The sequence below is a fragment of the Ischnura elegans genome, chromosome 1, assembly GCF_921293095.1.
Source record: "Ischnura elegans chromosome 1, ioIscEleg1.1, whole genome shotgun sequence".
NCBI classification, from domain to species: Eukaryota; Metazoa; Arthropoda; class Insecta; order Odonata; family Coenagrionidae; genus Ischnura; species Ischnura elegans.
Window position 1 is genome coordinate 2,215,272 of NC_060246.1, and position 144,179 is coordinate 2,359,450.

The following is a 144,179-nucleotide window of genomic DNA, read 5'->3' on the forward strand; positions in this document are numbered from 1 at the left end:
TAAATTTGCATTGTAATTTGATAGCGCTCCCACAATCTATATAGAACTCTGAATTCCTCTCCTTTTCCCAAATTTTGTTGAATACTTTAAAAATTTTCACTTTGCTCTTCCCCAACCATCAAAGAAAAATCATCTTATGGAAGTGGCACCGAGATATTCACACTGACTTTGGATGAACGCTTTCCTAGGCACTTAGAATAATCTATTGCGTTGGCATTCCATGGATATAGACCTAATGCCCTGAAACCATTCTTAACTATTCTAGACAAGTCAATGTTGTTCAATATGGCTGAAAGAATGGGAACAAAATCCTCTTTTTTATCGGCGTTAGGGTTTTTGGTCTATTCGAGTACGGCATCCTTCCACTTAGTCTTTATTGGTCTTAAGGCAGCCACATCAGTGGGTTGCAATATTTTTGTGGAATTTTGGTACAGAGTAATTAGAATAATTTGAAATTCTTTGCATAGCGAACTTCGGTGGTATAGCAGATGGGTTTTGTGGCCATCTACAAACAACACTACTGGTAATGGGATTTTATTTTCCAAAAGATAAAGATGAAAAATTCCCAATAAATTTAAAAAACACTTCTGACCTCATCCACTCATTGTCTTTGTGCCCTATTCCCCATTTTTTAGGAACACTTTGGACTATTTTATTAGGGATCCTCTGTAGAAGGTAGATGACCATCGGAGGACACGTATTTCCTGAGGATGAAAAGGTACTTATGATGGTCAGCGTTGCCTTCACGTGACGGTGGGGGTAACTTCATATACATTTTTTGATCATTTTTTGAAGTTCTTTTCAGGGCATGACATGAAATTAGTTTAGTCGCCAATTAACACGCTATTCTGATCAGAGAGGATATCAAAATTGTTTTGCTCTTTAAGAATATCCTCCACAGTTTTAAACCAGCCTCTGATATATATAGGATATCGCTCACGCAATCACTTGCATCAGTTACTCCTTCAAATGAACGCTAGAAATTTCAAGGTATCTGCGTAAAAAGCCATGATACCACTTATTCTCGGGAATATTGCCCTTAAAAGGATTTCCGCGATTATTTTGCTCGAATTTTTTGGCATTATCACTTATCAATTCTTTTGCTTGGAATTCTTTGAAATTATTAATTTGACTATATCCAATTATCGGCACCCATTTTTCTAGTTATTGGCACCCATGCCAAGTACTGGTTGCACTCATTTCTATGAGCCAAAATATAAAATACGCATTTATACTAGCAGTACAATGCATTTGGCGAACAAAATATATATATAACTGTAGTTGATGAAATTTCCAATACTTGGCACCCAGTGCCAATCACTGGAATTTAACAATATTTACATACCAGTGATTGGCACCCCATAAAAATCAATTTTAATTACGATAACAGGCTCTAAGTAAAAAACAACCTCATTGAGGTATTACTATCATTACAAATATCTAAGTTTCATACTATTTAATGGGTTGATATTGATAAAAAACGCATCCAAATGAAGTAGAATTCTTAATTTTCCGCTAAGAAAACCTCCAATTTTTCCAAAGAAAATGCAGCACTTGGTTATATGGTCCACAGTCACTTCTCAAATGGTGTAAGGTGGACGGAACCGCTGACACATATTAAGTAAACTTCTTTGCTTCTAAATACAGAAGCATCAAAAATGCAATGCATCTCTGTCTCTTAATATCACACAGTTAATTAAAGAGTGCCAACAACTGGGGGGGTGCCAACAATAGGGCGTTCTACCCTATTTGAAGAAAAAGCATATTCGATATATATCGCACGTTAGACTACGTACAAAAAAATTTTCTGTTGGGCATTCTGAAGAATACCAAGATGTGCACATTCGCCAAATTTCATTGGTCCAACGGGTATACTTTTCAAGTTATACCAATTTGTGTATTTGCTATAATAACTGAATCAATTTTTCGATCATACTGACATCTGTACTGTAAAATCCGCTATGCTATTGGTTTAAAATCCAGTCTATGGGTATCTACTATTTAATCCCTAGTCAACCATGTCCTTGGATGTAAAATCCTACATATTATAGCAATTCGATATATTTTAAGAAATAGTTGATTCGATATATATCGAACGTGAGACTGTATACAAAACATATTACCATTGACCATTGTGAGGAATACCAAGATGTACAGTCAGATTCAAAAGAATTGCAACAAATGGAGCGGCGCCACTTTCGCCGCAGTTTTGAAATCGAGTTTTCGTATTTTCTATAGTGGGAGGGAAATTTGAACAACATTCCCACTTCCCGAAATATTTTTTATAACAACATCATTAAAGGGAAATGTATGCGAGGTATGTGCAGTGTTTAATACCACATAAATTGTGCAGCTCATGCTAGATAATAAATCTACGTCCAGAAAGTCAATTTACCTTCTCTCGTAAGCTGGTCGATCCGTCGAAGTATGTTGTCTTACAATTAACGCTGAAGCTTCACTAATCTACTAACTAACTAACACAATCTAAACTACTAACACTAACACTAATCAAGTTATGCCAATTTGCGTATGTATTTGCTATACTAATCGAATCGTACTTTCGACTATACTGACATCTGTACTGTAAAATCCGCAATCCTATTGTATCCCTTCCATTCTATGGTCACTTTGTTATCCCTGCCTTCTCTACTATCCCAGCTTTCAAAATTTAGCCTATGTTCTTATATTGGTGACCTTGATAGACGCGATGCGAGTATTTCTTACGGGGGCCTATTACAAAAAGATTTAAATTCATATTGATATGTCTGCATTAGGAAACATTACTCATCTAAATAATTTATGTGTACGCATAATTCATTCCTTCCCTTACGTATTGTTAAAATTTTTATCCCCGTAACTATGTAAATAGGTCTGAAAAATGGCTCCATCGAATGCAACCTTGTATCGATCATAACTTCGACTCTAATCAATCGACCCGCTTGATTTAACTTTTGTCGGATGAATGACATTATCAGTTGCATTGTGTAAGACTTTCATGTTCAAAACTTGATTAACAAAAAGTTATTAGCGATTAAAGCGTATCCAAGGAGATTGGTATCGATATAACTCGCACATGAATCGATCGAGCGGAATTATCACCATTAAAAAAGTTGACTATTGTAATGATGCTATTGCCCTGAAAATTTCATTCATCTAGCTGAAATGATTTCTAAGATATTTAAGGTTGTATGCTCCACAAAAAAATGGCGACAATGATTTTTCGCGAGCAGGATATTTTTCGGAATTTAAATATGAATTATCCAAGAGGGATACGGAGAAAGTAATCTGAAACGTTAGGGTTCAAAGAACCCTAAACGGTTTTTCTAGAAGATTCCAAATTTTCACATGGCACATGTCTCAAGGCCAAAATCCGAGTTTGAAAATTCGCCCATCACGACAATGTAAAATCGAAATCGTTTATTCCTCGGAATGGTTTCGACACATGAAAATTACAAGATAGCCAAAAAATCAACCAAAAAATCCTGCACCTTATATTTCAAGGAATTTGTCCTACGATTATTGCAAGTTGGTCAAAAAAATTCCTAAACTTTTTCCATAAGAAAAGCATAGAAAACGTTAAAAAAATTATAAAAAATACTAAATATGAATTCGTCGCTATGACAACCGTACCACAAAATCGACCAAAAAATCTACTTTACGTCCATTGAATATCATGTTCCTCAGACTTGATAAAGTACAAAATAAGAGCGAAAATGTTTTAGTTCCATAAGGCTCCCATGTTATTTCAAGTCGATATATCTCGAAAACAAATCGACTTTTTCAAGTTTTCAGAATTTTTGTCCCGATGAATTTTTTTTACTTTTACGTTCATTAAGCCAAATACCCACGCCTATCATAGTTTGGGCTGCGAAATTGTATCAATGAGTCAGTCAGTCAATCGATTTGCCATCTTATATTAGCTTAAAGTCGAAAATCGCGTTGGTTAGAACACTTACAACTCGAGAACGGCTGCACCGATCTTAGTGATATTGGGCTCTTTGGGTTCGTCTCAGCGCCGGATAACATATAGACTATTAAAAATTGGAAAAATTCTCAAAAAAAATTCATCTTTATCTTTGAGATATGTTTTTAGGAGTTGATTGTTAAGACGGTCAAAAAAATAAGATTTATTTTGTTTGTGATTTATTTTGTTTTTACTAATGTATTGACTGATCTTTTTGACAATATTTAAAAAAATTCAATGATCAAACATGTTAAATATATTAAAGTAATATTAAAATAATTTAATTAGAGGTAAGATCAGCTCAAATTGAGTTGCCAACAAAAACATAACTACCGTGTGTGTAAACAAATCTCCAAGCAATTGTTGATTATCAGTAATCTTGCAGTAGTCACAGTAGATTTCATAGTAGAAAACGTAATTCAATTGACTGACATCATCGATTACTGCACCGTGATGTCAGTTTATTTCGGAACGGTTTGGCAGTACTGCCAGTTAATTTCGGAACGCACCCTAGATTACCGGTCAGTTTTTTTGCTGCGTATTATAATGCCTCGACGCAGAAGATCTCATCTTTCCCAGCAAACCCTTACTGCAATGAGGCTCCGAAACATTATGAATGAATCCATCGCCGAAGAAAGAGAAAACGCACGCGAAGAAAGTCGCGTTATTAAGACCGGCTTCGATCTTTTCAAACAGAAGAGGAGCGAGAGGAGACCCGTGAAACGGCCCGGATGGCAATGAGAAATTGTCGAGCTCAACGTAGAGACCAACAGCGACATAATCTTCGGCAAGTTGCTTCAAGTGTTGATTTGAATCGAGCAGCGTTTCTTTACGATTGCACAATTGATTATCCTTTCGTTCGCATTGGTCAAATGGACGTTGCTTGCGAGCATTGTGGTGCTTTAAAGTTCGCTGGAGAAACGCATGGATTGTGCTGCCTTAATGGCAAAGTTAAACTCCCATTATTGACTTCGCCACCTGAGCCATTACGTTCATTGCTTTCCGGTGAAACACCATAATCACGGAGTTTTCCTGCGAACACCTAAAAATACAATGGCTGTTTTCAAATGACTTCATTTGGGGCTAACATTATCCAAGAACCAGGATTTGATCCGATATTCAAGGTAACTTAACCCATTATTCCCCAAACTGTGTGTAGCGGTTTTAACTTTAGTTTTTTCGTATTTTCTAGTTTATTTTGGCCTAATTAAGATATATATTCAATAAAATAAATTATTATCAACATATTAAATGATTTTCATAATGTTGCGTTTACGCAACGCTGGGAAAACTCCGGTAAAAATATTCAAAAAGGTTTTTAAAACTTAGGTTTTATATTTTATTTTTTACCGTGATTTGCATACTCAACATCTTCGCCGGGAGTAATCAGTATACCTTTGATAAAATGCTTTATTCTGTCTTGACGAACATGCTGGGGTTTGTCCTTTGTCCGAGGGCGTCCCGCATATGCGCTCCGATTTTTATGCCAAACTTCATCAGTCTTTATTTTGGAAACTTCTTTCTGCTACAGTAAAATTCTTACGATCTCAGACCGGAAGTCTCTAGGGAATGGCTTTACCCGCGACTAATTTGTAAAATCGTTACGCAATCACCATTGCTCTATCTAGCTCATTTATGAATAGAGTCCACAACCATTGCCCCTAATCTGGATAAGGTAACATGCTACAGAGTTATATATGATTTTACACTTTCCCGGCGAACAACTTTAGAAAAATCTTCTCAGGATACCGCGCGGGTTAGATTATTTAAGAGCGCCGACGTTTCGGGTACCGACTCGCTACCCATTCTCACGGCTACTGAAAAAAATGCTACAGAGTTATCGTTTACCCCTACCATTCCCTAAATGTAATCGTTGATGACATTTGATTGCGGAATCAGATCACTCTTATTCAGCCTCCATTTGTACCTTTTCGTCCTTACTATGGGTTCAATATTCTCGTAAGTTGAAGCAAAGGCGTCTACAGAATTATTATACTATCGCACTAATAGAATATTTTTTGACTTGCCCAAGAAACAGTCAAAATCCTCAAGGTTTTTTGTCCAATCCCTCGGAGACTTGAGTGTGGAGTGTCCGGTTTCATTTTCTTTATCTGTTCCCATGGCAAAAACACCATTGCTACTTTGAGTGGCTATTAGACAAACTGGTGAAGAAATTATCAAAATGCACGGCATGGTGTTTCGGATATTTATAAAAATTCAAAAAGTTTAGAGCAATCCTTTCTCCAAGTGGTATTGAACTATCTCTTCCTGGCTCGGCGCCTCCATATGGCAAAAACTGATGGAGATAGTCTGTAGATGGGGCTAGGCACTACAATTTACAACCAAGTCTAATTTTTTCCCACGGATGAACATTTAAGCTGCGTGTCGCCCGAAATATGGAACCATTTGCTAATCAATGCACAATTTATTTTGAATAATTCCAAAGTGAATAAAATTTTGGTTTAGACTTTTGGGAAAAGGCCTGACTTTTGAAAATGTTTCCCTTTTGTCTAGTTGTCAAACATCGGAGAGGCGTAGATATTTTTTAATCTTATCAAACCTATCCTACGTCATACAAAGTCTCAGAATTGGAACATACATATCCTCTTTCTTTTGTCCAGTACATATTAGTGCGTGGTAATGTATTGTACTCCGACAATATTAGGATCCCAATGATTTTTATTAGATCTGCCATACTTGGAGTATACATTTGCTTATTTTTATCCTCAGCGTACTTATTAGAATAGTTCGAAACTAATTGAAGTAATCCTTTAGTGAGAAATAAGCGAAAGATCTCAATCTCAGCGCGTTTAAATTAATTTCAAAAGTCCCAGAAATGCCTGAAGGTAGCGGAATACCGCTCTCATTTATGACTATCTCCCCATCGCCGGTATTTCTTCGACGGTGAGGTCACGAACTTCAGAGGAGAGTATCAACGGTATCAACGCATCGACCTCATCACTTTCTGCGCTAAGTTATTCCACTGCATCCAGTATTTTTCGGCCGTGGTACACCTCCTGAAAACACCCAGATGTGAAATACTAACATAATGTAATTTTTATTGCAGTTCCCAAGTCTAGAAAACATTATAAACGACAAATTACTAAAGGTTTCGCGGTCCATGTTTGTAGATTTATGGTTTTTTGGGAATATCCCGCGTCAGGTTATTAAAATGGCCGACGTTTTTTCTCATAGGAGAAGAAACGTCGGCCATTTTAATAACCTGACGCGGGATATTCCCTAAAAACCATAAATTTACAATATAAACGACCTCTCTTGTAAATTATTATTCACTACACTTCCTCCAAAGTAAACTTCTGAGGCGTAGAAATAAGGCATAAATTTTTCCTCACTTTTTCAGCGGGATGAAACCCCTGGATCAAGTTTCTTACAACAAGCCGAGAAAATAATATTGCAGTATTATCGATATAATTACCAAAAGAGAGATAAAAAGGAATTTTGTAGGACTATTTCACTGATATCAACCCATTTGAAGCTAATTTCTTAGCCTTACACCACCTAAGCGCTAAAACAAAAGATAGCATGTAGGGGACTCCTGTCGTATAGCTCCGTATAGTATTTCGTATAGCTCCTGTGGGATTTGGTCTTTCGGCCCGGGCACAGCGTCATGACCGTGACCAAGATCCATCCAAGAGGGTGTCTACCAAGTGCCCTGCTCATGTGGGAAATCATATGCAGGAGAGACGTGTCGAGGGATGGCCACAAGGATGAAGGGACACGCCCGAGCCATGAGACAGAAGCAGTTCAACTTGTCGGCCATCGCAGAACACGCATGGAGTGAGCCGGGACATACCATTGAGTTCGACAAGGCAAGAATACTGGTAAAGGAGAGCCGTTACTACCCACGGCAAATAAGAGAAGCCCTGGAGATATACAAAACGAAGAACTTCAATAGAGACCACGGCTACCCAATCGACAAGACATGGAAGAGGGTCCTGGCCAATCAGCGCCCAGGGGCCTGCCTATATAACTCGGCGGAAAATTAAGCTTCTCCACTTCGACCTGAAGACGGGAGCAGGATGGCTCTCGAAACCGTCGTCACCCAAAACCGACGAACGCGGCTGGAGCGCCCGGAAACCCATACGCACCAATAGTTAATGGTGTTTTTATGGCTATGGAGATATTTTAATTTTTTTAAAATCAGCATTACAAGCTATTAGGAAAAATATTTGGAAATGAAATCCTGTAACTGAGGTGACATGTTCCGACCAGAAAATTCATGAAGCATATCCATAAACTATCACAGCAATTACAAGAGGCATTAACGTGGTTTATGACTGATATTCTCTCCAAAATTGAAATTATAAAAAGTTATCACAATATTTACTCTTAAAAATATTAAGAAAGTCCACAGGCATAAGCAAAATTGCAGCAGTTGTAGCTACAACTCAAAAGAATGAATACTAATGTCCTCATAGTAGTACACCAACTTCTATGCACACTTTTTTTCCTTCAATCATAAATGCTAAATGCAAGACATATAATTGTATGATCATCTTTAAAAGACCATGAAAAAGTGCTGATAAATTCTAAGGAACATTACAAACCTGTTGGATGAATGTGATTTTACCAGTCATCATGAGTATTTTTTAAATATGTTTGACTTTTCTTTTAAGGAAGATGAAAACAGAATGCACAACAATTCGGCATGGTGTTTGAAAATACCTCTCAACATTACTATAACTTACACAGAAAATCAATCATTCAATAGTAATTGCTATTTTATTCTGAAGAGAATAAGTTCCATGCATCCATGGCATTGGTATATTACACTAAATTAAAAGTGAAATGCTGATTTAAGGACCTCTAACATTTGTGATAGTTTCATCAATGGATAGTATGAAACAAGGTTACTTTCTAATTATGTAATGATCATTTTTTTATTAAGCACAGGAGCTATAGAAATCAAATGAATTCCAATTAGCTGAAAATCACTAAATACACCTTCAGCACTCTGTCCTCACAGGTTCTCTAACAACAGAATTATTGTAGCTGCTCCGTCAAACACTTATGAATTTATTACTATTGAAGATACTTCACATAAGTATATGATTGCCTGGATCTTAGCACTTGCCACTGCCCAAACAAAATACTTTATTATTGTGTAGCTGAGGCAATTACTGTTAGGACTAAATATTGTCACATTTCATGCCAATTGTAACGTGTTTTTCAGGTTAATCACTCTTTCATTATTTTATTATTCTCCATACTCTGCTATTGTAAACTTTATCGGTCAAAAAAGAATTTGAGACAACCCAAATTTAAATAATAAAGGAAGTTTTCCGTGTTGTCCTCAATGCTTCTATCAAAGTTAAGTAATCCCTCAATTACACACAGCTATCACAAAATTCTGCTCCAGGAACATTCTAAAATACACTTTTTCAAGTTTACCCGGATAATTAATGTTCAATGTTCGTAAAATAAACGACAACTTTCATACCACAAAGTTTACACTCTGACTGAATTTTACTATTTGCCCTCCTTCATAGTAAAACTTACAGTCGATAAAGTGAACATAAAACACTGCGACTATCTCAAGGATATGTAATATCAATACAAATAGAAGATGAGTGATATCATAATCTTTAAAATCTAAAAATGATGGAATGCTAGCTAAATACTGCAACCTTGCCTTGCCCATACCTGATAACTGACGAAGTACAATAAAAAAATAACTCAATTCCACAGGATGAATTTACAATTCAGGACACAGATTACCCCTGTTTAACTCAAATTAATGGAAATTACATCCCTTCACGGACGACAAAGACGACAAATAACAGGCGATGCTCGTTGATACGTTCTTGCACACGTCGATTATCTTTTTTTCATAGCGCAGCAGATTCAAGTGTAATATTGCAAGTTACAAGAAGTTCTCACAGTATTTATTTCAAATTGTACGCCACACGCCTTCTATTATGACAAAACTCATTCAAAAGCAAAAAACTGCAATATAATGATAGTTAGAGATTTTATGAGCATGGTAAAAATCAGTTTCTCTTGCTAAATTCTACTCTTACCTCAGAAATCATCCAACCAGCTGATTAGTCGTCCGCCATTTTCAAGAGTTATGGAACTCATAACTATTTAACCCCGCTCATTCGGCCCGATAAGTTATGAAATGGTTTATGGGACTCATAAAGTTATTGAACGTTCCTGCAACGCAAATTGTTTGGTTTCTATGGCTTATGAGTCCCATAACTTTATTGAATACATATGTATCATTCCTGCAACCGGCCCTTAGACAAGTACCGCAGAAGCCAGAAAGCTTGCATAAAAATTGCCATTACAAATGCAATTTTTGGAAAATAAAATGGTGAATTTATATTTTCGGACCGCCAGTAAATGCAGTATAATCAGAAGACTATTCATATTAGTATTTTCATGAATATAAGGATACTTCGCACCTCAAACCAACCCAAAGAAAGGAATCAGCGTAATTCATGCGTATCTGGCAGCAAGCGATCCTGCGATGACCGCTCGCTTTATTACAGTAACTGCAATCGGATGCCCGAACAGAGTCGTTTTATGGCTGAACTTACGTTTTATGGCCTGCCAAACGTTGAAGAGTGGAAAGAGTCCTCTCTACATGGACCATCTGGAAATTTGGGCAATTTTCTCGGCTCTTTTATAGCGCATCTGTCAACTGGCAAGTTATAAAAAATTTACTCCACTAAATTCACGGATCCCTCATGTTTTACGGCGGGACGGGTCAAGTGACGGAGAGAACATTGAAGGGGCTCCTCGCGTCGTCAGTGGAAACACGGAAATTCAAACGCTTCCGAGGCGTGAAAAGACAGAAATAAAATGAGAATTGGGGAATCAATGGATCGGTCGCAGAGCAATGACCTCGTCTCATCCCTAACGTTTTCCAAATCTCGAAAAAGAGAAAATATTCAAATGAAGATTTACATTTTTTACAACTAAACATCCAAGAGTAACGGCACAGTACGTGTGAATGGTTATCTTCGTTATAGACCACACCATCAATCTTCAAATTGGTACAAACCAGAAGTGTGATGCGTCACAATCATAAATCAACAAAAATCCTATGGTTGGTTAGACGCAGCTCTCCATTCCTCGCTCCTATCCACTAGACTTTTCTTAGAGACGCATTTCTTCTCTTTTACATAATTTACAGCCTGTCCTGGGTGACTCATTCGGAGCCGTCCCTTGCCCTTCTTCCCTTTCACACGCCCTTCCATCATACGCAGTGAAAATTCAACGAGGACAGCGCACTCTAGACCAGAATGTTGGAAAGTGCGGCACGGTAAAATGTCGAAACCGTAGTAATGCATGTACAGGTTTTTGGGGTCCCTAATTACAAATTTAAACTCGGATTAAAAAAACTCAAAATTTTCGCGAATACTCCAAATCACTCCAAATGTTCAAGTTTTTGAGACAAAAGATCTTATTTTCAGCAAACTCGGCGACGGCGGCACGATAGGAACTAAAGACCGTTTTACACGGGACACGGAATTGCGCAGGTTTGAGCTGCATTAATTTCTAAAATGACGTGGAATTGCGCAAATGCATGAACGAACTTAGAACAGGGGCTATTCTGCCATCTCACGTCCACGCATTCTCACATGTGTTTCAGCAATTCACCGCTTTACACGACGCAATTTCGACTGCGCCTTCAAACACACGTCAGATTGTGCAGGTACGTGCCCCGTGTAAATCGGCCTTAATAATCAGTCCCGTCCACTTAAGTTAATATTAAGTTGAACTTGGCCACAGCACTCGCCGAGGATTGAGGGTAGGTACTTAGGTTCGACCTCAAGCGAGGCAAACGATCTTTCCTCAGTACAAATGTAGTATTCCGTAGAGGTATATCGCCGTCCGAATCACCCGGTCTATCGCTCCTGGTATTCGTTTGCTAACTTCATGATATTTTATGCATAAACAGATGAAAAAAATGACGGAGTATTATTGTAATCTGCAGCTATACCCACGCACTTGTTTAATTATCTCAATTAAGACGTCACTTTATTATTGCTTCATAAATGTCCTCATTTGGGCCAAGGACCCTGTCCCTCCTTACATTCACCCTTGCACGGCATTAATAATTCACATCTTTCTCTTCGTTAATAGATTGACAGCATGTATTTATTTATTCCTGTACCACTTAAAATAGCACCATTGGCCTTTAATATCTGGGTTTTTTACTTAATTTACATGAACATAGGCATATGGCAGAGGTGCGCGAAAGCCAGAAATGCATGGTGCGATAGCGAATTCCTCTCCGTGGCACTTGCAGGATTTTTTCTTAAGTGTGCGAGCGTCTCAGCCGTTATTAGACCTCGGGACCCTTTGGTCTGTACCTAACCCATCGCACCACCCACTAGGCCAACGCACTTCTCATGGAGGATCATACGTCCGATATTCGCGATGCTAAAACTTCATTTGCGATATTCGCGAGAAGATCAATCAATGAGACATAAATCATTATCAGTCAGAATTTTGGCAAGGGACGAGCAATCGTTCCCCGCCTTATGGCCACTGAAGTTCCAAAGCGGGCTCTGCTCCGCCCTTAATTTAGCCCTCTGGCTGTGCCACGGCCTTCCAAGATCAATAGCGCCGAAGATCGGGGCCGGCCAACCAAAAGGGATCGTCTCCACGAAGGAAGGAAGGAAGACTTCTTCGACAACGGCGAACATTGCAGCGGAGGACAGACGCACATGCCCAGAATAGCTGACGCCCCCAACGGCCTCGCTTGCTCTCTTCCCGTATCTGACATCACCCGCGGATATCAATGTCATTTAATATCCCGGCCCGGATATCTATTATCCAGCCCCATCGTGTGTACATTTCACGGATGACGTCACAAAAGGGAGGAGAAACGACGCCTGTGAGGAACAATGCCGGTCACGTGGTCCGCAAACGACGAAACAAAAGAAGGGTGGGAGGGCGTGATCAAATTCCCTATTTTGGGCGACGGGACACCTCAAGCCGAGAAAGGCAAACACACGGGAATAGAGAGCAGTGAGAGCAGATCGGCTGAGAGAATCGCGGCAAGAGAGCCGCCGCCATAACACGAGAGCGGCATCCATTGGGCCGGCGCGGCGCGGCGTTCACGACGCCATAGTTGTCGGTGGCGGCCAGGCGGTCCAGAATACTTCATAATACTAATTGGCCTAATTTCACAAACAACTTGGTATTTCTACACTATAAGGCTTGTCATAAGGGTCCAGTTATTCAACACAGTGGCATATGGCAAGCATAACATTTATATTACATCCTATATTCAAACAGCAATACAAATTCAACAGCAAAAACGGGATACTAAAATTTTTATAGAACTTAAATACAAAAATAGGGGAATTTGATGTAATTTATTAATGTCAGGTTAGTTGAAGGTGTTACCAGTTCACAGCTACGCTACGTGCGGCAATCTTCCGCAAGTCACTGCTAATTATTGTTTTATTCAACTTTTTATCCTATAAGTAAGAATTGAGGAGCAAAATTCGTTCATTTGTCAAACTTTTAAGGTGAATCAACGAAGAACACATCCTTATTAATCCATAAATACCACTGATTGTCTTTATCCACTGCCAACAACTCTTGCCGAAATATTCGTCTGCTAGGAACAGTTGCTGCGGTATTGGAACACCGCACGCCCTTGCCATTGGCTACACCATTTTCGGGCTGAAGGAGCTCAGAATTATTCATACAAACGTCACTTCCGCCGCATCGCTCCTTACCGACCCCCTGACACGTACTCTCCGCCCAGCGGTGACTTTCCGACCGTCCCATTCGTAATCGCAAGGGACGGTATGATACCGTATACCGAACGAAAACTCCGCCCGGCGGTAGCGTACCGCCCGCTCGTTCGTAATAGGCCCTTAAGAGGTTCATTGTTGCAAAACAAAATTGCGAGTAAAAAAATTCGAAACTGTGTCAGGCTATTTTCTTGATCTTGTCACCCGGAAAGTTCACCTTTTTTTTAATATTTGTTCAATTTATTCTCATGTCTTAAAGAAATTAAGCTTAATACTAATTAAATAAGCTTAATATAATATAAATTAATTGAATCAAGCACGATAGTAATGATTTCCTGAAAGACACATCCGATATGTACGATAAACAACTTTATTCAAAGTTTATAATAATGGATATTCGAACGGTGCTACTTAAGCAGGTGTGGATACGGTTAAAGGTTGCGGGTGAAGGTATCATTTTTCTTTTCCAACATAAATGCCTATCTGTACGGTGTCGGAAATGCATTTAAAGGTGAAATCAAAGAAGGTGACCTGCAACAGCCACTTTGGAATGAAAGATGCAATAAAATCCTGAGTTTCGATTGCGTGGTGCCTCTATTCCACTCCAGGTATTACACGTTCCACACAGTCTTAAAAGGTAATTAAAGTACGGAAAGTGCCCATTGTTCAACGATTTTCAGTGCCTGAAATTTGAAAATTTTCCAGTCTTTTTGTAAATTACTTATTTGATATACAAGACGGCCACACAGAATAAGAAATTCAGGCTATCAGCAGTGGCCAGGCATGCCTGAAGCGAATCTGGACACGAAATAAAATGTTGCGAAGCCAGAATCATCACCAAGGAAAGAAGATATTATCCCAGATTGATAATAGAGTCAATTGAAATCACAAAAACGCCAAGAAATATAGAAGGAAAGACGGATTCCATCTGACAAATGCTTTGAAGAGAGCGTAGCAGAAACTTTGAAGAGTGCGTTGCACAGCACAGCAGCGAGGGACGATGGTTTTGAAAAAGCGGTGGAAATGCCAACATTGGCTCTTCCAGCTGAAGACGCCCGGAGGAATCCCGGCGAAACGTTTGTAAACCTCTGACAACCAACGTGAAGAAAACCCGGAAGACGGAGATATCCACGAATCAATAACGTCACGGAAGACTATGTGACAACATAGAGTATGCATAGAAATATCCAGTCTTTATCTCAACCCTTATTTTTTTAACACGGAAACGAACTTAGGAGGTACCAGTTCCAAAGTAATAGTGATAGATAATATAGTAACAGGGAAGGATCCAGGATTTTTTATGGGGGCACAAGGGGCCTGACAGGTCCTCATGTATTTGTGATAAAAAACGAAGTACAACAACTACTCTATGATATATTTTTATTTTTATATAAAAGTTATTAATATTAAACTAAATGATTGAGGCTCCGTACTAAGCAACATAAAACGATCGTCATGGAAACCGTATTAAAATCTTATCTAATTAATCCTGGAGGGAAGACACGGGGGCACGTCCCATGGATGCAAACACGATAGTTCAACAGGTAACTAAGGACTTGCGATTGACAGAGCAATATTTTGATAGGGTACTCGAAAAATATTCGTGAGTCTTCATGGCACATCCCATGGTCCTTCCCACCTCATCCGAAGCCGCCATCTGATAATCGCTATCTCATCCCTCCAAATTGCCACCCATGTAGGATTTAATGTCTCCACTGTCCAATCCGAGAGGTTTAGGGTGTCCGCGATTACAAAGCCGCGTCGCCGTTAATTCGCGGCATCATCTTTGGCACGTCCGGGAGACATCGTGTCGCAACGCAATCGGCTGTACCTCACACGACCAATGGCCTAAGGAAGGGAGGCGTGAGAAAAATCCTTAAAGGCAGACGCGCCGAGTCGGGACCCAAATTCTTCGAGTTCCTCACGTGCTTGAAAGTGAAACGAAAAGGGTAGGCAATGGGAGAAATACGGCATGAATATGAATCGTCATAATACTACATTCTGGATCATTTTCAGCCAAAGAATATAGGCAAGATACAATTGAAGTCGTAATTTTGCCTTCACTTGTTTCATAGACCACTCAAAGGGAATTTTTTACCCATTTTTATCATAGAGAATTTTTATAGTGGATTAACGAGACTATTAGTCGATTAGAAACTGTCATCCCTGATTATATCTAGGATACTTATTGCATATTAATGCATCGCAGAAGGATATTCGGGGTTTCCACCGGGTCTGGTTCTCCATCACGGCCTATGTTCCGATAAACGAGTCGTCCCTCCTCATCAACGCATGTCAATTAATGCATTCATTTGCTTTGATCGTTAAACAAGCCATACGCTTCATCATTGATTAGTTAATTCATGGTTCTCACACTAACTGAAATAAAAAATTCACGGTTTTTTCCAGGTTTTCACGGTCTAGATGTCGTCAAATTCACGGTTTTAAGATAAACTATTTTAGGCAGATATATCGATCGCGTAACGATCATCGACCGCATGTTTACTAAAAATTTTACAAACGCGACAGACGCTGTGAATGCAAACGCAGCAATGGAAGTGCTTTGTCGTTGCTTACAAAATCATCTCCGGGTAAAGTTTGTGAGCGGGAAAATGGAGGGACCAGGGTGCCAGGAGAATTCAGAAGTGTCTGAATTTTCGACAGGGTTTTTGGTTACTATTATTCAGGCTTTGGTACAGGCTTAAGGTCAATGCGTAACCATGGCACACGGACCAACAACTGCGCTTAGAATATATTTTTGCAGATAAATGTGTGGACAGTGCCTGCGCATGACTGACCTTGAAACATGATCCACATTTTTGATTCTTCTTTTGCTCTTTCAATCGTATTTCTGAAATGAAGTTTGAGAGATTTTTAAGATCATATGACGAAATTCACGGCTTTTTCCAGGTATTTTCAAGGTAAAAGAAATTCACGGCTTATTCACGGTTTTAAGGTTTTCACGGTTGAGTGGGAACCCTGTTAATTGGAATTCCAGTGATCGACACGAAGCACGTATTTGTGTGTGAACGACGTTTCGATGAACGACTCGTTCATCGAAACGTCGGCCCTCATGGAGAACCTGACCCGGAGGATGTCATCAATGAACAGCACTACAAAAACAAATGTCCATGCTTTGCATAAAGGTAACTTCCACAAGCGGGACTCTAACCCGCGACCTTCAGATTAGGTCTTTACCCTCCATCGAGGCCGTCACATTGAAGTGACCTTTATCATGTAAAATAAGCACACTCTAACAATGAAATATTTTATGAAAGGGCAGCATCACATTTACGAAATAATTCAATAAGTAAATTCGTAATTAATGACACATCGAATAAAAATTGGCTGTGGAGTGATTATTCAATACGAGAGATTTTTGGAGGGCACTTATAACAGCGCTCCGTCGAATGAGTCATTCACACTGTGTGGTCCTCTCGGTCGGTGCCTTTCGTTACGAGCAGGCTAGGCCGACGCCGAGTTTCTACTCATTCTCTATTCCGCCATTACCCTTACGCACGGCGCAAATAACCTGAGCTGTCGGTCCACTCATCATAACAGTAAATGAATATCCAGGAGGTTTTTACACAAGTACGAGTATTCCGATAACTATTCACATAGAGCTACGCAATCGACGAGTCATTTTGAAAATGCAGATACTCTTTTAATGTAGGAAGCCTAAGAGCTTCTATATAAGCACATTATTCACAGTCAAAACTTAGCTTGACAGTAAGCCATTAAAGGAAATAAAAAGTTAGACATCACTAGAATACATTAGCGCCACGACTCGAAATATTATGTTAATTTATTTCCGAGAACAAACAAAACTGTAAACGAGGAGAATTTCGCAAATGGCTACCAGTTAGTTAAGTCATTTCCAAGATTCTAAGAAAAGGACATTTTATGTACATAAATTCCCGATTAAAAACTACAATGGAATTGTCTTGTAGACTGATATTTTGAAAACTTGATTAAAAAAGAGCTATTATCTCCAACGTTTACCATTCTCAGATCGGATGAGCCCCTTTCTCCCTGCATTCATTCCTTCTCACTCTTATCACATTCCTGACCTCTGAGCACATCTCAGGGTAACAGCTCGACTCGATTTACGACCTGGTTCGACTATCATAGCGGGATCTTATATAAGCACGTAATTACGGATTTAATCTTTTATGAGCGACCCTTAGCATTCCCTCGGCCTTGGCAGGCGGATGGATGGTGCTCCTGCTCTTTTAGCTCTTTTGTCTCCGCGGGATTTTCCGTCGTAAATCTCAGGGCATTTACACATGCAGCGATGCAGCATATACCGCGATAACTTTGTTTGGGACTCGTTTATATATTGGAAGTATAAATTATGAAACGGAATTGACATTGCTGCATTGTTGATTCATGGCGAAGGAGTCGAGATAAGCCTAGAAAGGCCTCATCCGAGACGGTAGAGATTACTCTGAGAAATAAACTGCGCCGGTAACTTGCTGCAAGTGAATTGTAATATAATTTGCCGGTGTAAATGTCTTTTATGGTCTGAGTTTATGAAGCCAATTACATTGACAATTTATATCACAGTTCATCGACAGCAAGTTATCACTTCAATATAAATGCCAGGGTAGACCTCCACTAGAAGCAAGTCAAACGTTTGTTTGTTTCCCTGCTTTGAAGTTGATGTTTTCTATCAAAGAAAGCGTAATAAATTACTTTCTGTATTCGTGCTAATAAAAAATGTGCTCTTCATCAGCAGCTCAATAATTCCTTGCTTGAAATCCGACAGTTCTCCTCACTTTCTCCACAGAGTAAAACTCACTCCACTCCACAGGAATCGTGCATCTTCCTTTAGCACGCGTCGACCCAAAGGACGCACCTTCATTCTATCTTTTTCTTCATTTATTGAATCAAATAAATACTCTGCAGCCTACATTACTGGAATAGTGGAAAGTATGTAATCCATAGAGAGGAAAAGAGACGAGGATTAGGAAATCCTGAGTTATTGGAGTATGGTGATGAAGCTAAGAGATATTTTAAATAGAAGATTGAAAGAGAAAGGGTCTTATTGTGAACTGAAGAGGGAAGTTCAATGAGAGATGTGGGGTAAGAGGAAGAGAATCGTTAAATGCTTTAAGGAAACGTAGCTTAACTGACGGAATATTTTAATTACAAAAGATTCGATTTATCAACATATCAAGAGAAAGTAATGTAAGGGGAAAAAAAAACTTATCATGAAAAAAATAATGTCCGACATTACAGAGCTTTTGATTAGATGACACTTCTGTGGAGAGCTAAGAAAAACCAATCACAGGGTTGCTAAGCGATGCATGTAAGAGAAAAGCGACACATTTTCGGGAAGAAGTAGATGGTTCCAGAGTCCTTTATTCTTGCCGACTTAGAACGCTAAATAAAACACTCCAAAGGACTATAGAAAAAAAACTAATAATCAGCTACTTTATTTCCCGACGGTCAGTTACGCAACCCCAATCTAATACATTTGCATATACTTGCCACTCATTAGTAGAAAGTGCAGCCGAGTACAGTAGCTTATTCCTTATTGGGCGGGCAAAGGGTAATGTCAAGGTGTGGCACAGCGGTCAGTCTCGACACTTTAAAAGAAAATCCACGAGCATATTTTATTCGCTATCCCCGACGCGTTATATAATTATTTCCTCGGGACATTCCGGCTCCTAACGTTCCATAAAGACTCCCGATCGTCAATTACAATATGTCAAGTTTTCCAGTCACGCAAACCACTCGCTACCAGGTCTCCGAAACACTAGGTCCAAATAAATAACAATGTGGGCTCAAAAAACAGGGCAAATTATGTGAATATCCTTCTCTGACGGAGAAAAGGCAATTTATGGCTGGAGAGATTTCCCAACTGCTGGACACCTCCCCCTTTTAAAAGAGCGGCGAATGACACGGTCACCTTGCTTAGCGATGTTGTCCTGATATCTGAATTTTGTTAACCCACTTGAAAACGCCTCTCCTCATACAAATATTCAGAAAAAAACTACAGTAAAACTCACTTATAACAAATTTCAGGGGACCGTCTTTCTATTTTGTTATAAATGGGATTTCGGTACATCGAAGATAAAGGATTTTGCTGTATCCATAACTGTATTGCCGGCTAATATTCCGTAAATTGTCCTTATTTAAGCAAAAAATTCGTAAAAATAAACCAATGTCCCACACTTACCATCAAATGGTTGTATATAGAAGGATTTCAAGATTAACGGAAAACTATGTGGTGATGGCCACACGTGAGAAAAACTGATAATAAGGTAAGTAATGGTTAAGTAACGAAGATGGCTTTTATTTCTTTATAAACGAGGAAATAAATCCTCAAGAACAAAGAATAGTTCGTAATAGGTGGGAATTCGTATCATCCGAAGTCGTTTTTTGGCGATAATAGGAAAGCCAAATGGACCGTGAACTCACCTCTTTATAGGTGGGATTTCGATACGTGCATGATCGTGTTTTATTGTATTAACTCGAAAAAAGAACATTCTTTTGCAGGATAGAGGTTACCAGCTATTTCAAACGGGCGTTTATTCCAATCATCATTAGTAGTTGCTAACTCAAGGTAATAATAGCATTGACGACAATAGAAATAATGATTGCTATTCTCACTCTGACCAACTAATGTCAACGGTAGCAAGTCTTTAGAGATGAAAAAGAACAGAATGGACAGTGTTAGGAGGAGGAATTTACTTCAGATTAAAATTAAACCCTTTCAATTTTTCATCACTTTATTTGATAAATTACTGCAACCTGTTTCCCTGTTATTAAAACTTTTTGGATAATTCTTTCCAACTAAAAGTAAGGGATGATCAACTTGTGTCCTTTAAGTGTATAATAATAAATCATATATGTTAATAAATATGTATAAGGGATAGCGAAGAAAATTCCAGGGAAAGAAATAACACTTGACGTTTTGTATATAGAGGTCTTAAGAGAGGAGTCATCTCAATAAAAGAGCTTTTCTTCCTTTGGAAACAATAATAAATGCTCGCAATATGAAATACATTCATAAATCTGAACCGGAAACGGGCAACAGCTAAAATCAGGAAACGCCACCGTGTGGTGATCGGTCTTATTCCTGGGTGGTACTCTCGTTCGGAATCGAAGCAATTTTACGGCAACTAAGTGCTCCTAGCATTACCACCTTGAAAGAGAGTAAATGAGCACTCGAAGGCGGGTGAATGGGTTTTCTGACTGAGGCTTAATGCAAGATTGATGACTCCCATGTTCAATGGTGTAAGCTAGATTAACGACCTTCCCGCCGCAATAACCTAACCGACCACTCAATGGCGATCAGGTGATGTCACGCGATGCCTTTATTATCCTCGAAGTATCAAAGTATTGTTACGGTATCCGCTATCACGGAACTTGTAAATCACGCCAAGAGCGATTTCATTTCTCCACGGGACGGTTCCACTTTTTTATGTGAGAAGGCGTTCGGATAGGCTTGAAAGACACAGTGCAGAGGTGGGATAACCTTCTCAGACCTGAAAGTGTATTTTCCGCAGAAAATTTTCGTTTTCCTCATTTTTCTACAGAAATAGAACCGAAAAATATTAATCCACTTCAGAAATTGTTATGTTCAAAATGATTTTTACTATATTAAAATCTTTTAGAAAAAATCACTAAGCAATAATGAACGTATCAATTACAGTACGTAAACATAATGAGGTAATCACAAGAAGTGTTTTTTGCATGAAAGAATAAATTGCATAGTATTGATGTTACATAAGGTCATATTATTGAAATTAAGTAAAATAGTACCAATAAATGGTGCGCACCTCTCTTAACGCCACTCATTGTAGAATAACCCCAAAACTAGAAACTCTCGTGATGAACCACGCTTGGGTTTCATGAGAGAGATGGAAAACAGTTGAACATGTTCAAGCGAACAACGCGTAGAATACGATACCAGCGGCAATGATCACTTGGAGACATTCTTAGATCAGGGTATGATTTTTTTAAATCAGATGTATCATATATGATGCACTGGGTCTTAAGAGGATATAACTCCAAACAATGAACTCCAAAGAAGCAAGCGAATAGCACTGCGTATTTAATTACGATAACAGGGAGCAGGAGAAATTTGCGAATTACCACAGCCATTGTTTTTAAATCAATTTGTCGGCACTACAGCATGTCAATATGGATTTTAAATGCATTTAATGAATCTGTGATGACAATGTAGTCTTTACATGCCACCCATACAAATCGCTAGCAAACATACCTGTACACGACGCCACAGAGGGGAGGGAGGAAAAGAATAAGGGATAAGGTATCTCTTTTTCAGTTGTCAGTGGATAAGGCGCAGCTTTCCATTCTCCGCAGAAACATTAATGAGAAGTACTGTTTCGAAGAAGTTAATATAGAACGACCAAATTTACTCATCAGAAGCAAACTCCCCGTTAAAAATTGCAATGTAGGAATAACAAATAACTAAATGGAGCTATAAAGATACAAGGAAGGGAATACCAATGTAAAGGGAGATCTTGATAAACAGAAGAGAGTTATTGATAGAATTGCAGGTTAAAATTGAAAAGAATAGGCTGGAAAAGATTATAGCGTGGAACGTGGACGCTGATGAAGGAGCTGATTGCGTTAGAGATTAACATCTTGTACGAATTAATAATGACCTAATTTTAGAAAATTGAGAAAAATTAATTTTTAATATTTTTCAGCAAAATACCTAAAATGAGCAAAACAAATTATCTGGCGATTCTTTTGCCACGATGAAAACATCTTGCGACGCAAATGGACAGATTTTAGTTTTATTGCGTTAATATATTTACCTCCGAACACTATTATTGACTTCTTTCTCAAATTTATAGCACTGCAACCTTCCGAGGAAGCACTTCGCCTACTGAAGGAATGCTGAAAAGAGCTATTCCAGTGAATACAGTGCATTTATCCATGTTTTTTTCAGACGTAGTACAAACCTTAGTTTGGCGATCGTTTCGTCCATTGCATTAGCAGATGCCTCGTCCAATGGCGCCTCGGTGGCCGAGGGCAATTTGGCGGGTCGCACGTGCTCCATGACGTGCAGGTTGCTGGACGGCTCCCCGATGCTCAGGTTCCTCCGAGCGGGAGGCTCGAGCTCCACCGACTGCGGATGGTGCACCTCCGCAGGCGAGGCATCCGTCGTGTTCACCACGAGCAGTCCGATGCCCATCGGAGGAAAGAGTGTGGACACTGAAAGAGAGAAAGAGAAACACATCAGTGAATGCTCGGGGAGAGCTCGTCCTGAGCAAAGCCAAAGGTGCATGGAAATCACAGAGTTAGGGAAGAAATGGGGAAATCCAGATCCCTGGGCAATCTATCACTTTTTTGTTTAATTTATTCATTGCCACACCCCCGAGAACAACGCTATTTGGTAATGAAGAATCTGAGATTTTCCCGGTGAATAGCGTGGATGAAAGCTTCTCGGGTTTCCAACCGGGTCAGGGTCTGCATGGTGTAGGCCGACGTTGCTAAACACAATATTCGTAGCATTCACCTTCCTCCTGGCAAACTCCGGGATCAGTTAGTCCGAGCTAAGGACCCTATTGGTCTGAAGACAGCCGGCATTTACCGCATTCCATGCGAATGTGGTAAAGTGTGTATTGGAGAGACGGAGAGGACCATTGAGACGAGGGTGAAGGAGCATCGACGCCACCTCCGACTCGGACAGTTTGAAAAATCGGCCATTGCTGAACACTGTGTTCAGAAAAATCACAATATCCACTGGGAAGTAACTGCCCAACAGAATGAAACGACTTTAGCCCGCAGCCACCGAGGCCTGCATAAACTTCACATAAAGTCACTCATTTAGGGATTAAACCCAAGGGTTGGATCGGGAAGATGGGGGTTGAGCTCACCCCGGGAATATATTTAAGAATACACATTTTTTCGGTGTCCAACGTTCAAAAATGTTTCTCAAACAATGCATCAGGTTAGGCTTTCCATACCTGCCGAAGTTTCGGAAAATGACTAGATATCATCGCGTGATATCTCAGGACAGCAAAAATGGAAGAAATAGGTACGTGAAATATTTTTACAAGTAAAATATTTCTTTCAACATTTATATAAAAATTTAACCTACACCCATACGTTATCATAGGTGCAGAAGTCACCAAGTTTTTTAAGGGACTGTAATTATCCGCTGAGCTGAAAGCCACCAAATGCCTCCACCAGTTTCGGATGGTGAGTCGACCTCTAGATATAGAGCTAAACTGCGCTATTAGCGAGTTTACTCAAATAATAAGCATTCGTGGACAAAAATCGATGGCATTCAGAAGTGGTATGGGTCCATCCCAGGGTAAATTTGGCCATCTTAATGTTACAATAAACCTGTGAAAATTCCGTGACTTGGCAATGAGAGGGCACCAACAATAACGCCTCACATCACCCGGGGGTGAGGGCAGCAGCTCTTCTTCACATGAGTGGAGAAGACCACAGTGGTTAGTCCTAGGACACTAATTTCACTGTGGACGCGGTAACATTTACTTTAACGGCTGTAGTGCTGCGATGTGGAAGGTAATGGGAAACCGCCGCATAATTACCCCGGAGAGTCGCAGCCACTCCAATTAAAAAAAATCAGATATGTTATGACTGCCTTAGGTAATGGGTAATGTTGAGAATATTTTTTAATGTGCGCAGTTACGTAACTTTTAGTCCTAGCACTTGCCGCTAGAGAAGCTGTCTTCTGCGAAACTTGTTAGCGCACCTGCAAAGTTACCCCTTCGAGCTTTCGTTCGCTCTCTCTCGTTCTGTCCTCCGACTAGAGCACATCAACTCCTGCGACATTCCAGTCCGCTTGGCCTATTTTTCCTGTCGGATTAAATTTACTTTAAAGGAGCTCACATGCCTTTATCTTATACATTAAAACGAGAAGGTATTTCTCTGTCATTCCGTTTATGCTCCCTTATACTGCGCCAACAGTGCAATAAAAATAAGTTACAGACACAAATAATACAGATAAATTATACATCGCTTTTTTATGAGATTTTAGATTGTCTTTTTTCATTAACGGTAATTCAACTTTCAATCCCCGAATGAACTGTCGTCACTGATGTCTGAGTCCTCTTCTTCAACATCATCCAAAATCTAGCAGTCTTAAATCTTTAGCTAGGTCAGCTACTTTAGCTTGAGATACGGTATCTTCTAAGCTCAATGCCTTCTCTCCGTCTTCTCTTTGTTTGTCGTCACCTCGAGCCCCAAGTGTGTTTGGTCCGCCTCATTAATCCTTAGCGTCCTAAGCGAAGGGGCCATGTGCTTCGCTCTGCATTTATTTTTTTTATTTTTTCTGGACAGTAATCAACGAATATATGATTCCATATATACAGTCAGCGTATAGCAGGACTCCTTCGAGATATTTTCTCGTCTCTTGAGGAGCCTTATAAACCACGAGCTTCAGCCCACTAGAGTCATTCATGCTATGTGGTGTTCTTTCAGGCAGTGTGTTGAAATTCTCATCGGGTGTACTTCAAGTGTGTGGTATTTTTTATAATTGGGGATCCTACGAAAAGGCAATAGTATTGAAAGGCAAAAAAGAGACTCGGAAGTCTGTTTGTGTGTTAGGTTATAGTAAATTCATTGGTGGGGTGAATTTCAAGGCAAAGACGTACGTCAACTTGCAGTTTTATTTTGGAATCGGTGAAGAAAGGCCGTGTTTGTTGCCCTAGTGACGTGTCGTGCTCTAGTGTAATTCTTAAATTCATCTTGCCTAGTGATTTCGTTCGACCTTTATTGAATTATCACTAATAATTACTATCTTTTCTCGGAGTTGGACGGAACTGTGATTCTTCAGCTTGAAAATGTTTAAGGTAAGTTGTACCAATTTCCATACCAAATATAGGTGTGTTTGCCTACTTCTTAAACAATGTGTTATATCACTTTTAGATTATCATCATGGCAATTATCATTTTGATTTGTTTTCAAGGGTGGTAATGGATTCATATCAAATAAATCGTTCTGTGTTGCATAATGAAATATTAGAAATAAAGTGTAAAACATCAGGCGAGAAAAAAATACTCTTACTGGATTTTTTGTCGCGGAGACTAAATGTCCAGAGCTATGAGGAAGCTGTTGATGGTCTCCGAGAATTTCTCAGGTTGGAATTTTGGCTATATTACGAAAAATTATGGAACAAATGTTACCGTAATAATAAACGATTTTTATTGCGATGTAAGGAATGGCTCGCGGAGCCAATAATTATCCTTGAAGCAGTCCGGCAATACTTTCCTGGTTCCTCAAAGGCAACAGGTATGTATTATATTTACGTATGTTTTGAACGTTTTTAGTAAATTTAATTTCTGAATATCTAAACTTATTCCATATGCAATGCATTCTATATACCACTCTATATCCTACTATTATTGCTTTGTTAGGTTCATTAGGGCGGCCCGAGAAAGACTTTACTTCTTCGTGTTACAGATCCAAGAGAAGAAAAGTTCAGAACATAAAAAGTACTTCTTCGGTAGCTGAGCTGGCATTAGCCATCACCCTTGGTTTAAGGGAGGAAGGAAATACTGCAGCCGCGGATTTCATAACGGAAGTTACTACAACAACTCCAACAAGAGCTAAGAAAGTTCTAAGTAAGTAGAGAAAAGTGATGAGGCGCAAAAACAAATGTCTCCATTATCTCTTTTCATCACCATTGGGCTGACCAAAAGTCAATATAATGCGTTAAAATTCTCCGCTCGCACTCACAAACATTTTTTGTACCCCAGCTACACACGGGTGTTGACAGCAAAAATAGCTGCATACCCACAAGATATACGCATAACAGAGAACGAGTGCGAAGTTAGCCTACAATCCTTGCTAAACCACACAGTATCGAGGATATTGGAGTGCGAATCAACTGTTCCTGCGTCCAGCAAGGTGAACTGCACGTTGATATGCAAATATGGATTTGATGGGAGTTCGGGCCATTCCCAATACAAACAGGGTTGGGTAAAGGCGGATACTTCGGATGAATATTTATTCATGAGCTCCGTGGTGTCACTTCGTTTGGTAAATGACGAAAATGGTATGAGTTTAAGGCGTTTTAAATTCCATATCTTGCTTATTAATGTTAAATAAGACTGTAATAAAATTGATAACTCTATTCCAACTCTGCTCTTTTAGATGGAATAATATGGAAAAATCCTCGCCCATCGTCAACAAGATTTTGCCGGCCTATCCGCCTCCGGTGGTTGAAGGAAACTACGGAAGTTGCTGTTGAGGAAAGCAAATATATACAAAGGCAGATTGACGGCCTGAAAAATTGGAGCAATAGAAATTACTCGGTCAACTTCAGCTTGTTGCTAACAGTGATAAATGGAAAGGTAAGAAAAATTCATGCTTATATCGTGATAGACTGGAATATTTTAAAGTTTATGGATTAAAATTAATGAATGACGATTATTTTAGGTATGCAATGCATTGACTGGCAACCCGAGTATGAGGTGCTACATCTGCGGAGCAACAGCTGCGGAGATGAATAATTTGATGGATTTAAGGAATCGACCTGTAGATGTGACCAAATATTCCTTCGGAATATTGACCTTGCATTGCTATATCCGGTTTTTTGAATGTTTGCTACACATATCGTACAGGCTGGAGTTCAGAAAGTGGCAGGTAAGAAAGAATACAAACAAGCTTGAATATAGTTCAATGGTGAAAATGCCATTAAATTACGAGAAAAAAACTCTTTACAGGCTCGAGGTAATCTCAAAACGCTACTTACGAAGAGGAAAATAAGAATTCAGAAGGTTTTCAAGGAAAGGATGGGGATAATCATTGATGTTCCCAGACCTGGATCTGGTAACACAAATGACGGTAATTCGGCCAGGCGCTTCTTCGATTCCCCAGAATTGGCCGCTGATTTGACAGGTAATTGAGTGAACGTGCTCTGTATTAGGAAAACATATGTAATAGCATAACTTCACGCATATGTTTGCATATAAAAATGGGAAAGTATAATGTGACATTAGCAGTAAATTAATTATCTTGTTTTAATTACAGGTATCAATGTTGATCCTTTCCCTTGGGCTACAACCTTGTCACGGTGGAAAGGCTTGTGCGTTCCTATGACCCTAAGAGCTGCACTGGCGGGATTAATTCGAAATTAGTCCCTGTAGGGCCACCCAAGCCAGAGAGGTCGAAGGGTAGGAGCCAGACGAAAGGTAGTCCACGTGATGGTGTCACGTGAAAAACACTGCTGGAATGGAAGTGGGAAACCCTACCAACTATCTATTCCCTGAAAACATGGAGTTTGATCAAACTAGCCCCGGATGGTCTAATAGCGAGACCCAGCCCTTAAGGGCGGGTGTCGTAGGTGGCAACGAGATTGGCAAGGTCCTCGGGGTCCGTATCATGCGAAATCCTTGCAGAAATATATCATCATCATCTTTTTCAGCATCAGCAGTAGCATCCCAGGAGCAGGACAAGAAGACTAAGTGGATGGGGAAGAAGAAGGCATCGATGAATATAGGGACATGGAATGTGAGGACTATGATGAGGGCGGGGAAGTTAGAAAATATCAAAAGGGAAATGGATAAAGGGAGGATAGATATCTTAGGATTATGCGAGGTGAGGTGGAGGGATGGCGAGGACTATTGGAGTGATGGGTATAGGGTTATATATAGTGGAGGGGAAGAAAGCCAGCGGGGGGTAGCTTTAGTACTAAACGGGAAGATGGGTAAGCGTGTGGTAGGTATAGACCAGGTAAGCGATAGGATTCTGGTGGTAGAAATTGAGGCGCGGCCCACCAACCTTGTGGTGGTCCAAGTTTACATGCCCACTAGCAATCATGGGGAGGAAGAAGTAGATGAGGTGTATGAACAGCTCGAGGAAATAATTAGAGACACACCGGGTAAGAAAAATCTGGTATTAATGGGGGACTGGAACGCCTCAGTCGGGGAAGGCAGGGATGGAAACGAAATAGGAGATTTTGGTCTAGGAAAACGGAACGACAGGGGAGAGAAAGCAGCAGAATTTTGTAGGAGAAACAAATTATTCATCACAAACACGTGGTTCAATCATCATAAAGGGCGAAGGTACACGTGGAAAAGTCCAGGGGATGCGGGGAGATATCAAATAGACTACATTATGGTAAGACAGAGGTTTAGGAATAGTGTGAAAAACTCGCGCAGCTTCCCTGCAGCGGATGCGGATTCGGACCACAATCTAGTGCTCATGAAATGCAACGTAAGATTCAAAAGACTTATAAGAGTTAGGAAGACGAAGAAATGGAACGTAGAAGCCCAGAAAGGGAGCATGAGGAGAGAATATCATGAACTAGTGGACATTAGTATGCGGGACATTGACAACACCAAGACTGTTGAGGTAAGATGGGATAATATAAAAACGGGAATAGTCAAAGCGGCGGAGAAGTCAATTGGCTACGTGAACAGTAGAAGGATAAAGAAGCCGTGGATAACGGAGAAGATGATAAGGGAAATGGAGGAGAGGAGGAAGTGGAAGAACGTGGACACAGAACAGGGAAAAAGAATGTACAGGGAACTGAATAATCGATTACGACGTGAAACTAAGAGGGCAAGGGAGGCTTGGTGGAAAGGACAGTGCGAGGAAATGGAAAAGTTCCAGAAGGATGGAGAAGTAGACGCGTTGTACGCCAAAGTTAAGTTGCTGTTGGGCGGCAAAAGAGGACAAGGCATGTCTAAAATTAAGGCTAAAGATGGGAGGATGCTAACCGAGCGAGAAGAGGTAAAGAGTAGATGGAAGGAATACGTGGAGGACCTGTATGACGGAGCGAACAGACCAGAGAGATTGACTCTAGAGGAGGAAAGTGCAGTGGAGGATGATAATCTTGGACCGGAGATATTAGATTCAGAAATAGAGAGAGCACTTCGTGATATGAAGGCTAGGAAAGCAGTAGGCGTGGACAATATTCCGTGTGAGCTTCTGAAGAATCTAGGGAAGGAAGGTAAGAAAAGATTTTTCGAACTAGTGCGCAGGATCTACGAGGAGGGATGTTGGCCGGAAGATTTCGTGAAGACGGTTTTAATTCCGCTTCCGAAAAAGAAGAAAGCTGTGGAATGCGGAGATTATAGGACTATCAGCCTAATATTGCATGCGGCGAAAGTGGTACTGAGGATATTGAACAGACGAATGGAGGCGAGGGCAAATGAGTATTTGGGCGAAGATCAATTTGGTTTCAGAAAAGGGAAGTCAACTAGAGATGCGATAGCAATAATGAGGTCCCTCGTCGAGAGGAACCTAGAATACGACCAGGACGTATATGCGTGTTTCGTAGATTTTGAGAAAGCGTTTGATAGGGTGAACTGGGCAAAGTTGATGGATATTCTGAAGAGAATAGGTGTAGATTAGAGGGATAGACGACTGATTCGTAATCTTTATATGGCCCAGACGGCGCAAGTGAGGGTAGCGGACGGAGAATCTGGGTGGGCAAGCATCGGCCGAGGTGTGAGGCAAGGCTGTCCTCTATCGCCGCTGCTCTTTAACGTGTACGCTGAGGAGATGTTAAGGGAAGCGTGGGATGAGTTAGAAGCTGGGATAAAAGTGGGAGGAATGATGTTCAAATCAGTGAGATTCGCGGATGACCAGGCGTTGACCAGCCAGTCAGCGAGGGGGCTTCAGGCTCTAGTGGATGCGTTATACGAACGTTGCGAGGAGTATGGGATGAGGATTAATCACAAGAAAACTAAGGTTATGCGGTTTTGTAAAGCATCTCGAGCGAGGAATGTGAGACTCAAGATAAAGGTGGGTGGTGAAAAACTTGAGCAGGTTGAACAATTCAACTATTTAGGCAGTACGTTAGAGGAAAACGGATACAGTAGTAAGGACATCAGGAAGAGAATAGCATTAGCAAAGGAGGCGTTCATGAACAGGAAGGAGCTTCTGAGAGGATCGTTGTGTAAGAGTTTAAAGAAAAGGTTAGTGAAGAGTTTGATTTGGAGCGTAGCTCTCTACGGTGCGGAAACGTGGACACTGAGGAAAGAAGACGAGAGAAGATTGGAGACATTCGAGATGTGGGTGTGGAGAAGAATGGAGAGGGTGAAATGGACGGAGAGGAAAAGGAACGACGAAGTGCTGGATATGGTTGGCGAGGAGAGGCAGCTTTTAGATGAGATACGCAGGAGACAGAAGGTATGGATGGAGTTAGTGCTTAGCGGTGAGGGGATGTTGAAAATGGTATTAGAGGGTAGAATGTTAGGTAAACGAGGGAGGGGAAGGAAAAGAATAGAATTTTTAGATAGATTGAAGGAGAGTAGGCCTTACAGTGAATTAAAGAAGGCAGTGCTGGAAGGAAAGGGAGATACTCCATGAAAACCTACCTTAATCGGTAGAATACTATAATAATAATAATAATGTTGATCTAATAAAAAACTTCCATCATTCTGAGGGCAGTATCAAGTGGCATAACACTAAATTATATAGCTTTCTCGGACTATTGCCAGAGAACTGCAGAGCTATATGTTTACCTGTATCCGTGGTATTATATGCCAACCACGGTGCATAAGGTACTGCTGCATGGAAGCGAAATTGCAAAAGAAGCGATTCTTTCCTTGGGGCAACTTTCAGAAGAGGCACTGGAAGCTCGGAATAAGAACACACGTACATTCCGCATGAGATTTCGTAGGAAGCACTCCAGAGAGGCCACAAACGACGACCTATTCAAAAGACTGCTGTTAACGTCTGATCCGTTTCTTTCCTCTACACTGACATCAACTCGGAGAAGACCAAAAGAAATGCCAAAAGATTTAAGATATCTGCTGATTTTGGATGATGTTGAAGAAGAGGACTCAGACATCAGTGACGACAGTTCATTCGGGGATTGAAAGTTGAATTACCGTTAATGAAAAAAGTAGAGATGGGTCGAATAGCAGATTTCTCGAATTCGATTATCGAATTCGAATATTAAATCATAGCTCGAATACCTCGAATTTCGAATACCTCGAATACTAAATGATGAATGCTGGAATGTTTGACTCGGTTGCCTATGCAGCAGGCAACACAAGATTTTGGGGAGTAATTTTGATTTCCTTAAAATGATTCGAACAGGAATTTAGCTGATTAATGAATAATTTAATTTTATGGAAACAATTGGGCATATAATTAATTCAACTAACATCGCTTTACCCCCACTCCTGCTGCCAAGTGCTAGCTGACAATCTGAGGCATTTTGCAAAATACAAGCTCTTTTCCACCGGATTTTCTTCAATTATTTTCAGTCCATCTTTGGGAGTTCTCACGAGATAAGAAGATGAATTGGAATTGCTATCAGGGAAAAACCAAATATTCTGAGAAAGTATCCTTTTGTCTGTGACTGTAACAATAAAGATTTATAGCACCACTCATAAATTGTAACTTGATATATGTTTTTGGAAAAAAATACCGCATCAACTTCCGAGAAGCTCTGCTGCTCATATCGAGTTTCGCCAGAATGCTAAGTCTCCGTCGTGTTTTGACATTTATTTCTTTGCGTAAAATGCTTAAATAAACTCAGAAATACGTCGTGTTTGGTCTTATTCTTTTTGAAATTACGCGCACATTACTAATATTTCAATTCAATAAAGGTGTAACATCAATTGACGAAAGTCATTCTTAGACACCCTTTGTGCTAATAGATGACTCATGCAGCGGTTGACCTCCACAGAAATGGGGAACTTCGAAGCTGGTAGGAAAAAAAAGGTCAGGGGGGGAGGAGAGGGAGGGCCCGAAACACGTTTCTATTGTTCTCGCGTATTTTTTCGAAGCTAAGGTCTTCGTAATATGATCCCTGCGCGAGCTGTGACCTTTTTTTTATTTTGAAGAAGAGGAAAGCCTCAGAGGGGGGCTAGTGCTGAATGGAGAGGGATACCGGACCTTGGGAAATGCGCTAATGTAAGTATCCCACGGTACTCACACAGCAGTTGACCTCCAGAAATGGGGAACTTCGAAGCAGGTAGCCAGAAAAAGGTCAGTGGGTGAGAAAAGGGGGGAGGGCGTGAAACACGTTTTTATTGTTCTCGTAACTCGATATTTTTTTCGAAGCAGGGGTCTTCGTAATGCGATCCCTGCGCGAGCTGGGACCTTATGTTTGATTTCGGAGAAGAGGAAAGCGTCAGAGTGGTTGAGGCGAGTGCTGAATGGAGGGGGATAGAGGATCGTGGGAAATGCCCTAAGGTTGCTATCCCACGGCACTGAGTTTCTCCTGGTGGGGGGAATGGGGGATTTTCGGATTTTTTCACCCGACTATTTTCGGTTCCCCTCGTCGAACACTTTTCACCGCTAAAATCCACGAATTTGATGCAATTCGTCAACTTGCGTAAAACGGCGCTGCGAGCACTAAATGACTACAGTTCTCTACATTTTTCCGAGTCACTACCAACGACGCACAGTGGGGCCAAAGTCGGAGAAAGTCGGCAAAATATCAAGGACTTGTCTGATTTGCATAAAAATTCATATGATTGCATATTATGGGCTGGTTATTAGGAATATGCAATAAAATTTTAAGAAACGGAAAAGCGGAAAAATTATAAACAAATTAAAAAATTTGCATTGAACTTTTAATTGTTTTTTTACTGAGAACGGAAATAATATCATATAATAACCTTGAGAAAAACACGTGGACATATATAATCACATTTATATGTTTATAAATTTTATAAATATTGTTTTACAAGACAATTAATAGTTTAAGATATAAAAATTCAACTTCCAATATAGCTTTCACTACATAAATTCCAAGTAAAATATCAAATCAATCACTTCTTAATACAGATGATACCCTTTTTCAAAATAAATTCTAATATTAACAAGTTAAACGCTAAACAAATTCTTAAACATATATCAGAAAAAAATTTGATTCACTTTGAATTTTTATTAATCGCTGTCTTCGCTTTCACTGTCCGTTGTAGATCTACTAACACTCTGAAGAAGAGCGCAGACATCCGGTTTTAGACTTCCATTCTTTCTCGAAGGTAATGGCCGCAAGGATGAGATAAGTTGATCTGACGATACCATTAAAATGTTGAAAAGATCTCTATTAGTATCTTCTCTGGAGGTTTTTCTGCATCTTTTTTCCCGGAATCTCCTGAAATCTTTATTGCGCGCCTCCATAGCCTCTTCACTTAACATTCCGATGGGAAGAAGTGCAACTGCTATTACATCCGAACCATGAATTAATATTCGGTGAACTGATGCGGGCATTGTATACCATGGATAGAGACGGACATAGTGCCTAGCTGTATGAATTGCATACTCTTGGAATGCTTGCACATAAACAGCGTAACCACAGGAGAGAGTTCGTAGGATTGTGTCACACCGGCTAATTAGTTCCTCATCTAATTCAGTTACTGCGGCTGACTTTGAAGCGTTCAGGAAGAAACGACGCGCAGTATTTCCGTCGTTACTATTGCCGCTACCTTGCTTGACGATGTCTACTAGAAGACCCATCTCAGACTTGAACTTTTTTTGAATTTCAATTTTCCTTCTCTGTGTTAGATCTTTAGTATCTGTAGTTTTTTTCCATTCTAGAGTCTCTAACCGGTAGCTTACGTGTAAAAGCCATTCAAAGAATCGAATATAGGCATGGAGAGTTGAAAGTCCTAATCGAAACGATTCTGTATTAACTCCCCTTTCCAGAACTTTGTCGATGTTGTTCATTTCCCGGGGGAGTGCGCCACAAAGGCAGCACCGTTGAGACGTGCTGTAATGGCGTTGCCGTTGAGACGTGCTGTAATGCTGTAATGGCGTTGCATACCTTACCGTCAATCATTGACATTATCATTGTATGGCGTACTTGAATAGGACCACAACTCGGTATGACAACATTCGAAGGTTCTAGTCTATCAATTTGTGTCTGAACGTTTTGCTGTTCGTTAAGTATTGTTTCCTTATTTTCTTTTTTAAACTCTAGCTTTAAAATCCTGCAATACCTTGTAGATGAAGGGCGAACATTCTGCCACACCACTACCTTTGCACTATTGTCTTCTTGGTAGTACAACTGAAGACGGACGACACACGTCATTATAAGATCACTGTCGATAAAGTTGTCTTTAGAGACCTGTTTTTACATAGATTGGGAGCTGCTAACATCAAGCCCCCACCTGCAGATCAAATGCAAATTTTGGAGAACGATGGGAGAAAGGTCTCCATAACGTCCGCATGCAGCATGGCGATTCTGGAAACAGTTATGTCAAGTAAGGCCTGTACGTTAACTTCAGCCTTACGTTCAGTGATTATGACCGCAGTGTTGCACGGATAACACTTCCATTTGGCTAAAATATACAAATACATTATAGTGTGCAACAGTACAAGTAATATATCGATTAAAATATTTTAATTAGAATCTAAATACAAAATTATTACGTTGAAAATATTATAAATACCTGAAGTTTTTGTGGTCGTTTTTGTAGTTCCAGGAATATTAATCACAATTTTCGCATCCAGCCAATCTCCATGGTAGCTAAGAAAGTCCTTTTCAATGCGGTGAGATTCCATCCATTTCTTTCGCACTTCCCCACAAAGCCGCCGGGCCGTCCTTTTCATTTTCTCCTCTATCACATTGTCTTTGGGAAAACCAAATACTTCATCCAAATGAAGATATACACGCTGGTAACGTTCTTTCCATGGAAGACGGTTTTCCGTCATCAACAGCTTGTATAACTCATGCCTCGATATCGTTAACATAACCACGAGCACGTTTTAGAACACCGGAGAACCCTACTACATACCTCTGGCCCTATCTCAATCACCAGCGAAAAAGTAATGGACAAAATCTTCTCGGTGGCGATATGTGAGAGGTTTTGTTGCTTCCTATACTGCGGCGCGCGCCGCGGAGCGCTTACCAAAGTAATACATAGTTGCACTCTAAAGCAATTATCTCAAAAACCTGCGCGAACCAGCACCTAATTTTTTTCTGGCACTTCAAGCACATAACAACCATTTGATTCAAAGTAATATATCGATCCGACATCGTTAGACATTTTTTGTAGCTCAAGTGACATTTTGTGTTATTCTGAAACTTGTAGCACATGTTATGAAGGCCCAAAAAATGACTTCTTCTAGAAGTACTAGGGCCTGATATTTAAAGGTAGTGATCATCAAGTATTGGTTATCTCGTGGAGAGAAACACTCTTTGCTGGTACTTAGCAGTGGCCGTGAAGAACTTGACGAATGAAACCAAAATCTGCGCGTGCTGGCGATGCATTTCTGCATCACTCATGTTTGTAGGGTTGTTGTCTCTACATTAATGATTGAAACGGAAATATTTCTTCAGATTCCATTGCTCCTGACATTACATTACCTGAGAAAAATTTTTAAATAAAATCCGGACATTATGAATTTTAGGGTTTTGGCAGACCAAAACGGTTTTCGCCCCACTGTGCGACGTGCGTGCGACAGTGTATGACGCGAAATTCAAAGTATTCGAGGTATTCGAGGCGGTACTTTTCGCATAACTATTCGAAATCTCGAATATCGAATACTTTCTAGTATTCGAGGTATTCGAGTATTCGCGGATACTATTCGCACATCTCTAGAAAAAAGACAATCTAAAACCTCATTAAAAAAGTGATGTAAAAGATGAATTCCGAAGTACGTATTCTCTTTATATTCTTGTTTATAACTCCACATTAAATTAATTCGTAAGATTTAGAGCTAATGATTGGTAATCCGCTAATTCTACATTCTTTTATTATTGAAATATTCCACTACGAATTTAAAAAACAGTTTCCAAACTTCATTAACGCAAATGTTTGATTTCATAATGATTTTTGCATTTATCAAACGTGTTTCTTGTATGCTGCATAACGATGGATGAAAAGTTAAATTTGAGAAAATCAATTTAACTCTTTATTTACCATATTAATTGTAACGTTCACCCTGAAAACTCCACTGGGCTTGCCTTAACCGGCCGGTTCCACGGTGACTCACTCTCCCATTTCCCCGTTTTCCCTTCGCTGGGTGTGCGGAGTCATGGTTCAGGCAACCACCCCTCCCCTTCCCAAATAATCCTTCCCCTACCTACACACCCACCTCCCACCAAAACCCCCCTCCCCTCCTGGATAGGTCGGTGGGCTGGCCGGGAGAGCCCAGGTAACGAGGCGTCAGCCAGGAGGCGAGCCTAGGTGAGAGAGGCGAGCGAATATGCGTATGTGAGGACGGGGAGACGGACAGAGAGAGAGAGAGTAGACAGGAGACCGGTCGACAGTGGTCGACTCAGAGAGTGTCCAGCCTACGCATAGAGATAGCGCCCGAAGGATATTAAGCCGTATCTCCCGACGCTCTTCGGGCAAGTACTCTGGGGCTGTGGACACCACTCAGGTGATTTCCTGGATATACGTAGCTGAGATTCGGCTGCCTTTGGCAGATATGAGCCGAGATCCAGCATTCTCCTGTCTCAGAGATCCGGCTGCCTTTTGGCAGATATGAGCCGAGATCCAGCATTCTCCTGTCTCGAATCTTCAAATTTGGTACCAGAAGAAAAGACAATATTCTCATGGTATCTTGTATGTATGTCGCACTGTAATTTATTGGTATTTGTTTAAAAGGAAATCTTTATGTTTGTTAAATTCAGCAATAAATTAATTGCCATGTTAAGTGTGACAATTGTGTGAAGCCTCCCTTCAGTGCTGTCCATAGGAAGGCAACTTTGGTTGCCTGGCGCCCATAAAATTGAAATTCCTATGAGGTCAGCCCACGACTCAAGAGATCGGAGCCTGCCGAGAGCTGCCGGGTATTAGCTATGGTAGGCGGTCCCATCGGATCATAGGCCGAGGGAAGGCGTGACAAAATGGCGCCCAACGTGGGGCGACTTGCTTGACGGCAGTTTGAACTTTGATTCATTTTACTGGAGAGGCAAACTTAGTTTAAAGCATTTATTAGTGCCTTACAAGATCAAGGATTGTTTAATTGACTCATTATTACGTGCCTTATAATTTGTGTTGAACTGTTTAAGTGAAAATTGTGAAGTGCCTGCTCTTGAATTGTGCTTAGAGGCTTGAATAATGTTGTGATTTCAAGTTGTAGACACTTAAGATTTAATTTCAAATTTTCTGAGTTGATACAATCATTTATTGATTATTATGTAGTGTATGTCAATGTATAGGTTAAGAAATATCTTGTGGAATTGATTCTAAAATTTGTTTAAATTTTCTTTCAAGTAACAGGGTATAAAATTAAGCCAGAAAGGCAGAGGTATTCTGTGGATGGACCAGACTGGAGAGTGCTCGATCTTCGCCTTGAACGATTTGGACTTCCGGGGAAAGAAAGGAAATTTTTCCAGCCGGAGGAGAGCACTCGAGATTGGTGAGACCCTATGTTTTCTGTGATTGGCCAGAATGGAGGTTAACCGTTTAACTAAGGATGAGCTGATCTACGAAGTCGGAGTGCGCGGGGGCTCAGCTGGTACAGATGAAGGAATAGATGTTTTAAGAGGGGCTCTCAGAGAATTATTGCGTAGTGACCAACCTATGGGTGGCTTTAAGGAGGAAGAAAGCGTTGAAAAAGAGTCAGAACTTTTAGTAATTGAATCGAAACTCACTTTAGTACAATTGGCCATCCAGGATATTAAGAAGGGTGGGAAGGAAACCTCGCCCAGGAGAATTAAAACTCTGTTGTATCACTTAAATAACAGGATTAGTTATATCTTTCCCAGGTGTCAAGGGGGAGACAGAAAAAAGGGTAAAGAGATTTATCGCAGTTTAAAACAATTGAGTACATTGTTTAGTAACTTAGGAGAAGGAGTAGAGTACCAAAGTCCAGATATATGTTCCATGTCCTCTTCTTCAGGACCAGAAGTTGAAAGACAAAGCTTACAGGGTCATAGGAGACCTGAAGTTAATGTTGCAACAGATCAGTATGAAAATTGTCAGGATGTTAATACATTTCATAGAGAGACTCGTGGGAATATGAGAACAGACCGGAATTATGAGGGTAGACCACAATTACATAAGTGGAACATTACATTTAGTGGTAGTCCCTCAGAAAGTGTAAATGCATTTATTGTCAGGATAGAGGAACTTGCAATAGCCCGTGGAGTGTCAGAAGCTGGATTGCTTCTTGGGGCAGTGGAATTATTTGAGGGGCAAGCTCTACTTTGGTTTCGGTCGGTGAGGAATGATATCTCTAGTTGGGAGGAACTCAGGGTTATGCTTCGCTCAGAGTTTCTTCCTTTGGACTTTGAGGAGACTTTACTCCAAGAAATTAGAAACAGGAAGCAAGGGATGACTGAGTCAGTGGGGACATTCATAGCCTGTATGTTAGGACTATATGATAGACTAAGTAAAGAAGTCGGAGAGGAAGAAAAGTTAAGTCAGATTAAAAGAAATTTAGCTCCCTATTATCTGGAAAAGTTAGCTTTGCAACCAGTGTTGTCAATTAAGCAATTGAAATCGATTGGCAAGGAACTAGATTTGAATAAATTCCGTATTGAACAATATGAGGCATCAAAAATGAACAAGGTTAGATCCTTAGAACCCGACTTGGCCTTTAATAAAACTTTCCAATTTAGGGCATCTCAAAAACCATTGGTGCAGTCTATAGGGATAAAAAGAGAGGGTATTAAATGTTGGAATTGTGACCAAAATGGGCATAGATTCTCAGAATGCAAATTATCCTCTAAAATATTTTGTCATCGCTGTGGGTACAAAAATGAAATAACCAGAAATTGTCCAAATTGTAGAAGGGGTAATAGAACTGATAGAACTTATAAGCCACAGAGACAGGAAAACTAAGGAGAGAGTCCGACAAGGGGCACTCGTACTCTCTAAATTATTTAGTTCCCCCCTATGTGAATCTAGACTTGGTGAAGTTGGAAATGGAAAGAGATAGTAGGATTTATCTGCCAATTTCAGTTTATGGTCTTAAATTTTATGGATTGTTAGACTCATGAGCCACTCATTCAGTTATTGGTAAATCAGGTTGGAAATCTTTGTCCAAACTTAAGCTGTCTCTTGAAAAACCCACATACTCTAGTATTCAAGTTGCAAATGGGAATAAATGTCAGGTAAAAGGAATAGTGAGCTTACCTGTAGAAGTAGAGGATATTACCAGAATATGCGAGTTTTTAGTGGTACCAGATATCACTTATGATTTCATTCTTGGTGTTGATTTTTGGTGGATTATGGGCTTACAACCAAATTTATTAAAGGGTACTTGTAAACTGGAAACACCAATCAGTGTTAATTCTGTGGAGTCAGTAATCTCTAAGCGCAAGCTAAATGAAAATCAAAAGAGTCAATTAGAGAAATTGATGAGAGATTATCGAGAAACTATAGGTAGAAGGGGGATAGGTTGTACCAATTTAGTGGAACATGTAATTGATACAGGTGATTCGCCTCCAATTAAACGGCGTTATTACTCATATTCTCCCAAATTATTGGAAATATTGCATAAGGGCATAGAAGAACTATTAGACCAAGACATAGTAGAAGTTTCAAATAGTGCATGGGCATCTCCTGTGCTATTGATTAAGAAACCAGATGACTCCTATAGATGGGTTGTAGACCTAAGAGAGGTGAACAAAGTATCTAAACCAGATGCTTACCCTCTGCCAAAGGTAGAGGATATTCTTGTTCAGTTGCGAAACACTAGGTACTTGAGTTCATTGGATATAAAGTCCGCATTTTTTCAAATTCCCTTAGAAAAGAAAAGTCGAGAAAAGACTGCATTTGTAATTCCAGGGAAAGGCCTTTTTCAATTTAAAAGAATGCCTCAAGGTTTGAATACAAGTCCTGCTACTTGGCAGCGTCTCATAGACAAGGTGATAGGGGAAGATTTAAAACCCTTTGTGTTTTGTTACTTAGATGATATAATAGTAGTGTCCAATTCATTTGAACACCATTTAGAATTCCTCTATAAGATACTCGATCGTTTAGATAAAGCTAACTTGACACTGAATTTAAATAAGTGTTGTTTTTGTAGAAATGAGTTAAAATATTTAGGTTACTTGGTAAACGAAAAGGGACTTCAAGTAGATCCAGATAAAGTTAAGGCAATAGCTGGATTTCTTCGCCCAACCAATGTCACTGAGCTTAAGAGGTTTATAGGGCTCGCTTCTTGGTATCGAAAATTTATTCAGAATTTCTCTAGCATCATGCAGCCTTTGAATGCTTTAACTTCCAAAAAGAATAAGTATGATTGGACAGAGGAATGTGAGCATTCTTTTAAAGTTATTAAGGAGAAATTAATATCTGCTCCTATTTTAACATGTCCTGATTTTTCAAAAGAATTTGAATTACATTGTGATGCTAGCAATCAAGGTCTAGGAGCAGTCTTGTACCAAGAAGATAAGGTGATAACTTTTATTAGTAGGGGCACCTCTAAAGCAGAAAAGAAATATTGTACTACTGAACTTGAATGCTTAGCTGTATTGTGGGCTATTGAAAAGCTGAGAGGATATCCTGAGGGCTATGAGTTCACTGTGGTAACAGACCATGCTAGTTTAGTTTGGTTAAATAATTTAAAAGACCCCAGAGGGAGATTGGGTCGTTGGGCTGTCAGAATGCAGCAATACAGATTTAAGATTGTGCATAGAAAAGGGAAGGAACATACTGTTCCAGACGCTTTATCTAGAAACCCATTACCGAATGATGGGATAAGTTTAAACTTAATTACAGTCATGGGAGAGAGCCAAGATATTTGGTATGAGAGTCTGAGAAAAGGAATAATAGATAAACCTGAGTCATATCCAAAATTTAAGGTCCAAGATTATCAGATCTATAAATATATTGATCCAGGTTGGAACCAATCTCATCAGTGGGTTAGAATCATCCCTAAGGATTTGCGGAAAGAAGTAATGATAGAATGCCATGATGATCCGGCAGCAGGGCATTATGGGTGTCTGAAAACAGTTAGTAGACTAAGAAAATTATATTATTGGCCTAAGATGAAGGCAGATGTTGTCAAATATATTAAAAGTTGTGATATTTGTAATCAATACAAGGCTACTCAGAATGCACCATTGGGATTCATGGGAGATCAAAGACTTGTTACAAAACCTTTTCAGATAGTATCATCTGACATTATCGGGCCTTTGCCTAAGTCAATTAATGGATTCATGTATTTAGTAGTGACCTGTTGTATGTTTTCAAAATATGTAATAATGAAACCGATGAGAAAGGCAACCGCCGACAATGTTAGAAACCATTTAGAGGATGATGTGTTCTTGAAATTTGGGGCTCCCCATACTTTACTTTGTGACAATGGTGTGCAATATAAGAGTAATAAGGTTAAAGAATTATGTGAGAAGTATGGTGTAAAAATTATGTATAATTTTTATTACCATCCCCAGAGCAATCCCACAGAACGAGTTAATAGGGTAATAAAAACCATGATAGCTGCATATGTTGGCAACAATCATCGCCATTGGGATAAAAATTTATCTAAAATTAATTATGCCATAAATTCTGCCGATCATGAGGTGACCGGATGTAGTCCTCATAAACTAGTATTTGGGGAAGAGATTTTCTTAAATGGGACATTAAGGAAAATACAAATTAATGGAAGAGAGATTCCAGATTTTCAAAATCGTAGAAAACATTTAGAACACCTAGAGAAGGTCAAGGAAATAAGGAAGGAAGTTGTCGAGCGATTACAGCAAGCTTATAAAAAGAATTCCCATTACTATAACCTGCGGAGGAGAGATGTGAATATAGAGCCCGGACAGAAAGTTTTAAGGAGAAACTTTGTACAATCCAATGCTGCTAATTACTTTTCTTCCAAATTAGCACCAAAATATTTAGGTCCTTATCTAGTCCACTCTAAAGTAGGAAATAAGGCTTACCTTCTCCAGGATGAACAGGGACTAACAGATGGTCCCTGGCATATAAAAGACTTAAAGCTGGTGTAATACAAAAATTTTTCCAGGGAAAAATTTTTATTTAGGAAGGGGGGGAAGTGTAACGTTCACCCTGAAAACTCCACTGGGCTTGCCTTAACCGGCCGGTTCCACGGTGACTCACTCTCCCATTTCCCCGTTTTCCCTTCGCTGGGTGTGCGGAGTCATGGTTCAGGCAACCACCCCTCCCCTTCCCAAATAATCCTTCCCCTACCTACACACCCACCTCCCACCAAAACCCCCCTCCCCTCCTGGATAGGTCGGTGGGCTGGCCGGGAGAGCCCAGGTAACGAGGCGTCAGCCAGGAGGCGAGCCTAGGTGAGAGAGGCGAGCGAATATGCGTATGTGAGGACGGGGAGACGGACAGAGAGAGAGAGAGTAGACAGGAGACCGGTCGACAGTGGTCGACTCAGAGAGTGTCCAGCCTACGCATAGAGATAGCGCCCGAAGGATATTAAGCCGTATCTCCCGACGCTCTTCGGGCAAGTACTCTGGGGCTGTGGACACCACTCAGGTGATTTCCTGGATATACGTAGCTGAGATTCGGCTGCCTTTGGCAGATATGAGCCGAGATCCAGCATTCTCCTGTCTCAGAGATCCGGCTGCCTTTTGGCAGATATGAGCCGAGATCCAGCATTCTCCTGTCTCGAATCTTCAAATTTGGTACCAGAAGAAAAGACAATATTCTCATGGTATCTTGTATGTATGTCGCACTGTAATTTATTGGTATTTGTTTAAAAGGAAATCTTTATGTTTGTTAAATTCAGCAATAAATTAATTGCCATGTTAAGTGTGACAATTGTGTGAAGCCTCCCTTCAGTGCTGTCCATAGGAAGGCAACTTTGGTTGCCTGGCGCCCATAAAATTGAAATTCCTATGAGGTCAGCCCACGACTCAAGAGATCGGAGCCTGCCGAGAGCTGCCGGGTATTAGCTATGGTAGGCGGTCCCATCGGATCATAGGCCGAGGGAAGGCGTGACATAATATAATATTTAATTATGAATTCAAGGATAAAAGTTATCTTTTCTTTCTCCCTCAAACATTCTCCTATTGTATGGTGACATCAAAAAGGAAAAACCCGTGTAGAAGGACCCTTTACATACCTTTGCCTTTAAAGGCCTTGCGTGGTCATTAAACGCCACTATCCGCGCGACCCTCCTCTGCGAGGGTTGAAAAGGGAGGGTAGCTAGTGGTAGGGACAAAGAATATAGGTCGTTGCCTTCCCCAGAAGCTGTTTACTTCTCTCTTTATTTCGCATGCCAACTGAATCTCTTAACAATACTTCAATATCCGAAGCATACTTCGTGAACGTAGAATGGTACGGACAAAAATCTAATCCTTACCATCTTCACTAGAGTAATGCGTTAACCGGTTAATCTATTGATCCATTATCTTGGTAATAGTGTTTAAAGTCAATGCTTACTATGTGTCATGCTTCAAATGGTGATTTTTAAGAAGCAATTCTGAAAAAAAAAACTGATAAATCGCCCGCAGTTACCGAGCCTCTGAGTCCCGCGTGGCGTAGCTCTCACTTGACGCGCGATCGAAAAATCGCTCTCATTTTCGTGGTCGCAAACATTTTTCCAAGATTTCTTCGCAGTATTCTTAATAAATGTCTACTTCACACTGTGATGTAAATTTCCCGATTACCATATTTCGTAAACGGAAGATAATATCTACTATATTTGAAATTTCACGCGAAAAATGGGTACGCCATTTTGTGTTGTAAAACCATGTAAATGTAAACCAAAATCTTCAAAAATCATGAACAATATGGCCAAAGCATTTGCTCAAAGGAATTTAGTGTTTTTTATTCCATAAATATCATACAACTGCAACACCACCTGCATAAGTTCAAAGATTTTCGGAGAAAAGCGAGTTCGCCCGAGTTTTTGGAAATTGGTCATGTTTGAGCTGCTGCATCTCAACAACGGATCAAAATTATGAAAAATGGCATACAAGTCCATAATTAACCATCATTTGTGAGTATTTGTGCCAAGTTTTAGGTCCCTATCTCAATAAAAGCCATTTGGGACTTTTGTCCGGCTTTTTCCGATTTCAGACCACTGTACGGCGCACAGTGGGCCAAAACCGAAAAAAACTGGCCGAAGTCGAAAAATGAAGTTAGCGCAAATCAACCAAAAACAGTTGATATTTATTATTAAGCATTTACTCTTTAAGATAGGGTGCCATACAGAGCATAGAATGTGTTAATATAATTTTTACAGCTGGTCAAAGTAGAGCATGTCAGAGAGACTTTAGTGACCTGATTTTTTCCGTTGAAAATAGCTAAATTTGTGGCTTCATTACAGAGTCGTTGTTAAGAATATTGGTTTCAAAGTATTTTTATCCATAACATTGATCTTTATTAAATGAATGGAGAGAGTTTTTGTTTGATTTTACTTGCTAATTAATATTTTTATAATTTTTCAAAAACTGTGTTGATTTTCCATGAAATTTTATGTTTAACGGTAATTATCGTTTATATGTACATCAGGCTACACAGAGTTATTTATACTGTGAGATAGAAAAAAGCATGTAGAACAATTTACAGAATGCAGTTTTTGCGATAACTTGCGATCCTAATTTTAACAACCATATTTATGTGAATCCACCCCGGCCACTCGGACCACTGTGGCGGCCACGAAACGGCGGCGGGACTAAGCGAGGAAAGGATATGATATCCGTGCATAAAGACGACGGAATGCCTGTTCAATGACATAAGTCACTTGAATACATATTTTATGAATACTAATAACCTTGATTTTTGCATATTATACTATAAATGGCTAAATTCAACGTACATCTTGGCGCAGATAACAGTTTCTTGCTAAATTGGTGACTGGCAATTCTACGATTAGGAGGTAATTGGGAGGTTTCTCAGCAGAGTTATGGGCTAAAATCTTTGAAAAGATTTTTCCAGAATTTCGGATTTCCCTCAAGCATCATGAGCAGGCTGTGGTCGAGGGGTTTAGGGAAGGTCATGCACATGCAGCGGCAGGCGCCCGCGCCGGCTGGTTGAGGATTTGCGACCCTCCGTACTTACTGGCCCGGCAATTCTGGTTTTACAACCTTGCTGGTAATGACTCTTTTCTACTTCCCCTAATTCTATGGTAGCTATCCCAAGTTATGCTTTTTACACGTTTTCGCCTCTTGCCGACCCTTTCCGCCACTTGTTCTGACAAATGGAATTCTCAGTTAGTGTCCCTAGGGGTTTTCCGGTTGTTTTTGCCCACCACATGCATCAGTTGTCCTAGAGAGTGTCGAGTGAACATCCACTGTAAGTGACTGTGCTGTGTGATAACACTGGATTGATCTGTCAACGTTAGAAGCACTTCAAAGGAGGATATAGTTGTACCTGGGAAGCAAAGCCTCCTTGCACCCGCCTCCGTTTCGTTGTGACTACAATAAGTGTACTCCTCATCCATCGAAAACGATTTTACTCTCCATTGTGGTGAGAAGAGTGCTAATGGTAAGCAAAATGTTCATTTTTAAAATGGATTCCTCGTTAGAGTCCGCATTTTTTTTTTGCTACCCATGTATGACTGATGATAGTTGGGTTGTCGATGGAACTGATTACCTGATATTTTTTTATTTCATATAGTAGTGTTTGATACTAAATTTGATATAAACCATGGAGAGTAGAGAAGTGACGCGGTTACAGCTTCATGACAAAATTGTGGAGAGAAAAAAAGTACCACGGCACGTGAGATAAAAAATGTTGTGATAGATTTTTTGATTGAAAAATATCGATTGAATGCTAATTTAAAAGGTATTTTGACGAAGTGCCTACAAGCATACTTTTTCGCAAGATATTTTGAGAAATGGAAGAAGGCGCAGCGAAGGGAAAGCTACTTTAGAGCTAATAATAGCAAATGGCTAGAGGAAGAAATCAAATTCCCTGAAGTAGTGTACAAATATCTTCCTGCTACCTACGGTGCGTTCATTAAAATGTTTAATAAATAGTTTTTTTGAGATAGAATCACTTTTCTATGTCACTAATTCGTATTTTTACAGATTCACCGCAGGACACCGTGTTTGGTAGACCTGCATTACACTTTGAAGTTTCTAGTGAAAGATCAAAACTAAGGAAAACGGAGCAGCTAAGAGCTGTTACATCAGTAAAGGAGTTATCATTCGCCGCGTCCATGAAATTCCGCGAGCGAGGAGAGGAATCAACTGCCAAAGTAATTAGAGAAGTGACAATGACGACTCCCACAAGAGCTACTAGAATGCTTTCCAAATGGAGGAAAAAGGACCATTCTCAGAGGGAAATGACACCAGAAACGGCACTTTCCCTTTTTATTTCAGTGAATATGGCAAAATTCCAGTACAACCTCATCCGGCATGTGTCAAAAAATCACGGGCATAAGTTGTTTCCCAGCTACAATCAGGTGTTTTCCGCAAAAAAATCAACTTATCCAAATGGAATACATATCAGCGAGGAAACGTGTGAGGTGGGCACATAAGAGTTACTTCATTACTATGACAAATGATTCTATGGAACATATCGCCATTCCACATGAATGCACGTTGATCTGCAAGTACGGCTTCGACGGCAGTGCGGGGCATTCTCAATATAAGCAAAAATGGACGAGGGATGAACTGAATGATGAATATTTATTTGCAAGTTCATTGGTTCCTCTCCATTTGAAAAGCAATATTTCTGGTAAGAGAAATTATTTCTTTAAATAATGTAGTCTGCTCTATCGGATAAACCTCCTTCATGAAAGACTTTATTCCAGGAAATTTTTTGTGGTCCAATCCCTGCCCTTCATCGGTAAGATATTGCCGACCGATTCGTCTTCAATGGGCTAATGAAAGTAAAAAGCTTTCAATTGAGGAAGAAAAGTATATAGAAAGGCAAATAAAGACGCTTAAGAATCTAGAGATTGAAAAATGTTCAGTAAAATTTTGTATGGTACTCACAATGATAGACGGAAAGGTTAGTACGAGTAATAGACCTCTATCATTGACATCATTTTGTTTTTCTCTTGTGGCCTGGTTTGAGTGTACTACAGGAGCTCATGATTATCTATTTTAGGTGTGCAATGCTCTTACTAATGCCAGTTCAATGAAGTGTTATATTTGTGGGGCAAGGATATCCGAAATGAACAATCTGGAGAACTTGAGGACTACAATCAGTACCTTAAGATTTTCATTTGGCTTATCCCCTCTCCATTGCTATATTCGGTGCTTGGAGTGTCTTTAACGCATATCCTATCGCTTGGACATAAAGCAGTGGAAAGTGAGTGTATTTTAAACCTACGTGAAGCTTTTATTGCTTGTAATACATTAGTAATGTGTCTGTCCGTGTATTTTAATTCTGATTTCATTTTGAAACTTCATATTTAAGGCAAAGGTTAGTGATGGGAGTAAACAGAAAATGCAGGCTAGGAGAGAAAGGATTCAGAGGTTATTTAAAAAAAATGGGCCTGATAATACATGTACCAAAACCAGGATACGGCACCACAAACGATGGTAACACAGCTAGACGCTTCTTTTCGAACCCAAAATTATCAGCAAAAATTACCGGTAAGAGAGTCTGACGACAGCTACAAAATTTGAAAATCTTCGGTGCTGAAATTAAGAGAGATGTTTTAGTCAATTAAATATTTTTCAGGACTACATGAACAACTGATTTCAAGGCTTTCAAATATTTTGAAAGCAATCTCAAGCTGTCGAGCACTCAAACACAGTGAGTTCAGAAAATACTGTCTAGCGACAGCAAAATTGTATGTGAAAAAATACCCTTGGTATTATATGCCGCCAACGGTGCACAAGCTTTAATTTCATGGTGCAGGTATATCCAAGGAAGCTATTCTACCCATCGGGCAGCTTTCAGAAGATGCCTTGGAATCGAGAAATAAAGATATTAGGAAATTCCGGCAACACAATACGCGGAAGATATCAAGAGAGGCGACTAATGAAGATTTATTTCGGAGGTTGCTGCTCACCTCTGATCCCTTGATATCTTCGATTTCATTTCGCAATAGTAAATTGAAGGAAGATTTAGATCCAGAAGTGAAAAAACTTATTGACAACGGGAATGATGAATATGAAGATGAGAGTGATGACGAGTCATCAGAGGATGAGTGACCACTTTTATTTTATGTATTAATTGATTAAAAATATTGATTCAAGTTTTTGACAATGAAATTATTGGCTAATATTTATTCAATATTCAAATTATAAATTATCATGGTCTCTGTCACTGGTTAAAATTTATGTTGCATTGCACTCAACTACTAATTATATGCGGTGCCTTTATGGTATGTACCCTTTCATGACGGTTTTACCCTTGAGCCTTCGCGCGGAGGCCGCGTGCAAACGGTAAGAAACCTAACGGTTCGCGCGCTCCCCAAGCCCTTTTCACTCGTCGGCTGCCCATTTGTGCACCCAAATTTGTTCTTTTACTTTGAAAACGTGCAAATATTTCCAGTAGAGAAATTTAGTTTTCCCGAAATAAGCCGCCTATGCGATTGGCTCGCTCATTTCTAGCCGAGTCAGTCTCCTTTCAGTATTCCTAGTCGAATTGCCGAATGACGTTCACAGAGTAGTTGCTCAGTTATGGATACAACGAAAGTGACTAGTCAAGATTTACATAATGTGGTCTTGGCAAATAGAGAGGGGACTATTCACAAAGTTTTTATACATGGAGCGGGAATTGTGAAACATTACATTCTTCCTATAGGACAGCTTTCCGAGGAGACATTGGGAGCCCGACACGAGGAAGTTAGAAGACCATAACATATCGGGAAAAACATACCAGAAAAGTTTGTTTTTGGACTCAAAATTTACCTTATGCACAACTATTTGACAGCTTCAACGGCAGAAAAATTCTGTTTTTCCCTTGATATTTCCATAGCAGAAGGTAGGCATGCCCCTGTAGAGTTTGCTTCCCGTATCACATTCGCCTATTTTAATTGTTATCGCCCTTCTAAACAATATTGTGGCCTAAATAATCCTAAATAAGTTGTATTTTTACAATACACAATTTGTAAAAAGTTTCGTTAATTTTCCAATTCTTTGGACTCTAGCGACTTTTGGCCAGCTTTTTTTGATTCTAGCCCACTGTGCGGAGTCTGTGATCCGTCGGCGGAGAAAGCAAGAGATGTCTGTGGAGCTGGAAGACAAGGCGTTGCACTCGGGGCCAAGATTTCCGGGAGAAAGGGTGGAGAAAAGGGGGGGGGGATTGGAAGGCACTCGACTTGTCGCCAGGGACGACCTTGAGGAGCGCACAATAGTAGCTGCCGCACACCCCCCCGAGTCCACCATAGGGAGCAGATGCTTCGCGCAACGAACTCCAGACCAAGGGTCATAAACACGCTGCCCGGCGGATAAATATTTGCGGCCCTTAAGAGTTAAAGAAAATATTATGTAGTCACACAGAATATAAAATGTATATCGACACACTCGTCAAAAATTAAAAAATGCCAAAAATCGACAAATTCATTGATTAAAATTTTTAACCAATAATTAATATTGCACGTTGAAATTGCACGTTTTTATTTATTTCAATGATGTTAATTGGATTAATATGGCCCTCCATACGCTGTGAAATCGATTTTTTACCCTTGAATTAAAAAAGGTTGACGATCACTGCCCTAGACGAAGATTACATGAGGCTTCATCCTGGGCGTTTGTGTTTCTTGGCCTCGCACTGCCCGTTATAAAAGCTTTAAGATGCCCACTGCCGGCGCCATGTAAAGCCGATTAGTTTTTAAGTTTAATTTTAGAACTATAAAACCTTAGGGAAATTCATCATCAGGTAATTAATTTTTATTCTTCCTAATTTTAAGAGTGCAATGCACACGCTCACTAGAAGACTTTCTTTCCTTTTCTCCTTCACTTACACTGGAAAGGTAAATACTGGTCCCTTACACGCTTGAAAAGTCATGTCCCGTATGTCGAGATTTATTCTCCAATGCAAATTAAAGACTAATTCTCCAATGCTAATTAAGTGCCAAGGGCACGCTCCAAAATGCTGAAAATGTGGTCTGAAGACGCACAAAGGCAGCAAGCTAAATGCAAGGGCCAAAAGCCCAGTCAATGAGGGAACGAACGAACGCATTAAAATATATAACGGGGAATGTTTACCATGCAAAATTCAATAAAATTTTGCATGGTAAACAATATTTGCATAATCATTAGGTGTATATATTGATATTACGACTTGCACTAGTCTCTTTCAGGGAAGAGGGATTATTATTATTATCTACCAGCTTCAAAAATAAACAAAAACAGTAGCAGTTTTTCTTCAAGAGCCTTAAATGCTCAGAATGGTAGGGTGAAATGGGTAAAGAGAACGCAACATACCCGCAAAACTGCTAGTATTTGGTGAGTTTTGACCTATCAATAGTTTGAAACTTGAATATCATGAGGCAATTTTCAGGAATGTATAACCAGTAACTGCCTGTTCTTAATATTTATCCTGAGTACGGAAATTTAACATCGAAAAAAATTTAGCAGCTTACGAGGAAGAAATTTTTCCATCGTTTCAACAGCGATCATACAGCGTCAAACCATATCAGGTATTTAATTACTGCAATTTTTTATTTTTATTTCCACGAACTAGGGTCGGTGCCAATTTGATTTTGTTGTAGGCACGTGACTCTTAAAATAGGAAATTACAGTTTCTCCACCTTAGTGCCTTTGAGGGAATAAATATCAGCTCATCATCAGTAAAAGCAAGGAAAATTGCCGCACAACCATGGAGACACAGTGATCATAATACCCACACGAAAATGTTATTAATTGTTTTAAAAAAAAGTCGGTAAGTTTTTAATGACACCCCAGATTAAAGCCTTGCCACTCCAGTAAAAACAAAACACACAAGAATAAGTTTTTCGGTGGCACCTCCAATTCGACGGAGTCCACTTGCTTAACAACGTGAAGACTACCGACCTCAGAGCGTCCACCACGCGCCTCCTTGCCGAAAGCAATCTTGTCGTAAGTCTAGCAAGTTAAGTAAGCGAAACTGTGAGGAAGAAGGAAATGGGTCCAGTTCAAAGGCGACGCGTGACTGAAATGCGGAAAGATATCACGATTGCAATTGCCACGATGAGCTTATCGCGAAAGGAATGGAGACCGATCACCATGGTCAACTGATTACACGAATTTCGTTCTCTTTTTTATCATTTATCCGCCTTACCACCGAAAACCGCACTAATTTGGCTCTTAAAATCGGGGTTTTTGAATGAGTTGACAGTTAAACATGCACGAATATCCACGTCCTGTGTAAGAGCAACCCATGTCGGCGGTAGGCGAACCCGCGACCTCCTCTGTGACAGGCGAGGACTTCATCAAGGCCAGCAAATATTAAAATTTTAGAATTAATTTTTCTAATAAATAATTTCTCATCTAATATAATAAAAAATTACGTAAAAATAAGTAAGGTTAATAGAGGTGAACTTGTGCCCTATTCAACTGAAGAGTATGGTTTATCACATACCAAGAACTACATTGCGTTTCTTTCCGCAGACTACGAAAATCGGATTTGCTAGTTGATACACACTTATCATATTTTAGCCTTTGAACGCCCCAAAATTAAAAACAAATGCGATGCAACGCGATCTAGAAGAAGGAACAGATTTCCCTGAAAAGAATTCGTGAAATTCACTAGCCTTGCAGCTTATTGATCTGTGTTGAGTTCTACGCTCACCTATCGAAACTAACTTCCGTTTCGCAACAGTGCTGAGAGATAGTTTATTGCCAAAATGCTCACATTTTAACTTATTCCGGCAGATCTTGCCATAAAAAATTCGCTATGAGCTGAAAAGGAATAAATGTTACCATTAATATAGTTTATGGAGAATATATCCCTCCAATCTGAGAAACCATGCAGTCATTTTAATCGTGCTGAGACCCTTACTAATTAGTGGTTTCCCTTTCCCTCAACCGTCACCCACTCCCACCCCCGCCTATGCTCACAAACGTTGGAAATTTTGTACTCGGTTAATGTCCTTTGTATCCTTTCCTCTCTCCCCTACCTCTTGATTACCCCCCACCCACTACTCTGGTTTATATATAGGAAGAATCTTCATTGTACTCATCGCCGGATGATGACGCAGTGCGTCGAAACCATGGTCGCGTGTTAATAAATATGTGGAAAAACAAAGTAAAAAATTTTTCATTCATCATGAGCAACTTCCATAAAGTAACGCCTCAGACTATCAACTTGATATAGAGGTTAACTGCGAGATGAGCAAGTTCTCTCGTCGAAAAAGCTGTCACGGATAAAAAGCGGCGGTGTTCTGAGTGGGTATTCGGCTACCTTTGGGTAAGGTAGACCATTTAAATGATACCGAAACCTGTTAAGATACCGTTACTTGGCGACTGGGAGCCGCCAACAATTATGCCTCTCATCACCCGGGGGAGAGGGCAGCAGCTCTTCTTCACATGTGCGAAGGTGGAGACCATACTGGTCGGTACAGCGACACACATTTCACTACGGGCGTGGTAACATTTACTTTAACGGCTATAGTACTGCCATGTGGAAGGCAAGGGGAAACCACCACATTATCATCCCGAGGAGTCGCAGCTACTCCAACTCAATTTATATAATGACACGATGGAATTCTCTCGGGTTAAATCGGAGGTAAACTAGTCCCCCATTCGGATCTCCGAGCGGGGACTACTCGAGAGGGTACATCGGTCAAAGGTGATAGAATAGTACGGATAGGAACATGGAACGTCAGATCACTTCGTACCTGCGGTAGGCTAGAGAACTAAAGGGTGGAGATACGAAGAATGAACCTCAACGCATTAGGCATCAGCGAAATTTTGGAGTGGAAGCTACATAATGATACACGCATGATCACTAAATAGTAATGTTGGAGTAGGGATAATGCTTAGAAAAATTGCCGATGTGCGTGTTAAAAGCTACCTGCAGTTTAATGAAAGGATAGTAATGATGAAGATAGATACTAAACCCGTAGCTACTGTAGTCGTGCAGGTTTACAAGCCTATATCAGAATATGAACTAGTACTCCAATCTACTTATACAGCTACTCCACTCAATTTATATAATGACACGATGGTATTCTCTCGGGTTAAATATTCCGGAGGTAAACTAGTCCCCCATTCGGATCTCCGGGCGGAGACTACTCGAGAGGGTACATCGGTCAAACGAGATAGAAAGTTACGGATAGGAACATGGAACGTCAGATCACTTCGTACCTGCGGTAAGCTAGAGAACTTGAAGGTGGAGATGCGAAGAATGAACCTCGATGTATTAGGGATCAGCGAAATGAAATGGCCCCAGGAAGGAGACTTTTGGAGCGGAAGCTACAGAATTATACACACAGGATCGCTAAATGGTAATTCTAGAGTAGGCATAATGCTTAGAAAGAGTGCCGGGATGCGTGTTAAAAGCTACCTGCAGTTTAATGAAAGGATAGTAATGATGAAGATAGATACTAAACACGTAGCTACTGTAGTCGTGCAGGTTTACAAGCCTACATCAGAATATGAAGATGAAGAAGTATAAGATGTCTACCAAGATATAGCGGAAGTTAACAAGCGGGTAAGAGGGGGAGAAAATCTAATTATTTTAGGTGACAGGAACGCCGTCGTCGGCGAAGGTCAAGACCGAATAATAACTGGGAAATATGGGTTAGCTAACCGAAATGAAAGAGGAGAAAGGCTACTGGAATTCTTCACGGAGCACAGGCTAGTCGTTGCCAACACTTTATTCGAAAATCCGCTGCTAATAAATATTACGGTCTAGACGATTCTGTTACTCGTAACGCCGTAAGGTTATATTTTCCCACGCCATATCCAAAGAATTTCGAGACGTATTCATAAACGCGGCATTATAAACACCTTTCTTAATATAATATGCAGGGGAACAAAATAAAAAAATGCGAAAGCCTGCCCCGGTCTCCCCTACCTACTAAGCAGAGTTTAAACTAATTTTAACATTTTATGCAAAAAAAACTCCATTTGCCAAAGAAATATGTGGTAAATTCACGATTTTTCAAATTTTCATTTTCTTTTATGACGGATAATAATTTTGTTCTTATATTTTGGGGGGCTCCGGACCCCCCGGACCTCCCCTGGCTACGCCACTGCCCCGCGTTACCTGATGTCTGCTCCGTGTGAATTCGTTTAGTGTAGTTTACGAAATCTCACCCGGGGAAATTCGGGGGAACTGTAACGTGTAAAATGGCTAAGAGTAAGAATGCTAATAGCAGCGTCGGAAAAAATAAAACTTCCAGGGCAGGGCATATTCCAATGGAATATGCCCTGGATCCAAATCAGACACATATGAATAAAATTTTGTATTATTGGCAACCACACTTTATTTATTTTTTTAAATTGTATTCCCAAACCACCGAATACAGCTCACCTAGGCCATGTTATATCAGGGTATTCGACAAATCTAACAATTAAACGTACACGAACAACCATGCCCTGAATAGGGGAAACTTACACACGCGGGACTCGAACGTAAGACCTTATGTTCGGCAGTCGTGGACAATACCCGGCCGCCACCGATGCCGGCACTTCAGGAGTCCATTTATTTTTCAATGAAAATGGCAATTGCACCGAGTATTATCACACTTATCTGTATCAAAAAATTTTTTCCTTAACTTTCTCTAACACCATTAATGATAAAATACTGCTCAGTGTATAGATCAAATGTATACGATGCAATAAGGCATTTATCTAACGTTTCAGTTTATTTAAAAATATCATCAGGGCTCAGAACTGTTCAATCACTTCGATTCCCAATTGGGGATACAGCAGCCCACTGAAAGGGCGTAGCGTCGACGTAGCCAACATAAGAAGAAACTAAATGCCGGGCACCGGCACACTTGATGGAAAATTCCTTCCTCGTAACACTTTTCTAACCACATTGTCTTGCGACGGTACACATTAATAATAAGAAAATACATAATATAACCAATCCAACTAATATAACCAGCTAATTTAGGAATATCAAGTTCCCGAAGGCGAGGAATTTTCTTAATTGCTAAATTCGAGCGTGAAAGCGTGTGATATGGCGTCAGTCGCACAGTTGATGCTTGTCTATTTTCACGCCGAGGTACGGTAAGACCTCTACAGGAGTTGAAACAAATTTGATTATGATTTTCGGCTGTTTAGGCTGATGCCCACGTCATCAACCAGGAATTTCACTATATCAAACACTAAGGTCCTTGGAGTATGCTGGTCGCAGGTGAAGACAATTAACCAGTCGTCTAAATAAGGTACGAGGACAGTCTGGAACCAGGAATATACTTCGTGGCCACCGCTCGCGCCCACCGCTGCATGGTAGCAGGAGCAAGACAGTGGCCCATGGCCTTGTAAAACCGAAGTATTTATCATTGCACGCATTTCCATAAAACCGCCAGTGGCCTGCACGAACAGAGCGCTGGTAAAATGCGTCTTAGAGGTCGAGCTCGCAGACAAAGGCGTTTAACTGAATTATGCTGACCGCCTGGGTGGCGTATTTCAGGCGGGATTTTGGCCTATAATAAAATTCGGTCCATGGACTCAAGTCGTGAATTGAACGGCAACCACCAGAGGACTTAGGGATTAAATTCGCTTTAAACCCACACTTCGGTATTTCACGTATCAAAATTCTGCGGGACACCATTGATTCTAGAACTGAAATTAACTCTTCTGAGGGCGTTGATCTTAAGAAAACAAAGAGTATTTGTGGGTTTTGGGATGTTTGCACCGGACAATACCAAATCAAGCACTGATTCATCGCCATTTGGGTATATCTTCACCCTGGGTAAATTTCGAATTCAACACTCACCGCCAGCTGTTGTTACGGAGGGCGAGCCAGTAGCTCCTCCAGCGGAAGGGTGTCTGGTCCGTCGACAGGAGCTACGTATCCGAATCCGGGTCCCCGGAAACGGTGTCCTCCGGGGCGTCAACGTGATAAGGGTCCACGGGTGATCCACTGCGCTGAGTTGAGAATGAAGCAGTGTCCTCGTCGTCACTGTTGTATATGAGAAATCACGAATTAGAGACGGATTATATTTAGAGTTAGCATTTTTTAAGTCAGTGGTCGTAGGCCTGTTCTCATTCTACACAGATTGACTGTTACACAATAATGTTTCATAATTTCTTTGCTACCTTATTATGTTCCTAGATATATTTTTAAGCCATAACTATGTATACATGCTTAAAACGTGTACAAAATCAATTTCATATTCGTAATATAATATATTAAAATATCCCCCCTAATTACTGGACATAAGGAACAATTACTGTCTAATTTTCGCAAAAATTACAAGTTCTCGGAAAAATATAAGTTTTCTTTATATTTCAATATTATGTACGGAAAATGTGACGTCGAAAACTGTTATACTCCAAAATTCAAACAAATTACATGAAATTTAATAATTAACATCACCTTTGAAGCATTTGGCCCCAACGTGTGGTGGTCCTGTGGCACAACTTGGGATTCAGGGATGGGAAGGAGACCAGAGGAGTGGTCTCCGATATCAGCTCATGTTGTGTCAGAGGAATGCCGTGGCTGGACCTGGGGCCAGGGTCTGGAACTACGGTTGCAGCGCTGGCAGCGGCTAGATGTCTCTGACCATCCCCAGGGCCCTGGACTCAGTAATGGGATCAAGGGGGATAGGGAGCATGGAGGGTGGCTCTTCCGACGTAGGCGGCTGGACTCGCGTGTTGAGCAGGCTGGATGGAAAGGAGGACATGCGAGATCCCGATGGGGATGTCTTGGGGACAAAGGTCGGAGAAGGCGACTCTTTTCATGGTGAGCGAGAGCGGCTTCGTCAAATCCTGTGCTACCTTTATGACCCATGGTGGCTGAGAGTGTATTAGCCGCAAGTGCTGAAGACGCGAGCGTATGGTCAGTGTGAAATGACGTCCCCTCCCGTGCTAGCTTTCTGGACCATTGTGGCTGCGAGCGTATTACCCGCTAGTGGTAAAGGCGCGAGCTTGCTGCGAGCGTATCAGCCGCTAGTGCTGAAGACGCGAGCGTGTGGTCAGTGTGAAATGACGTCCCCTCCCGTGCTATCTTTCTAGACCATTGTGGCTGCGAGCGTATTACCCGCTAGTGGTAATGACGCGAGCTTGCTGCAAGCGTATCAGCCGCTAGTGCTGAAGACGCGAGCGTGTGGTCAGTGTGAAATGACGTCCCCTCCCGTGCTAGCTTTCTGGACCATTGTGGCTGCGAGCGTATTACCCGCTAGTGGTAAAGACGCGAGCGTGCTGCGAGCGTATCAGCCGCTAGTGCTGAAGACGCGAGCGTGTGGTCAGTGTGAAATGACGTCCCCTCCCGTGCTAGCTTTCTGGACCATTGTGGCTGCGAGCGTATTACCCGCTAGTGGTAAAGACGCGAGCGTGCTGCGAGCGTATCAGCCGCTAGTGCTGAAGACGCGAGCGTGTGGTCAGTGTGAAATGACGTCCCCTCCCGTGCTAGCTTTCTGGACCATTGTGGCTGCGAGCGTATTACCCGCTAGTGGTAAAGACGCGAGCTTGTTGCGAGCGTATCAGCCGCTAGTGCTGAAGACGCGAGCGTATGATCAGTGTGAAATTACCTCCCCTCCCGTGCTAGCTTTCTGGACCATTGTGGCTGCGAGCGTATTACCCGCTAGTGGTAAAGACGCGATCTTGCTGCGAGCGTATCAGCCGCTAGTGCTGAAGACGCGAGCGTGTGGTCAGTGTGAAATGACGTCCCCTCCCGTGCTAGCTTTCTGGACCATTGTGGCTGCGAGCGTATTACCCGCTAGTGGTAAAGACGCGAGCTTGCTGCGAGCGTATCAGCCGCTAGTGCTGAAGACGCGAGCGTGTGGTCAGTGTGAAATGACGTCCCCTCCCGTGCTAGCTTTCTGGACCATTGTGGCTGCGAGCGTATTACCCGCTAGTGGTAAAGACGCGAGCTTGCTGCGAGCGTATCAGCCGCTAGTGCTGAAGACGCGAGCGTGTGGTCAGTGTGAAATGACGTCCCCTCCCGTGCTAGCTTTCTGGACCATTGTGGCTGCGAGCGTATTACCCGCTAGTGGTAAAGACGCGAGCTTGCTGCGAGCGTATCAGCCGCTAGTGCTGAAGACGCGAGCGTATGGTCAGTGTGAAATGACGTCCCCTCCCGTGCTAGCTTTCTGGACCATTGTGGCTGCGAGCGTATTACCCGCTAGTGGTAAAGGCGCGAGCTTGCTGCGAGCGTATCAGCCGCTAGTGCTGAAGACGCGAGCGTGTGGTCAGTGTGAAATGACGTCCCCTCCCGTGCTATCTTTCTGGACCATTGTGGCTGCGAGCGTATTACCCGCTAGTGGTAATGACGCGAGCTTGCTGCAAGCGTATCAACCGCTAGTGCTGAAGACGCGAGCGTGTGGTCAGTGTGAAATGACGTCCCCTCCCGTGCTAGCTTTCTGGACCATTGTGGCTGCGAGCGTATTACCCGCTAGTGGTAAAGACGCGAGCTTGCTGCGAGCGTATCAGCCGCTAGTGCTGAAGACGCGAGCGTATGGTCAGTGTGAAATGACGTCCCCTCCCGTGCTAGCTTTCTGGACCATTGTGGCTGCGAGCGTATTACCCGCTAGTGGTAAAGGCGCGAGCTTGCTGCGAGCGTATCAGCCGCTAGTGCTGAAGACGCGAGCGTGTGGTCAGTGTGAAATGACGTCCCCTCCCGTGCTATCTTTCTGGACCATTGTGGCTGCGAGCGTATTACCCGCTAGTGGTAAAGACGCGAGCTTGCTGCGAGCGTATCGGCCGCTAGTGCTGAAGACGCGAGCGTATGGTCAGTGTAAAATGACGTCCCCTCCTGTGCTAGCTTTCTGGACCATTGTGGCTGCGAGCGTATTACCCGCTAGTGGTAAAGACGCGAGCTTGCTGCGAGCGTATCAGCCGCTAGTGCTGAAGACGCGAGCGTATGGTCAGTGTGAAATGACGTCCCCTCCCGCGCTAGCTTTCTGGACCATTGTGGCTGCGAGCGTATTACCCGCTAGTGGTAAAGACGCGAGCTTGCTGCGAGCGTATCGGCCGCTAGTGCTGAAGACGCGAGCGTATGGTCAGTGTGAAATGACGTCCCCTCCTGTGCTAGCTTTCTGGACCATTGTGGCTGCGAGCGTATTACCCGCTAGTGGTAAAGACGCGAGCTTGCTGCGAGCGTAACAGCCGCTAGTGCTGAAGACGCGAGCGTATGGTCAGTGTGAAATGACGTCCCCTCCCGTGCTAGCTTTCTGGACCATTGTGGCTGCGAGCGTATTACCCGCTAGTGGTAAAGACGCGAGCTTGCTGCGAGCGTATTAGCCGCTAGTGCTGAAGACGCGAGGGTATTGTCAGTGTGAAATTGCGTCCCCTCCCGTGCCAGCTCTCTGAACCATAGTGGCTGCGAGCGTATTACCCGCTAGTGTAAAACGAAGGGGAAGGATATTAGGATTTTTGGATAGAATGAAAGGTAGTTGGTCTTATTGTGCATGAAGAGGGATGCGCATGATGTACGGGGAGGATCCATGATTCCTTCTTAATCACTCCACGGAAACCTACATAAATCGGTAGAATATTTTAATAATAGTGAAAGTTAGTTAACACAGAATACAGTCTTCCGGCAGGATTTTTTACAGGTATCAAATATCATTTTCAGGCAGTGTTTACAAGTATCAATTCTTCTTTAAAACATTAACATACAAGTTCCTATTCTACCCACATGCAGCATAATAGTTTTGACTCTGTCTAAGACTTAGATATTTATGAGGTAGAACACGAGATTTGGTGATCTTTGGTTATGATTTGGTGTATTCTCAATTTAGATGCGTAAAGCACTGATAATACTTACCGCTCGCGGTCTAGAGGCAAATCTTTTTTTAGTACCCTCGTTGAAGATATCTTGATTGTAGTCACTATGAATATTTAGCCACCTGTATCAAGAGAAAATTATGATATAGTAATAATATTCACATTCTTGTTTCCGTTTTCTAAATTGCAGAATGCATATTGCGTACGTTAAATTAGCAAAAAGGCGAAAAAGATTGAAAAGGACAATAAAGTTTTTTCCTATATTTTTATTGCCTTAATGGAAAGATTCCTTTCCCTTGGGCTACAACCTTATCGCGGTGGAAAGGCTCCAAGAACCAAAAAATACCCTTATCCCCCTCACTTAGGGTATTTACTTGCTCTTCATTATCCGAGTCTTCGTCGGATAGATCAATATTTCTGATTACCTCCTCCTCCTCTAGAATATCCTCGAGAGGGCACGTTGGCGTATAAAGCGCGCCAATCTTCGAAAACCAAGGATTTCAGTATTGTGCGTACATTCTTGTCTGGAATGGCCTCGTGTATTCTTACAATGTAGTTTTGACTGTCGATAGTGCGAGTTTTCAAAGGTCTAGGTAATGAAGCTAATTTAAATATAGATCGGCAAGAGGAACTACGTCAACGTCAAGACGTACAAAGTATGCTGCGCGACCGTGTATATCATCCTTTGCTATTCTTGAATGGCCTCGCTTATTCTTACAATGTCATTTTTTCTGTCAAAAGCGCGAGTTTTTAAAGCAAAAAGTATTGCAGCAATTGTTTTTAGATTGGCAAGGAAACCCGACCCCCGGGGCGTATACATTACGCCGCACAACCAGCCTCGTATCAACAGTGTGCCTTTAAATTTTTATTACCTATAAATGCACGAGCTTGAACTAATTTCTACAAATAAAGATAAATTTCAACAAAAATCAAGTATTATCGTATAAATGAATACATCGTGGACAGAGTACGCCACGCTCCCGGTCGTGTAAAAATATCAGGCATGCCCGCTCGAGGGTTAAATGCCTTTAGTAAGAAATTGACAACATGGACGAAATACAATATAAAATAAAATTGTAATGTCACGATAAACTGAAAAGAAGTTAGATACTGTGCTCACTAGAATAAAGAGAACAGGGACGTAATGTAATATAAAATAAAACGGTAATGTCACGAATTGGTAATGGCAAATTGAAAAAAAGCTACAAATAGTGCTCACCATAATATGCCTTGAAGGAACGGAATAAAATGTAATTTTCGAAAACTATTCTCACCAACACGAAGGCACAAGTGGTATTATGGAACTGGCGTCGGAAGAGAATAAAACCCTATTGTAGGGGAAGGCGACGAAACGGAATCGTTACGGGACGCGAATGCGCGTCCATAGGCTTCCTGGCAAAACACTCCGGACGCGTATTCGCGTCCGCCGGCTTGAATGTGTTAAAAGACCAACGCCCGTTAAAATGACAGGTGAGGCGTTTCTATTTCACTTGTAATGGTAACGCGAGCTTTTTATCAAGAAATCACTGCATTGCTTTACGTCTTGCCATTTTGATGTTGCAATATGATGACTTTCTTAGACAAACGTAACTTCCTCCATGACTGTCAGCACGAATTCCAAAAGGTAGATCATGCGAACCACAGATAGCGTTCTTCCTTCGCGACGTTATAAAATCTGGCGACGTTTTTTTCTATATTTTAAGAAAGCTCTCGAGACTGTACCTCACATAAACTTTCATACAAATTACAGCCATTCGGATTAAACGAAACAGTTTTAAACTGGATAGGATACTTTCTCAGTGATCGTAAAAAGAAGTAGTTCTTGACGGTATTACCTCTGACGTTGTATATGTTACATTTGATGTTCCACGAGAAAGCGTAAAAGGGCCCCTGTTGTTCATTACATACATTAATGATCTCGTTCCCGTATTAGATTTAAAATACGTTTATTTGCTGACGACGCGGTCATTTATCGCGAAATTAGTGATCACTCTGACAATGAAATTCTATTATCTGACCTAAACTACGTTCAATTATGGAGCCCGGAGTGGGGATTGGAACTTAATATGAGCAAATGCATGGCGGTACATTTCTTCCGGAATTTTCCCAACTCTAACCATGTTTATGCAGTGGATGGTATTAAAATAAAGGCAACAGACGAAGTGAAATACCTGAGAGTTACGATAACCTCGAACCTCACATGGGGAACGCATAAAAAGAATATTTGCGGCATAGCCCTGAAGAAATTAGGATTCGTCAAGCGTATTGTGGGAATATTTTCGCATGAAAAAGCAAAAGAAAGTTGCGATTTCGTACTCGTCCGACTGCATCTTGAATATGCAGCGAGCGTATGGGATCAGAATGGATTGAATCAGGATGCAGAAAGACTTAATCCGCGAACTGAATAAAATACAAAGGAAGACTGTACGTATCGTCAAAAACTGTAAGGGGCGTACAGACAGTGTTACCCAAATTTTATGCGAATGAGGCTGGGAGCCGCTGGAGACTCGGAGGCTGCGCGATAGCCTTAGATAGCTTGAACAATTGCGAATGGATATCTTTAAGGGCGACATGGGGAACATAATATTAGAGCCACACTATATTTCCAGGTGCGACAGAAGCGATAAATTAAGCGAAATGTTTTGCTGAACGGATAGATATGGTAATTCGAGTTTCCCCCGAACCATGAAGGACTTTAATAAACGCTAGTCCAAACTTCTTTAGAGTTCTTCATTTTTTGCAGCTGTAAAAAACTGGTGTCCTAACACCCCCTGCCACACGCCTTTTAGGCGGCTTAAGGGGTATTATGTAGATGTAGTTGCAGATGAAGTATTGCGGGTTCGAACAAAAATTACCATTGTATCACTGCATCCAGGTAACCATTACCCTGACCATTCCAGTGTTAAGAAATCTGTCACGGTCTCCGCCGCGATTTCTGTGCATGCCCACCAGCTGAGGGAAAATTTTAGTTACAGGGACTCTTCGCGATCCGACTTGCGTCCGAAAAAACAGGCTCTGGCGTCCCGCAGACCTCTGACCCCCTACTCCCCCTCCTCGCCTCCCCTCCCGGGAGCCCTCCCAACCCGGCGACGTGCGCAGTCTGAACAACCAAGGGGGCGACAGAACTGTAATATATCGTTTAGAAAACCTCTAGATTTGATTTTCTGGAGCCCCAGTGGTCCAACGGCCTGTCCAACATAGAGGCGCTGGTGTAGCCTGTTTTTCTGGGAAGTCTGCTGGGCAGTAATAAACTGGGGGCTGCCATATTGAATCTCGTTGTAAACAAAGGTGGTATTGAGGCTTATTGATAGATATTAGTGTTAACTGCAGACTTTTTATTGCTGACATTGTCCCTTACGATTTTGGAAGTTGCTTGAAGAAGGCTACGAGACTCAATGATCTTGACTATTGCTAAATTGCGTGGGTATGAAATGTATTTGGAGATGAAAATGTGAGTAATTCTGTTTCCTCCATTATTCCATTTTGATTTCAACCTGTGATTAGCTAACTTTTTCTCATGTTTTCAAAATTTCATGGTGTCTTGTATTCCTTATATTTCAATGTATTTTTCATTGTACTTGCAGTACTTGTAGTGTTCAAACTACTCATTTATCGCTACTGCTTCGCTTTGGTTTGTTTAACCTTACCATTTTGTTGGTTATGTATGTAATTTGCTATTTCAACTCTGTCCTTCCAACTGTTTAATTGTCATTAATTGAGCATTATCCATTAAGTGTTCTACGATATTTACATTTCTTAAAACTTTAATGTCTTTTATTTTGAAGTAAGAACCTATATACTACATTGTTGTAAAATATTCTTCGCTTTTCTCGTTTTCCACATTTGGAATGCTTTCTTTCGTATAAGTGATGGTTATTAACTTATAAGAACCTTTCATTTTAAGACTACTCTGCCAAGATATGTTGTATATCTTAATGGGTACTCATCATGAACAACTTTATACGAAATAATGTCCTTTCATAATTAAATAATTATCTTCCATGAAATGATATCCAAACTTGCATACTTATTTCTAGTGAAGTGTTGTTATGGTCTATGGTTTCAGAATTAGCATTATATTCCCTGTACCAGAGCTATTGCGAGATACATCTACCTCAAAGAAAATTGGGTCACCCTCATTGTCTATAACTATCGTGTGTTTACTTAAGTAATGGAATCTTACTCCTATTACGCAAAGACTGCTCATATCTCATTGCAACGTACTGCTGTCATTGATATTTGTTGCTTGTGAATCTCATGTGCTTGTAAAATTGTTAACTTCCACAGATTTCATCTATAGAATGCCATATTTAAATTGTTATTGTTGTATTTCTTTTACCAGTTATTGTATCAATAAATACCAACGTCCACTGAACTAAGTTTCCATGATCATTATTCTTACCAACCACCAGATCGTCAGTTGACCTTGTACATTAATCTTATATTATGGTTACTAGTTAAGTAACCTGGGGAAGTTCATCGGGATGATTTTCCTACATTCATTCCTTTTAAGTTTCTCGCAATTGCAGTAGCATTATTAAACCTGAACAGCATGCCCTATCGTGACGCGTAAAAAAAGTTTGAAACGCGCTGAGATGGGCATTCAAACTTCGCGGCAGCCTTGGACCACTGGCATAGATGGCACTGATGTATCAAAACCTATACACATTATCCTTAGGGGTTTGTCGCCCCCTTGGTTTGAACAGACACGCTCCGACGCAGTCCTCTCCGCCATGCCTCCCACTTCGCCCGCATCGGGTCCCATTTTAGTGCAGCCAGCTGTTTCTCTCTCGATGGCGTACATCGCCATATGGCTGCAGAGTGGATTTTGTCTTCCTCTCCCAAGTTTATGGGTGAAAGCAGCAGAATATTTATTTTGAAATGACAGGAGTTATATTTTTGTTTTGTTTTATTTTATCTTACAAAGTGTGGTAAGATGAAGAGTAAATGTTTTCGCGGAGTGTGACCTGAGTGAGCGTGTTTTAACTTTGAGGAAACTTCATGATTGGAGGCATAATTGTGAATTGGGGAAACTCCTTACTATTCCCAGAATGTTGGTGAATTTATATTAAATCCTGGTGAAAATAAAACTTGTATCTGTTATACTTCATCTCGTCATAAAAGGTGGTGACTTATCTTCCTTGGTGGTGCATCTAATGCATGCACCTGGCGCTCTATTAATAAAAATATAAATATAAATTGTCTACCTCTCAACCAAGGTTTTGGGGAACCGCCCCATCTCTACCTACGTTCACCAGGTCTGGGCTATGCCTAGGTAACATACAAGTTCAATTCAGTAACTCGCATAACTTGTCATTGTGGGATTTTGCGTCGCAAATACTCATCTATACGCATTTTAATTTAGAGTATTAAGCTATTTTATAGAATACTTTTAAGGGGACATCACTTGAGTTAAACGAGCGATACGCCGCACAGTGGTCTGAGATGCCCTTTTCGGCGGACAAAAGTCGATTTTTCGATTGCGTTCAAACCATCCAAAAATGCTAAATATGTGAAGCTAAAACATCATTCCATTGTAAATAGATCTTTATATCTTCCTTTACTGCCCATTTTTCGAATTACAGGAGTGATTTTTAGCGAAAGTTGTTTGAGTGTAATTTCTCAAATTTATGACGGCTTTTTAACTTGATAAATACCATAACCAATTGCCATTTTTTTGTTTTCTTTTGAGTTTATTTCAGCAAACTCACCTTTTTTATGATCCATAAACCTAATTATTAATGTTATGAAAGCGTCCGGGGTGTCAGGATAGCGCGCTATAATATCATATGCAAATATTTTTTTTAATTATGCACATTTAGAGATATAAAAAAAACCACGCTCTACCACTGTGTTCTCATGTAATAGGATGCAAAGAAAACACTATCCTTGAAGCAATTTAGAAAGAATTATCTACCTTTAGTTGCCTTTTTTAAATTTATAAGCCGAAATGTGTTACAGAGACGCCTGGCTATCCTAACGCCATGGCGCGCTATCTCTCGGCAAGTCGCTTTCGCTGATAAAATCCTCCGTTTTGAGTCTCTCTATCAGACGCAATTGGTTAATTTATTAGCATTATCAGCACCAATTTTATCCATGCCTAAACACTACATGATTCAGTGACCATATCAGGAACAATATAGCCCATTTGACACGGCTTAAACTAACAATTCGGCTGCCACTAGGCTTCTTCCAGTGTGCGACAACTCCAGCTATTGTTAAGATTCCTCTAATTGTTCAGTGAAAATTGAATACTTATTTTCTATGAACCAGTCTTCGGATATGGCACTCGTGAAGGAATATTTTTTTCAATTTACGAGAGAAGTGGGCCGAGAAGGACAGCGTTCGTTACAAGCATCTATATGAGTACATTTTAAGGTAGGTGAAAGTGATTTAATTCCGAGGTGCAACATACTAAGGTGATTCATTAACCCATAGTTGGCGTATCATATCATTTTTGTGTCTTATTCTAAGGCCACAAGGAAGGTCGAACGTGAAAGATGACAGGAAGCTAAGAATTCAAAACTGGCTGTTTTCTTTCATTACTCGGGCGACACTGAGATGGTAAAAGAGCCGTAGAACAATAAACGTGTTTTTGCAGAACAAAAATATGTGGGTTAATTCAGATATTGATTTTTTTGGCGGGAAAAAATCAAGCCCCAGATAACGAGCTCGGAAACTTCTCAACCCTCTACCTCGGGTAAGTTCAATGTTATCGATGGCATATATTATAGCATTTACGTAAATGAGAGTATTACCTATCAAATGATTGATTTTATTTAGGTGTGTAGTCCATTCAGTCGTCCGTGTAAGAATTTTGAAACGTTGTGCGAGCGATCAAAGCGGAGGAGAACCACGGAATTGCTCGACACTTAGACCATATAAGAACTAGACCCGCCATTCCCCACCCCTACCCATATCTCGCCGTGTGGCCAACATCTCCCCTCCGCTCCCTTCCTTCCCCACCCACTTTTAAAGCGACGTGACGTCACGGTTGGGACGCTCATCGTCGTAGCGCATTGCTACGAATCGGGATTCACTGTATCACTGCGGTATTCTGACAATTTTCTTCGCGATTTTTCAATTAGAAGTACTAATATTTATTGCGTTATGTACAAGAAGTATTCTCTCAGCCATGGTTGGATTGGTGAACTTACAATTAATGAACAGTGGCATTTTTCGGCATTGGCAGCGACGAAAAAATATTGTGGCAGTAAAATGAAGACAAAGCCCTTTGTAAACTTCCGCAGATTTTTTTCTTATCTCGTTAGCGATCTAGCATCATTCGGAACATCGTTATAAAAACATGAAATCTTGCACAAAAATTGTAAACGGGTGGAATTTTATATAGGAAAAGGGTCATGGTGTAAAGAATTTGCCGGTCGTCCACGAAGTAACGCGGCAACGCCTTCGCATATAGTAATTTTTAAACGGTCAATTATGCGATGCAAATTGAACTGCGCGCTAGCGCTACTAAAAAGGGATGTCAACAAGTCAGAATTCATATTATTTAGGTAAGTAATTTAGTTATTTCATAAATGCATAATTTTTTACTTAGCAGACAGCTCTCGTGTTATTTATATTTTGTGATGGTGGAAAAAGGTCTAGCGCCGGCATTGCAAGTGACACCCACGATTTACATACGCTACGGAAAATTCTGGGAATAAATAATACCTATTAACATATTTATAATTAGAAAGAAAGAGAGGATTGGATTAAAATAATTTTAGAGATAAATTTGTTTTAAAAAATCAATTATATATATTCATTGAATAACTTAATAAATAAATTCTTGTAATTTTGTACGTATGTATTTTTTTAAACTCTTAATGACATAATTTATTTTTTAGATTTTTGTCATAATGCGTAACAAAAGAGGATGCAAATTCAAAGATCATTTAAGAAGTGAATCACATTTCATTAAAAAAATCCAGGAGCGATTACTTTGTCTAATGTGTGAAATGTACGGGTAGTTTTCTATTTTTCACGGCAGTAGGAATGATATTTCAAAGCACTTGGAGACGCAAGAGCATAAAAGATATTTAAATACTTCTGCATCTTCCTCCAAAATACAATATTTATAATAAAAACGAAGAAAAGAAACTTGCATCAGCAGAAGGATGTCTTTCCATGCCATTTTTCAGAGTCATTCCTTCAGATCTAAGGCCTGTACATCACAAGTTATCAAAACGGTTTTGCTGCGCACATGATAAACAACGCCGTTCAAAAAGCTGCTGTTTTGTTGCCCGCAGGTGAGGAAAATATTTTCATTAAAATATATTTCTATTTCTACATTACACTGTGCGTCTTCAAATGCTGAAAGAATTTTGTGAAACTGCGGAAGTCGCATGTATAAGAAAATACTTGGTTACTGTAAAACGCGCTAGTTATCTCTTTCGTCAGCAGTAGATAGAATTTTTAAATTATACCACACCATGAATTCCTACTTTCTATATCAGGTTTAATGTCCTAGAATTGTAGAGGAGAGTTTTGAAAAGGAATCCTCAAATTTAGCTAGAGTTTAAAAACAATCAATCACCTTTTTTTAAAATGCTATTGAAGTTATTGAGGGTGATAAAATTTTGGTAATCGAAGTAGCGAATGAAGTTTAAAATATCTTAATCAAAAGTGGTCAGAAAGTCAAAGCGGTCGACTAAAATCTCTATGACTTTGACCCCCAATATGACTTTCGGAGGTCAAAGTAAATTGTTGTACGAAGAATGAACTGCGTAACCGACTTTGGCACCGTTCAAAACCTATGGTTTGACACGTTGGTTGTCATGATGGCCAGACATTTAACTCTATGACCTTTGACCCCCATTGAGACCTCGGTGGTCAAAAAATCAACAATACGGATCTATTAACTGAAAAATCGACTTTGGCACCCTTCAAAACATATGGTTCGAAACCTGTGTGTCACGATGGCCGGACGTTTACCTCTATGGCCTTTGACCTACGTATTAACTTTGGAGGTCAATTAGTGAATAATACGGGTATTTGGACAATACCAATGACTTGGGTGCCCTATAAAATCCATGGATCGACACCTTTGTTGGTATATGCTATTCTTTTTGCCACCCTTATGACCTTGACGGTGACCTTACTGGGTCAAAGGCTGAATTTTCGTAAATGAAAGTGTTTTTTTCGGGTTTCATGTGTCCGAAAACCCAAGAATTAACATTTTGGTCAATGAAATTCAGACATTTTTCAATATCGATTTTTTACATTAAAACCACATAAGGCAAATTAAAATTTTTGGTTTGGACCCACATTGTGAGGTCAAAAGGTCAAAATTGTAAAATTTTGCTTAAACTCAACAAAACTTAGGACCTTTCCCCGTATAAGTGTGCCAATTCTCATGAATATTGCTCGATGCAAAGTTACTAAAATTACGGGTTAAAAATGACACACGACCGTTGGGACAGTCTTAATATTCATTTTCTAGGAATGTCACCGTTAGGTTAATCTACTAGTAATAAGTAATATTTCTAAAATAATTTTGCCTTTTTATGGACCCCTCCCTTCATCCTATATGAGATATCGTAGGATTTTACTCCTCGCCTTCTTTCTAATCTCACGTAGGATTTTTCAAAATTCGTATTTTCAGTGTAAATACGTTAATCTAGGCTTAATTGTTTTGGGCTCATTAATAAAACGATTTGTTTAATTATTTTTATTGAAGATTACCGAGATCGCAATAAACTGGTTTTTGCGGAAAAAATTACGTGATACATTCCAGAACCCCTACTTTTTACCTAGAGGGGGTGAAGCCATGGTCTAGGGGGAGGAAAGCCATGGTCTAGGGCGGGAAGCCATGATCTACGAGGGGGGGCAAGCCAAGTTGTGACATTTTAGCATGAGAAAGATGAATTAAACCAACATTATAAGAACATTATAACAGCGCTTTTTTAGTTTATGAGATTATTTCATTGAAAAAATAGTTTTATTTCAGTTACTTAACTTATAATAATACATATCATTTTTCGTTCATGGTTTGAAGAAAATTTGTTGAATACTTTCGTTTTAATTCAGTACTGATTTTGCTTAAGGACTTTTGCGATTTTTGCTTCTAGGGGGACAGCTGCTCCCCCTGCCCTTCGCTGGGTACGCTCATGTTTACATATGACATTCTTAATCAATTTATTTAATACGATCGCTTCTCGCTTTATCTTGATTTACTTAGCTTTTTGCGCACAGTCAATGTTATTAAATGCCTTAGTTCATCGTAAAAATATATTTATTAAGTGAATAATCATTTTGCGTGCCCAATATCGTCACTTTTCAGCGACTTTGCAGCGGATGAGCGTTAAAATATCTCAAGCGCGCATACGGAATATCGTCTGCAGTCCCAACCGTGACGTCACGCTCCCTCATCCCACCCACTTCCACGCCGTGCGATGTTGGCCACAGCGTTCCGCCCGAATGGCAGGTCTACTTACTTAAATGGTCTAAGGCTCGACACTTAGACCATATAAGAACTAGACCCGCCATTCCCCACCCCTACCCATGTCTCGCCGTGTGGCCAACATCTCCCCTCGGCTCCCTTCCTTCCCCGCCCACTTTTAAAGCGGCGTGACGACACGGTTGGGACGCTCATCGTCGTAGCGCATTGCTACGAATCGGGATTCACTGTATCACTGCGGTATTCTGAATATTTTCTTCGCGATTTTTCAATTAGAAGTACTAATATTTATTGCGTTATGCATGAGAAGTATTCTCTCAGCCATGGTTGGATTGGTGGACTTACAATTAATGAACAAAGTTTCAATTAGAAACTCATCACCATTGGCATCCTTTAAGAGGAGGTTACACAAAGCACTTTTCACTTAAACAACTAGCTGGTAAATATACATGACACTGAGCAGCGCCTACGACAAAGTGATATGTAGTAGTTTTTCACAGGTTTTTCACGCCCCCCTTCTTGTGTGGGCGTATTCCTGCAGTGGATGTTTTCGCTGAAGGATACTACACCCTTATTTTTATGTTTTCCCACAAAAAATTTCACACGTACTTGTTAACCTTTTTTATCATTTCACCAACAGTGTATATTGTACTGTAGGCTGCATCTTCCGGGTTTCACCGCGTCGTGGTTGTGTTGGTGACAACAGTTTCTCCTGCATTCCAGCAGGCGTCTTCAGGTCGAAGTGATTATGCCGTGTTTTGGCTGCCGTTATATAGGCACCCCAGTGGTGTAGGTTCGCCCTGATTGGTCGCCTTGCGGCCAATAGCGTGGGGGTATGGGGCGAAGAGTCTCTTCCATGTGCTGTGGAGTGCGTAGCTATCCTCTCGATTGAAATTATGAGGATGTTTGGATATTTTAATCGCCTCTCGGATGATCCTCGGAAAATATCGGGATTCTCTGGCGATAACTTTTGTTTCTTCCCACTTGATGTCGTGTCCAGGTTCACTGAGAGTGTGCTCGGCCACAGCCGACAAATGGAATTGTTTGTTTTTCACCGCTCTTCTATGTTCTTGAATGCGGCACTTCACGGCTCTCCCGGTCTGTCCGATGTATGACATACCGCAACTGCATTCAATTTCATAAACTCCTTCGTAGGCGTGAGGAGAGATACGGTCCTTAGGAGTCGGAAGAAGTTCTCCAGTCTTCTTAACACAGTTGAAGCGTGTTGTTACGTCGAATTTTTTGAGGAGTCTCGCGATTTTTTCACTGGTGCCAGCCACATAGGGGATTGTCGCATAACCCGCTGCCTTGGGTTTCTCCGTTTTTGGACTTGGTGTCTTATTCTTGAGTTTTCTTTCCATCTTTGCGGTCCTTTTAAGGACCATGTCACTGTGATATCCATTGCTGGCCAGGGCCGTCACCAAATGTTGTTTTTCGGCGGGAAGTGAGAGTTGGTCAGAGATGGAGTATGCTCTGTGCACTAATGTCGAGATTAGAGCTGCCTTCTGAGTAGGGTGGTGGTGTGAGGAGGCGTGCAGATATCGGTCCGTATGTGTCGCCTTACGGTAGACTCCATGGCCGAGTTTTCCATTGGGTTTCTTCGTCACCAGTACGTCAAGAAAGGGTAGGCAGCCGTCCTTTTCCACAACCATGGTGAACTTGATTGAATCATGTTGGTTGTTGAGGTGTCGTAGAAAATTCTCCAATTCTTGCTCTCCATGTGGCCAGATGACAAATGTGTCGTCCACGTATCGGATCCAGAGGGTAGGTTTCTTTTTGTAAGAAGTCAGCACTAATTCTCAAATTCCTCCATAAACAGGTTGGCGATCACAGGGGACAATGGAGATCCCATAGCAGCGCCATCACTCTGTTCGTAGTAACGGTCATTCCATAAAAAGAATGAATTTCGAAGACAATGCTCCACAAGCCTGGGAAAATCTTTGGGTAATCCGTTATCGATGAGCTTTTCCACGATCTTGATGGAGTCGTTAATGGGTACGTTGGTAAAAAGAGACACGATGTCAAAGCTTACTAGCAGATCTCCATTCTTCACAGTAGTTTCCTGAAGTCGTTCAATGAAGTGCGTTGAATTCTTCACGAAGGACGACGAGTTTCCGGTGAAGGGTTGAAGTGCTTCAGCCAGGTATTGAGCCAAGAGGTAGGTGGGTGCGCCGATATTGCTGACGATAGGCCTGAGTGGAATGCCTTCTTTATGGACTTTAGGGAGTCCATAGAGTCTAGGTGGCTTGGACGCTGATGGCAGGAGTTTCCTTTGTACTTCTGCAGGTATGGAGGAAGTTTTGATGATACTCCTAGTAGATCGTTCTAATTTGGCTGTCGGATCGGATTTTAACTCTTTGTAGGTGGCACTACTCAGCAAAGTAGTGATCTTGTCATTATAGTCTGATCTCTTCATGATCACAGTAGCGTTGCCCTTGTCCGCGGGGATAATGAGGAGGTCCTCGTTATTCTTTAGCTCCTGTAATGCCTTCCTCTCCGCTGCTGTGGTGTTTGGTTTAGGTGGCCGTGTTTTCCTCAGGATCCGCGACACGTCCTCTCGAATCTCATCAGCAAAATTCTTGGGGAGACCGCGAATGGCAGCCTCTACTCCAGTCACGATCATTTCCTTGGGAATTATGCTTGGAGCAATGGCAAAGTTTCTCTCCTCCTTGGCGTTTCTTCAAAGATGCCGTGATTCTGACACTCTGCCACCCTGTGTCACAGTGAAACATCATCTAAAGACACCAACAGCAATGAGAATTCTTCGCCGAACCAGCGAAGCGATATTGAGAGAGAGAATCCACAACAACCGCCGCTCCATTCACCACTGTTCAGAAGAATTATACAGACTACACCTAGAATTGAGCTCCTCGCTGACAGCATCTGACTGGGATACTCTGGACCGAATTACGTCTGAATCATCCCGCAAGAAGTTTTCTTCAATCCAGGAGAAACAAATTAAGAAGTACTACAAACTCAAGAGCAGACAGCATCCCTTAGATGAGGTCCAAGGCCCTAAAAAGGACCATCGTACTATCGTGAACCTAACAGACGAACGGCTAAGCGATGCTGCAAAGTCAATTCTATCCAAGGGCTTGTCCCTGCCCTTTCTTTTTACTCAAAATCCTTACCTTAATCACAGTTTTCAGCATTTCAATCTTGATATTCACTTCATCTACATCATTTATATTTAATTTATCTCCTGTAATAATTCCCTCACCTCACTTTCTACTTCCTTTTCCTCTGTCAATATTATCTACACATTCCTGTATACCTCTATTCTTATCCTCCTTCTGGGTCAGAAATACGAGTTCCATAGCAAATCTTACTCCATATATCTTAACTAGACTCTATTTGCACTTTGGTGCTGTGATTTTCCCTTTAATTCTCCTCTTTTTATTTATTCCAAGGATTATCTCTATCTCATCTGTCTTGCTCCGATCTGCATCACTAGAGATATATTTTAACATGCATAGCTGCAACGTATGTAATGAGAAACAGTCTATGAGAATGTTCATGTCACAAAGGCAAATTTCTTAATAGATTTATGAAAGTGGAGTGGATGTAAGGGAAATTGCTTTAATAATCACTTCATAAATAGAACATGGTACGATAAAATTATGTGAGGAAGTCATATTATTGCGTTTATGATAATGGAAGCACATACGTTAACCCTTTCGCGCCGAATGCCACACCAGTGCGGCGACGATTTTTTTCCATGAACAACGAATGCCACACCTGTGCGGCGTTAATTTTCCTAACCTAAGCAACGAATACCACGCCTGTGCGGCACAGGTCGAAAAAAGTGACCGTGGTGGACACAATAGACCCACGGACGCGGTCGCCCCTCGTGATCCGCCTTAGTGCGAGCCCAGTCCAATCTTCGGCCGCTCAGGTCGACCCTTTCTTATCTTCTCCATGCGGTCAACTACTGTTATTTGCAGTGTGTTTTCCAAAACTATATTTGTTGCTTACTTTTCATATCTATTGCTATAAATGAATTCACCTTTTTTTGCCGAACACATGGAAGTTTCAAACAAAATTCTAACGTTAATATCAACGAAGTTATAGACCAACTAGTAAATATACTAAATTCGTCTATATCAACGTTAGAACTTCGTTTACAATTTCTGCACGCTCAGAAAAGAAACACCAAATTCATTTTGAATGTAAAAAATCGATGCGAACAACAAATATTTTTATATATTTTGCACTAATATTTTAGCCAGTTGATCGCGGACTCGTCCTAGGAAGGGGCTTTTAATCCCTCTAGGGTCTGGGACGGAGGCCGAGGAAAGGGATCGGCACCCCACTGAGTTGGGTCCAAAAATGGTTAGGGAGGGAACCACTGCCTTCAGTCGACGCGAAAAAGCTTCGTACAGTGGAGTAAAGAAAACTTTCAAGAGACTCGTATTGAGGAAGAATTTCCCTCAACGAAGGTCCGGCGCGAAAGGGTTAATTATAAGTGAGTGATGTCAGTGAGGTGCATTCCGAGATTACTTGGTACAGCATTCAAAAGGATTACCCCAGAAGTAGGTTGTAAAAAAATTACTTACAGTGACAGCATGTAACAACATAATTACATTGAAAACCCATATCCCAAAAAGACAGTTGCAATAAAGGAGTCATCATGATGGAATCCTTATGCTTTGCAATTGATACAAATAAATTCTTTAAATGCTCTATAAATAACTGTATCTTTGTACAGTGATGTATCCATGGGGGGGGGGGGGCTAAGGAGGGTATCCAATTTACTAACCTTGGATATCCAATTTACACTAGATAGAATGGTGGTATATTTCCGGCCCCCACTACAGCTGGAATTTGAACCTCACCTAGCCCACCCCCTTGTCCCTATCCTGGATCCACTACTGTCTTTGTATAATTTAGTACTCTGCTAAATATTTAAAACATGTTCAATGAAAGCTTCATATTTAATGGGCTGAGAATAAAAGAAAATACCTATCTCATGTATAGTAAGGAATTCATAAACACCACTGAGAGTCGAAATTTCATGCTTTTATTCTGATTAGATATGTTTTTCAACAGATTCTTTACAAATTGAACCCAGCAACTTTATTATCTTTACACCCATTTCATTTCCTTAAATCTTAAATACAATACAAGCCTTGCTGTTGATTAGATATGAAGTTAGTTACATTAGCACTTAAAACTTATTCTCACACAAGGTTTGCAAAAATAGTATTTACATAAAGAATAGATCCCCCATCATAAGCTATGAGCCAAAAAGAGTTGCAATATTTTGTTACAGATGCATACTGTCATAACAACATGCAGCCTACTTGTAAAGTACGTAAGGTTTGCTGCAAACTGTACATTTATTTAATAATTGGATGGCAAGAGCCCTTGAAGTAACTGTGGTAGGGTTATGCACAAGTTATTCAAGCTTTATTCATTCTTCTCTAATTTAAATTTTCGACTGTGAAGCTATGTACATGATCAGTGATTTCTGAACATCCATTCAATTTTATGAAGGCAATGAATACATTTTCGATGGCATTATCATAAAGACTCACGGTCATCCCTATTACAGTAGCAACTACACTATTGACAGCCAGTATCAAAATATGTTTTACTTTATACTTCAAAGGTAAGGGTTACTTGGTGTCATCCAATAGGTGTTGATCTCTCAAATGAAGAAATTTAAACTTAGTTGTGTCCCTTATTGAAAATTTATTTGCCAGAGATTATGGATTTCATGAAACGTATTGCTTCTCAACAGTATATAGTCATATATAAGATGTCGTCATAAATAAGATGAGATAATTTAAAGTTATGAAATATCTGCTGCTAGCTGACAATTATATGGCTCAATGCTTTTCGAGTCTGTTACACGAGTGGCACATGACTGAATTTACCTCCTTATTGTGAACATTTTAATAAAACTAAAAATGATTCTATAAAAACACAAAAATCATCAAAGGAATTACCATAAATTAATTGATCATAACAATGACATCATAGTGATAGAAGCCTCGTTATCGTTTTAATGAACACTGATGAATTTTTCTATTAGACGGTGGTTGGTTATAAATTCTGTTATTTAAATTATGGCCATGGTGAGTACTTTGAAAACGGGAAAGGCTTTGATTATTCACAACTTGCAAGTTGTTCCTAATTCCGTAGGGAACGCAGAGATGATGATAAATTAGCTAGGGGGCCATACTAACGCCAAGAAGATATATCTTACTGCAAAAGTATGATTAAAATTTATCGTCATTATGATTACATAGTAGCCTCAAAATGTTCCTAAAATCTCTGGTGGCCTACTAAATAGAAAACCATTTCGATTGGTTTCACAATACAAATGTGAATCTTCGTTCTCGTGAAATAAGCACAAACAAGGTTAATTTACCACTATTTCTTGCAAAGGGACTCGACCTTGATTCAATCCATTCACAAATAGTCATTTATTATCTCCGTGTAATTTATGGTTTACACGTATATCAGCACTCATACAATTAACGCTTGTACTTGCCAAATATTCACAATTCGAGGCGAGTATTTTTATTTTAACGACACACTGATGATTGACCATTAGATCGTCAATGATTAAAACCGAAAATATTGGCTCATCTTCGTTTTCAAAGCTAACCATCACTTCAAAACAAACGTAAACAATTATTTCACCATACTCCAACTCGATTTTTTAAATTTTGACTTTCGTCTGTTTCACTTTTCGCGATCAATTGTTGGTATGAGAATTACAGTAGCTGTGCTTTCCTCTCGTTAAAGTTCCCATCAGCCAACCGGCGGTAGGATTTGCTTTATAAAACACAACCTCTCGTTAAACTCCACGTTACCGTAATCTTCACGTTAGTTAACGTGAGGTTTAACCAGACATTATAAAACCGGCCCATAGTGTACGGAAAGGAGAGGGAAATCTTTCAAAAATGTATGCAACTACTTAAATAATGAACGAGGAATGAAGGAATTTTTTTCATTCATCAAGAGTTTTGAAGTTTTTTCAAGTACTTCGAAGAGGACTTTTTTATACCGAAAAAATAACTCTGTACAAGCCCATAAAAATAGCAGCACAAAAGAAGCGATGAGATAGTTATTGTCATGGCTGCAGGCGGATACAGGAGATAGGCGACGCGGATTAAAGAATGGCGCTAATTTCTTATCTTGACAGTGCCATAGAAAAAATGAACAATACAATAATTTCTCATTTAAATTTCATTGGCGTTGTACTTTAAATAGATCATTATAGCCTTAATCTTACTTGTCAATGAGAATATCGAGAGAATTAACAGTTGGGCGCAGACTAATCATTTGAATTTGAATGTAGGGACAACAAAGTCAATAATTATGGGAATTACAGAACAAGGCTGCACGATCCAGGTGAGGAAGGCTTCTGTCTTTACAGGAGAAATGCGTTTATCGGGTGTGAGTATTTCTTTAGCTTTGATGAGTCGATGTAGAGATCTTAAGAAACAAAGGCCTCGCATAATGGGTTTAAGGCGTACATCTAAGGTTCACTGAAACATTACACAGAGATTTTTTACAGTTTTCTTTTGTGGTAAATCGATACCTTCACTGCATAAACGCTAAACAAACAGCAACCGAATCAAATCCGCTCATAGATCTTGTAATACTAGATGAGCGGATTTGATTCTGTGGGTGATTGTTGAGCTTTGGTGCCGTGGAGGTATTCATGTATACACCCTCGGCTCACCGTGTTGTGGCAAATAAATAAAAGGGACTCGTGAATATAAGAGCAAGACATTCAAGGGGAATAAAGAATCCTTCTGGACGGCAACAATGAAGAGGGTCGTGGGAAATAATATCTGGGGACGTACAAACGAGGGTAGGTGGCGTGAAGACCGCCATAATATTTACGACCCTCGGGACTTGGGTCTAAGTGGGATTCCATTCAGAAACAACGGTCCAATAACGTCACTCCAACCGGAGTTTATCGTTTGAACTATCGCCCACTGTGTCTCCTCAGGGGCCCACACTTGGACCACAGTTTGTCAAAGCTTATCCGAAGCTACCCATTCGGATAGTGTAAAATCCCAAGATCAAAGCCTGATGGAGTGGAATTGTTCCATATTGAAATAAACACAATTTCCGCAATTATGAAATTTATTCCGACCTAGAATTCGTTGTTACTACCAGTGGCGCAGCAAGGGAGGGGGTTTTTGGGGGATAAATACCCCCCAGAACTCAGTGAAATTTTAAAATTTAATCCGTTTTAATTAATTCGATAAATATTACTTTAGGAATAGTGTAAGGATTGATAAAATGTCCCTCAGAAAGCCGTAAAACTCACCATTTTGAACCAATTATCCTAAAACATTTCTTGCGGAAGGCGGCCGCACCTCCCGTATTCCATACCCCCAAGTATTAGTTGCTCCGTTCCCCCCCCCCTATCCTTGATTCCTAGCTGCGCGCATGGTAAGTACATCATCTTCAAGATAAAAATGTTTTGTACCTTTCAACCATTTTGTACCTTGAAGATGATGAAGTAATATTGAAACCTTGGTTGGCATATATTTAACAATCGTGAAAAATTGCAAGTGTTTATTTAAACTATTCTGGTGGCTCAAGACAAATCAAACATCACCATTTCGGAGGTAAAAAGTAAACTGATAGTGAAACCGCTTTCTTCAGGCCATTTTCAAGAGCCAAGTTATCGTCGCGGCATTAAGAATGACCTGTTAACTAGTGTTCCTTATTGTGCGTGCGACATTCAATGTCCGCGATGTGCAATGATGCGAGATCCCTATCCCCTATCCTAAACAACCTTTGCGTTGATTCGCTGAGTTAATGAGCGAGGAAACGGAATAATACTGCATTTTTATGAATCCATAAATCGACCTCAAAATGAAAAAAAGAAGATATTTGGCAGTGAAGAATAGTCTCGCGTTTAAAAACGGGTAAGATTTCCCAAAAATCCTTCCAACTTTTCGATGAGCCTTCCATCGCACTCACGGATTCAGAGGTGCAATGCAATCCAATGAAAATCTATTCGATCAACGAAGCGTCGGAGGGAGATTTGGGAAATCTTACCAGAGAATTCTACACTTCGCCATTATTCGCAAGGAAAAAACCGGACATATCAGACATTCTTCTTAAGGGTGCGGTACAAATTATCCCAATGATTTTGCGGCGATCGTCATATAGCGATGTATTTATTCTAGGGATGGTCAGATCGGATACCGCGGATCCAAATATCCGCGGATATTGCCCTTCATCAGATACATCGGATCAAAAGTTGCGGAAGACATCGGATGTGGATCATAAAGATTTTAAATAATAGCTTTATTGAATGCATAAGGGTGGAAAGAGTTCCGATTCTATCTTCGAATGCGCCGTCCTACTCATGAACCGTTTTGTTTGAAAGCTCTTGCAGAGGTTGTCATTACACTTTTTTCTTAATATTCGTCTCAAACCGGCCAAATTTTGAGATACGTAATGTAAAAACGTAGCCATCGATATTGAGGATTAATATGCAACAATCGCCAGAGAGCGGTCATTTTTTAAAACCCGTTGATAAGGGAGCCGAGGGTAAGCACAGATAGAGCTTACCAGTGACGCACTACGTCTACATAATAACCTGCGAGCCACCTCTAGGGTGTGTGGAAGGGGGTGATCAATCTCTAGCATGCAGTATGCAAGAGGATTCCCAGATTCACACCACACGGTCATAAAAACGTTGCGCCTCGATCTAATTATGCATCCACATTCATGCAAAAGACAACATTTGCCGACCTCACATCAAGTCAAAATTTCTATAAAGCTAAAAATGCGAAACATGCTGTTAGGAATACTGGGAAAATTAAAAGACATGCATTTAGTTATGCGTAGGTTAGTAGGGCCACCTTTATGCATTGGCTATATAGGCTCTCTACGATTTTTATCCGGGATTAGGGATTATTTCGGATAAACGCCGAGGACAAAACTCTAAAAAGTTCGTATCCATGCTTCTGGGTTTCACCACATGGATTTTCTTAGCGACGACAGTTTCTTTGTGACGACGGGTCGACCTGGAGACGCCGGTTTGAATACCGTAGAAACATTCGTCGAATATAAAATCCGTGGTGACACCCAGAAGCATGGAGACACCATGTAGACAACGCCACGGAAAACTACGCATCAACTCTAAAAAGATATAACTCCGTGGGAGAGAGTTCATAAACGCCCGCAGGAGACGTGGCGTATCCGTGACGGTCAACAAAACCACATATCGCTCACCGCACGGAACGTCTCCAAGAATGCAGGCCGCGTCGGAATATACGCTACGCGCGCTGTGAATCTCGATCGAGCAGTCATTTGACGTCCACCGCTGCCGGTCACAAGCATGACGCGTCCGCCCATGACATCCGACCCCACTCCGAGTACGCCTGTTGACATTAGAGGACAGAGAAACCAAAAAGAGCGCTCAAGTGTCAAGTGGAAAATTGGGAAACGCGCAATTTCAGTTCCATAGTGATAAACGGGAATGGATACCAAATGAAGCATTTCCTACTTAATTAATAATAAATACCCAGAGTAGCCCCCCAATGCTGCCTGCTCCGTAGTCAGGTCTGGCTCATTGGGCATAGCCAGTATTGCAGCATTACAACCAAATGACATTGAGAACAGGTCCACAGAGCAGGGCGGTGCCACCCAAATGTCATTGAAGGACAATTTTTCCGTGCTTTGGTGTTTCACTACATTAATATGCAATGTATTTTCACTTACATCTGTCCCACGTTTTTTGTTTTTCCGTGTTTACGGCCACGACTCCATGAAATGTAAACGATTTTTCTCAAGCAGCTAGCTCTCACGGAGAGCTGTATAGTTAGCTATTTTCAACGGTATTTATACAAAAAACATCTAAGCCGATGATAATTTTATTGCGAAAAAAATCATATTTTACGTCGATTTTTATTCAAAAAAACATACATATCGACATATTTTCACCTCGTAGCCACGAAAAATGAATTATTCTCATCGTTTGTACAGTTCTCAAGGTGAAACATGATTTGGCGACTTCTACCGAAAACCAGGGTACACCTCTAGGAAAGTCTTTTGAATTTCGCGGTTTTCCCATTACCTCGGTGTTAGGACCAACTTAGGTCCCCGGGTGGTTTTTTTCAGCATTTGTCATCAGATTAACATGAATTTAAAATGATGGTTTTCAAGAATACGTATCCCGAAATAAACGAATTCTCATAAACGGAAACCGATTTACCCGATAAGGCACCCATGCCTGACCGAAATAAGGCTCTCCTAACTCCCACGGCACTGCTAGAGAGCAACTTAAAAGAAAGAATGCGAAATATGTACAGATGGACACCACTGCAAACTTCATACCTATTCATTTCCACGATTGTACTTTAATTTACGTTGCACTGAAATAATAAAATTTTAAAATCGCAAAAATACATGAAAAGAAACGCTCTCGTCATACTTTATCAACTATGCGATTGGTGATTTTTCCGTTTCAATCCCCGTTTCATGCAAAAAAGTAAAATCGCTCGTTTCTCTTTAAATTCAGCAGTCTGTAAAGAGACGACCAACACAGCAAATCCATTTGAAGCGACAAATGCATAGTGGCATTGAAAAAAAGTAGCATATGAAATTAGAAAAGAAAGGGCATTGACAACAAAATACCGTAGAAAGTCAAACTGAATAAAATGCGCTCTATTAAAAAATCGAGATATTCTGGGCCACAAGTCCAAATTGGACGAAAGGAAAATTAAAATTCTAGTTACATCTTCACATGTACAGTGGCGGAAAAAATTAACGCAAAGCTCGTTGGCGTCTGAGAGCGGCCAGTTCAGGAACTACTTGTCTACCAAAATTTTGCCCTCGTAATGCTCTCATACAACCGGGAGTTTTAAAAGCAATATATCCCTTATACCGGGGAAATAATCATACCCGTCGCATTATCACAAGGCGCAAAAGATCCAGCTACGAATTCTTCGCCATATTCTCCGAAGTATGCTTCGCCCTCGACTCACCTACAATGGAATCCACTCTCGTCGGGACATAGTGGACACAGCCGACATATTGGGCATTGAGACTGCCCTAACACCCAATCGTTCGGGTGGTGTAGTGGGTAAAGGCTTCATGCTTCTAATCAGGGGTTCCACGGATCGAGTCCCAGTGACGGATGACTTGATGCTGCTCACAAACACACTGTAAATATATTTCTGATCTTAAAACTTCGCAATATCTATCAATAGGTCCATTGAATTCTTACGCGCTTATTTATTTGTTGAAATTCAACCACCATATTGCATAACCATTTGGGCAGTTGACTGTGGAGTGAATTTTGACTACCATTTCCGCGTCGTCCAGCACCGCTTCAAGGCCCCTAACCATTTGCTGCATGTGTGATGTGTCACGGCCTGCTACTCCTCCCCTTCAAGGGAAAACTCCTATAGAGTTCCTCAAAACAGAATGAAAGCACTTTTTTGAGCCACCTCCGAGAAATCAGTTGTTTGTTTTCAGTTCAGTATTGCAATGCTTTGCTCAATATTCTACGCCCAATAAGTTTCCCGAGGATTATATTGGAACAACTTGTAACATACTGCAATTGAAAAGAAATGCGAAGCCGAATTGATTTAGGTAACGCAATATGTTATGGCCATTTTAAGGTTTAATAATTTCTTTCATGTAGTTATCCAAAGAAATTGATTAATTTGGTCAGTAAACGATTTCTTTCATAGTGAAATGAGAGGAGTAAATAGAGCTTTTTGAACTTCATAATGTCTTTAAAACTTGATTTTTAATCTCAATGATGATCCATATGAACGCGTATTTGATTAACAACATCAACTAAAAATTAGATCTTTATTAAAATAGATGTATCTGAACTAAGCGTTATATGTTTTTAAATTTTATAAACTGACATAAAATGAGAATCAGAAAAGTATTATAATTTTCACTTATTGAAAAGTTATTTAGGAAACTGGAGATAATACTGAAATTTGAATGGTTGGAAAGGAACGTAAAGGAATTTAATTGTATTTAGTTAATAGAAGGGAATGAATTTTATCTAGAATTTGTTTCCGTGGTAATCGAATTATGATTAATATTTCCTTGCTACAAGTTGATACATTTCATGGACTGATATATTTTTCCTTGTGAATTTCTCGTTCAGGCATAATCAATCAATTGATTCTCGAATTTATTTCTTCTAAACCCAGTGAATATTACTTTTGTTCAAATCCGATCTTTGATGCTAGTTTTCTTTATCAATTCCTGCATAATTCCCGTCTTCTCTGAAACACAAATGCTTTACCTTGCAGTCATTTACCGGTCTACTCCGTTTTTGTGTCCGAATCCTTTTCCGCAAAATATTTAATGTCCACAATTAAACTCATTTACTTTTCTTTTGCTACGTAGACTGTTTCAGAAGTCCATCTTTGATGCACATTTCAATTATGCAACAATCATGGGAGTAAATCCTTCGTAAGAAAGTGAAAAGAAAACGCCTGCTGTATATGAGGTAAATTTTTTGTAATCATTATGTGGCTTATTGGAAATATATTTTTTGCTAAGACAATGGGAAAATTCGACCACACACTATAATTCACGGGATGGTCAAAAAAACTCTATCGCTCCTCTTCAATGAATAGAGAATACTGGAAATTCGGCCATAAAATGAAGATGTAAAAATGAATGGTAATTCATGTGATTACAAGAATAAAATTTCTTCATTGATAGGTGAAGGTAATGAAAAATCATTTTTATTTTTAAAAAGTTAGTTTGTAAATTAACATAAATGTCTTACAACCGCCTTTCTGACGCGAAATTGCCTCGAATAATTCATTGTGAGATTTACTCTATTCCTTAACCTATGTTGAGAGCTAAAAGTAATCACAAGTTCGAAGTAGGGAATAAATAAATAGCTGAAAACGGGGACAGTCCAATATTTCTATGATTTCGAAATAACATTAGTTCCATAATAATGATAAAATATTTTTTTAATGTGTGCGTAATGCTCATTTTGTTGAAAATTTTAAGGGTAAGTCTAACCTCTGTTAACTTAACCATTTGCTCAATGTTTCTGATGAAATACATGCGCAGACGCCAAAAATTACCCGATTGAGAACTACTGAGTTTGGGCGGCTTGATGTTCTTCCTTCGCTCAGCTCTGCAGAACTTCCGAGGAATTTTCCCTTGAAATGAGGGAGGAGTAGCAGGCCGTGACACATCACACATGCAGCAAATGGTTAGGGGCCTTGAAGCGGTGCTGGACGACGCGGAAATGGTAGTCAAAATTCACTCCACAGTCAACTGCCCAAATGGTTATGCAATATGGTGGTTGAATTTCAACAAATAAATAAGCGCGTAAGAATTCAATAGCCATGCAACGTCCTATGGACCTATTGATAGATATTGCGAAGTTTTAAGATCAGAAAAATATTTACAGTGTGTTTGTGAGCAGCATCAAGTCATCCGTCACTGGGACTTGATCCGTGGAACCCCTGATTCGAAGCATGAAGCCTTTACCCACTACACCACCCGAACGATTGGGTGTTAGGGCAGTCTCAATGCCCAATATGTCGGCTGTGTCCACTATGTCCCGACGAGAGTGGATTCCATTGTAGGTGAGTCGAGGGCGAAGCATACTTCGGAGAATATGGCGAAGAATTCGTAGCTGGATCTTTTGCGCCTTGTGATAATGCGACGGGTATGATTATTTCCCCGGTATAAGGGATATATTGCTTTTAAAACTCCCGGTTGTATGAGAGCATTACGAGGGCAAAATTTTGGTAGACAAGTAGTTCCTGAACTGGCCGCTCTCAGACGCCAACGAGCTTTGCGTTAATTTTTTCCGCCACTGTACTAGAATATTTATGATTCACACGAATGATGCTTGGTACTGCATTTACATTGGTGAGTCTTCTACAGCAAGCGTTAGACAGGGTAGGCTATGCCAACTGAACTGTTCCTGATTGACTTTCATGAGTCATGATAAGTTTTGCCTTGCTTAATCATTTATAATACGAAGAAAACAATTGTTTTTGTACAAATATAGAGCATACAATAGAGCGAAAAGAAAATCGGTAATTAAGTGCAAGCCTTCTTACTGCTTTAATTTCCGTGACGGAGGTCCGCAATACCCTCACATTTCAAAGCACTGATTGCTTTTCATATTTTAGCAGATGAGATAAATTAGCGGTATGATAACTTTTTTGCGAATTTAATCTAAGTATTCTACCAGTTAAGGTGGAGTGTTTTGCAGAAACCTGTCTTCCCCCTGTCTTCCCTCCCAACTATGACTTTCTTCTTCCATTCGGGGTAAGACCCATTTATTTTTTCCATTTTCCAAGTTCCCATTCTGTCTCTCGCTTACCCCACAATCTCACCCCGAACACGGTTTTTAACTTCCCCTCTCCGTTCAGTATCCCCCTGCCATGAAACTTACGATACAGCTATCATCATTTTACATTAAATTCGAGTGAACCTATCCGTTAATATTTCTTGTACAAATTCATTATTCATCTCTAAAGTATTATGTAATTACTGCGTACTGGACATTCAAACAATTCGAGAAGAGAGCTTGGTGATCCTAACCATCGTTCTGGCCATCTCTCAACAAGTGAGATGAATAACTTTCAACAAAAATACTTAGTATAGGAGTGGGTGAGAAGCCAAGGGGAACAAATGATTTCTTTTTTAAACAGAGTTATGTGCAGATATCACGCAAAGAAAACAAACGAGTTGAACTATATATTTAGTAGTGTATTTGATTTTCTACTCGATGCCAGCCCAGAATATACACTCACTCGAATCCCTTGGCATCCAAGTTTTAGTGCATTTCTTTTAAAAATTAACTTTACCAAACTTCGACAAGAAATAAATCACTTGTACCCCTTGGCTTCGCACCCCGTCATATAAAAATACTGTCAGCACATGGTTTCAGGGAAAATTATAACGGTTAATTTAAATCCATATGCATGGATTATTGAGAGTACGTACTTAAACAAGGCGGACTGTACAAATCCCGCTCCAGATGTACTTATTTTACCAAATCCGGTCCAATATTTGAGTAAATAATACGACCAATATAAAAAATAATAAAAAATAACCAATTGAAATTCTTTTGGCATCCGACCCCCAAGGTAATACCTTAGTAACAGTTTGTTACAAAAAATGTTGCTGATATACTATTTTTCAATCTCCTCTCTTTGTCTTTCACCAGTTTCATTTAAAAACAGCTCTCGAGAATGATGCGTAAGCATTGAAACCGGTCGTGTAAGATTAAAAAAGTGAGGAAAGTTACCACAGCCGCCTCAATTATTATTAGCCATGGAATTCTACACATTCAACTTGTCGACAGTCTGTCTGATTCGTTTAAAAACGTTGATCCAGAGAACGAGGTTATCTCTTACAAAATTACAAATATCTACACTCAGTAAGAACTTTTAAAGCGCTTCAAGAAACTAAATACAGACGAATAAATGGAATAACATGATTACTTAAACGACAAAATGAAAATAAATGTGACTTACCAGAGTAACGGAGTTGACAGACTATACAAAATGTCCCGAACCACTTGGAGATGATGAATGTCGAAATGTAGGACTGCTTCAGGCCGGAGGGAGGGCTGGAAATTCAAAGACGAGACGAGATATATAAGGTTGTGACAGCACTTGGTGAATCAACTACTTCATCATTTCAATCACTTGCACAGATCTCTGCAATTGGTGTTCATTTCGTCCATTGTCACTTTAAGGGATAAATTCCTAACTTTGCCTGCTAAGTCACTAATCGCAGCACAGGAGTATATGTCGTTAAACAAAAGCTTAAATCACGACGATTTTAGGCCAAAATCGCAGTTTTCTGTAGCTCTACTTAACTTTTTCACCGGCTCGTAAAAAATAAAATAAAGGTTCGCAGTCGCAGCTGGAGTGTCGTGGCTTCAAAAGACCCTGGCTGCAGTCCCCAGCGCCCTCCACTACAAGGCCCGCGACTTGCCGCAGTAGGTTAAAACACACGCCGGTAACATTAGCGAGGAAGAATGTTGAATGGCATTCCTTGCCTTACTAGGATGTCTTTGAAAACCACAATACTACCGAATTCCGTCTCACACGATTGTCTGCGAGACAGAGAAGTTGGCACAACACCCAAAGACACAAATATTAATATGAGTCATTCACCACGGGAAATATTCTAACGCACATACTTCGAGATGACAGCTGTCATAAACTCTCCCCACTAAGTCGATATCAGTCCTATTTTTCCAGATCCACTCTTCATTCCAGTTTAGGGGAAAATGGGAAGCTTACGTGCAAAGTGACGTAGTATGGAAGGAGACACTTTGACGAGACAGTAACACAGAGTAGTGGTTGTCTCGCAATATTTAGTGCACGAGGCGATAGATAAGAGTGACGGTCAGAAGAAAGGAGCTGGCAGTGCTGCATAGAGATGCCACGGTCACTGTTGGCCGTCAACAATACGCGAAGCGGCGAAAACTCACAGTGCGGTAATCATAAAAAAAACCACGTCCCGGAGAAGTCAGATGGGAGGGAAAACACTCTACGTAGCAGAGTCACTGACTCGAGAGGATAAGTCAAAAATAATGCGGCAGCGGCAGAGGAATCGGTTTTCAAGCGGGCGCGTCCGACGCCCGGCCGGCGAGTGGCATCAGGTACTACGGCGGCGGAGGGTCGCTCGTCATCGGCGAATGCGTCTCCCTCGGCGGGGGATCGGGAGACACGTCCGAGTTCGACTTCAGAGGGTTGGTGGGAGGAGTGGAGTGAGTAGTAACGCGCGGCGGGAGCCGGTCGAGTGAACTGCCGAACTGCGAGGGAAATAGTGGTGAAGATAGGAGGGGGAGGGGAGTGGGGTGAGGGGGTTGCGACTGTCTACTCCCGGCGATGCGCGGCGCGGTGCGGGGAAGCGGTTCCCGGCCGCATGAGGGCCCAGCGCTCCCGTGGGGACGCCGCGCCGTTGGGCCCTCAGCCGAGGCGTAGGCCCAAAAGCACGCCGGAAGACTGTCACGGTATCTAAAGATTTGATCGTTGGATTTTTCTTCCTCATAGAATAATCCTCCAAGGCCGTTAGAACATTAATTGCGTAAGCTTGGTTTCGCTGATGGTAGGACCCGGCCGCCTATGTGACGGTGCGGGATTCCTCGTCCCTTCCCTTCCTTCCCTATCCCCTCCCAGGAGGCGTCGTCGGGCTCCTATCGCGGCGGCTCCTCCTTCCTTGTTCCTTCTAGTACTTGCCCTCCTGCGGGAAGAGGAAAAAAGCCCGCGCTTACAGTCCCTGCCGCAGAAGTGCAACCCGCGAGCCCCCCCTGGGTGTCTCGTTTCCACTGTCACGTGATACGAGAGGATAGAGCGTCGTTCGAACGCAATGGGGGGCCAAGAAATCGAATCGCTAGTGTAATCGCATAAGGAGGATGGGCTGCGGTGAGCAAGTTACGCAATCAAGCATTTGCCGATCCTACGTGCTCCAACTTCGTTATGTCGCGGGCGCCAACAGTTGTATCTCATTACATGTAATTGCGCCCTGCGGGTCAATGATAGTAACCACTGGCTGCTCCATTGAAGCACAACTCAATGACAAGAAGAGAAGTGTTGTCAACACAAAAGCGGCACGGGGCATCGTGTTGTAGTAATAGGCGAACATGTAACACACATACGTCTACTGTTATAAGGTCCACATATGATTCCACTACCCTTGAGATATGAATCCGATCCAGTACCAAGACACAATACCTTATAGTTTTCCATACTTGGTTTAATTCTCACGTATGATCTACATAAATGAGCAAAATTGCAAGCCGATCACTAACTGAGTCTGAAATCTGAAGATGTATACATTGCTGCAGAAATAAAACAAATATACTCTCATTGCTGTTGATTCACTTGAGTGGAACAAATTTACAGCACAGATTGGTTTGTAAATATTTAAACGAGCACAAATCACCGAAAATCATAGACTCCAGAGCTTCATAATTATATTGTGGAATGAAATTTTTTTACCGGCTGAATTCTTTGCGTTATAATTTTGCTGAAATAGAGTCAGAGTCGTTTGAAACTGATTTAGAAATATTCCTAAAGTGCAGCCGTAGCTTACCGCAAGGTAAAATTAGGCTCATAAAAGTTATGAATAATGTATGTAATATTAAATGAGCGAAAGTAATTTTAAATTTTAAAATTTTCCATTTAAAAATATTTATGGCATACTCTAGGAATTGTATTTATTTTGGGATGTAAAATTGAAAAAAATACTACATGTTCAAACAAGGCTGCCTTTATGTGAACACATGTGTTACTGATCATTGGCACACATCCTTGTGTACAGATTCTTCCGAAAATATTCTTATTTCAGTCCTTTTGTCACACTTAACACGAAAAGATTTATATCATCTCATTTCTTAATTAATGTTTTCATTTTAAGGATATCGAATGCGATGATAGAAACTGATGTATGACACTCAAGTTGGAAAGAGATTAACACTAGAACTACCGATGGAGTCATTTTGACTCCTCGCCATTTTTATTTCTCTGCCCTGTCTAAAATTTTCCGAATTCCGGCCTGAAATTCCGTGACTTTTATTCATTTTCGACACAAAATAAGGCTGTGCGATTAAAATAATTCTAGAAAATAAAATAGTGCACGTTTTTCAAAATTTACCTTTAACTACCAAAGGGAGTCATTTTGACTCCCTAATGTATTTTGCTTGTCTTTTCACCAAATAGTAATATTTATACAAGTTTTTATCTCTTCTTATGTCAATATTAATTAATATAAATCAATCAAAGGTTTAAATATACAATTATTTTCCTTTTGGCCCATATTTGCGAGACTGAAAGCATTTCTTATTTTACGGGTCTGTGTTTGGATCTACAAACTATGTGAATGTCCTGGTATTATTTTACCTTGCGATAAAGTGGTGAATATGCGATTCATAGCATTTTCAAATCCATGTGTTTAGAATCCGTTGTGTCTGTCCCTCCTCCCCTCCTTCTCGCCGCCCACCTTTGCTGCCGCCCGCAAATACTGTGCAATGCGCTGCAGCACTTTTATTTCAGCCTTGACTCCGTGGAAGTTGATTTTCAAATATGAAAAAGTACCTCTGATATACCGATTCCCCAGAAAAATTGATATACTGATGAACCAGGAAAATAAATCAGTAGAATGAAATAAAGTTACTGTCCTAGCACGTTCGGCTCTGACAGCGCTGGCTGCCGGATGCCGCACAGGAAAACCGTGCGCTGTCCTTTGCATTAGTGAATCCAGTGAACTCTCGAGTGGACTGCAAAACTCCTATGAAGCAAGGATTTCATTTTTCCTGACTGGGAGTATGGCTAGAAGAAGTAGGCGAAAGCGTGAAGAAGCCCTATCTATGTTGCATTCTATACCGGAAGGTGAATCGGAACGCGAAACAAAAGATCATTTCGGCTTTGACGAAGTCGAGGATTTTATTCCTCAAAACGTTTCTAGTGAGTCTGAAGATTCAGACAAAACGCGTGCGAAATATAAGCAGTAATTTACATTTACTTTCCCTTTCATGGGTAGTTACAAAAAAAGGTATTATATACGATTATTTATCGATTCGTTTATACTGACTCACATAAAGCGATGTACAATTGTGGAACCACGCAGGCAAAATTACGAAGATTTTACACTTTCCGATGTGGAGCTAGTTGCATGTATAGCCATATTTTATGCCTGAGGAATATCAGGTACAAATGATTACTCTATTGAGAATATTTGGTCAAACGACTGGGGAATACCATTTTCTACAACGAACGACTAGGTTTGTTAACATTTTGCAATGTCTAAGAGTTGATGAGAAATCTAATTGATTCCAGCGGCTCAAAACTGTCAAGTTTGCCCTCTTTTCAATAGTGTACGATAGATTCATAGAGAATTACATTGCTTGTTACAAACCTGGTCCGTACATTATAGTTGATGAACAACTTTTTCCCAGTGCAATTAGGTATATTTCACTCTGTACATTCCTTCTAATCCGGACAAATACGGCCATAAATATTGGCTACCTGTTGACAAGGAGAGCAAATATCTTGCAAATGCCTTCCCTTATGTTGGAAAAGGTAATTCACTTAATGCAGATTGCCGTTTAGCAGTACTGAAACTAATGCAACCATTTCTGAAAAAGGGCGAAATGTTACTGTATATAATTACTTTACCTCAGTCAAACTCGCTGAACAGCAAAAAATCCAGGGTACAAGCATTGTGGGAAAGGTAAATAAAAGAGAATAGAATAACCAAAAGAGATGAAATCACAAATATACCACAAGAACGTCTACTCAGTGATAGCCTATCTACTCGTTGGAAAATACTCCCGACTTAGCAGGTATTCATGGATAGTGTACAATGAGACTACCTAAAACATTTCACGCAAGACGTTTTAGAAAAAGCTCGTTACAGAGTTGGCTGATCCTCATGTTAGATATAGATAAAAGCGTTGCGTGTCCAATGCCGCAGATTCTTCTGATGGGTTTCTGCAAAAAAATTATTTCCAGGCAAAACCAAAGTGCAAAAATAATCTATCAGTTGGGAATTGTAAGACCTGCCAAAAGTCTTTGTGTGGGCAATGAAAATTAACGACAATGCTTGAACTCTAAAGCACCTTAGACAAATGCGTGGCGTATCAACTGCATTTTTTTGCTTCAGTTAATTATCTTCCCAACTACCATGTAGCCTAAGTAATATTTTCGATCATTCAAACAATATGATAAAATGTGTTGAAAAGTGTACGTTTGCTATTTTATCCAATTCCTCCATTATAATTCTATTAAAACAACATAACATGTAAGAAAAAAGAATTTCAAAGCAACACTGTCGAATTTCGCATTTTGAAAAAATATATTTTTTTGTTAAAACGACGTCTGAAATATTGCAATTATTAACAAAAATGATAAACTAATGCAATCTATCAATAAAAACAGACATAAACAGCAAAAATAAACAATTATAAGGCAGGAGTCAAAATGACTCCATTCGGTAGTTCTAGGGGGGGTGTCAAGTCCGGTATTCCTAGTGTTAAACTCAATTTCCCTAAAGAAAACCTAGGGTCGGGATAACTTAGAACTTGTGAAATACGCTTCTGATTAAACTCAAATTCTTAAGATTCCTTTGCACGCTAAAATTAAATGTTTCCGTCCAATACGACCTGACTGTCATGGTTTAGATTGGCCGATAGTAGCATTAGGCGGGTTGGGAGGATCGGAATTCCAACTGCCAGCTGATCCACACCATGTGGCTACGGGGAAGGAATATTCGTCGGGAAAGAAAGATGGGAAGGGAAACAACGGAAGAGTGCGGCCAGCTAATAATGATTTTGCGGAGGCACATAATCTTGTGAAGAAGTTCGAAAATGGCCAAGCATAGATTTCAAACTTCGTTATACATTCAGATATCAAAACTTAACTGCCTTGTAGGAAGAAAAAAACACTAAAATATGATTCGGAATGAAATTCTACAGTTTCATAGAACCTAAAATACTCCTTTTATTAAACAAAGGAACCTATAAATTAATAATTAAAAAATAAATCGTTCACTTATTGCATCCAGATGTCACATCGATGCAGAAAACCACCGGTTCATAAATGCCCTCGCCCGAGACCTTGACCTTCCTGACACAGCATCTGAATTACTTATCTTTCGGTAAAATTATAGGAATATATTAGAACATGGAACAGATATTGCTTTTTATCTTACAGGAGAAAATTATTTGCTTCCCTACTGTTCTCAAGAGTCTTCCACTCTGTGAGTTATGAAAGTGATGTGAGTGAGTGAGTGAGTGATGTTAAGAAAATCCCGAAGAAAATGAAATTTCCCGACTGCATTTCCGATAATGGCAATCTATTCATTTACAGTTCTCAGCCGAGTTTGCAATGAGTCGTGATTAATACTGTCTACAAGTTTTCTCAGTTTTATTTTCACATCAACAAAAATGAAAGGAGAATACGTACCATTGCTGTGGCAGTGAAGATTTATCAAAAACATCGACGGATAACTTCTGTGGATTCAAATTGCAAATCTTTCTCTTTCGACTACTAAGAGCCGTACAAAATGTCCTAATTTATGACGTGCTTGGGATAGCAAGGACAGAGATAGCCTCTGGTCGAGAAAAGAGTGGCATGAGAAATAAAGCATTTTGTGGTAGAGAAACCATACTAAGCAATTATCTGGTTAAACCGCAAAAAATAACTTTGCCTCCACTGCTCAAGAAAGAAGTCCTTTAGGAGCAGCTGTTGAAGGCTCTGGATAAATATGGGAAAATGCCACAAATTAGTTCTGAGAAACTTAATACTGGGATTTTTGATGGCCCACAAATTTGACAGCTAGATAGAGTTCGTGAAGTTAATGAATGAGGCTGAGAAAAATGCTTGAAGATCGTCTGATGATACTGTACACAATTTTATGTTACAGAGGCAATTATTACATAAGGTTTGTACGCGTGATGATAAAAAATATTGGAAGCCTGACAGGCAATATGAGTATTAAGATTCACTATTAGCATAGCTTCATGAACTGCATTTTACAGAATTTTGCAAATACGAGTGAAGAATAAAGTGATAAATTTAATTAGGATATAAAAACTATGCAAGACTGCTACAAATGGCTATGAAGTACACAAATGATGGCAGATTATTGTTCCAACCTTCCGAGATATAATTATGCCGAAGTCCTTCTTCAAAATATCGGGAACGAGGCTTCAGAAGTGGCTACTTACTCTTTTACAGGATGCTATTTTTTACAAGTGCAGTTGTAAATACGCGCTCCCGACATCTTAATGGAAAATGTATTTCTTCCATTCTACTGGAAAATATAAAAAATAATAAACTCATTGTAGATTTGTTTTGTATCTTATAGGCGCCCTTAACTCTGGTAACGTAAAACGCCGATTTTTTTGTCTCAAAAACTAAAGCTATCACGGAAAAACTAATTTTACATTTAGATTAAGGAGATCATTTATACAAAAAATAGACGTAAAAAAGTCCGGCACTAATCTCAGTTTACACGAGTGTTGTCTTTTACAAAAAACCTCTCTTTTCCAATTGTGGCTGCAACTGTGTTGCACTTAACAATAAGGTGGAACAATGTATTACTTGGTCAGACTGAATAAACTAACGTATGACTTACATTCCTCTGTGAATTTATTGATTCATCAATAGGGCCTTATCAGCTCTGTGAAGTTATTCATAAAATAATCACCTTCTCCTTTCAGTCGAGCAATCCTTTGTTCAATAGGGTGGTTTCCTATTATTTTTTATTGCCTAAATCGAAAGATTATTACTCCTGGAGTACGTATTTCACGCTTTCTATTTTTTGCTATTAAATGAAAAGTGAAAATTTCCAAGCGCACGAAAACGCGACGGGTAAGTATGAATGCTGGGAAAAGCTCCACGCGACGTCGTTCTGCTTCTCGCTGCCGCAAGTGAGGTGACCTTGGGGCGAGGCTCTTGAGTGCTGATACGACGCAGGATGATAGCAGGTAGCTGAGTACCATGCTACCAGGTTACTGAGTACCATGCTAGCTGGTAGCGCTTGGCTTAACCCTTTCGCTGCTGTTCAATCTCCGAAAACCTACTCCTCACATGCGGCGAAAATGTTAAAATGCGTTTCGTGGGCCCATGGAGCAGGTACTTCCAGGATGGGTGTGTACACCCTCCGAAGGGTCGCTAATCCGCGACCCAATCCTCGACCAGCTCACCCACGCAGGACCGTCTGCGTGGGTGCGGACAACGGGAAAATGGCTATTTTAGCAAAGTTAACAAAATCGTTATTTTTCATTGCAGAAACACGGTTCAAAGACGTGATTGATTGCTTGATTGGCAGAAGTGCGATGAAAACAATCATTTTTTGATGATCGGATTAATCGATTGATTTTCAAATTGCAGTCAGAGCGGTCACTTTTCGGGAGGGAGGCCCCCCGCTGGTAGGGTCGAGGAGACGGTTTTACGTGAGTGAGCTGGTCGAGGATTCCGGGTCCCGGATTAGCAACCCTTCGGAGTGCTTCGGCGAAAGTGCTGACCGCATGGCAGGGACGAAGAAAAAGTACGTCCACAGCAGTCTGCCGTGCGGACGTACTAGGTACGTCCAGAGCAGTGAAAGGGTTAAATAAGGATTATTAATATCTTATCAAACGAAGAAACTTTCCGACCAGCCAGTTTTTATAGGAGATTATTAAGACATGTTTTCCTGAGCTCTGTGCCTCATGCATGCATTGGTAACTACAGACGACGTGAAACTCCTATCCTCTCGTGTAGAAATAAGGTCCCTGTGACGTCACATGGAGTGGCATCGCATGGGCGCCAATCTGGCCTTTTTCAAATGAGGATTAAATTGACCATTGCCATTTGTCTAAACCGGTATTTCTAAAACCAAATAATTTGTTTTTTATGAATACACTAATGGGGGGTAAGACCGCACGTCACCGGTTAAGGCTTAAGTTGATTCAGTACAACCAGTGCGAGGATGGTATTGATATGAAATAAATATGTATGGTTAGAAAAATGGAACTGTTCATGTATCCAACCTTTTTCCCTACGCGTTGGTACATTACGCCAAACAGACGATGTAATACGGTCAGAGGTGAGTTCTTCCGATGAAAAGCATTTATTTTTTATCATCTGGAGACTAAGTTGTGAAAACACCATATTTGTGGAGAGTGGGAAAAATCATGAGTCGTTACGCCAACAGTTGCGCTCAAATTTTATGACAGAAAAACATCATTAGATTTCGTCAGTGGCTGAGTATTCATTAACACAGTAATTAGCAACGAAAAAACATTATTGGAGCAATGACAATCTTATATCAGTGTTTCACGGGCAATAAATTCAACATTCGGAAACGGTCATCGAAATAAACATTATACGGTTGATATGCTTATTGCTGTGCATTTTAATGAAATTGTGAAAAATGTACCTCATCAATTTCATGGCTCTGTCTTAAGAATAAATATTTCTGGAAATCCTTGTGAAATGTCGGTGAATAAAAATATTTAGCAATCTAACAGAAACAAACAATTATAAGGTATGATCCCAAATTCGCCAATTACGAGCACTAAAATATATTGATGATAAAAAATGACATAAAAGATGCGCACACTTGAGGTTTTCAGGGATTGATGCGAAAATACATTGCCAACTTTTTTTACACGACAACCGATCAATCAAACATGAACGAATATTAGCATTGGAAAGGCAGCGCAACAAGAGCAACAGCCAAGGTATGATGCAGAGTGTTAGAATGGCGTGAGGGATAGAATGTTCTAATACCAAGCGAATGAGATTGATACCCTAAACGATTCGCTATTTTGTTTATTTTATTCAAATCAACTGTGTCTCGAGTACATTCCCACTGTCCCTATCTGGGATTTTTCTTCCTTATAGGAAAATCCTTCCGGGATGGTGGCAGAGAAATAGCTTTGCTTGGTTTCGCTAGATTGGGCCTCCTTTGCTTCCATAGCACTGGAGTGTTTTAACCCTCTTCCCCTCCCTTCCATCCCTTTTCCTTTCCCTGGAGGCGCCGGCGGGCTCCGATCGCGACGGCGTCTCCATCCTTTTTTCCTTCCTCTCTCCTCCCCCTCCCCGGGATTCCTGGCGTATAAGCCCCTGGCTTGGTTCCGGGCCCCGGTGCGTTGTACCCTTATCAGGGTTCGCCTTGAACCCTGAAAGTCTTTGTGTCTCGAGTACAATCTACCGATTTGATCGATAGATTTTTCTTCCTTATAGGAAAATCTACTAAAATTGGTAGCATATTAATTGCGTATTGCTTGGTTTCGTTAGTGGTAGGACCTGCCCGCCTTTGTGACGGTGCAGGATTCCTCGTCCCTTCCTTCCTTCCCCGTCCTTTCCTTGGAGGCGTCGTCGGGCTCCTATCGCGGCGGCGCCTCCTTTTCTTGTTCCCTCTCGTCCTTCCCCTTCTGGGGGCAGAGGAAAAAAGCTAATCGCTTATAGTCCTCGCCTCAGGAGTGTATCCCGCGAACCCGGCCCAAGGGTTTAGTTACCATTGTGTCTCGAGTACAATCTAACGATTTGATCGTTGGATTATTCTTCCTCATAGAATAATCCCCCAAGGTCGTTAGAACATTAATAGCTTATGCTTGGTTTCGCTGATGGTAGGACCCGCCCGCCTTGTGATGGTGCGGGATTCCTCGTCCCCTCCCTTCCTTTCCTATCCCCTCCCAGGAGGCGTCGTCGGGCTCCTATCGCGGCGGCGCACAGTGGTCGGAAATCGAAAAAACGCCGGACAAAAGTCCGAAATGGCTTTTTTTGAGGTAGACAATTGAAATTTGGCGCAAATACGGGGAAATAGTTGCTGATTTTGAAATAGAAAGTCATTTTTATTAAGTCTCAGCCGTTATGGAGTTACGGAGGCTTAAACATGACGAAATTTCGAAAAACTTGCCATTTATCATTTTTCTTCGAAAATGTAAAAAGTTACGCAGATGGTAGAGCAGAGGATGGATTTTCATGAAATTTTAAACATGTTCATCTGTCATTATAGTTTCTTGCCAGTACTTTGCATAAGTTTCAGACATTTTTGTTGATATTTGTGTGCTGTAATGTATCAAAATGGCGGAAGCTTTTTTCAAGCAAAATTTCACTTAAAGCAGTCATTATCTTTTTTATAAGAAATATGTATGTCGAGATATTTCGCAATAATACTAAGAAAACATATTTAAACGTTTGTCTGCAAAAGGTTTGGGAAAAAGTTTGCGGCCCTGAGAGAAAATTCGAATTTTCGACCGCGCGTCGCGGTCCGGCTCCACGTGGCGGACCCCGGTAATATCGATTGCGTGTGATGGTTGAAGTTGTTTGCACCTAAATTCCTCAAATTTGCCTTTTTCAAGCAAAAAACACTTTTGTGGATTCCCTAAGGTTCTATATCGAAGATATTTTGAAAGCAGTATTGGTCATTAGGTCATAAAATGGCGGACATTTTGTTAGGCAAAAGTTAACATAAAGGAGTCATTATCTCTGGTTTTAGAAAAATGTATATCATGATTTTTTGTCAGGGTATTAAGTAAAAATAATTATAAAGTATTCTGCAAAAATCTGTGGAAAAAGTTTGCGACCCTGAGAAAAAATTCCAATTTTCGATCGCGTTTCGCGGCCCGGCTCGGCTCAGCGCGACCTCGAAACTCCGACTCCCCTTTTTATATTTCAGGTGAGATATTATGGGCGAATCCTCGGCCATCTTCTATGAGATTTTGCCGACCTATTCGCCTTCAGTGGCTAAAAGAGACTAGAAGTTGCGAAAGCAGAGAGAGATTACATAAAAGAACTGATTGATGGATTGGATAAATTGAATTGCGAAAAATTTATTCACAAGAGACAGAATTGACAAATAAGGTGTTTCCTCCTGATAACATAGATTCCTACAAGTTGTGAACGCCGGAGTAGGACAATTTGACAAATGTGAAACATGTAGATTGACTAAAATATACCTACGTAGCTCGGTGATCCTGGGTTTGAAGTAATAACGTGAAGTATAGATATATTTCTTCATTAAATAGGTATTTCAAAAAACATTCGCCTTTGAATCCCAACATATTATTAAAATGGAAATGCATGACAAGATACCAGGGGCTGGTGAGCAAAAATATTCCATTCAGAAAATTCCTACTGTTAGATATTTTAAAATAAGAGCACAATGGTATGCACTAACGGTAAGCCATGAAAGCTAGAAACTGTCTGATATGAATTCTATATTCATGATGAAGTTAATGCATCAGATATTTGGACATTTTAAAATTAACTTATCTGACTCGAAATCATCAATTTTCCCCTTAACTTTCTGAATATACACATTTTATATAATACTAAGTTAAGTAACAGGTTTTGGTCGGGAGGTAAATGAAAGTAAAGTATTTTTTAAGCAAACAATTCCAATTAGCTGAATTTTTCCCGTGTTATTCAGTGCAAACAAACGCGTAGGAGAAGTCTTAATTGGCGTATCCTTTATACGTCGGTATACATTTTTCAAAGGGGATGAAGTCTCCATTTACAACGTCCAGTCAAGTTGCTAATGTAAGGACCGAGAGCTTTTAAAAGGATAAAAGGAATAAAAAAATACTATTTCCCCAAATAGACTGCCTTCTTCATTATTCATTACACGTGGGTCAATCCAAAAGGGCATGGTAAGATACCTCAAGGAAATAGAGGCAAAAAAAGAAACAGTTTTTCCTGTAGTTCTTTTGCTTGATAGCTCCCAGCTGTTTACGGTTGCACAGTTTTAAAGAATGAAATCAACTCCTACACTCTTGTTCACTAGGATATGCAAGTGGAGCATTTAAATAGCATTCATTGTTCCTATTCACTGGTGACTGAACATATGGAGCGAAATACAAGTTGAATCATGTTAAATTACCACTTGTTGATCGTTTAGAAAACTACATTATTTTTCTAATTACACAGCACACGACTCATCGGGAGAAGAGCTCTTTCGAACTCATGAGGCCATTAACGATCCTGCATAATTCATATTAGTTGACGCTTACACGCTACATTTCGAACCATCAAGAATTAAATACTCCAGTAAATTAAATGCAAACTTGGAGGTTGCACGTGGTGGAAGGGCTCCATATTATGCATAAAACACACTTTGTTACTTCCACGATATATTTTTTTTTAATTTCGACCGATTTTGGCTGTTACGCTATTAAAAAGTACATAAAACATTTTCTGTACTTGGTAATGGTGTAACAGCCGAAACCGGTAAAAAAATAGATTAAAATAAATATACTGTGGAAGTAACAGTGTCTTTTATTTATAATAATAGCACTAAATATTGACGTTATATAAAGATACTTAAGTGCGCACTATACAAGGAATTGCTTTCATTATGTGGTACGGACATTTTTCAATCAACAAATTCTTTATTACCAGCATGGTAATGTAGGAGCGTGGTCGAGACATTGAAACCGATGATACTTCAATAACATTTCTTCGGTCAAACTGTGCTCAGAGGAAATTCTTCAGATTGCGACAAAACATACTGTAGCAAACAAATGTGGTTTCTGTCTTAAACATCACCATCATTTGCGACAAACACAATTACAAACAAACATTGTACAAGTACTGGTATCAGCACAAAAAAAAACGTTGGAATCATTTTTAAATCGGTAAACCGAATGAATTGCAAGAATTTCGGAACAGCAGTGGAATGAAATTAGTATTTAATTTCTAACCTTAGAAAACAAATGATAGACCAGAAAAATTACTGATCGCGGGAAACTGTGGTAACTACACCATCAACTTCGTTGAACGGAAGATAAGAAGATTTTAATGGAACAAATATGAGCGGAGTCAGAGGGGTATAACTGTGAATTCGATCGGATATGTAAAGAGCCCATTAACTACACATATGTTAAAAAGGAAAATATTTGCTGAACCCAATCCTTCTCCTAATCCAGAAATGGAGTTCCTAGACATCATAGAATGTTTGACATTAAATTTATAACAAAAAAATTAGATGTAAGGAATGTTAGCGTACTTTCTTACTTTTGAGAGATCACTTACAAAAACGAATGAGTACTATGGAGAAAATTTGAAAGGGGGTTTTAGTAATTCTAAATTACCGCTATTTTTTCCATGAGAGATTTTTCTCCAACTTTAAAATTGTAAGAACATGAAACGATATTCCAAAAGTGGTGAAGGAAAATATAGTTACGATACGCTTACGTTAAAAAATATAATTTAATCACGAAATCTCAGTTATTTTATTCATCATCATTCAGTCTGATTCGTCGCGAAACAAATTTAATGCCTTTTAGTCATACAGTATCTCCATAGCCTAAAAGAAACCGCCCAAATTAGGACAGTGGAATCGTTCCATCAGATTTGAATTCTCACTTCATTAAAAGAATTAGGTTTACGAAATGGAAAGATAGATTACAACCGAAAAACTATTATTTATAGCTCCGCTATTCTATCATAATGGGGTTAACTCATTGTCAAACCCAATTTCGCAATTCATGAAGATAATTTCATTAGAGGGCTGGGAAAGATAAGTCATAACGGGAAAAAAAAGTCTTCCTCATCCATCAGCCATTTTATCATACAGTTCTTGGGGAATGATATCCTTGGGCCCGGGGAGGAAGTCTCTTATCTTGGTCACACAGTTGTATCTGGTGACCACGTCATGCTTTTTTAATATTCTGGCGATCCTCTCTGACGTTCCAGCAATGAAAGGGATAGTGTGAGGATAGCTTCCTTGACGACCAAGAACTGTATGAGGGGGTATACAAGGTGCCCTGCTCTTGCGGAAAATCCTACATAGGGAAAACTTGCCGCTCCATGCATGTGAGGATTAAAGAACATCAAAGGGCGACCAATAACAAGCAGTTTCAGCTCTCTGCCATCGCCGAACATGTATGGTCGGAACCTGGCCACGACACAAAATTTGAGGAGAAGAAACTTTTAGTTAAGGAGTGCCGCTACTTCCCTAGACAAATCAGGGAAGCGATAGAAATTCAAAAAACACCTTTGAATTTCAATAGAGAAGACGGATACTTCCTTCACAGCGCATGGAAAACAGTCATCAAAGAGACAGCCAATCAGAGAGAAGCACCCAGTCAGACAGCCAATCACAGTGCAGCTCCCATCCAGCCTACAGTATATAAGCGAGGCAGAAACCAACAGCCGACACATTCGACCTGAAGACGCTGGCAGGACAGCCAGCGAAACTGTTGTCAATCAACCAACAACCTGACGCGGAAGAAAACCCTAGAGAAATGCAGAGATCAGACCATCGCCGCGGAAACCTACGCTCTAACATACCAACACATTATTCAAACATCTGTTTTCTTCGCAAAGAATCAAATACGAAGACAAAATACGGCGACAAAGGGAATCGAGGCGGGATGGGAGTGGTCCGAGTAAACTCAAGCAAGCAATCCCATCCAGAATGATTAGTGATTAATCTATAAATAGGCGAGTCGCCATCAGAGGCGTCACCTCCGTTCTCCCTTCAAGGCGATTTCAATTCTCCGAGGAATGACATCGGATACGTTCTGAGAAAAGATTTATCGGTCTGCCTCCGAAATAGAAAAAGGCCAAATGCCATACATCCCTCTGCATTTTTCAGTTTAAAACCTTCCCCATGTATGCCCTTATCCATCTATCACTAAAAGAATTAAAGGACAGTTTGCTTTAAATAATAGGGTAGTTTCCTCCATCAAAGAAAACGAAAGGTATTGATTGCGATTCGTTACCCACCATGTCCATTAATGTATTCATAAAATCCACATTATTTGGTTTTAGAAATCCCAGTTTAGACGAATGATATCGGTCAATTTCATTCTCATTCAAAAAAGGCCAGATTGGCGCCCATGCGATGCCTTTCCACGTGACGTCACAGGGACTTAGTTTCTATACGAGTAGATAGGAGTTTTACATGGTCTGAGATAACCAATGCATGCATGAGGCACAGAGTTCAGGGAAACATCTCTTAATATTCACTCATTAAAAATACCCAAGTTCGGAAAGTTTCCTTCCTTTGATAGGGGAATAATGATCCTTATTTAAGCCAAGCGTTACCTGCTAGCAGGGTACTCAGCTACCTGCTAGAAGTCTGCATCGGAGCGAAGCACACACCCTCGCTCCAAGGTCACCTCACACGGCGGCAGAGGGAACCAGAATGACGTCACAAGGGCTTTATCCCAGCATTCATACTAAGCCGTCACGTGTTCGCGCGCTTGAATATTTTTTCGGTTTATTTCATCGCGAAAAATAGATATTGCAATTTAAAAATCTAAATGCGTGAAATAAGTACTCCAGGAGTAATAGTCTTTTGATTAAGGCAATGAAAAAATAATAGAAACCAACCTATTACCAGATTGTTAATTACAAAAATCTGCGAGGAAGATTAACAAATCATAAACTGGGACTTAAAAAATGATGCTACCTAATTTTATGAAACTAAATTTAAGTTTTATGAGTCAATTCGGGGAGTATGAAAAAGATGCAGTAATCCGGTAATTTCGTAGTTAGTAAAGTTTAATGAAAAGAAAAAAGTTTTATTTTCAAATTACTTAAGACAACTGTTCTAGTTTCAAGTTAACAACTGTTCAATCTGTTCACGCAATCTGAAAGAGGAGTGGTAAACAAAACCTCATGCCACTAAAAAGGGTAGAACTCGAAGGCGTAATATTTTGCGTCATATCCTGTGCGCCGTGCGAAATTTTTATTCTTTCTTCTGCTCTGTTGATAATTTTGCGTCCTAATATTTTTGATGTTGTTAGAAAATGGACCACAATTGTAAAGCATATAGTTTTGCAAGCTTTCAAGAATGAAGAAGGATACTCACAAATAGATAAGGACCTGGGATTGCTAATAGTTATCGTTTTTACAAGTACAAAATGAAAATATTTCACAACTTTGGAGTAAACTAGACGGGCGTCTAATTTTCAACAGTATAATGGGGAGGAATTAATTCAAAATAACACTGCGGGTTATTCGATTTGATGAAGCGACAGAAATGAGGAAAAACAGAGGCAAAGATAAGTTTCAGACTATTAGAGAGATATTTGATGTGCGGAACTCCTATCTACTCGTATAGATACTAGGTCCCAGTGACGTCACGTAGATTGGAATCGCCTCAATCGCGGTTAATCGCCAATCTGGCCTTTTTCAAATGAGGTTAAAATTTACCGTTGCCATTCGTCTAAACTGGGATTTCTAAAACCAAATAATTTGTATATTATGAATACACTAATGGTGGATACCGATTCGCAATCAATGCCTTTCGTTTTCTTTGATAAAGGAAACTACCCTCTTCCCCTCATAGTTTGCTGAATTGGTGCAGTTAATGAAAGCATATAATCAAACACACTAGGCGTGACTACGCGAAATAATCTTGTTTCATGGCGATTTTCGGTTCATTTTCAACAAACGTTTTTTCTACCGTACAACCAGTATCACCGCATAGCGCCACCATTAGGCTCCTAATTGATAATCACTAGATGCTCATGAGCTAGACTGAGAGACCGAATCACAACACATAAATAAAGAAGAAATAACGTTCCATAATTTTCAATCCAACCACGGATCCGCCTTCATGTTGAACTACGGTAGAAAAATTATATTTTGTACCATGTAATAATATAATTTTCATAATTAATAGTCACGGGCGTAACTTGTTGGAAATCCATAATCGCAGGAATAGAAGGATCAACAACTTTGCTGTTTCCATTAGGTGGAACATATCAAGGTGGATGATTTTACAGAGTTGATAATGTTACTCTGTGACCAAAGCATGGTCGGTCTCAATAAATTACTATGAGGAAATTGCAAAGTTGCTGATCTTTCTATTCCTGCAATATAATTTTTACTATTTTTACTGCTTGAGGAGATATCAATATACAGTTGCCGATGTTGGAAAGCCAATTAAATGTTTAAAAAAGTAAAATATGCCATAAATATATCTGGCGTGAAGTGGTGAGGTAAAAATAAAATTAACGATCAATCAGAGAACCTTCTTCGCTTGGCTTGACTTATTTTAAGGGTTTCATGAGAGAAAAAAGCGACTCACCTATTCCTTCACCAGATCGATGCATTCATTGGGCCGACCTGAAATAAAATTACATTTAAAATTAGAAAATAAAATATAATAGCCCTCTTCTTGTAAACGTAAAATTATTGTTTTACGGAAGAGCCAATAACTAGAAATGAGGTATTTAGTTAAAAGATTGAAGTGTGTATGATAATTTTAATCCCATCACTCACTGCTTTACGCCTATAACTTCATCATTTATCAAACTTCCCACTTCGTAAGAAAACAAAAAATAGCCTCTTTCAACCATGTACTCGGGCTACTGGTTGTCTGATCGCGTAGGTTACAGATGAAAACCCAGATTAAAGCTTCACTGGTTTTAATGCTTCATTTATACACATATCCCCCAAAACATCATAATAAGTCCTTCACATCGGGATAGTTGGCAACTTATAACAATGGACGATCACATACTCGTATGACGTGGAAAACTGGCAATTTACGCAGCCAAGATTCGGACCTTTGTCCTTAGATTTGACACGTGAGAATTTTACTCCAATGCCCCCGAGGTCGACAAAAAAAATTGTTCAGATTGCAGGTCGTTCTTGGTTACTGAGAGTTGTGCAGCGTAACTTTCTTAAGCTTCAGGTTCCTTCAATTTATTACGTGTCGTAATGGACTTTCTGTACAAGTTGTATAGTTTTCTCTGTTTCCTAAGTTCCCTTCTCACGTCGTTGTTGTACCAGCGAGGTTCCTTATTATCACATTTCAATTTTTGCGGAATATGTTCGTTGATTCCTTGGCGCAGAATTTCTAAGAAGTGTTTCCATGTTACGTCTGTGCTTTGGTCCTTCGATGTAACTACAAATTTTTTGCAGGAGTCATTAAGAATCTCGCCAAATTTTGTTAAGTTGCATTTATCAAATAAATAAATATTGCGTCCAGGTTATACGGCTGACGCTACACCAATTTTTAACGTTGCAAATATCACTCTGTGATCGCTTATACCGTCAAAAATATCGAGTTGTTTTATCAACTTAGGATGGCTTACTGCTATAAGGTCTAATATCTTATTTCGTCTCGTAGGCTTGTCAACTTCTTGGGCGGGAGATTGATTTGCAAGTATGTTGAGTAATACCTCGCTGATTTCACTATTCCTTGAATTCGGTTTTACAGTGTAAGTATCCCAGTTTATGGATGGAAGATTAAAATCTCCCCCGATTACTATTACACTTTTACTATCTCCCTGAGTAAATGCGGATATTTGATTTTCTAGAAGGTACATAATATCGACTTCGGAGTTCGGCGGTCTATAAAAAGAGCAAATATGAAAACTCCTTTTGTTTCGTTGTTTAATTGTACACCATACGCTTTCTATTTCGTTGTCAATTATTTCGTGGGTGGCGCTGTGTAAATGTAATTTAACTGCTATAAAAACTCCGCTACCTGTTCTATTGCGTAGATCGCATCTGTAAATTTTATACTCTGGAGGAAAAACTTCGCTTTCGCTAATATCTTCCGTAAGCCAACTGTCTGTCCCCATGACCACGTCAGCGTCCTGAAAAATATGCTCGATTTCGGACCTATGTTTTTAGAACCGAAATGAACGTCATATGCGAGGAAACGGGAGAAGTCTATATTAAGCAGGCGAATAGGAGAGAAAAAGAATTTTAGGTGCAGGACATAAAAGCCAAGCTAAAAAATACGACATCAAAAAGAAGACATAAGGGATGTTCCAGGTATGTGTGGGTCTAATAATCTACCAGGAGCTTCACCCTGCAACAAATGCAATTCATCTAATGCAACAAAAATCCCGTGGATTTTAACTCAACAAATTATTATTTCAATAGGATAGAATATCTCCTAAGATTAAAATTCACAAGCATTCCCTGCTGGTTATTGTATTAATATTTTAACGGTGAAAACCTTGTAGGACTGGACGGAAACGAAAAATTATTCCGGGGAAAATAGGGAGAAAATCATTGTTTTCTGCATTTCCCACAAGAAATGTACCACACGTAGGTCCCCTTTGCAACGCTTAGAATGAGGCAAATAAGATGAGCAGCCATAAATATATCACTTCTTGTCTTCGATAAAAATCTATGATACACCTACGAAGAGTAAAGATATCACCCATAACCGCTACGAACGACCAAATGTGCGTGAAAACGAAACGTAATTACCCACAATTAATTCCATCGCCACTTAATTACGCCATTTGTACCTCAAGCTTCACCCGAGAACAAAGGCAACGACTTCATTAGATCATATCGCGGAGTTCTTGGAGGTCTAAGACAGACATCTACATCTACAAATTACCCTGCGAGCCACCTCTAGGGTGTTTGGCAGGGGGTGATCAATCACCAGCATGCAGCATGCATTTGGACTCCCACATGCACACCACACCGTCCAAGAAACGTCCCGTATAATAACAAACTATACTACTATATGCTGTTAGAAATAGAATATAGAATAGAAATTCAGAAACATGCAGTAAGTTTTACATAGGTTAGTAGGCTACACTACAAGTCATGCAATCTATTTACGCGTTCTATTGCTGCCGTTATAATCTCTTATTGATCGTGGAAAAAATGACATTCGGAATCTGTCTGTTCTGCAATCTATCTCTCTTATTTTATTTATATGATCTGATCTTCCGTAGTACGTTGGCGTCCGCAAGATATGGTTAACTTCGTCAGAAAAGACACTGCTCTTGAATTTATCCAAAAGGTTTAGTCTATTTTTCAATCTACGGTCCGACAGAGATTCCCATCCGAGTTTATGTAAGAGGTCAGTTACACTAACAAGACTATCGTAACGACCTTTCACATACCTGGCAGCTCTTCTTTGCACGCGTTCTAACTCTGTTATTAAGCCTTTTTCATGAGGGTCCCAAACACTGGCAGCGTATTCCAAATGTGGTCTAACGAGGGAAAAGTAGCTAATTTCTCTCACTTTGTCGTCGCACTTTCCTAATATTCTTTTAACAAAACCCATTTTACGATTAGCTTGACCGGTTATTTCTCGAATATGTTTATTCCACGATAGATCATTATTGAGTCTAACCCCTAGATATTTCACAGATTCAACTGCCTTTAACTGCGCGCCCCGAATGACATAGTTACGCTGTAGGGAGTTATTCTTCTCCCAGAAATTCATTACGACGCATTTTTCCAAATTTAATTCTAACTGCCAAGCATCGCACCAAGCTTGGATAGCAGCAAGGTCATTCGTTAGTTCATCTATATCTTTGCTGGAACGAATTTCTCTGTAAACTACAGCGTCGTCTGCAAATAATCGTAACTTACTCTGCACTACTTCGCCAATGTCGTTTATATAAAGAAGGAATAAGAGTGGGCCAATGACACTACCCTGAGGAACGCCAGAAGTCACTCTAACCTCATTGGAGACTGCACCGTCTAATACTACTCTTTGGACGCGGTCGCTCAAAAATTCTCTAATCCAGGAAATGACATCTTCGTCTAGACCATAAGATTTCAGTTTTAATATTAACTTTCCGTGGGGTACTTTATCAAATGCCTTTTTGAAATCAAGAAAAATCGCGTCTACTGGAATGTTGTCTTCCCCGGAGACTAAAATATCGTGGGCGAAAAGCGCTAACTGAGTTTCGCACGATCTGCTTTTCCTGAATCCATGTTGATTTCCCATTAATAAGTTTTGCGCGTCTAGGTGTTTCATTACCGAGCTGACTACGATGTGTTCAAGGACTTTGCAAGAGATGGACGTTAAAGATATCGGCCTGTAATTAGATGGCTGTTCCTTGTCTCCACTTTTAAATATAGGCGTTACATTAGCGATTTTCCAGTCATTAGGTACTTCGTGTTGCTTGATGGATTTACTGAATATTAACTGCAAGTAGGGGGCAAGTTCTGAGGCTAGTTCTTTATATACGCGAGAAGGGATTTCGTCTGGACCAGGTGATTTATTTGGACTAAGCGATTTCAATATATTTTCTATTCCGAGCGTACTAATGTCAATAGCTGGCATCTTATGAATACAGGGATTGTCATCGGTCTCGGGTGAGTTTTCGGAAGGCTCCGTGAACACGCTCTTAAAGTAGGAATTTAATAAATTGGCTTTATCGTAACTGCTTGTCAACACATCTCCATTGTCGTTTCTCAGCGAACATACGGTAGATCGTTTACCTTGAACTTCCCTAACATATGACCAAAATGCTTTTGGGTTATCCTGTAACTGCTCTACTAGTGTTTTTCTTTTAAAATTCGTGAACGCATTCCTGAACGCTTCCTTCGTGGCGGCTTTAGTCATCCTATATTTTTTAATTATTAGCTCGCGTTCATTAGCGGATAAATCCGTGCTGACTTTTTTCATTTTAGCATGACACGCTCTCTGTCGCCTCAATGATTTTCTCACTTCCGCGTCGTACCATCTCGGTTCGCTGCCTTCTTTTACTATTTTACTAGGGATGTAGCTATTTATTCCCGAAGTTACGAGCGAAAGAAAAGCTTTCCAAGTATTCTCTACATTTAACTTTAATACTGATTCTTGAAACTCGGGGAAAGCATTTTTCATATGACTCTTAAACCCATCAAAATTAGCTCTTTTAAAAATGAAAACTTTACGCTCTTTTTTAAAGTTTACAGCGGTATTTAGAGAAAACTTTGCAGTTACTACCCTATGGTCACTTATTCCTTCGACAGTGCCAACGTTTATTACCTGATGTGGTATATTTGTCGCTAATAAATCAAGAATATTTTCTCCTCTGTTCGGTGCGGATGCTATTTGAAACAATGAATTAGATGTGAAAGTGTGTAATAAAGCCTCGCAGATCACTTTATCCCTCCCACCAGGAATGAAGCTATAAGTCTCCCAATCTATAGAAGGTACGTTGAAATCTCCACCCACAATCAAGTTTCTTTCAGGATACTTGGATGCTACGCTGTTTATTTGATTTTGAAAATCCAACATTGACGTTATATCTGAGTTAGGTGGTCTGTAATACGAACATAATAAAATAGTTTTGAATTTTGGACATTTAATTAAACACCACACAGATTCAACGCTGGTCTCAGTTACGGTTATCGCTTGGCTGACGATTGAATTCTTTACAGCTATAAAAACTCCGCCCCCAACTCGATTAATTCTATCTTTCCGATAAACAGTGAACGATTTTGGGAAGATCTCATTGTCTGAATCATCATCTGTTAGCCAACTTTCTGTTCCAAAAATGACGTTACACTTCGTACTATGAATTAAATGGTGGAATTCGGGAATCTTATTTCTTAAACTACGGCAATTAACCACAGCCACGATTAAAACTTCGGAACTAGTATTATTGCGATTCGGGAATAATTCTGATTTGCTTTTGTCGAATAGACTATTCACAGGCTCTATACCGCTGATAAATGGAAGTGCATGTCTTATTGACACACTATCAAAATGACTTGAGCCCTGACTGTCTTTGAACGTGTTGCTCGACTGACGCTTCTCGTGCTTAAATGTAATACCTGAAACGCTGATTTTTCTCTCTACTTCTCTATTCTCATTTCTGGAAGAATCTTTGTCTGTGAAAAGTTTTGAACTTACCCCTTTATTTTTCAACCCACTAATATATCTACACTCTGCCCTACTCTCTACTCTAAAAAAGACCTACAGTGCTCAAATATGCTACTCGCTACACGACTAGCCGACTCAGCCGTGTAATGGACTCCCGAACGGTTCAGAGGGATCCTACACGATCGGATTGCCGGCCTAAGGTCCACGAAGGAGGCTCCGATGTCCGTGCAGAAACGACGCAGCCTCTGGTTTATGCCTTCCACTCGGCTCCAAACCAGAGAACCACGATCGATCCTCGGGACAAGACTACAAATCGAAAGCTCAATGCCGACTCCAATGGTCCCACCCACCCGCTTCACTTCGGAATTCAGATCCCGGAGGGAATCTAGAATTTCCTCAGATCCACGGAAGGTGGCATCATTGACGCCAACATGAGCCACGACCCGCAGTCTGGAGCACTTCGTGCCCCGTACCGCCGCACCAACCGCCTGCGTCACCTGAGGAACACCGCCACCAGGGATGCACCATGACGTTACACGGTCGCTTACACCCTCGCGGTCTGCCCTCTCCCGTAACGGGACCATCACACGACGGACATTGCTACTCCCTAACACTATGATCCCCCCCTTCCCACTCTGACGCCCCTTCCTAGGTGCCGGTTTCGGGGTAGGAGTAGGCACGTCAGGCACCTCGGAGTTTCCATCCGACAGCAACTGGTACCTGTTCGAGACGGGGACGGGATTTGCCTCAGCATCCCCCAAACCCCGTCTTAGAGTGACACTACCACCGTCCCTCCGAGACACGACCCTCCAAAACTCAGATTTACGGGGTGACGTGACCCCGTCATCGAGAGATGGACCTCGAGGAAGGCTCTCGATCGACCAGCCGCTATTTGCAATCGGGCGAACCCGTGCAGCCCCTGTGGCACGGCGACCTTTCGAAGAACCACCCCTCGGACCATTCCCCTCAGCGGTATCAGCCACCCTTTCAAACTGGGCCCGAAGTTCCCGCACCATCGTCTCCAACGCGGTAATGCGGTCTCCGAGAGCCTCGCATTCACCGGCGTTTTCAACTCCGGCAACGGGTGACCTATTCGAAGGCATCCTATCACTATCGCAACTTTGGATTTCAGAAAAGCTTACCTGACGGGAGATACGCTTAATAGATATTTGAGAGAGTAAAACAAACCGATAAACTTACTAGCTTGTCTCTTTTTAATAGATATTTACGCTTAATAGATATTTGAGAGAGAGTAAAACAAACCGATAAACTTACTAACTTGTCTCTTTTTAAACGTAAATAAGGGAATGTAGTTACCTGGATATGGATTAAGTCGATTAATGGGTTTAAAACTAGAAAACTATATAGTTCCAAAGAAGACTAATTAACGAAATTAAGATATAACTTAACGTGGGACAAATAGATTAACGATAATAATCAACAAGAGAGCAAAGACGAAACTAACTAGCTAAAATATAAATTCCCCGCAATATGATCCCCACGAAAGAGCAAAGCTATAAAAAGGGTGATAGACTAACAAAAATGTATAAATAAGGGTAAATAAGTAATAAAAGTACTAACAACAATGTATAAATACGCGTAAACAGATTGAAAGCGTAAGAGGATTGGCTCAATGGGAGGCTATTTCTCGGACAAGGCGACCTTATCTGTGCCGTTCAATAAGCGACGAATATACGTCTACATGTTCCAGCAAAAGAAAGAGAGTTAAATCGTTTCATCACGATAATTCGCTCAAGCACACACATAACGCAATTGCTTTCTCTACCGTCCTTACAGCGGATGCTTAAAATGCCCAATAGATTCTCATCGCAGGCATTGACCTATACAAACGGAAGATAAGAAAATAATCTGCGATGTAAATTTAGATTTTTCTGGAAGAAAGGGGAATGGGGTTTATTTCGCTGGCAGTGAGGTAAATGTGGAAGCCGTGATATTGAACAGGAATAAAAGGCAGAGTGTGGGTGGGAAGCAGCATATGGTGGGGTAAGTCGTAAGCGAAGGTATAATTAAAAAGACGACTGAATTGGATTGGATGTTTCTGATGAAATACATGCGCAGACGCCAAAAATTACCCGATTGAGAACTATTGAGTTTGGGCGGCTTGATGTTCTTCCTTCGCTCAGCTCTGCAGAACTTCCGAGGAATTTTCCCTTGAAATGACGGAGGAGTAGCAAGCCGTGACACATTGCACATGCAGCAAATGGTTAGGGGCCTTGAAGCGGTGCTGGACGACGCGGAAATGGTAGTCAAAATTCACTCCACAGTCAACTGCCCAAATGGTTATGCAATATGGTGGTTGAATTTCAACAAATAAATAAGCGCGTAAGAATTCAATAGCCATGCAACGTCCTATGGACCTATTGATAGATATTGCGAAGTTTTAAGATCAGAAATATATTTACAGTGTGTTTGTGAGCAGCATCAAGTCATCCGTCACTGGGACTCGATCCGTGGAACCCCTGATTCGAAGCATGAAGCCTTTACCCACTACACCACCCGAACGATTGGGTGTTAGGGCAGTCTCAATGCCCAATATGTCGGCTGTGTCCACTATGTCCCGACGAGAGTGGATTCCATTGTAGGTGAGTCGAGGGCGAAGCATACTTCGGAGAATATGGCGAAGAATTCGTAGCTGGATCTTTTGCGCCTTGTGATAATGCGACGGGTATGATTATTTCCCCGGTATAAGGGATATATTGCTTTTAAAACTCCCGGTTGTATGAGAGCATTACGAGGGCAAAATTTTGGTAGACAAGTAGTTCCTGAACTGGCCGCTCTCAGACGCCAACGAGCTTTGCGTTAATTTTTTCCGCCACCGTACTAGAATATTTATGATTCACACGAATGATGCTTGGTACTGCATTTACATTGGTGAGTCTTCTACAGCAAGCGTTAGACAGGGTAGGCTATGCCAACTGAACTGTTCCTGATTGACTTTCATGAGTCATGATAAGTTTTGACCTTGCTTAATCATTTATAATACGAAGTAAACAATTGTTTTTGTACAAATATAGGGCATACAATAGAGCGAAAAGAAAATCGGTAATTAAGTGCAAGCCTTCTTACTGCTTGAATTTCCGTGACGGAGGTCCGCAATACCCTCACATTTCAAAGCACTGATTGCTTTTCATATTTTAGCAGATGAGATAAATTGGCGGTATGATAACTTTTTTGCGAATTTAATCTAAGTATTCTACCAGTTAAGGTGGAGTGTTTTGCAGAAACCTGTCTTCCCCCTGTCTTCCCTCCCAACTATGACTTTCTTCTTCCATTCGGGGTAAGACCCATTCATTTTTTCCATTTTCCAAGTTCCCATTCTGTCTCTCGCTTACCCCACAATCTCACCCCGAACACGGTTTTTAACTTCCCCTCTCCGTTCAGTATTCCCCTGCCATGAAACTTACGTTACAGCTATCATCGTTTTACATTAAATTCGAGTGAACATATCCGTTAATATTTCTGTACAAATTCATTATTCATCTCTAAAGTATTATGTAATTACTGCGTACTGGACATTCAAACAATTCGAGAAGAGAGCTTGGTGATCCTAACCATCGTTCTGGCCATCTCTCAACAAGTGAGATGAATAACTTTCAACAAAAATACTTAGTATAGGAGTGGGTGAGAAGCCAAGGGGAACAAATGATTTCTTTTTTAAACAGAGTTATGAGCAGATATCACGCAAAGAAAACAAATGAGTTGAACTATATATTTAGTAGTGTATTTGATTTTCTACTCGATGCCAGCCCAGAATATACACTCACTCGAATCCCTTGGCATCCAAGTTTTAGTGCATTTCTTTTAAAAATTAACTTTACCAAACTTCGACAAGAAATAAATCACTTGTACCCCTTGGCTTCGCACCCCGTCATATAAAAATACTGTCAGCACATGGTTTCAGGGAAAATTATAACGGTTAATTTAAATCCATATGCATGGATTATTGAGAGTACGTACTTAAACAAGGCGGACTGTACAAATCCCGCTCCAGATGTACTTATTTTACCAAATCCGGTCCAATATTTGAGTAAATAATACGACCAATATAAAAAATAATAAAAAATAACCAATTGAAATTCTTTTGGCATCCGACCCCCAAGGTAATACCTTAGTAACAGTTTGTTACAAAAAATGTTGCTGATATACTATTTTTCAATCTCCTCTCTTTGTCTTTCACCAGTTTCATTTAAAAACAGCTCTCGAGAATGATGCGTAAGCATTGAAACCGGTCGTGTAAGATTAAAAAAGTGAGGAAAGTTACCACAGCCGCCTCAATTATTATTAGCCATGGAATTCTACACATTCAACTTGTCGACAGTCTGTCTGATTCGTTTAAAAACGTTGATCCAGAGATCGAGGTTATCTCTTACAAAATTACAAATATCTACACTCAGTAAGAACTTTTAAAGCGCTTCAAGAAACTAAATACAGACGAATAAATGGAATAACATGATTACTTAAACGACAAAATGAAAATAAATGTGACTTACCAGAGTAACGGAGTTGACAGACTATACAAAATGTCCCGAACCACTTGGAGATGATGTATGTCGAAATGTAGGACTGCTTCAGGCCGGAGGGAGGGCTGGAAATTCAAAGACGAGACGAGATATATAAGGTTGTGACAGCACTTGGTGAATCAACTGCTTCATCATTTCAATCACTTGCACAGATCTCTGCAATTGGTGTTCATTTCGTCCATTGTCACTTTAAGGGATAAATTCCTAACTTTGCCTGCTAAGTCACTAATCGCAGCACAGGAGTATATGTCGTTAAACAAAAGCTTAAATCACGACGATTTTAGGCCAAAATCGCAGTTTTCTGTAGCTCTACTTAACTTTTTCACCGGCTCGTAAAAAATAAAATAAAGGTTCGCAGTCGCAGCTGGAGTGTCGTGGCTTCAAAAGACCCTGGCTGCAGTCCCCAGCGCCCTCCACTACAAGGCCCGCGACTTGCCGCAGTAGGTTAAAACACACGCCGGTAACATTAGCGAGGAAGAATGTTGAATGGCATTCCTTGCCTTACTAGGATGTCTTTGAAAACCACAATACTACCGAATTCCGTCTCACACGATTGTCTGCGAGACAGAGAAGTTGGCACAACACCCAAAGACACAAATATTAATATGAGTCATTCACCACGGGAAATATTCTAACGCACATACTTCGAGATGACAGCTGTCATAAACTCTCCCCACTAAGTCGATATCAGTCCTATTTTTCCAGATCCACTCTTCATTCCAGTTTAGGGGAAAATGGGAAGCTTACGTGCAAAGTGACGTAGTATGGAAGGAGACACTTTGACGAGACAGTAACACAGAGTAGTGGTTGTCTCGCAATATTTAGTGTACGAGGCGATAGATAAGAGTGACGGTCAGAAGAAAGGAGCTGGCAGTGCTGCATAGAGATGCCACGGTCACTGTTGGCCGACAACAATACGCGAAGCGGCGAAAACTCACAGTGCGGTAATCTTAAAAAAAAACCACGTTCCGGAGAAGTCAGACGGCGGGGAAAACACTCTACGTAGCAGAGTCACTGACTCGAGAGGATAAGTAAAAAATAATGCGGCAGCGGCAGAGGAATCGGTTATCATGCGGGCGCGTCCAACGGCCGGCCGGCGAGTGGCTTCAGGTATTACGGCGGCGGAGGGTCGCTCGTCATCGCGAATGCATCTCCCTCGGCGGGGAATCGGGAGACACGTGTGAGTCCAACTTCAGAGGGTTGGGGAAGGGGGGGGGAGCGAGTGGTAACGCACGGCCGGAGCCGGTCGAGTGAACTGCCGAACGGCGAGAGAAATAGTGGTGATGATGGGAGAGAAAGGAGGTGAGGGGTTGCGATGTGAGGGGCGGGGGAGGAGGGGAAGAGAGGGGTGAAGGGCGGATAAGTGGGGAATGAGACGCAAACGCTTAAAAAATGCACCCCTAAGTAACTCGGCATATTCCCAGGCAGGAGACACGCGTTCACAGGAGAAGTCAAACCCACTTCACCCGTTATTTTTTGCAAAGAGTTCGCAAATTACACGTTTAAAACCTAATGCTTTCGTCTTTAAATTTTCCGGATACCTCGCTAATGTTGACCCAGGTCAGTTTAAATTTTACTCTTCATTTTCTCGTGCGTTAAGCTGGCATAAAAAACTGCATTCATAGACATAAAAATTTCAGTGTTGAAATAACCTAAGAAATTTCTACAAGGAATGAGTGAAAGACATGTGTTTATGTAGGACCTGAGCCAGAAAAACTGTTCGGGATTCTCTTTAAGGCATTTCGGGAGAGGTGGATACATTTTTTTTTGAGAGATCAGATTCTATCAGTATCTTCTGATTTTGGGGAAGAAGGTTTCAGCCCCACACCCATTTGGTCTTCGGTCTCCAGATCCGACAGAAGCGATAAATTGAGAGAGATCCTTTGCCGAACGGATGGAAATGGGAACGGATAGAAAATTCAATATGAGCAGCGGAGCTTCGATTAATTCAGTTTCGTGCTGAGAGTAAAGTTTCGTCCCGGGTCGAAACTAAACCCCTTGGTGATTTTAATTCCGTGCGTGAACGAGACTAAACTTAGGTCTCGTATATTCGTTCGAAACGAGACATTTCCGTTTCGTTTCACTTACTATCCTTGTTCAAAATATTTATTCCAATATTTTTATAGTATTTTTTAGAGGAAGCAAAACTAGTATTAACCTGGGTCTTAAAGTTTAAAGTATACCGGGACTAGCCACGGTGATAACTTATACGGGAGTCACCCGCAATGCACAATCGTGCGAAAGATCCACAGAGAAAAAATCATCCCGGTCAAGGCGAATGATTTTTTCTCTGTGGATCTTTCGCACTGGGTCTTAAAGTTTGGGTAGAAAGAGGACAGAGGTCAAATGATAAAAGTGTAGGATGACGCATCCGCGGATGTTCACGATATTTCAAAATGTGTGCGAGCCATCTAACGGATGGGAAAAGAACGGAAAGGGATGAAAACGTAGGAGTAGTTCTGCTCATACATTTTCATCCTATGAAGTAGAAATGCTCTTACTTTGATAGTTCATTATGACCGAGTTAAATTCCTATGCCGGAATTATTGAGGAAGTTAGAATGTTACGAGGAAAATTTTCTCAGAATTATTCCCATCCTACACTGATTGCATAACATTCTAACTCATGTGGCTTATGATGCCTTGATTAATAATGTAACCCATTTTTATCCATTCACCATTTGTAAGCGCGCTGGTCACCACAGAAAAGACGGCTCTTAACCTCAAATCAACCTTGATTTTCACTAGCTTTGAATGAATTGAATATCATCACACACAACCGAGCGGCTAGGAACAAATATTTACGGACGCAAGAGTCAAATTCATCTTTTATAAATCAATTTTTAGAAATAAAAATACTATGAGTAACTTCAACATAATATTTGAAAAATCTTCTAGGGATACGGCGCGAGTAAGATTATATGAGAGCGCCGAAGTTTCCGGATTGCAGTAGCTGCGAGAATGGGTAGCGAGTCGGTACCCGAAACGTCAGCGCTCTCATATAATCTTACCCGCGCGGTGTCCCGAGAAGATTTTTCAAAAGTTATTCGCCGGGAAAGAGTTAAATCATACATTCAACGTAGTAGTTTCCAAAGCGATAACGGATCTTTGCAGGCGAGAGAATTCATGTCAAAGAATTGGGCAGGAGACGGTTATTTCGAAGTATAAATTGAGGGGAATAAAACACTCGTCAACCTCAGTAGAGGGACTCGAAAGTGAGACAATGATTAAAATATTGAGGGGGGAAGATGACGCGTTTGGTTTTGACGAGGAAAGAGTGATTGGAGGTGGGCCAGGGCGGGAGCCTGGGGTCAAATATTTTTCGGGCCATCCATTTGGGGTGAAAGGGGTTGAGGGGGGGTGGAAATGAGGGCCGTAATTGGGGGGGTAGGATGTATGGGTGTGGGGGAGGGTGGACGAAACTGCCCGTTTGTGTGGTCTGAGGAGAACGCGGATGTTTGCAGGGAGAGGCCGTTTGAAGTTTGACGCATTCACCCCAAGAAAAGTGAGCAAGGGGTCACCTGGTTCCTACGTCACAGTTTCTCCAATGATTGCATACCACAAGTTCCACCTTTGAAGAGTTTCGATGATACAGTGACAGACAGCTAATAGTAAAACATCAACCAATTAAATCATTAGCAACTGTTAACCCTCCATCTGGTGCGCTGGCGTATAAAGTACTCCAATCTTCGAAATCAAAGGATTTCAACACTTTTTTTTCATTCAGGATTCAAAGGATATCATTCTGGTTTAGAACGGCCACGTGTATTCTTATAATGTACTCTGACTGTTCATAGTACGATTCTAGCGATTAAGGTCTTCCTCATAGAATTATCCTTTAAAATCGCTGGCACAGAAATGGTTTCCTTGATTCGCTGACGGTAGGACCCGCACGCTTTTGCAGTGCGGGATTCCTCGTCCCATCCCTTCCTTCCCTATCCCGAATATTTTTACACGACCGGGCGCGTGGCGTACTTATTACATTCCGGTCGGCTATAAAAAAATTGGTTACCAGTAAAAGCGCAGGGAAATGATTATCTTACACTCTAAAAATTTCATTTTCAACTGAGCCGGTTGTAAAACGTAACCGTGGTGGTTGATAATAAATTTTCCTTGGGAAAAGTTGTTTGAGAAATAATTTCACGAAGTCTATCGATGAAGAAAGAAAAAAACGTTTACATTGCGCGTGACATAGTTTATTTTACCTGTTTTGACAAGTTATGACCCAAAATTTCACCAAATATTAAGCATTATGTGGTTGTCAATGTTTTGGTCAAAGTAGGCGTGGCTTATCCTACCCAAGCACCCCCATTTCGGCCATACTTCGCTCCACGCTCGAAACCAGTGGTCCCCCCTCCAGATATTTTAAACACCCTTGCTTAATGACCATATAGAGACTGTACTGCAATCAAAATACTTTTCCCTCTGAGAGAGCTTTTAATACAATCAAAATGAGATTTCCATTCGAAGTACAAAACATGAATTTACGAAAAGGTGTCTGCTGCGTGGTAACGATAAATTATACTCAATTCTTCCGGGTATTCACCGACTTCTCACGAGTCGATTACATACTTACTTAATTAGAGATATAGCCCATTCACTCGCTCACGGTGAAATTTTATCGAATGAAGGAACCACTCACAAGACAAAAAACAAAAAACGCTGGGCTTGCATACAAAATACCAAGAAGTAGAACAGATACGGTTGCTCCTTCGTCGGGAGTCGGTGACGACATCAACTTACCTGCGAAAGGGTTAGAAAAATCCATAATTCCCCGTGAATGTTTCGAGAAGTAAGCGATGAATCGAAAATTGTAAAAATGCGGGACTTTCAAAACCTGCGACCATCGGCAAAAACAAGAACTCGGTGAACAAGCCCAATCACTATTCACGGATAAAGTTTTTTATTCTTACAAAGTACCTAAAGTATTTCTCTTCATCAAATACACTGGAAATTTTTAGATAAGTATAGCATTATTTTTAATGAGAGACGCTCGATTCTTCGCCAGCTGAAGATTCAAACACTACTAAGCAATTGGGGAATGAAACACTCAAATGGCCGTAACAGGGGTAATACCGGTTTCGGAATTCAATATTTCCATCTCAACTCAACTGAGGTTTTAGGCTTCACTTCAACAAAGTTGTGTGATAAAAAAAACAATAGATACCGCTGAAATATATAGCTAGAGAGGGAGGGTGAATGGTTGTGGAGTTGAGGGTGGAAGAGGAGAGGGGGGGAATTGTGGTTGGGCGTAAGGACGTAAGACGAGCCCCCTGTTACGGCCATTGGAGCATTTCTTTCCCCAGTTGACCTTGAGACCGTAGAGCTCCCCTTTTTATCTACTACAAAGCTCCTGTTGAATCACTTAAATGGCTTCTGTCGACAAAACCAGATCGCCACCTGCAATGAATCTCAGTTTTCTAAAATTTGCATCCAAATGTTGTCCAACGCAAATGACAAGTATATGCAATGCCATATTTTGCCAAGTACACCGCGTTCGCGGCGTTGTAATTGACCTTAAAACGCAGTGGAAAAAAATTCCCCTCAAGAAGGGATCGAACCACAGACGTCTGTCTTTCCAGGCCACTGCATACACCAATCAGTGACGATGTGGTGGTTCCCAAAACGTGTTAGTATTAACTGATGACTTCAGCCTTAGCTGTGTGAAACCTTTCCATTAGTAATGGATAATGAAAGAAGAAACTTCGTGTCACACGTATAATGGGGAACATGCATGAAATTTGTTCATCATAGTAGTAAGTCTCACTGAATAGACAATTGTCTCACGAGCTCAAATGTATAAGCCAAGACTAACCTAGTACTCCACTAACGTCATTAAATGCTAATTGAAAGTGCTCGAACATCGCTTGAAGTCACGTAACCTGAAACGCCTTTGACGTCATCGGACGGTACACGGGTTCGCCAAGAGAGTAGAGCGGTAAAGCCTTGAATGCAAGTTGTCGAAAAAAATTGCAATTATTTTCGCCAAATTTGCGTTTAATTCTCAGCATAGACCGATTTTCTATCCACTTCCTTAGTGGGCCTTCACAGTTCGGCGTTGCGTTGACGCCGCGGCTAGCAAGCCAATCAGAGCCCGTCTTTGATAATTGATGACGTCACGTCTCCAGCTCGCTCCGTCGTCGCAGAAAAGCTGAACCTGTCAGATTTTCTCTGCGTCGAGGCGGCAGTACGCCGACGATTTCGAATTGGTGTTTGTTACTGGGTATACAAATATGCAAGATTAGCTCTAATGGGAGAGGCAAATGCTATTTATTTCATTATTTACTATTATTTTGAAGTGTTCAGCGTAGATATTTCGTATCTTTCCTAAACATAAGACAAATGTTAACCCTAAATTAGATTACAATCACTGAGCAGCATAGATTAGCGTAACTCATACCCGTAAATGGTATCAAAAGCTAAATACAGCGTGAGAGGTGCTTTTTGGAAGCTGAGGTAGTTAAAATTCAATTTTATATCCAATAATTGTGCCCTCATGATCTACTCAGTTAGAGCTATTTAGATAACATGACTAGGACAATCGGTTTGAACAATAGATATCATAAATAAATATTCCTGATAACATTCCACGTTACTCATGTTCATTGAAAGTATGTAATTAGCTATTTTTCGAATAGTCCGAGTTAGGAAGTAAAATTCAAAGGTCATAATAATACATATAGGCAAGGGCCATCACTACATGCATTATTATCGACTTTATGGTCGCCATATTAACTTCAAATGCTATTTATAGTTAAGAAGAACATTTTAAGAAATGAAATTGGGTAAACATGCAGAAATAAGGTCGTTAAAATTCCACTTTATATCCAATAATTGTGCCCTCATGATCTACTCAGAGCTATTTAGATAACATGACTAGGACAATCTTTTTGAACAATAGATATCATAAATAAATATTCCTGATAACATTCCACGTTACTCATGTTCATTGAGTGCATGTAATTAGCTATCTTTCGAATATTCCGAGTTAGGAAATAAAATTTAAAGGTCATTTAAATACATAGGCAAGGGCCATCACTACATGCATAATTATCGACTTTATGGTCGCCATATTAACTTCAACTGCTATTTATAGTTAAGAAGAATATTTTAAGAAATGAAACTGTGTTAACATGCAGAAAACAACGTATGTATTGTGCGTTTAGTTCGAAATCATAAGATGATATGCTCACAGGCTGATTTTTTAGGAGCCGACGCTTTTTGCCTTTCATTTGTTTTCGCAACGCAGAGCTGTGAAGGGCTCCAACTTGCTGCGATGAGTTAGCTCCGCCCCCAAGTACGCAACGCCGAGCTATGAAGGCACCCTTACTGTTTTCAGTAGATACCGTACCGTGACGTCACGCTCCGATGACGTCGTGTTTTCCAGCAGCCGATGACGATTTATTTTTAAAGACTCATAACTCACAAGGGGAATACAAGACCTTCGCGTCACTGATCGAGCTCAAAATTTTGCGATTCGGTAGTTTATGGGTAGAAATGTAATATGCCAAAGCGAGAAGACGCACTTCTCGTAAAATTCCGAGAAAAAAGCAATTAAAAATCGTAAAAAATGAAAGTACGCAATATGACCTGTTTTGAACACCTATGTTTACCGAGTGGGCGAAAGCCCAGTGGATACGGTATCCGACTGTGGAGGAGAAGTAGCGAATTCGATGCTCACTCAAGGACCTTTTTTTGTGTTAATTGTTCAGAATTTTACCGTTTAAATTTTTAAAGTTCGTTTTCTTATCTTCGTTACTACTATGGAATACATTTTTAAAAGAGTTTTTTTAAATATTTAAATCAGGAATGGATCAGCTTGGGATTAGGAACTGAGGATGAAGGGTGGATAGAAATTCGGCGTCGGAATTAGCCTGCTCTAAACGAAAGGCGCCAAGGGGACCACGGCTTAACGTCCCATCCGACGGACGGTGTACTGCACAACTAGAATAATCCACATTACACGCAGGGATTGAATTTAGCAATGCGCCTTAATTCTTTACCAAGATTTGGATGTGGAAGGCCAGTACACTGCCTCACCACTCCAGTTAATCCTTTATTTGCAATTTTCAGGATGTACTCAAGCCATGCAAAGCAAAGTGATTTGCGGCACCACGAACAAGCAGAAAAGGCGTTTTTTCCACAACCGCAACGACTCTCCATAATTTTTAAGGAAAACACACGTCATTTACAATTACGAAAAATTGTCTCGTGCCAGCGAGCTTCAAATAAACCATGTATGTTCAATAATTTTCCCGGAAATATACAATGTTATGTGGGTACTTGATTAACTTTTAATAGAAGAATCGAATATTTGGTGAAAGTGTTGGAAATTTGTTCCCTTTTTCGCGGTCGACGGGCATGAGCGGAAAGGGGTGATGTATGTGTATTAATGACCGGAATCATTTTTGTATGTGTTTGGTTTGTTTTCTGTTTTTGAGTATATTTGTTGTGTTTTATTTGTCTGTGACCATGTTTGTTTTTGTTTTGATTTCTTTTTGCTGATTTGATGCTATGGTGATGAGAGATAAATAGTATATCGTTAGGCAGAGAGCGGCCTTGGAGTGAATGTACATAAGATACAGTGTGTCAAGTGATATTTTCCTTTTGTTTAATCGCTTTGATACGATAGGGGTATACACTTCTTTTGAACAAGGAGACTCTATCCTTGGATATTCCTACGGATGAGTTAACGTGTGCGTGGCACTATTCTGGGAGCTGCTCATCGATAAAGTTATATTACCTGCGAACCACGCGTTCAACATTCCGATAGATCAGACGCTATTGGAAATGAAATATTTCGCAGATAAATGGAGATGCTGGAAGAGTATCAATTGGTTGAAGAGGATGAACTGGTAGTTCGGGACATTGGTGACGACAATGAATTGTATTCGAGTGTTTCTGAAGTGGAGTCCGGGACTGAAGACGGAGAAGACTCGGAGTCCTTTGATACCGAGGGAGAGGAAGCCTCTCCAGTCCAAAATATTTCTCTTGAATATGAGAAGAAAGTGGTGGCCCTCGCAAAGCTGTATCCATCATGCAGTTTAACAACTCTGCAGAAGAAGGGGGCATCCCGTCTCAAACGGAAGGGTGATATTAGAAAATGGGAGGAAGACATAAGAAAAGGTGGAACGAGGCACGACAAGTTCGCTGCCATCAATGCATGGACACATGAGAGGTTTTAGGAGGCTAGGGACAATTACGAGCCAGTGACGACGAGAACTTTAATGCAGTGGGCCATCGTAGCAGCATCGCCACTTCAATCTGAAAATTTTCGTTTAACTGCCAGTATTTCTTGGGCAGCAAAGTTTAAATCAACATTTAACATACGGCAAAGGAAGATAACAAAATTCATCAGCGCAAGAGACGCACCAACACTTGAGGAAACTCTGCAAAGTGCAGAGACGTTCAGGACGCAGATGAGATCCCTAATACCCCGTTTCGATGTTGACCTGGTTATTAATACTGACCAAACGGGCTGCCAGTATCAGTCTTCATTCGATAGGTCTCTCGACCTGAAGGGAGTTAAAACGGTTCTGCTGAAGAAGAAAAGCTTGAATAAGTTAACTCAGTCGTACACAGCCCAGTATGGCATGATTCTGTCAGGAAAGCTATTACCCAAGGTGTTTTTGTGCCTTGAAGAACCTGGTGGAAAATTTGGACCAATAGTGAAAAGAAATGTCGATCATTTGACCAAAAGATTTACCTATTTAGAAAACCTTTTTATAAAATGTGATGAAACCACATGTTAACGGAGAGAAGTTTCTACTTTTAATAGATTCGTGGGGAGGGCAGACGAACCCCGCAATTTACGATAACATTTTTGCGGATGACAAGGGAGAGGCATCGTGCACTCTGAAAGTGATACCTCCAAAATGTACCCCATTATGCCAGCCATGCGACGTGTATTTTTTCAGGCAAGTGAAAATATTTATAAAACATTTACAGAATTCCTCGATTCTATTAGAGGGAAACCGGGATATGGCGTAAAGAGAAGACGCAATAAAAATACATGCATTAATTCATAACCAATCAAGTGCTCCGATTTTCCAAAACATGTTAAACTATGCATGGTTTGCTTCGAAGCTCGCTTGCACGAGACAATTTTTCGTAATTGTAAATGACGTGTGTTTTCCTTCAAAAATTATGGAGAGTCGTTGCGGTTGTGGAAAAAAAGCCTTTTCTGCTTGTTCGTGGTGCCGCAAATCACTTTGCTTTGCATGGCTTGAGTTCCATCCTGAAAATTGCAAATAAAGGATTAACTGGAGTGGTGAGGCAGTGTACTGGCCTTCCACATCCATATCTTGGTAAAGAATTAAGGCGCATTGCTAAATTCAATCCCTGCGTGTAATGTGGATTATTCTAGTTGTACAGTACTCCGTCCGTCGGGTGGGACGTTAAGTCGTGGTCCCCTTGGCGCCTTTCGTTTAGAGCAGGCTAATTCCGTCGCCGGGTTTCTATCCACCCTTCATCCTCAGTTCCTAATCCCAAGCTGATCCATTCCTGATTTAAATATTAAGAAAACTCTTTTAAAAATATATTCCATAGTAGTAAAGAAGATAAGAAAACGACCTTTAAAATTTTAAACAGTAAAATTCTTAAAAATTAACGCAAAAAACCCTGAGTGAGCATCGAATTCGCTACTTTCTCCTCTACAGTCGGATACCGTATCCACTGGGCTGTTTTTTTTATATATTTATTGTCAGTCATAAAAGAAATACATTTAAAATTTAGATATTGAAAAATATACCATTTTTTTAACAAAAATTAAAGAACATACTACAACATAATTTTTTTTAACCATTTTTGTCCTTTAAATTATATTTTCATTCCTTCAAAAAAAATCTTGGAGGCCTGAGGACTCGAACGTCCGGCCAAACACTGCAGCCTCTCCACTCACTAGCCGGACGTCGATCCACCAGGCCACACTGCACTTGCACTCGACATATGAAAATAGACAAATATAACTTCAAAAATTCACATTTTATCTGGTTACAAATTATTTTTCTTTTTCTCCCTAAATGAAACAAATTGAATATTACTTTTTAAATTCAAATTAAGACATTTGTATCATTAAATTTTAAAGATTTCTCCTTATTCAATTCTGCAATTACCATTTTCTAACAGAAAAAATACATATGGGAGCCTGGGGACTCGAACACCCGGACAACAATATCATCTTCTCCTTACTGGGCGGGCGCCGATCCACCAGGCCACCGTAACTTTCTGAACACACAATCAAAATATACGCTCTAAGATCTTTTCATCTGACACTTGGTTTATTCTATCGTCGCCGTTTAGGCTCGCGCCCTTCTCTTGGCCGAACCGGCTCGGGGGCTGCCCCTCCGCGTGTTGCCGCTGCCGGAGCCCTCGCCTCGAGTCGGCCGGTGTGCTGCTTGGCCCGCGCCGCCGGCTGGCCCTCCGCCGCGAGGGTCGACCGCATGAAACGGCCGGTGGGGGGATGGAGCCGGCGACTGTTGATCTTCATACTTCCCTGGTGACGGGGACGGGGAATAGGTGGAGTTATCTTTTTTCCTGTGAGGGATTCTGGGAGAAGGGGGTTCGGGGGAACTGAGGACTTCTGTAGGGGCAATGGACGAGGAAGAGCTAACGCTAATTGTTCTCCCCTCGTCACTGGAGACATCAACTTCAACTTTTTTATTTCTATTCTTTTCTATCCATTTTTTCCAACTTCTATATTCATTACCTTTCCGCCATACTCGGTACTTTCTTATTACCTGTGTCTTGAAGCGGTTTTTAATCTCATCGTCGGTATCATTTTCTGTATCCGTGTAGGGAGGATCACCCCTGACTCTATGTCCCCTATAAAATCTGTAATGTCCAAAAATAAAGGAATTTACGTTCTCTCTCTCTAGTTTAATATCATCATCATATGAATTTTCATACTTGGGGAAGTCTAGACAAAGTGTCGCAGAGTAGTCCCTATCCCCCCAAAGGGTTTCCATTCCTCTAGCTTCCATTATTCGTCTTTTTGTATTTAGTATGTCTTCCCCATCACTCCCCAGACCGTACGGGGCTAGCTTTCGCCGAAGAGGCGGGGTCGGGCGAGGGGGGGGGGGGGGTGATTTATGCGTCTCAACTCCCATAGCCTCTAATTCTATGTCGGCCGTCCTCTGTTTTTTCGTCTTCTCTGGCTGATTTGACAGGGAAGAGGATTCGGAGTCATTGGGGCGTCTTTTTTGAGTGGGGGAAATACCTACTTCCATCTCTGTTTCGATATCTGCCAGCTGCTGGGCGATCCCTGCTGCGACGTCCTCATCCTGCTTAGGCGTGGGGAGGGGGGGAGCTGCCACGTCCGCGAAACGCCTGCCAGTGATATTGCGCGGGCAGTCCCGTCGAACGTGCCCCTCCTCGCTGCATCGGGCACACGTCTTCCTTTGTCCCTCGAACAGGATGAGGCCTTGGTGACCCCTAAAGGTCATGTACGAGGGGATGTTTTTCTTTATCACCATTCTTGCCATGAAGGTGCCCGTCTTCGTGCCAGCGAGGAGGTCTCTCCCCCTCCACACCGCCTCCCAGCACGAACGCACTTCCCCAAAGCGTCTCAGCTCGTCAATAATCACCGCTATAGGCATCTCAAATGGAAGGCACATTACTTTAACCAGTTTAGGGGCGTCTTCTGTGGAAGACAGTGTTGCCGTCATTATCTTCTCGTCCTTTGTAGGGAAGGGAAGGGGGACACATTATTTTCTAGTAACTGATTCTTCGTTTCCGCGGATTTCAATTTCAAAAAAATTTGACGCCGATTGTAGCCAATTTGCACGCCCTCTATATCCTCCGCCGCGAGGCCCAACGTTGTTCGAACGAACAGGTGGACCTCAAGCGGCGCAGCGAAGCGAAAACTCTCTTCCGTATTAATTATGATCGTGTTCGTACGTAGGACCACCATGGTGGGGCCACGGACGTACGAATAACTGCACAAACAACACAAGAGGGACACAAGGAGAGGGGCACAAAAATGCCCCCAGCCCACGAAGGGCACACACCCGCTACCCTACACTTCACAACACAAGATTAATTAAACACAATTCAATAACACAAAGGAGGACACAATTATCACTGTTTGCTCTTAACTAAAAAAGCTCGGCAAATTGCCCACTGAATCTAATGAAACACGTCACATTTCGCGATCTTGCTACGTTAGGCGATCGGAAAAAGACAAATGGCGATCGCCGGGACGGGCGATCGTCGCCTCGCTCGGGCGGCCGAGGCAGGCCTCCCTGCCGGGAGTCCTCACTCGGGTCGGACTCTCGGAGCTCTCTCTAAACACGTCCGTCCGGTATGGCTGTCGCCCACTTGGTAAACATTGGCGTTCAAAACAGGTCTTATATTCCAGACCTTCATTTTTTACGATTTTTAATTGCTTTTTTCTCGGACTTTTACGAGAAGTCCGTAATATTAATGTTTTAATGTGCTAAAACTAAAGCTAGACCGAGCTGCCGGTAAAAATATAAAGAATGTAGGATTCATTATGGGAAACTGTCCAAAGTTTAACAATATTCATGCGGTAAAGACAGTAGATATGTCGCTTTGCTACGTTCCAAATTGGAATATATCAACTGGTCATATTATTACAATATCGACTCAATCCGGCTTAAACGTGTCCAAAATAAATTTCTCAAATTAAATAATTACGATATAGGGATCTCACTGTCTGATTACAACACTTCATATCTTCAATCCCTTGTTAATGTGAAAACTCTTGCACGACATACGATCATTCTACAACGCCTTATTCTTCTATACAATTATCAATGCCAATTTAGATTGTTCTTATCTCCTTTATTAGTAAATTTGAATGGATCCCGTCATAACTACACAAATCCTCACCTGCTCGTTTTAAATTACCATGAAGCAAATTATGTCTTCAACTCCCAGCTATTAAGAATGATGATATATAACTAACTATAAGTAGTCATAACAGTCCGTGAAGCCTATAAGAATCTAGATTCTTCGGGAGAATACGTCAAAAAATTTAAGAATATTCACGCATTAAAGACAGTACACATTGCTCTTAGTATTTAACAACAAAAGGCTAAGATTTCGTCTTCATTCGGCACATGTATTGATTTCTCCATGTCTTCGTCTAAATGTTATAGATATATGTGGCGAATTTTATCGTGAAACCCTGTATACATCGATTTCAATCGGTTAATATTTTGAGTATGTTTGTTATTTTACACCATCTGTGAAGTATAATGTAAGGGTAAATGGTTATGGGTTAACCTGTAAATAAAGAAATACATAAAACTGGTATAGTATAGAATATCCGATATCATTTGCTAAATAGAACAGCAGAAAAAACTTTCCCACACGTCCTTCCATTACCTGCTCAATAATGCCTTCAATCGTTGCCATATATCTTAGATATATTAGAGTTAATTATGAAATATCAATTATTGTATCAAGATTGCAACGGCTCGAAAGAATCGTATATGCTTCGATCTTCATTTCCTAACTTTTTTTCTTGGCACACTAGCGCTAACCATCGTAAGTTCGGCAGTGTTAGGTACTAAGGCCTACGATGGTAACTCTGCGCGTTTACACGACGTTTTGAGGTTACGATCGTACGGATCAACGTCACGACGATCGATGTGTAAACGGGGCATAAGCTGACCTTGGGTCCTCTCCCTCCCCTCTTTCCCATCCAAAAACAGTCGACACCGTCGACACCTCTGTCCGACGGGAGACGAAATCAGATCGGGCTGTGCGTGGGAGAGAGCTGTTGGGACAAAAGAAGCGTGGATAGGAGGGATTTTTTTATCGCCAGGCGAGCTGCGTCTTCCACGAATCCTTCCCTCTTCTCTCTGCTCTCCCGTTACTACTGAAAACAATTTTACAACATGCAGCTGTGAATAACTGTTGAAAAAGTCTCATACAGTTCAAAGAATGTGGACCGAAGGCAAGAGAGAAAAAATTTTCATGGCACCGGGACCCCCAATTTGATGGTTACAAGTGAAAAATGAAGCATCCTTCATTATTGAAAACTCAAAATTATGTAATCTAACCTTAAATTAATCATCGCTTCCGCAAAAATATTATCCATCTGTCCGAAAGAACAAATTCTTAAATTCTGAATGCTTCTCCATTCCGGGTCATATTCCTCCAGGGAATTTTGTTCTATATTGATAAACTAAACGAATACGCTATCCGTGAGAAAACTTCAGGGAAGTATCCACTCGACCTCCAATGATTTTGATGAAATTTTGGGAGGAGATATGCACAAATATCGAATGGACGTTCAGAGGATTTCAATATAAGACAAGGTCTCAGGCGTTATTTTATGGAATTGCTTCATGTTAAATGAAATAAAACATAGTTATTTTATTTCATTTAACAGAGGATATTATATTCAGCAATGTGAGACTCAATGAGTCCTTAGACGAAGTTCTGCAGCCTTCCGCAATACGGTACTGGCACAAAGGCAAATTTGAAAGATAATAACGTCTATAGTATTTTGTCGGAAGAGGTAAGCCACTTTGTGAAACTTATTGGGTTCCATTAACCCTTAGGTGCACGCTAAGCGCGGATTTTGCTGCATTTTTCAAAAATTCGAAATAGCGCGTTTATTGCGCATGGATCACTGGTGGTACATTTTGGTATTCTATTTCTGTGCTTTTCCCTCTAACAAGAACATATGTTTGCGTCAGTGTGACGACCAACTATTGCGTTAGAATGTTACAAAGTGAGAACGACGACAACTTCGGGTGATTTGCCGCTAGATGGCGTTCACACGATACTAAGGAAATTATGATTATCTGTCGCTACCGTGGAAACTTGGAAGCATAATTCTTTTTTCAATAATATGTTAATATGTTGTTTCGTATTTATTATATTTTTTGTAAACATTTGCAGTATTATTTTGCTGTTATTATTATTTATATAACATATCTCAACCTCAAACCACATGTCGTAATTTAAAAATTTCATCTTCATACTCAAATATGAATTACATTTGTGTAAAAATGCGTTATTTACACCTTAGTAGTGACCGAAAAATAAGTTATGCATGTTATTTATAATGTATTATGCATTGGATTTTGAAAGCAAAGAGTCGGCACTTGGTGTATCTACCTGCGGGAAAAGAACATAATGCTGCAAAGGCATTATAAAAAGATTTAGGAATCGTAACCTCCTTATGGGCGTAAATTGTATTATGATTTTATTGAATTCTGAACAAATTGAGTCGGTGGTGACTAATGTAGAGTATATGATATTCTGAAGTTAGAACGTATTTATTACCCTGATGAGTTCAAACGAGTGCTTCAAAAGATTGATAATGAAGATGGGAGGGAAGGGCAGGTCAACCACGATATGGAGAATATTTTTTTGATTTCTCACATGAAAGTAAAGGGGAGGAAGGATTTTCTTGAAGATGCATTACATTTCAGCGATAGTTAGCAGTCTTATGATAATAATATTGTTAGCAACCCACATAATTTCAACGTCTATCTAGTTCAACGGAAACGGTTAAACGTTTTGGCTGAACTCTTAGATACAATTTGCTAACACCAAAACAAAAGCTAAAGACATTTTTCGTGTTTCACCAGGGCCAACATCATTTCCTAAGAATGCCGCAACTGAACCCGAATTGTTGCCGAAAATGATTTCACTGAACGTGATTGAAAAAAGTGTCGAGAATACCAAATTGTATGTTGAAGGAAAACTGGTATCTCATGTGTACTCGAGAATCAGATATTGCATCACTACTGCCCGTGTAGAAATAATATCTTTATTTGGAATTAACACTCTCTCTATAAATAAAAGTTGCTAGACAGATGCTAGAGAAGAAAAACAGATGGAACAGGCCCAATGATTTGCAGAACAGCGTTCAGGTTAGCTACGGGAATACAGGAATTCGAATGGGAAAATAACAGCAAAACATTACTATTCAAGCCTTGATTTAGCTATATATTTGCTATAAAATGGTCTAACTTTCTTAGGTACCGTGGAAAAAAAAAACTTAAATCCGCAGAGAGTTTCTACCCTGCAAAATTCTATAGGCTGGAACTTCATTTCTTGGTTTCCAGGATACCTGCACTTGTTTCGTACTTCACTAAACCAAACAAATGTGAAATTCTGCTTTCTATGTTGCACTGCAATGTGGACATCGATCTAGAAACTGCGAAACCTGAAATGATCCTGAGCTACAACTCAACCAAGGGAGGTGTCGATTCCGTGGACCAGAAGTGTGTAAATTACTCCCCTTCAAGACGAACACGAAGGTGGACTCTATCACAATTTCTCCGGTTATTTTATATGGCTACTCTTAGCGACCACGTGATTTTTGTAGCTAATAATATTGAAAAAATCCATCGAAGATCAAGAATGGAGTTCAAGGAAGCTCTCGCGTTAAGCTCTGTAGATGACCGTTTGAAGTCCAGGGTAAAAAGGTAATCTTCCAGCAGACATAAAGGCTTTTCTAGCAATGAGACTTGGGAAAATTCCTGAAGTATCTGCTTCTACAGGTGAAACTCAATGTAGGGCGGGTGATTGTTTTAAACGTGGAAAATATAAAGTTTATAAAACAGCAAATATGCGAATGTTTTCGATTTATATGCAATAATCATTTCACCTGCGTCAAAAAATGCCATGAATGTCATTACAGAGACAGTGATGGTCAATAAGGTTGAAAAAATTAATTTTTTTATAAAGTTTGTTATTTTTATAATTTTAATAATTGCATTAACGATTTGGCATATCAATTTCCTTTTTTTGTGTGTTTTTTGACTTGATAGTGTCTAGATTATCGTGTGCAATTCCTTTAAAAAATTATTGTGAGTATTTATCAAGAAATTTTCATATAATTATGCCATACTTTTGTTTATAAATGAATGGAAAAAATATTTGAAGTGCTTTGATTTATTAAAAGTTACCCAAATACGTTAAAACACCCTCAAATTTGAATGTATATTCAGAAAAATCAAAAATGTAAAAGTGCGGCAAAAAAGCCGCTAGCGTGCACTGGCGCTATACTTGCAGGTGCATGCACCTAAGGGTTAAATGAGGCAATTAAATATTCCCCGCTGATAAGTTGACGCAAAAGTGGAGACACATTTATGAAAGTAGGAATCTTTCGTTCGGAGTTTCTTATTTCAGGAATGAGGAGCATATAAAACGTAAACGTTGGCGCACAACAACATGCGAAAAGAATGACACAAAACAGTTTTCCATCTCAATCCGTTTGATTAACTCAAACATTCTCCTGCGAACAGATGTTTTTTATATACGCTGAAAATAGGGTATTTTCGGACAAATTCTAAAATAAACGATCACACACACTCTTGCAAAATGTTTTTCCTCTATTAGAAGTTTTTTTTAACGTCTGAAAACATTTTACTAGTTTTCAAAAAAGTCCCTAACAATGGAGGAAATTGAGGGCTTTCCTTCGGGAAAATTATTTACAGATAATGGCCCCCTTTTCTCCAATGTATTCATGAGTTACCTACTCCCGAATTTGCAGTGAAATACGTTCAATCGCTGACGACGCTGTCACCTATTTCGAAATTTTACAATCGGATTAAAACAACGTTCATATGATTAGCTATAACTGGGGACTGGAACTTACTATGAGCGAATAATCAGAGGTACATGTCCTCCGCAGGACGTCGAACAAACTCCATTTATAAGCTGTCGTGGGTGTCAAAAATAAAGCCATGGATTGCGAAAAATACCTCGCAATACATCTACATGATACCCTGCGAACCACCTATAGGGTGTTTGGCAGGGGGTGACCAATCACCAACATGCAGCATGCAAGAGGACCGCCACATGCACACCACACGGTCATAGAAATATTACGCACACTAGAAAAATATACATGCTTATTCATACCAAAAAATCTAATGGTTAGTAATTCCCAGAGCAAATACATGCAAAGTTAAAACTACGAAAAAAAACATGCAATGAGTGATCCTAGCGAGCGTTGCCATTAATCCTTTCAATTGAGACAACGTTGCTATCCTTAATAGTACGAGGGAAGAATGACATTTTAAATCTCTTTGTTTTGCAGTCTATTTCTTTTATTTTTTCTCATGATCGCGTCTACTATAGTACGATGGTAAACGAAGGATATGATTCACGTCGTATGAGAAAATATCTTCTTCGAGTTTCCTAAGTAAGTTAAGCCTATGCTTACTCATCACAAATCTGGCCGCCCTGCGCTGTACTCGATGGATTTCACCTATTATTCCTACCTCGTAAGGGTCCCACACGCTAGCAGCATATTCCAAGTGAGGCCTCACCGGAGTCAGGTAGCTTATTTCTTTCACCTTTTTTGGGCATTTACCGAGAATTCTTTTAACAAATCCAAGTTAACGGTTACCTTTACCGCATACTTTACGTTTGTGCTAAACTCCTACCTACTCGTATTGAATAAAAACTGGGTCCTTGTGACGTCACGTGGAGTGGCATCGCATGGGGGCCAATCTGGCCTTTTTCAAATGAGGATAAAATTGATTGCAATTCGTTACCCACCATGTATTCATATTATACAAATTAGATGTGTTCTAGGAATACCGGTTTAGACGAATGGCAATGGTCAATTTTTATCGTCATTTGAAAAAGGCCAGATTGGCACCAATGCGATGCCACTCCACGTGACGTCACAGGGACCCAGTTTTGATTCAATACGAGTAGGTAGGAGTTTCACATCGTAAAAGATTACCAATGCATGCATGAGGCACAGAGCTCAGGGAAACATCTCTTAATAATCATCCATTATAAATGATTAAGGTCTGAATGTTTTTTTCTTTTAATAAGGTATTAATTATCCTTATTTAAGATAAGCGCTACCAGCTAGCAGGGCACTCTGCTACCTGCTAGCATCCTGTGTCGCATCAGCGCTCAAAGCCTCGCCCCAAGGTCACCTCACCTGCGGCTGCGGGAACCATAACCACATACTATACGACGAATTCTCGAAGGAGACATCGATTCTTACGGCCGTTTTACACGGGGCACTGAATAATGTAGTTTTCTTCATAAAAGAAAACGAAAGTCATTGATTGCGATTCTTTACCCACCATTCCTGCATACATATTATACAAATTGTTCGGTTTCAGAATTCCCAGTTTAGACGAATGACTCATTTTAAAAAGTCCAGATTGGCGCCCATGTAATGCCACTCCACGAGACGTCACAGGGACCTAGTTTTTATACGAGTAGTCAGGATTTTTACATTCTGGGGTTACCAATGCATGCATGATGCTCAGAGATCAGGGAAAAATCTCTTAATAAACACCTATTAAAATTGAATATGGTCGGAAATTTTTTTTTGTTTGATAGGGTGTTAATAATCCTTATTTAAGCCAAGCGCTACCTGCTGGCAGCGTACTCTACGCTACCGCCATGCTCGGCACAAGCAGCCTGCATTGTAGCAGCGTTCATAGCCTCGCACCTGCGGTAAGCTACAGAACTTGAAGGTGGAGATGCGAAGAATGAACCTCGATGTATTAGGCATTAGCGGAATGAAGTGGCCCCAGGAAGGAGACCTTAGGAGTGGAAGCTAAAGAACGATACACACAGGATCGCTAAATGATAATGCTGGAGTATGTATAATGCTTAGATGGAGCGTCGGGATGCGTGATAAAAGCTACCTACAGTTTAATGAAAGGATAATAATGGTGAAAACCCGTAGCTACTGTAGTGGTACAGATTTAAATTCCTACGACAAATACTGAAGATGAAGAAGTAGAAGATGTCCACCAAATAATAGCGGAAGTTATCAAGCAGGTAAGAGGGGAAGCATATCTTATTATTTTAGGCGACTGAAACGCCGTCGTCGGCGAAGGTCAAGACGGAATAATAACTGGGAAATATGGGTTAGGTAACCGAAATTAAAGAGGAGAAAGGCTACTTGAATTCTGCACGGAGCACATGCTAGTGGTTGCCAACACTTCATTCAAAAATCCCCTGCGAAGAAAATACACGTGGAAGATGCCAGGAGACCTTGGAAGATTCCAAATCGACTGCATTCTAGTGAAACAAAGATTCAGGAACCAGGTGAAGGACTGCAAAAGTTATCCAGGGGTAAATATCGATAGTGATCATAACTTAGTTTTGATGAATTGCTACCTTAAATTTAAAAGTTGAAGAAAGCCGTGAGAAACATATGGTAGATTGAAAAATTGAGGGAGATTCAGCATCAACTGGCTTTAAAAGTGGTTGTATAAAATAAAATAGGGGATGATACGACCAACAAACCAATGCAAGAGAGTTGGAAAATCATTACAAGTGGTCGGCAGGCAGCAGCTGAGGAAGTTCTTGGTAAAAAAAAGAGTCGTTATGAAAAAACCATGGATCACGTAGGAAGTATTAGACCTCATTGAAAAAAGAAGAAAATACAAGGCTGCGAAAACAGAAGAAGGACAGAATCGTTACCAGAGGATAAGGAACGAAATATGTCGTAAAGCGCGGAAGGCTAGAGAAACGTGGATGAAAAGCATTTGCGAAGACGTGCAAAACAATCTTAAACATGGAAAAGTAGAGGCCGCTTATAGGATAGTGAGGAACCACTTTAAGGAAACGGGCGTAAGATGTAATACCCTTATGGACAAAAACGGAGAACTATTGATGAAAACGAAGAAAAAGGGAAGAGATGGAAGGAATATCTGGAAGATTTGTACAAAGGAAGTCGCCTCAGAACGAATGCTATCGAAAACGAGAGGGAAGTGGATGCGGATGACATGGGAGCCCCAATTTTAAGATCGGAATTTGATGCGGCTGTAAGAGACCTCAGGATAAATATAGCGTCTGGCATTGATGACATTCCTGCAGAAATAATCAAAAATTCAGGAGAGAAGACGTTGAGCCAGCTATACAAAATCATTAGTGAAATGTATACGACAGGTGAGATACCAAAGGATTTCGAGAGGAACATTATAATCCCTATTCCTAAGAAGAAACGAGCGGAGAAGTGCGAAGATTTTAGGACCATAAGCCTTACTACACATGCATCAAAGATACTGACAAGGATCATCCATAGAAGAATAGAACGAAAAGCGGAAGAGTTCTTGGATGAGGACCAGTTTGGATTCAGAAAAAACAAAGGCACAAGGGAAGCAATATTGGCCCTAAGACCCCATAGAGAAGAGAATTGAAAAGGACAAGCCAACGTTAGTTGCGTTTGTGGACTTAGAAAGCTTTTGACAGCGTGGATTGGAGCAAAATGCTTGGAATCCTAAAGGAAATTGGGGTTCTTTATAATGACAGAAGAATCACACACAATCATACACAAAAACCAAGTAGCGGTGATAAAATCAGGGCACAGTTGTGAAAAGGCAAGAATAAGGAAAGGAGTGCGACAAGGCTGTTCATTGTCACCCGTAATTTTCAATCTTTACATTGAGAAAGCCATTAATGGAATCAAAGAAAAGGCATTGGGAGTGAATATCCATGGAGAAAAAATTAGCATGCTAAGATTTGCCGATGACATAGCCGTTATAGCAGAAACAGAGACGGATTTGAAAAATATTCTGGTTAATATGGGTAGGGTAATGGGTAGATATCAACTGAAAATAAGCAAGAAGAAAACCAAGATCTTAGTATGCAGCAGAAGAGAAGAAGTCAAGACTAACATTAAAATAGGGAGGCAAAAACTGATAGAGGTGGATGAATTCTGTTATTTGGGAAGCAAGATTACTAGTGACGGTAGAAGTAAGAAAGAAATTATCAGCAGAATAGCCCAGGAGAAGAAAGCATTCCACCAAAAGAGAGACCTGATTACAGCGGGAAATTTAAATATGGATGTAAAGAAACAATTTATAAGAACCTATTATCTGGAGTATGCTCCTATACGGAAGTGAGGCATGGACAATGACCGCAGCGGAGGAAGAAAGGATAAACGCCTTCGAAATGTGGTGCGACAGAATAATGATGATAATAAAATGGATCGACCGAGTTAGTAACGAGGAAGTCCTGAGAAGAGTAGGAGAGAAGAGAAGCCTCATGAAAACCTTAATAAGAAGACGGAACAACCTTATAGGCCACATCTTGAGACATGATGGCATGATGAAGACAATCGTCGAAGGACAAGTGGAAGGCAAGAATGGAAAAGGAAGACCCCGAACAAAATATATGGAACAAGTAAAGAGAGATGTGAAAGAGAAGATATACGTAGGTGTGAAATGATTACCTGATAGGAGAATAGAGTGGAGACCTGCGTCAAACCAATCCTAGGATTGTTGACCAATGATGCCGATGAACCTGCCTTAATTTACATGGCCAAAAAACTTTGCGGAAACCTTTATCTTCGAAAATGTGTAACAAAGTTACGTAAGGGTGACTTCTTCATCGAATTATAGCAAAAAAATCTTCAGAATGAATAATTTAAAGACACAAAATTAATGCAAGGGATAAACTTATACAAGGGTAAAAACTTTGGACATAACTTTCCTCCTTCCATTTTTGTGCCCAAATACTTTCATTTTCGAACTTTTCGAATTTTTAAACCCTTTATCATCGATAAAGGGTTAAAAAAAATTTTATGTATAAATGACTTATCCTCAGAAGTTTTAAAGGGTAGAGAAATAAATATTTTCTGTAAGCCAAGGAATAGATGCAATTTCGTAATCTTTAATTCTCGTTCGACAAATACGTCGTTCAATAAGTCCTTAGAACTTCTTAGAGAATGCACTCTACAGATAAAAAAATATTGTTTTTTTCAGAAAGCAGCACTTTTATAGTCAGCTGTCACTGTTTCAGCTGTATCCATGCGATAATTTTATTGTTGCTGCCGATTGTTGTGAACAGCTTTCGTTCGTTAAGAAAAATGGAGGAAAGCTAGTTTTGTGAGGTGATCAAACAGTTGTTTTAAAAGAGGTTGATGCCAAAAAGGATTAAATTCTGAGTATTATAAAGTTCACGCCACATCTGCTCTTGTGCATGAAATTATTATACAAGAGGGTGCTTTGCTATTATATTTTTCACTGCCTAAATCGAAGGATTTCTTCGGGAATACTTATTTCTTTCTTTTAAATACTTACATGACGTTATCTATTTTTCTCCATTTAAGGAAAAGTGAACATTTTCAAGTGTACGATAACGTGACGGCTAAACATGAATGCTGGCAAAAGCCTGTGTGACGTCATTTTGGTTCCCGGCATCGCCATGTGAGGTGACCATGGGGCGAGGATATGTGCGCCGCTTTGATGCAGGCTGCTAGGAGGTGGAAGAGTACCCTGGTAGCACGTAGCGCTTGGATTAAATAAGTATTGTTAATACCCTATCAAACGAAGGCCGACCTTAGGCAGTTTTAATAGGGGCTTATTTAGAGATGTTTCCCTGAGCTCTGTGCCTCATGCATGCATTGGTAACCTCAGACGATGTAAAAATCCCATCTACTCGTATAGAAACTATGTCCCGTTTCTACGAAACGTGGAGTGGCATCGCATGGGCGTCAATCTAGCCTTTTTCAAATGAGGTTAAAAATTCACCATTAACAGTCGTCTAAACTGGGATTTCTAAAACAAAATAATTTGCATTTTATGAATACACTGATGCTGGGTAAAGAATCGCAATCAAGGTCTTCAGTTTTCATTGATGGAATGAAACTACCCTATTAATAAAATTAATTACGTCACTCGCTACGACGTAGTTTTTCTTTTACCATTGTCATAACCTTGCATAGATATAATTTAGAATTCCTCCGTTGACAAGTTTTGCAATTTCGTGAAAGTGAACGTATTTTTTAGTTGTTAAGGCTAGCTTTTTTATTACCATGTGGTGTGCAAGAGGTGGTTATTTGCATCCTGCATATTGGTATTGATCACTCCCTGCCAAGCACCCTAGAGGTGGCTCGCAGGATTTATTGAGGATGAAAACAATTCCACTATTTACCACATGAAAATTAAATGCAATCAAATTAGTCATGCCTTCTTTGCGGCTGAATGGCTTTAATTGTCATTAAAATGTTTTGGCGAAAATAATTTATGGTATTTAATTACCACATAGTTTCCAAGTGATAAAACCTGTTACCTGTTTACCTGTTAAAAAATTTGGTCGGCAGTTTATCCTTTCACAATTTCTCGCATCCTTTGCGAATATAAAAATGTTTAAATTGGAAAGTTACCAGGATTAAATATGCAGAAATTAAAAAGGAATTGGGATAGGTTATATCCAAAAGTATTTATTCTGGAGAACTTTATCTCTTGCATAAAATCTTCGCCTTTCCATTTATTCATCGGAAGTTATTCTCAGACTGTCCTGTTTCGTACGTCATTCCAAAAGGACTCAATTCAATTATACAATTTTCATCCACACATTAATGTAAGTACATAGGTAATCTTCCTGTTTTACTGATAAAGAGAAATGATTATACAATTAATCCTAATCAACTCAAATTAAAGTAAATGGTGATACATATGTTAATATTATCGTCAAGGAAGTCATGTTTAGTTTATTTCAGAGCAAAATTGCGATTTTTCCGTTACAATATTTAGGGGAAACAAATACATTGATGTACACATCTATCGATTTTCAGACAAACCTTAGGGGGTAAAACCGAATAACAACTCATTTTGGGGACAGAACGACCCCACAGGACATAATCAAATACTTGTGTTGAAACAGAGAAGGTAAAAAAAGCTGCTTCAGCGATAAACTTGGACTTGTAAAAGTAATGCTTGATATTTTCTTCTATTTTTCTAACAAAAATGATTAAAAAATGGAAGTTCTGACACCCAAAAATTACCATCATTAAATAAGAAATGGTGGTAGGTAATGTTCCAAGTTTTCAACCCGGAAAAAATACATCCCTTGCATTATATATTTATTCTTTGAATCATTCGAACGTATTCTATTTTCTAAAGCTGATAATCTCATATTTTCTGCATCTTCTTTCAAAGTGACCCACTGTATATTTTTAAGCCTTCGATTGTGCGAAAAATCTACAGAGGAAAAATCATTCGCCTTGACCGGGATACGAACCCAGATCCCTCGATTTCCGGCCGAAAGCTTTAGCCAGTTAAGCTACCGAGGCGTCATTATTCCCTGTGGAAATTTGTGGACTATACCGCACATGGTGATTGATTATTCCACTGTGGATTTCTCGCACAATTTGTGCAATGCGGGTAACTCCGTAAAAGTTATCACCGTGGCTAGTCCCGGTATACTTCAATAAAATTAAACCTCCTTTTTATGTAAGGGACTTGAACGAATGGGATTGATTTCAATGGAAATTTAAGATATGTTATCCATAATGTTGACTTTAATAAAAACATAACACTGATCTACACATCCCATTAGGAAGGATATGGTGTCGCACACACTAATATTAACCGGGTATCAAGGAATTCACATTTCGCTGGTATTAAAGTAAATTTGAGACTTAGTCTGCTAATATGGTGATACTAAGGGAAAATAATGTTTTGATATGCCGTTAGTTTGACTTTATGACATACCTTCAACGGTATAATCTGAACACGAATGCATAAAAATGGACCAATGACCCTGTACGACTTGAAAAAAAGTTGTGAATCAATGTGAAAGATAAATGAAGCTCATCTATTAGTTGTTTTCCAAAGAAAATATATCTTCCCTTAAACAGTTGGAAGAAGAACTCACTTTGCATATATTTCCTACACTTTATAGACGATACAAAGTTGAAAAATGAAAGTTTTTGGAATTGAAAAGTACCTTAAGTGAAAATAATGAAAGAAGAAACTTAGAGGAATTGATAACTCATGCTTACAAGTCCGCAATTCCGAAAGCAACGGGACAAGAAAAAAAGGTCAGGTGGTGGAACGAAGACCTTGACAGCGAGAGAAGAAGACTGCGAAAAAAATGGAAGCTGGTAGGAAACTTAAAAAATCAGGAGAAACTGCCATGGTCCGAAAACAAAAACTAGAATTCGCCACTCTACGGAACATTTACAATAAAATTATTAAAATAGCGAAAGAAAAATATGGATCGAGACAATCGACGATTGCAAAGATGATCCCTGGGGCAGGGCTTATCAAATAATTGCATATAAACAAAAAGCTACCATACCAGCCACTCTAAGGTTGCCTTATGGTGAGTTTACAACAAGTCTCAAAGAAGAGGCTAACTTACTTCTTAATACACTACTACCCGACGATTGTATAACCTATGAAATGGATTTACACGGTGAAATCAGAGATAGAATTTAAAATTCAACGACGCCGACAGAAATAAATTATGCAACCGAAGCTGAACTGGATGCTGTCGTTTACAATCTTAGATTATAATCCTTATTCAAGCCAAGCACTACCTGCTAGCAGGGTCCTCAACGCTACCACCATGGTCGGTATCAAGCAGCCTGCATCGTAGCGGCATTAATAGCTTCGCCCCCAGTTGGCCTCACACAACATTAGCCAGACGTCACACGGCCTTTTCCCAGCATTCTTACATAGCCGTCGCGTTTTCGCGCGGTTGAAATTTTTCACTTTTCATTTAACCGCTAAAAATAGATGTCGTAATTTAAAAATCTAAAACCGTGAAATACGTACTCCAGGAGTAATAACCTTTCCATATAAGCAACAGGGTGGTTTCCTATTATTTTTAATTGCTTAAATCGAAAGGTTATTATACTCCTGGAGTATGTATTTCACTACGAATTTCACGCTCTTAGATTTTCGAATGACGACATCTATTTTTCGCGATTAAATGAAAATTGAAAATTTAAAAGGGCACGAAAACGCGGTGGCCAAGTAGGAATGATGGGAAAAGTCCGTGTGACGTATTTCTGGTTCCCGCTACCTTAAAGCGAGGCTTTGAGAGCTATGGGCGCCAATTTGGTCTTTCTCAAATGCGGTTAAAAATTCACCATGAACATTCGTCTAAACTGGGATTTTTAAAACCAAATAATTTGCATATAATGAGTACATTAATGGTGGGTAACGAAACGCAATCAAAGGCTTTCGATTTCTTTGATAGAGGACACTACCCTATTAAATACAAATAGGAAACCACCCTATAGACATCGCCGTTATAGAGTTCCCCCTCGGTTTCGATATGGCGTCCACCGAGCCGTTGTTTCAATCGGGAGACGAGGAAGTAGTCGCTAGGTGCAGGATAAAGACTGTACGGTGTGTGGTCAAACAGTTCCCAACGAAAATCTTAGATTTTCTTTTAAGTTTTGACAGCAGTCTGAGCTTTTGGCTTAATCCAATTGGAGAAAATAGAATCGAAGGTGACGTTGAAAGGTATACGAGTATCAACCCTGTTTCGCAAAGTCGAGAAAAAGTTGGAACCGATGTGTCAGCATCTACGAAGAGTACTTCAAAGGTGCCCCACGTTTGTTACACAAAAAACAAAAATTGAAGAACCCTTTCTTCAAAAACAAGAACCTTCCAACAGTTGAGAATAGAATCATAGAAGTAAGGAAACAGTTAATCAGATGATACTAATCGATGGCTAAGTTCTAACAACACGAATCTCAAATTCGGCCGGTTTGCGGTAGGTATATTAAACGAAGTGAAATAACATTTAAAAAATTAAAATACAACAAAAAACAACCCTTGGTTAGCAAATGAATGCTTGTTTTTCAGTTTTATGAACTTTTGGTTTTAAATTTGAGAGTACAATTAAATGAAATTAATTACCTTTTTTGCTCTCCTAAAAAGTTGCCATTTTTGAGATACGTGTCGTTAAACTTAGCCATGGATATGGAGCATGTTTCTCAATGGAAGCGAGGCTTGGACGTTGACAGTAGGAGAGAAGTCAAGAGTGGAAGCATTCGAAATGTGGTGCTATACATAAGAATGATGGAGATAAAACAGATCGACCGTGGAGTAAGTAATGAGGAAGTGCTAAGAAGAATTGGGGAGAAAAAAGAAGTCTTTTAAAGAACCTTACGCAGAAGACGGAACAACTTAGTTGGCCACATTATGAGACATGATGGCCTGATGGAGATAATCGTAGAAGGACAGGTGGAAGGGAAGAAGGGCAAGGGACGGCCTTGAATAATTTACATAGGACAAGGCATGAATGATGAATAAGGTATGATGAAATGAATGAGGTGCATTGGTTACCAAGTTGTAAACGGTGAAATAGAAAAG

General features: G+C 40.3%; 3 long non-coding RNA genes across 5 annotated transcripts; 1 reads left to right on the top strand and 2 right to left on the bottom strand.

The window, feature by feature from the left end:
• Positions 1-22,537: 22,537 nt before the first annotated feature.
• Positions 22,538-57,147, bottom strand: LOC124154601. The gene is made up of 3 exons (XR_006863970.1): positions 56,856-57,147; positions 56,253-56,438; positions 22,538-22,905 (listed from the first exon to the last, which is right to left on the bottom strand). It is a non-coding gene; the product is annotated as an uncharacterized LOC124154601 (long non-coding RNA).
• On the top strand, positions 46,990-48,574 carry LOC124154595. Of its 2 annotated transcripts, XR_006863968.1 has the most exons (5): positions 46,990-47,153; positions 47,230-47,429; positions 47,529-47,732; positions 47,841-48,019; positions 48,108-48,574. It is a non-coding gene; the product is annotated as an uncharacterized LOC124154595 (long non-coding RNA). The 2 variants fall into 2 exon arrangements; XR_006863967.1 differs by having other exon boundaries at positions 46,990-47,429.
• A 2,863-nt stretch (positions 57,148-60,010) lies between the features above and the next one.
• Positions 60,011-115,702, bottom strand: LOC124154608. 2 transcript variants are annotated; one of them, XR_006863972.1, is made up of 3 exons: positions 115,115-115,702; positions 105,105-105,142; positions 60,011-60,327 (listed from the first exon to the last, which is right to left on the bottom strand). It is a non-coding gene; the product is annotated as an uncharacterized LOC124154608 (long non-coding RNA). The 2 variants fall into 2 exon arrangements; XR_006863971.1 differs by lacking the exon at positions 60,011-60,327 and adding an exon at positions 87,146-87,183.
• Positions 115,703-144,179: the final 28,477 nt, after the last annotated feature.